General features: G+C 34.3%; 8 protein-coding genes and 1 long non-coding RNA gene across 25 annotated transcripts in view; 3 read left to right on the forward strand and 6 right to left on the reverse strand.

Annotated features, from left to right (window-relative positions):
• Positions 1 to 1,878, forward strand: part of LOC7491070 (uncharacterized) — a 4,202-nt gene extending 2,324 nt beyond the window's left edge. Inside the window, exons 2-3 of the mRNA XM_024591664.2 lie at positions 963 to 1,037; positions 1,497 to 1,878. The gene's annotated coding sequence lies outside the window, so the exon portion shown is untranslated. The remainder of the gene's footprint in view (positions 1 to 962; positions 1,038 to 1,496) is intronic.
• An 11,162-nt stretch (positions 1,879 to 13,040) lies between these two features.
• LOC7459194 (uncharacterized) lies at positions 13,041 to 17,855 on the reverse strand. 6 transcript variants are annotated; one of them, XR_002979206.2, is made up of 8 exons: positions 17,549 to 17,855; positions 16,387 to 16,464; positions 16,185 to 16,260; positions 15,314 to 15,387; positions 15,138 to 15,192; positions 14,923 to 15,038; positions 13,388 to 13,455; positions 13,041 to 13,278 (listed from the first exon to the last, which is right to left on the reverse strand). XR_002979206.2 is itself a non-coding variant. In XM_024590844.2 (7 exons), exons 1-6 carry the CDS (start codon positions 17,576 to 17,578, stop codon positions 13,413 to 13,415), a joined length of 372 nt encoding a protein of 123 aa, XP_024446612.1. In that variant the 5' UTR covers positions 17,579 to 17,855; the 3' UTR covers positions 13,041 to 13,275; positions 13,388 to 13,412. The 6 variants fall into 6 exon arrangements, 2 of the variants coding, with proteins under 2 accessions (XP_024446612.1, XP_024446613.1); XR_008058218.1 differs by having other exon boundaries at positions 15,122 to 15,192; XR_002979208.2 differs by lacking the exon at positions 14,923 to 15,038 and having other exon boundaries at positions 13,041 to 13,275.
• Positions 17,856 to 23,247: 5,392 nt separating this feature from the next.
• On the forward strand, positions 23,248 to 67,821 carry LOC7491072 (8-hydroxygeraniol oxidoreductase). 6 transcript variants are annotated; one of them, XM_002325409.4, is made up of 8 exons: positions 23,257 to 23,451; positions 23,555 to 23,703; positions 23,801 to 23,838; positions 23,953 to 24,355; positions 24,461 to 24,700; positions 24,881 to 25,036; positions 25,218 to 25,310; positions 67,523 to 67,821. In XM_002325409.4, the coding sequence occupies exons 1-8, from the start codon at positions 23,412 to 23,414 to the stop codon at positions 67,538 to 67,540; spliced, it is 1,137 nt and encodes a 378-aa protein (XP_002325445.2). In that variant the 5' UTR covers positions 23,257 to 23,411; the 3' UTR covers positions 67,541 to 67,821. The 6 variants fall into 6 exon arrangements, with proteins under 6 accessions (XP_052305526.1, XP_002325445.2, XP_052305524.1 ...); XM_052449564.1 differs by lacking the exons at positions 23,555 to 23,703; positions 23,801 to 23,838; positions 23,953 to 24,355; ... (1 more) ...; positions 24,881 to 25,036; positions 25,218 to 25,310 and adding exons at positions 65,598 to 65,676; positions 65,734 to 65,915; positions 66,013 to 66,050; ... (1 more) ...; positions 66,675 to 66,914; positions 67,088 to 67,243 and having other exon boundaries at positions 23,262 to 23,372; positions 67,430 to 67,821; XM_052449565.1 differs by lacking the exons at positions 23,555 to 23,703; positions 23,801 to 23,838; positions 23,953 to 24,355; ... (1 more) ...; positions 24,881 to 25,036; positions 25,218 to 25,310 and adding exons at positions 65,598 to 65,676; positions 65,767 to 65,915; positions 66,013 to 66,050; ... (1 more) ...; positions 66,675 to 66,914; positions 67,088 to 67,243 and having other exon boundaries at positions 23,264 to 23,372; positions 67,430 to 67,821.
• Positions 67,822 to 68,593: 772 nt separating this feature from the next.
• On the reverse strand, positions 68,594 to 71,050 carry LOC7459196 (uncharacterized). Its single transcript, XM_024591623.2, has 6 exons — positions 70,956 to 71,050; positions 70,788 to 70,838; positions 70,488 to 70,623; positions 69,962 to 70,055; positions 69,045 to 69,125; positions 68,594 to 68,947 (listed from the first exon to the last, which is right to left on the reverse strand). The coding sequence occupies exons 2-6, from the start codon at positions 70,822 to 70,824 to the stop codon at positions 68,810 to 68,812; spliced, it is 486 nt and encodes a 161-aa protein (XP_024447391.1). The 5' UTR covers positions 70,825 to 70,838; positions 70,956 to 71,050; the 3' UTR covers positions 68,594 to 68,809.
• An 8,004-nt stretch (positions 71,051 to 79,054) lies between these two features.
• LOC7491074 (uncharacterized) lies at positions 79,055 to 90,920 on the reverse strand. 7 transcript variants are annotated; one of them, XM_052449569.1, is made up of 13 exons: positions 90,464 to 90,920; positions 90,199 to 90,236; positions 86,847 to 87,979; positions 86,471 to 86,556; positions 86,261 to 86,355; positions 85,852 to 86,148; positions 84,459 to 84,971; positions 83,684 to 84,324; positions 83,154 to 83,473; positions 82,812 to 83,042; positions 82,612 to 82,733; positions 81,493 to 81,893; positions 79,055 to 80,321 (listed from the first exon to the last, which is right to left on the reverse strand). In XM_052449569.1, exons 1-13 carry the CDS (start codon positions 90,517 to 90,519, stop codon positions 79,416 to 79,418), a joined length of 4,839 nt encoding a protein of 1,612 aa, XP_052305529.1. In that variant the 5' UTR covers positions 90,520 to 90,920; the 3' UTR covers positions 79,055 to 79,415. The 7 variants fall into 7 exon arrangements, with proteins under 7 accessions (XP_052305529.1, XP_024447458.1, XP_024447462.1 ...); XM_024591690.2 differs by having other exon boundaries at positions 83,154 to 84,324; positions 86,847 to 87,968; positions 90,200 to 90,236; positions 90,468 to 90,920; XM_024591694.2 differs by having other exon boundaries at positions 83,154 to 84,324; positions 86,847 to 87,968; positions 90,187 to 90,236; positions 90,468 to 90,920.
• Positions 90,921 to 102,855: 11,935 nt separating this feature from the next.
• Positions 102,856 to 104,271, reverse strand: LOC18108257 (uncharacterized). Its single transcript, XM_052449676.1, has 2 exons — positions 103,629 to 104,271; positions 102,856 to 103,496 (listed from the first exon to the last, which is right to left on the reverse strand). The coding sequence occupies exons 1-2, from the start codon at positions 104,269 to 104,271 to the stop codon at positions 102,856 to 102,858; spliced, it is 1,284 nt and encodes a 427-aa protein (XP_052305636.1).
• Positions 104,272 to 114,207: 9,936 nt separating this feature from the next.
• On the forward strand, positions 114,208 to 117,004 carry LOC7491076 (F-box/kelch-repeat protein At5g60570). The gene is made up of 3 exons (XM_024591557.2): positions 114,208 to 114,751; positions 115,087 to 115,107; positions 115,139 to 117,004. The coding sequence occupies exon 3, from the start codon at positions 115,150 to 115,152 to the stop codon at positions 116,488 to 116,490; it is 1,341 nt and encodes a 446-aa protein (XP_024447325.1). The 5' UTR covers positions 114,208 to 114,751; positions 115,087 to 115,107; positions 115,139 to 115,149; the 3' UTR covers positions 116,491 to 117,004.
• Positions 117,005 to 119,121: 2,117 nt separating this feature from the next.
• Positions 119,122 to 121,780, reverse strand: LOC7459197 (uncharacterized). Its single transcript, XR_002979198.2, has 3 exons — positions 121,560 to 121,780; positions 119,875 to 121,077; positions 119,122 to 119,796 (listed from the first exon to the last, which is right to left on the reverse strand). It is a non-coding gene; the product is annotated as an uncharacterized LOC7459197 (long non-coding RNA).
• A 17,512-nt stretch (positions 121,781 to 139,292) lies between these two features.
• LOC18108259 (growth-regulating factor 4) lies at positions 139,293 to 143,772 on the reverse strand. Its single transcript, XM_024591350.2, has 4 exons — positions 143,270 to 143,772; positions 142,061 to 142,415; positions 139,642 to 140,045; positions 139,293 to 139,555 (listed from the first exon to the last, which is right to left on the reverse strand). Exons 1-4 carry the CDS (start codon positions 143,487 to 143,489, stop codon positions 139,548 to 139,550), a joined length of 987 nt encoding a protein of 328 aa, XP_024447118.1. The 5' UTR covers positions 143,490 to 143,772; the 3' UTR covers positions 139,293 to 139,547.
• Positions 143,773 to 144,179: the final 407 nt, after the last annotated feature.

Here is a 144,179-nt window from a genome sequence, read left to right on the forward strand (position 1 = left end):
TCAGATCTGGTTTCTATTTGTTTAACAAACTTGAAAAAAAAATTAAAAAATTAAAAAGTTATTTTTCAATTCATTTTTCATGACACTGCTTAACATTAGAAAATAATCACTTTTCAGAAATCCACATTCTAGAAGAAAACTACTTTCCGACAAACAAATATGCCTGAGTGTAAACTGAGAGAGAGAGAGAGATGTTGCTGTAGAATTCATTTTTCATGACACTGCTTAACATTAGAAAATATTCACTTTTCAGAAATCCAATAGGCCAGAGAGAGAGAGAGAGAGAGATGTTGCTGTAGATCACTGTTCTTTTGAGAGATTTTGTTGAGGTTGGACGGAAAGAATATTTTGAGAAAAAGAAAATTACTGGGTCATGTTTCTTTATATTAGTTAATGACTTAAAACTTGTAGTCATTGTTAATTTTGGTGCTCTGATTGAACAATCCTGGGATGTTCTGCATAGGCTGTCATGGGAAACAGACTTTGACTTTTTTGATGAAGTAAGATTTTCCAGTAATTGGAACACAATGTGTATACACGCCTTGTTTACTTGCTGGGTAAAAAATGTTGATTTTGATGTATGGTGTTAATGGAATACGTGGTGGAAGTTGCAACTCCTGGATAAGATTAGAATGTTTATATGCTAAAGCAACTACAAGGGAATAGGACTCTTGTGTGGACGTGAAGTGGTACCATGTTTCACTACAATGCACATGAATGCTAGGTTATAATTTTTAATAAAATTGTACTACTGAACATTCTACCATGACAAATTTGATGAGCAAATGCGAGCTATTGATTCTTAAGCTACTGAATATTGTGCCTGAGTTAGTTGCATGGGTTAACACAAATTTCAACGCATATAAAGCACTTAAGCATAAAATACTAAGTGCATATTGGTATCATAATTAGCATCTTGTTATACAGTGTTTTTAAGTTCTTGTAAACTTTGCAATATGCAGATTGACACTCGGCTGCACCCAGGTCCCTCTCAAGTCCAAATCTAAATAGAAGCCCCTCAAGTGGGATCTACAACGGTAGCCACTCTTCTCTATCAAATGACATATCAATGTCAATCAAAATCATGCATTTGAGTAGGTCACACCATTAGAAAAATCTGTATTCCACCTCTTATGGCTGGCTTTTGTTGGGTGGATGCATGGCACAGTATATCTTTACCTTTTCCATTCTAGTAAAATTTTAGTTGGGTTGAACAAATGAGCTTTTACTAAATCCAGATATTACACTTTCAGATGTTGTTGCACTGAGTATCTCACAATTTCATGACAAACTTTACAGCTTGTATCGTTAAATTCAAATAAATGATGCACAAATCTTGATTCTTCACTCCACGATGTCTCAACACCAGAGGCAGAAAGGATTTTCTTGTCGGTCAGATGATCAGAGAGATGTTATCATGACAATTTAGAAACAAAAACAATTGTAGTGCCAGTCTGGCATTATAAATCTAATTTTTTTCCTTCTTTCTTGAATAGTGTGGATCTCTATGGTAGGACTTCGAACTAGCTGGTATAAACAAGTTGCGTGGAAGAGCATTCGATGCCAATCATCAAGAACTGATGCAGAGCACTAGTACTTCTTCTCTGCTGTTCATATAAAAGGAAGTTTAGATAAAGCATTTGAGAGCTCAACAAGAGTAATACTTGTTGCTTCATTGGAATGCTCTATCGACCATACTAGATCGTGGATGATCGAACCTCCTCCACTTTTTTTTTTCTTATAAAATCTCTTCTTCAAGGTGTACATCAGAATTTCTGAAAGCGGATATTACCCTTTTGGATATTATTGAATCACGGCTTTATGACAAGCTTCGTATTTGGTGGATGCGACTGAGAGAATATAGTCAATTTCAACTAACTTGTTGGTAAGTTAAGCATATGTTCATGCTTTGGTTTCGAGAAAGAATTGAGTGATTTTATTTCTCAGATATACTTGCACCAAAATCTTATGGGTTATTGATCCTCAGGTTGGATTGTCGGGAGAACCATTTAGACGTTGTGACTGTTATGTTGAACCAGCCGGTCCTGAGCCTGACAAGTTGTATAGAAGGGCACTAGTTTTGGTGCCGCATTCCTGTTGCGGTTCAGATATCAATTAAAAATTAGATGCGTTGTTTAATAGAATTAATTGATAATCATGCGTTAATAAAAGAGATATGGATATAAAGAACTATGATCTCGTGTTAATTATTTTTTTAATTTAATTATATGTCTATATTTAAAAAAAAATTAAAATTAAATTTCAAAAGAAATAATTTTGCCCTAGTATGTCCAAAGGTGCCTCAGTTATTCTGTTCTTTTTCAAGTCTGTTATTTTTTAAAAAATAATTTTAGACTGATGTTTTTTATTTATGTTAATTTGTCAAACCCTACCCTAAGTAATGAATAATTAGGTTTGATGACTTTGTGTTTTGTAATCAAATTTGTGATTAAAATATATGATGAGAAGATAGATACACGAAGGAAAGCAACTGAAAAGGAATTAAGGAAAAAAAAAAACAAAAAACAAATTATCATGAAGAGCAGTAAAAAGAATATCTTACTAATATTAGAAAAATAAATTATAATTTTATTAAAAACAAAATAAAAATTGAACTATACATTATTAATACCCAAAAATATTTTTAATTAATTTATTTAAACAAATTTCAAGACCTTTGACTTAAGAAAAATATATTTTTAGATGACATTGTTTAACCTTATATATATATTTTTTTTATAAATAGTAAGATCACTTTTTGGATTGATATGGGTAGCAAATCATGACTTGAGTCATAAACATGATTCAGTCTAATAAAGTTTTTAAAATCTATCTCACCTAATTATATAACACATATTTCCAAAATAAAACTAAAAATAAATTATTTTATTTAATTGAAATTCAAATTAAAGAGAAAAATATTTAAAGACTAAGAAAGGCAGACACCCAGGTCTGAGTAGGATAGGCAGGGGTGTTCAAAAAAATCAAACAACCGAGAAAACCAAAGAAAAATTAACCGAGAAAACCGAACCGAGATGAAAAACCGATTAAATCGACTTTCAAAACCATAAAATCTTGCCGGTTCATTTCGGTTTCAGTTTTAAAACTGAAACTAATGAACCGAACCGAACCAACCGAAAAACAAGAGGGCTATAAATACTACAGTTAACCTAACTCTAACAATAACATAACATCTTCATCTCTTCTGCGCAACATCTCCAAAAAACCGTCGCCCTCCACTCTCCATCTCAAAACTCAAAAGCTAAACCATCCACCCACAAATAAGTCCCGAACAAAAACTCACATCTTCATCTCCTTGTCTTTTTTTTTATTTATTTCTGCGCAACATCTCCATCTCTTTTGTGCAAGCCGAACAAAAACCCACATCTCCATCTCCTTGGCTCCTCTCTTTATTTATGTGCAAGCTGTAGGGAAGATCTGGTTTGTCTTCTTGTTAAAGGGGTGGCCTAGTGAAAAGTGTGATTCCAACCAGTGCCCATGGGAGAAGGCTGGCCTCCTCAATCTGGTTTGTCTTTTTCTTTCGTTTTGTAAATTTCTTTACCAACAAATATTCTTATTAATCGGGATGCTAAAACTTTTGGGGCTTTACCATATTTGCAGGATTTGAACAACAAGATTCTAGCTAAACCGAAATATAATTGCATGCAATCATCCTAATAATTCTAAAATAGAGATGACAATTGTGATCGTTTATATAGCAAGCAGATATGAAGAGTTTTCTATTCTTATAGGATAGGATTAGATTTCCTGGTTTTAAGGCAAAAAAACCAAATTTCACCAAACCGAACCGAACTGAATCATGAACTGCCCTAGGGATAAGATGTTTGGCCCATAAATTGAAAAGGCCAAGCCTCCATGCCTGGACGTTTTGTTTTGATTTTTTCTTAACTTAAAAGGCAGATGAAATGATGTCTTTATACAAAAATAATAATCAAACAACACGTTATCATAGAAGAGTTGGTTGGAAAATTAAGTTGGGTTTTTTGGACCTAAAAAACCAACCTCACCTAAAAACATCTAATAATCACTTTCGTAAGCTTAAAAGATCAATCTTTCAACTCGAAAAACCTTTAAATTGGTCCAAATCCACAAAAGTAAGTCGGAAAAAATTTCTTTGTCAACTCCAATCTACTTTTTTCAGGAAGATAAAAGGCAAAAAACACTTTAATGAAACTTCTCTCGTCAAATGGAACATGTTTATACCAAGAACAACTTGTATTGTCTCTGGAACTGGGCAAACCATCAACCTTCTCTCTCTTTGCTATTTTCCAGTGACTTGCTCTTCTCCCCCAAACTCAGGGGTTGAAACGTGAATAAAATAAATTTTTTGATGAAAATGTAAAATCCTCATAAAAGAGGGACCAAACATGAAACAAATTTAGGGACTAAAATTTTATTTTTCATGAGGTGCGCCCTAAATTTAAAAATGCGTGCCTCATGAACAACAAAAGAAAAAAATAGGCTGTATTTTTTCTCTATGATCAAATATGGTCCCCGAAGCTTCAATTGTTTTAATCAATAAAACCAAATTTGATCTTACCAAATCAAAAATAAAATCAAGGAAGTAATATTTTTTGACACATCAAGAATTCTATAGGAAGCTAATTAAAATAGATCATGAATCCTAAAATCCATCTAACACAAGTTGTAAGGATAAAATTGAAAAACTTATTGACAAATAAAAAATGCTAAAAGGAAAAAAAATAATGAAGAGCATTGTTTGAGTCAACAATGCTTTACGAGGAGCTCCATAATTCTTTTCTAGTGCAATTAGTTCTTTTTCTTAATTTTAACTATAGCTATTGATGGATCTCACTAAACAAAAGAGTTTGCAGGACCTTCTTTAATTTTCATGGATGAAAATTATGGTGTATTTGTCATTTTTCTCAAATGTTTTCCTTAGTATAAAGTGAGAGATTGCCTTTAGATTTACCAAAAATTAGTATCATGTTATCTAACCAAATATTCAGATATTCTATCTAAACTTACTTAGTCTTTTTATTATTTGTAACAATTCTTTCCTTGAGTGGTTGACATATCTATTTGAAGTTTTTTGCACTTTAAAATAAATAAAGGAGGTAGAGTCTTTGGAACAACAATTAGTATTCTTATTGCATTGGTTAAAATTTATTTGTTCCTTTTCATTCCTATCACAACGAAATGGACTTTGCCTAGACTAAGAGTGAACAAACTATTAAGTCTTGGATGAGAATTTCTTTTACTTATTTCTCTCACTAATCTATTATTAACAAACCAATTCTTCACACTATAAAGTATAAAATGTCATTTCTTAATATTTCTACAATAACTACCATATAAATTCTTCAGTTATGATTGAAGTGTACTTGCATAGTGTACTTGTATGAATTGAAGAGAAAGATTTAAGTTTCTTTGAAATTCTACTCTAAAAGTATATGAATAAATATAATTCCATCTATTTTGTCTTAAAGTGTTTATTTGGCATTGTAATTAGAATTAACTCATGTAGTGTTTGTTTATATTATATTATATGTTTTGTCCTATAATGTTTGTCTAGGATTGTATTGGAACCTTTTCTTGTAGTGCATGTCTGACAATGTCATCATTTAGAGTCAAGTCAATTTATAAAGTATTTTAGTCAATACAAAAACAAATTAAAAAAGAACATGCCCAACAACTTCTTAAGAATAAAATGAAGCTAGATATTCAAGGGGGAGTTTTATGAAACCAAGACAATTTTTTAATTAACTATTTTTGTTATCTTCATACTCCTTATAAGAAAAGTATTGGTTTATATCACACCAATCATGAGTAGAATCACAAGCTACAAGGAAAATTAGCAAGATATGTTTAAATTTTCAATGTAAAACCCTTTTTCTAGTATTAAGAATTCAAGAAGGTGAAAATTTCTTTGAGAATGCTTTTAGTTTTGTTATAGCATAAATGTGGATATCATTTTATCGCAAAATATTCTTCTTCTTTAAAAGCTAAAATGGTGGAGTTTTGTACTCATCTATATTACCTAGATCCTCCTCTCTTATTATATGTAATTCCATTTAGATTTCTTTTACAAAATAGATTATGTTATATAAGAAAATGTTTTTTTCATTCTAATAAGAGAGCTTTCACTAGTTGGAATTATTTGCTATTTATCTAGATCAACATCATCAATGAAAAAAGTACTTAGAATTTCCATATTAATTGGTGTGCTAGCCAAAGAGGAGATTTCTACTTCACCTTTAGCCTTTGATTAAAAAAAAAATGCTTTTAATTATTATAAATGGAATTTTGATTAGTTCTTCTCATTTATAGCCCTACTAAATGGTAGGTATTACATATTTTCTGAAAATGCTTACTATCTCCTTTTGTTTTTGACATATGATAAGAGAGATGTTCTCACTTGTGAAAATCTTTTATCTAGATTGCTTAACTTTATGAAACAATAAAGCGATTGATTGACAATTTTTATATTAGAAAAAACTAACCTTGTGAATATCTAGAAGTTAATTTCTTAAATATACTTGCATGAAAACCTTATGGAATATCTAAATTAAAGATGTATTAGAGTTGATAAGAAGAGCATTGACATTTAGTTGACAATCCTAAAGAATCACTAAATCTATTTATCATAAAATCTTATTTGTGGAAACTAAGGAATTATATGTGGTTACAACACATATTGTTCCTTGCTAATTGTCATCCCAAAAAAGTCGGTAACATTTGTATCAATGACCATCATCAAATTCCTTCTAGTTGATTGATCATATCAAAATCAACATGTAAAAACTTCAATCACGCCACACAACAACCTTTTTAAACATACTCACACATGAAAATAAAATTTTCATCACGTACTCACATGACAACATCAAGTTTATCCACACAAAAACAAGTAAATGATAATGCAAAAAAAAAAAAAAAACAGATAAGGATTTTATTGTGGTTTGATACTAACCACCTACTTCACTCCCTAAATAGTAAGCTTGGGCTTCTATTTTCACTTACAGTGTATTTCATAGGCCAGTCCACACCTTACAATGAATTCTTTTACAAGTTTAAAATTCAAACCTTTTCAACCGATCCTTTTACAAAGAGCTCAAGATTAAACCCACCCAATCTTTTTCACAAAAAAAGATTGAAACCAACTAATCCTTTTACACAAGGCTCAAGATCAAACCCACTAATCATTTTCATATAAAAAAAATGATTGAAACCAATGGAACCTTTTAGACCAGGCTCAAGGTCAAACCCAAGGTAGTCTTTTTCACAGATATAGATTGAATCCTGTATGAGTTCTCATAAAAGCTCACAACCAAAAACCAAACGGTTATAGTGATATACAATTCAACAATAAGATTTACTAAAAAAGAATGAAAATAATATTCACTCCGAAGAATAAATTATAATAAAAAATCTCAAGTCTTTAGTAGGTATAATCTAACTCTCTTTAGGTGAGGTAAGAGGTGTAATCAATGTGTAAGAGAATAATCATGAATAAGATCAAATGGAAAGAATATAATTATATAAGAATAAAATTTGTATATCAATGATTACAACAACCCTGTAAAAGTTGTAAGAAGAGGTCTATTTATAGGGGGAAAAAAAGCATCTAGTAGTCGTTTAGCATAAGACAAAACATGTCAAAAAATATAAATTTTAGAAGTCTGGTATATGCTTGGTTTTAGCTAGATGATGCAAAAAAAATATCATCCATGAAGTAAGAGTGAGGATATAGAGTGAGATATTTGAAATGTTTGTCTTGTTTTTCCTGGTTGAAAAAAAAGATAAAGTAATTTTAGATTCAAATATTGGTGTAAGGACAAAGAATTATAATTTAGTTTAATGAGGGTGTGACTCTTACACACTTAATAGTAAGAGACCGTGAATAATTTCAGCTCAGTCAAATGATAAGATGGCCAACCATTTAGTTAGGGAAGTCACCTGGTATATTAAAGATTTTAAAGATAAATTTATCTGGTAAGGTTGTCTGGTTTACTAGGTGTCTTTGGAATTTTATATCTTATTTGGTTAAATAGTGTCCTACATACTTTATAGCTTGCAAGGGGCCATAGGAATGTATCTGTATAGCCATTTGGTGTATAAAGGGTCTTAGGCTCTTTAAGTGTAGGCACAAGGTGTTTTAAGGCCAACTTTTTAGGATAGTATTGTAGTTATAGGAAGTTTATTTTACAAGTTAAACTAGTTCTTAAAAAGACTTGAATCATGTTTAATAATAACTAAGACTAAACTTAAAGTATATTATCCCATCAATCAAGTTATGTTTTTAGCACAATTTCAAGACTTGTCGATAATCCTTAAGATATAATGCATATATTGAACCTATATCAACACAACCTTAATGGAATGAGTAATAACCAATTAATGATTTTAATAATCAAAACTAGGAGTAATAAATACTTATGGACCAACATTTTCATATTTTTGATGATGACAAACCATTAATACTTTTGCAATTATTAGCATGCCAACAATATATATATATATATATATATATATATATATATATATATATATATATATATATATATATATGATTGCTCCCCCTATCAAATGTAATAATCTTTTTTTTATCAATTTTACTAGGTGCTCATAGGATGCGAAAAAGATTTCAACAATATAAGCATTTTAAAATCAATAAACACAAGTCCATGGCATGAGAACATAATACATCAAGATGTAGAACCAATAGGCATTACCAAACAATGTCATAAGAACATAAATGAAGCCGAAATATAGAGGCTTATGTTACTATTCAATTAGTTATATGTTGTTAATTGAAATAGCTAACTACCATAGAGATGAAATTCATGCTATAAAAAGAAGTATCCAAATATCTTAATTATTTAAATACCATATGAAAGTAAAGTATCATTAATACATAATCTTTTCTATGAATATTCATACCAAAAATATACCCCAACCTCTTAATCACAAAAAGATCCATATGAATGATCATCTTAGATTTCAGAAAGGCACAAAAAAAATCAAATGTCTAAGATTTTATACCCAAATAGAAATAGTTAAAAAAAATGAATGAAAATGAGATTGATCAATGATGATAATTTGTAAAGGCACATAAAAATGCTTAGACTTCATTCTAAGTTGGTTCCATTAGGACTTCTTCTTCCATTTTTTCAGAAAAAACATAACCATTGTTTAGCTGATAGCCATTTTTATTTGATAGTAAAATGTCGAGAAAATCACGTGTAGCCTTTGAATGAAGGAGAGGTATCACTTGAGCTCAAATATTGATAATAAGTTCTTGTTGCATAGTCATACTTTTGGCTAGTACATCAATCGAAGCAACTAATATGTCATAAGTAGATGTCTTATTTGATTTCTTATAAATAAACTTTTCTTATCTAATATCATACCTATCAAGCCCTTAGAGAAATATGTCCTATCAATTTGCTAATTTCTATCATTTAAAGATATTATGTGATAAATAGTCTCAATCCTTTAATGCTGAATATTTAAGTAAAAATAGACACATACATAAATGAAAACTTGAATAGATTTGAAAACATTAGCCATAGTTATTAGGATCAATCCTGGCTAGTGAGTCTTATTCCTTATCTTAAGATAAGCTATCATTCATATAGTAGACTAACTAATATGACTTTTCTATAAACCACAAACTGAATGACTCTAACAACCATTTTATACAAAAAATGGTTTGAAGTAATCAAATGAGATGAATACCTAGTCATAACATTAAATGTTTTGGTATTATGATTAAAAAAATGACATATTATATGTCAAAAGATAATTCTAGAAAGATATCAATATGACTTTTCTCAATAAACACATCATAACTATTTATAGAGCTAAAAAATATCATATATGAACTTGCATAAGATGGTAATAAGATGTTTATTAATCATATTTGTGACATGATAAATTTGGCAACAAGTTATCTTCCTTTAAAGTAAGATTGGCATAAGATTCTCTCACTATATCTAGATAGATGTCTGTTTGAATCTTAGCAAAGTGTGCCCAGCTAGAATTCACAAAGATTTTTAAAACATCTGAAAAGTCCATTAACTCATGGAAGACCACTCATTGACTTTTAAGCATTGGTCTTTTTTAGATGCTAATATTGTACTTCTCATAAGCTACATCTAACCCAAAGAAGTCATGCCTAAAAAAAAGACTTGAAAACATTACCATGATAGTGAAGGAAGTGTTGTTGTCTTAGCTAACCATGAGCATTATTTGGGAGTTCAAAGTTATTCCTTCATGCTTTTAGTTTTTTTATACTTGGAGGCTGAAAATTTTAGCTTCCTTTTAGCTTTAAACTTCAGTCTTAGAGGCATGGTTAAGCAACACAAGTTTAGGAACCTTTAAAGTTTTAGTGAGAATGAAAAGTGAGAGTAAGAAAACAGGTGCTGGAAAGAGTGAGTAGTTTAACTAAGTAAGAAGGATTAATTTTAATAAAATTTTGGCTGAAAATATGTGGAGAAAATGAGGTAGATAGAAAGATAAATGACGAAATACTATTTATATCTAAGTAGAGGGAGAGTGCAACATATTTTACAGCTTGAAATATACCGCAAAACAGGTACAATACAATCGGTCAAAATAACATCAATGACAGTCCAAGATGTCCAATTTCTCATCTTGATGTTTTGTTTATCAAAAGAGTTTTCTGGTATACATAACCTCTATTTTTTAACTAAAATTTACCTTTATAATTTCCTTCATGTTTATTTATTTGGTATACCTAATGTCTACAATTTAATTCTTTAAATGCAAATACTTTTCAAAGCCAAATTATGAAAACTTCAAACATACTGAATACATTCTTGTGCTCTTGCCTTTTCTCATTATGATCAAATTATATAAGATATGATGCATGTTATTCATAAATTACAATAATAACCATACTAAGAATATGGAAAAAAAATATATTAAATGACTACCAAATGAAAAAGAAAAATTAACCAAATAACATTTAAAAATAAGGTTGAGTTCAATGAGGGTTACCAATTGCTAATTCAAGTCGCAATAAGCAAAATTGATCTTCATTAAAGGGTTTGTTGAAGATATCCTCCACTTTATTGTCCATGATCTCAAACAATTGAAATATCACCTTTATGCATATGATCATTAATAATGTGATGCTAATTTCTATATGCTTGGTCCTAGAGAGTTGGATGGAGCTTTTGGCCAGGTTTATGACACTAGTATTATCATAATATATTGAAATATGATACAACTAGAGGTCAAAGTCTTTCAATGTTTGTTTTATCCATAAGACCTAGGCATAATATGATCCTGAAACAATATATTCAGCTTTTATAGTGGAAATGGCAATCACAATATGTTTATTACTAGCCTATGATACTAATGCATTTCCTAGAAATTAGCATGTGCTCTTTTAATTGACAATGCAACAAAGTTATAATTTGAATAACTTATAACATTCATACTTTTTATTTGAGGGTACCAGAGACCTAATTCAAAAGTATTTTTAAGATACTTGAAAATTCTTTTAACGACATTAAGGTATCTCTTTAAGATAACTTAAAATCTAATACATAAACATACACTAAATATGATATCAAAATGACTAGTAGTTAAATATAATAAGCATATGATCATACCTAAATATCATTTAACATCCACATATTATTTTCATCCTCATTGATCTTGGTGGTGGTGCTCATTAGTGTTAGACTTGTTCAAAGTGATTCCAATTCAAAAAAATTTAGAAGTTCCTTGATGTACTTGGATTGGTTGATAAAAATTCTATCTTCACTTGGTTTAATGTTGAATAATAAAATTTGAAAAAAATAAATAAATTAAAGAAACCTAAAAAATATTCAAGTCAATTTGTCAAGTTTACAATCAAAGTCATACACGAGGATAACTCTATATAATAAAAATAAAAATAAATTATAAAACTCAATCCAAAATAAATATAATGTTAAATGATAAAATTAAAAAAAAAAACTGAAATTTAAAAAAAATCACATAAGATAAAATATTAATCACGATATCAAAAAAGTATTATAGAAAAGTATAATTATTACGATAATAAAAGATGGGATAATAATTATGATGATTGACAAATCGTTTAAGGATAAACAACCAATAGGAGTGAAGGAATCTGATTTTCCTCCCTATTTGTATACGAGGTTGCAACATGGATCGTCCCTTGCTGATTGTCGGACTAAGCACAAACAGCCTATCACAGTGAAGGAATCTGACTTGGAATATTAAGAAATCCTCATCTATATATCTTGGTACTTTTTCTCCTTTTATTTTATCGAAGTTCTTCAGAATTCACGTGAAGGGATCTTGAATAGAAAGTAGAAACAATCTGGGATCCATTTTTACATTTTAAAAATATTTTTAAAAAAAATTAAATTTTTTTTACTTCAAATTAATATTTTTATAGTGTTTTTAAATCATTTTAATGTGTTAATATGAAAACTAATTTTTAAAAAATAAAAAAAAATTATTTTAATATATTTTCAAGGAAAAAATATTTTGAAAAACAACCGCTCCTACTATCTAATTTCATCCTCCATGCTTTGATTGTTTTTTAGCTTCTTAAATTTCAGCAGAACAATGCAAACCTGGAACGTTCATCATTGTTTAAAGATTTGCGGGCATGGATTTGCTAATTTCTTCTGCTTATCTGCAGCACAGAAATGTAATGAATATGTATTACTTTCACTTATAAACTTGAAAATATCATTATTTGTATTTGTTATTATAAAAAATATACGTTATTAGCCTTCTTTTTCCTAAACAAGTTGGACCATTTGTGTAATGTATGATTATTAATGTAGAATGCTTTCTAAAAATATTTTTAGGTTTTTTTTAACATGGCAAACAGTACTACTGCTACATTTTATCTTTCTTCTTTTTCCTCGTCCTAAGATTTCCGTAACTTCAGACAACTTGTTCAGACAGAAGCGTAACCCTGCACGACAGTTGTTTATGCTAGGAATTCATGATATCCAACTTGAAACTAAATTTTGGTCTGTCCATGATGGTGAAAAGAAAGAAGAACAAAAAAGAGTAGTGACTTTGTGCTCATTTGAAAACAAAATCAATAGGCTAATGACATACTTGGTTGTGCATGAAATGTATGATAAAGATAAACAAGATACAAGAATGCTGGCAATAATTTGGATTCAAGTTTTCATCCTCGATGTAACATGGCAAGTAGCTCCTCCACCTTCATTTATGGCGAAGCTGTTCCCATGTTGTTTTCACACAATGGTATCCATGTTTTCATCCCTGCTTCAAATCAATAAAGCAACTTCAGTGGACAAAATTAATTCAAGGTTCATGTAAACTAAAATATTCACCATGGATGAAATCAAGCAGATCATGATAAAGGGCGACTTACAAAGGTTAAATACTGGATTTGCTCCTTATTTCTCTGCAAACTCTTTGATTTCAGTCAGTTGCTGGGTCCTGAACCATAACAGAGTTTGTAACTAATAATGGAAGCTATACAATGAAAGTTATTCAAAATTTTAGATTAACCACAATATGGCCACAGTTGCAAAGGTTGCTTTGTTGAACATAATACTTTAGATGGCAAATAGCTCACTGATGCAGTTTCAGTAGATTGGTTCAAACATTGACAGGGGAAACTGCTAACAAATGAACATGGGGTTTTAACTCGGATGAGAATTCCATCAGGGATTAAGTCCAGGAGTTTATCATGTAAAGTTTCAAGAGAAAGTTCATGGTTCATACCTCTACAAGACACTTTAAACTTATGATCCAGATTCGAATGCCTATATCTCCTAAGTTCAAAAGTGCTTGCCTAGTATCAAGGCTTCTAGCATGGTACAATCACCAACAACGACCGTACTATAGCATAAAAACCTAACAAGGATGGAACTGAACGATCATGCAGAAGATTTTCACTTACTCATACACAGATCAAAATTTGATTGAGCTTCTAAACTTCAAAAGAAGCAGTAGTTACAAAACAAGTTTACGAGCCATTAAAATATATATATATATATATATATATATATATATATATATATATATCTTTTGCATCTGCTCTTCGGTTTTCAAAAGCCATGCATTAATGAAAACTAAGAAAGATGAAAAGGAGGTTTGCTAAAACTTGAATTTGTAACTTAAACACTGAACTTTGGACCATCATAAGTTTTTATTCTGCTGGATTTGTACATCTTCCTGCCAAGTCCTCCTTAGTCTTAGAATTTTATACCAACTTTGTTTATGAATAGATTAACCACATTAAGAGGTATTTGTACAACCCAATGACAAGCAAAAGTTATATTGAAGAAATCCACACTGAAACCAGTACTGTTGATAAAAAAAAAAACTCATATCCTTATTTCCACCATAAACCCTTACACTTCCCTCGATATTGTTCTCAACCACCAACCTCTTCAAATTGCAACAAATACTTGAGGTTTTGAAACAACTTTAGTTGTGATAAGTTGCATATAAACTTGTGTTTCCCACCCCTTCTATTTCTGATCCCAACATCAAGAAAACAAATCATTCTAACTAGCCTGACCTATTCCATCAAGCTAATATGTACTAACCCATTGGAGACTTTAATTAGCAGGACACAAAGGATGTCATATAAGTGCCCACTGACCACTGAAAAAGAAACTTTGGGTGGCGACTTTGCATAAGTCAACTCTGTCCAACTTGATTGAAAATCTAGGTAGTTCCCTGGTTAAGAAATTCAGACAATTAGGACATGGGCTTCCCACTCCAATTAAAAAAGTTGATTCGGTGGAGATCCTGGATTTTATTCTGAAATCGAGGTCCAGATAAGAAGATACCAGCAATTTTTATCCTGTATTTGTTTTCGCCTTCATCACTATACTATAACTAGATTACTCTAACTTTCATTTCTGCCACAGTATTTCTGAAAGAAAATATTACCTATAAGATCATTCATACATCCCCGCAATTTCAATTCCAGTAAATTCACCATAAACCATATAGGCATCCTTCTAATTACAGTTCCATATGACAGGAGAACTCCATTGACATCCCATCTAACATAAAGCCAAGACAAGTTCATTGAACATGAAGCACTCTTCCAAGGAAATTTCATTAGAGAAAGACATTAAGTGATTACCATATTGATGTATTACCAATACCAAGACCATTGCACGTAAGTATCATTCCTTTAAATCTGGTCAGATATTCCTGCATTGCAATTACAGAGTTTCCATATGAGCATCAATATATTATACCCAAATAGACCTTTGACATCGGCCAAGACAAGTGTAATCCTGCCATCTAGAATTAACAATATCAAAATTCTTACCCGCAAAGTATACTTATCAATCTCATATATTCCAGTTAAGTCATAATCGAAGCGTTTATCTGGATCCCTCAATACTGCAGAAGAAAATATGAGTAAGAAAAGATACGAGCAGAAGTCATCAAATTGAAGACTTACCATTCTGTAGTACCTCTAGACATTGCTATTGTATCATCTATTGTCACAGCAGTTACCTTTAAGACGTCAACATATGCATAAATTTGTTTAAGCCAAAAGGGATATGTGGATTGGAAATAAGATAGCTATTACTTTCTGCAAAGTTCTCTTTATGTTACAGGAAATGTGCTCTACCTATATATAAATAAGGAGATCCCAAATTTAAAATATGTATATTTGTGCGCGCGCGCGCTCGCACACATCTTTCTCCCAAAAACTGGATAACCTTATACATAGATATATATGTCTCGTAAATGTTGTTTGTTATGTGTGCACGTGTGAAAATCTCTCTCTAGCGGTGCATGTGCGTGCACATCTCAACTGACAAGGGCAGGAAATATAGTACATCTATCACTATAAAATGTCTTCTTTCTTTTGTTTTCTTTTTTTAAGCAGCACTCACATTTTCAATTATCCAACACATATTTCAAAGACCTTGAATAGTGAAGTTAAATGATAGCAGCTACATTTTATATGTAAATTAATAATACTTGCCTTGATTCATCTAAAAAGTTTGCTTGCATCCTCATATGCATTTTGCAAGAAACTTTTAATAAAAGAACGCAATAATTTCTAAAAACTATAAATAATGTAATTGACCAGAATGATAAGCAAGATTTCCCTGATTTTTTCCCTGGAAACAATACACAGTGTTAAGAATTAAGGGCTTGGTCTTATGTGCATACATGAGAATTACCATTGTAAGCTTCGTTAATCTCTTGAAATTTGGTAGTAACTGCATTATCCCCCTTGTGCTTATCAGGATGCCACTTCTACAACCAAACAAAAATATCAAGAAATTTTCTTAGTCAATGCCAAAGTTATTAAAGAAAACGATTATTCAATCAAGAATTAAAAAGCTCACTTAAGAAGCTGCTCAGAACAGATGCACCACTAACCAATGCAAGCCTTCGGTAATTTAGTCTTATCTTCTCATCTGTTGCATCATAATCAACCTCCAAAATTTTGTAGTAATCCTACAAAGAGTAAGGGTTTATCATAAGACGATGTAGACAAAAGTGTGACCTAAAATATCCACAATGAGAAAGTACGTCAATTTATCACACAACAAGAAAGTATTGTGAATAACAGGATAGAGGCATGGCACCTGAAGTCATCGTTAAATGGTCCCTGAGACCACATAAATAGGAATAAACAACAGATAAACAGGGTTATGATTTGCAACTATTCTCTAATTCCGCTACTTAACAAACAAACAAGAGGATAACACAACTTATGGGGAAAAATGATGTCCTTAACCAGAAAAGATTCAAGCATTTTTCTTCGGTGTTTTATCATTATCTTTGGTTCCATAATCTGCTTCTGCTTCAGCACAATACTCTTTATCCTATAGTATTTTACTTGTCATATGACCATGTCACTCATAGAAACCACCTTCTTATTAATGGAAAATTCAATATTAACAGTTGACAGTTATACGCAACAAAACAGAGGAGCATTTAAGATTGCAGGATGCCAAATATGCAGCAGCAAACTGTACGAAGTTGTAAGGGACAAGCTCTCATGGTATGGCATATCTGTTATAGAAGCAAGCGTAACTTTATTATCGACAAGAGATTAAATTTACACAACTACGAATCAGACCAATCAGCTAGCCTGAAAGTTGAATAAAAATCCTGAATCCTTGCTTTTGTATAATATCTAAGTAATCAAACAAAGCTTCTTAAAGCTTACCCATTGACCATTACACATTGGAAAACAAATTTCAAGTAGCTGTACTACAAAATCATGAATGAAGGAAAACTTTAACAGTAAAATAACTTTCATTGTGGTGTAAACAAGAGCAACCAGATTCACATGTACATCAAAGAATATTAAGAAATCCGTTCAACCAGTTATTATACTTGAGTAGACAAACTATTCTCTAGGATGCCATGCCATGAATTATAGACAATCCTTTCCATTTATTATGTTTTCCCAACTATTTCTCATAATTAAGGAAAAGAAAAACGGAAATCAATGCCTTCAAAGAAACTAAGTTGGGGGGGAAAACCATGAAAATGAAACCCCAAGAGGTATAAAGGATAAACAACTGTGCACCTTTTGAGTGGTGTTTTCATTGCCTTCCATATGCTATGGTGATGGTTCTGTTGTGGAGAGGATTTTGCGCATACTTCATCTCATAAAACATAAAAAAAAAAAAAACGGAGGATGTTGATGGGATCTTCTCAAAAACAATGAAATTCAGTCTGGTTAGATATTTGAAGAGTTATAAAAGAAAAAAGAAAGAGGGTGTTGTGTGGTGGATTTATTTTGGATTCCTACCAGACGGATAATATATGGAATGGAAGGAGAGGTTCTTTGATTGCCACAACGCTGCTCTTTGGATTTGTGTCTCCACTTTTTTCTTGGTATATATATATATCTCTATTTTTCCGATGCACGCGACAAACATTGTTGTATTATTTTTATGTGATAAATATTTAAAAAACAATAGCATCTTCAATAAATATTTTAAAAAATAATTGTTACTATAAACACAGGCACGAAATGATTTTCAATTAGTTTAAATTACAGTAAAGTTAACGGAATTTATTAAAACTAGAGGTGAGTAAAAAAACTGAAAAATTAATTAAATTAAAAAAATCAGAAAAAAATAACTGAAAAAATCAAATCGTAAAAAAAATTGATTAAAATTTTTAAAAAACCAACAGTTTCGGTTTCGGTTTTATAAGTTTGAAACTGAAAAAACCAAATCAAATCGAACCTGAACCGAAAAAAACAGAGCCAAACCGAAAATACCGAGCCAAACCGGAAAAACCGAGCCAAACCAGAAAAAAACCGAGCCAAAACCTGTTTGAACCGGTTTTTGTCCTAAAAAACCGAACCGAACCGAAACCGGTTGGTTTGATTCGGTTTCGGTTTTTTTTAAATAATTTCGGTTTAGTTACTTTTTTTATATATAAAAACCGAACCGAACCGAAAATGATCACCTCTAATTAGAACCAGAACAAGCCAAATTCTAAATCCAAATCATAAACACAAAATCCATTACACCCTTCAACGATCAAATCACAAAATGTTATAGGGAAAATGCAGAATTACAAAAGACTTAGGCCCCGTTTGTTTGCAGGAAAGTGAATTCCTTTGGGAAAGTGAATTCCGGGGAAAGTGAATTCCTGAAAAGTGAATTCCGGGAAAGTATTTTTCAATGTTTGGTAGTGTTATGGAAAATAAACTGGAAAACATTTTCCAGTGTTTGGTTATGTTATGGAAAATGAACTGGAAAATAATTTAATAATGAATTAATTTTTTTTTCAAGTTTATCTAATATATATAAAATATTTAATCACTTACAATAAAAAAAAAATGAAATCTAAAAAGTATAATGATGATTTTTTTTTATTATATCCTATATTCATACATAAGCTTATGAAATATTTCTACAAAAAGCCTATTAATATATTTTTTTTAATTATAAAAGCTTAAAATAAGTTTTTTTTTCATATGAAGAAAGCCAAATTAGTTTTCTACAAAAAATTATGCTGAAAGAAGCGGACAATAATTCTCTATTTTTCCTGTTATATTCATTCCTCATTTCCCCTGTTATAACCGGTTTGTATAATTTCCCAATTGGACTGTTCCATTCCCCTCCCATTCCCCGTGTTATTCATTACACATTTTCCCTTCAACAATTCACTGTTCCCATTCCCCTCCCAATCCCCTCCCCTCTCGGTCCCAGTTCCCCCAATTCCCCTGCTCCCATCCCCCCCCAACAATTTCACTGTTCTCATTCCCCTCCCAATGGAAGGCAACCATTTTCTTCTTCCCCACAGCAGTGGGCAGAGACCCACGGTCTCCTGTCTCTCTTCCTTCCCCTGGAAGACAAGCCACCACCTTCCCCCACTTTTGGCCTTGGGGACCAAAACCAGAGAAACCCCTGGCTGAAGGGGGTCCTGATTTTCAGTTTCTTCTCCCTTCAGCCGGGCAAGTCTTCCTCTCCCTCATTCAAAAAGCCAACACTCCCCCCACCGTCTCTACTCACTCTTTGGCCAAAACACAGAAGGAATCCAAACAGCTCCCCCCACAAGGACTTCCCCTCTGCCTCTCTCCCTCTCGGCTGCTCCTTTTTCTCCAGCCAGAACCGCCGCTGGAACCTTTCCCCCCTCTGGCCTGATTTTTGTTTCTTCTTCCTCCCCCCGGATGTATTGATTTCCAGCCCCATCTCCGGCCACTACACTTCTCTTCCATGTTAACAGAAATCGCCCCCCTCCCCCTCTCTCTGTCACAGTTATCTCTCCCACCCTCCCCCCACCGTTTTGCCTCTCTCTGTCACAGCAATATCATCAACGACAACACTTTTGAGCTCAAAAAATCTGAGCCTGAAGCTCCATCTAAATCATTCCCCTTTATCTCGCTTGCCCTCTTCCCTTTTCCGCTCAAAATCAAACACCACTTCCCTTCTCTCCTACCACGTAACAACAGCACTCACAACTAGAAATCCCAAATCCACACTCCAATAATGGCTTCTTTCATGCCCGAGCAAGCCAGAGCCCCTCCCGCTCTTCCCTTACCCGTTCCTCCTGTCACCAAGGCACGATTTTTTGATTCATTTTTTGATTTTCATACTCCTGTAATTGATTTTTTTTTCTTTTCTTTTTTTGCTTGCTGTGTGATCTAATGCGATGTGCAGTTTAAGATTGGGCTGTGTCAGTTATCGGTGACGGCTGATAAAGAGAGGAATATTGCAGAAAGCAGAAAATGAACGGAAGGAAAGTGTTTTCCTTTCTTTAACAAAAGAAAAACACTTTCCTTTCGTAAAGTTACTTTTTTTAATTTGACTGGAATTCAGTTTTCTTTGACCATTTTCTTATATTGCTGCCAAACATGGGAAAAGCAGGAAAGTGAATTCCAGGAATTCACTTTCCTGCAATCAAACACGGCCTTAAATGATATCGGTGGAATTTAGATCTGTAATTCTTTTCTTTTGTGTTGTGTATTTTTTTATTTATTGCTTCAAATGGTTTCATAGAATATCGGGATTGTACGTGTTTTGATTGGTTGCTTTTAGGGCTGGATTAATTGAGGTGTTTGTAATGTTTGATAAAATGCCTGAAAGAGAAGTCGTAAATTTGTAACATTTCACTTATATTGGTATTTTATATATTAAATTAATTATAATAGTATTTTTATAATATTTTTTTTTAAAAAAGAATGTGTTGATTGGATTCTCATGTGTCTAAATCAACATGTAAAGTGTTATTAATTATATATATAAATAATAGAATGTAAATTATAATTTGGCAAAATGTTACCAGTGTAATTTTTCCAATTAAATAATATATTGTTATTTAATAATTCCTAGATTATTAAGTAAATTAAAATTGAAATCCAAGATATCACAACAAGATGTCCCATTATATCGTATTTCTTGCAAAGATGGATCACAAAATCAAGTTTGGAACTCCTTTTAATATGTCAAAAGAACTCAAGGGATCCCAAACTCAGTTTTATTCATTTAAGCCTAATTTAATTAATTTGACGTTAATAAATCACCCAGATTTTCATAAAAAAGTATTAAATAATCATCCTTAAAATAACAATGCATCATAAAAAATATGTGTGGATGTCAAATTAAGAAAAAATAAAAGAATAAGAAGAAGAAGAAGATTTATTTACCTCAATTATTAGACTATGGACATATAAAGGGGCCGAATCATAATAAAAATTGAAGATGCTTTAGCTAGGCGCGTGTGGCGCATGAAACAGAGTGGTTGGTATAGTTATTAAATTTAACTTGAAGGTTAATCTGGTCACTGGATCTCAAGTTACACAGATTAGCCTGAATCAACCCGAATTAATCTGAAATTTTTTAAAAAAAATATTTAAAATTTTAATATTTCATATGAAAAAATTAAGAAACAATCCATCTTAATATAAGTTATACATGTTGTAAATAATGAAATTTCAAAAATTATTTCAAAATTTTTTTTATCCCACGTTAAAAAATATAATTTGATCTAATATACTAATATTTTAATTTTTATATTGTATAATTAAAATTTCTTCGTCTATTAATATATCAATAGCATTATAGTTATTCTAAATAATTTTATTTTAATGATTTATATCGAGATATGAAAATGTTATGACCTTATAGATATTAGTTTATGGGTGTAAACACAGCATAGTTGCTATGTTTTAATTATATTATGTGCTTATATATATATATATATATATATATATATATATATATATATATATACACTCTAAAATGCATGGAAAGTACTTAACTTTTGGTTTTTATTTTTGCTGTTTTTTCAATTTTTTTTTGTTTTTCCCCATTTTTTTGGGTTTTACATGTGTTTTTTCCCCCCAAGATTGTCTTCTTCTTCGTAAGATATATGTCTCATTTATTGTTGAACGGTGGAGATTCCTTTAAAGTGATCGAAGGGTTGAAAAGCATTTGATTAATTTTATTTAATTAGAAGGGCATTTCATTATAAACAAAAGAATTTACCTTATCTAAAATGTCTCATCACTTACTTTATTCGGGTTATCTTTGGCTTGAAATGTCATTACATATTATTTTTTAATTGAGGTTTATCGTGCTTTTCGCTTAGGATAAAAAAATAATCTAAGTGTATATTTGATAGTGTGGTGTTTATTTTTTAAAAATATTATATTTGGCTTGGAATGTTATTACATATTGGTTTTTTTTTAAATGAATCAATTGAGGTTGTTTTTATACCATGCTTTTCACTTAATATAAAAAATAATCTAAGCACATGTTTGGTAGTGTGGTGGTTAATTTTCAAAAATATTATATTTGCTTGAAATGTTATATATATATATATTTTAAAAAAAATGACTCAATTGAGATTGTTTTTATACCATGCTTTAGGTATGAAAAATAATCTAAGTGCATGTTTGGTAGTATAGTGCTTACTTTTCAAAAATACATTTTTTAATTTTTAATATTAACATGTTAAAATTTTTAAAAAATATATAAAAAATATCAATTTAATATTTTTCCAAACAAAAAATAATTTATGTTTGATATTGCGATACTTGTTTTTCAAAAATAAAATTCAATTTAAAATACATCAAAATATTTTTTTATTTTTAATATAGGAAATTAAAATCTTTTAAAAACACTTAAAAATAAATAAAAAAATAATTTAAAAAACCAATTCTAACACAAAAATAAGACATTAAACTTGAACGTGACAAAACTTGGACATCAACAAGTGACGTGGTGGGCAGAGCAATGATCTATAACATAATACTATATTAATTCCGACAGCAGAAGCAAGAACTAATTAACTTCACAAGTATCGTGTATGATATTTGTACCATACTAATATGTACACGTCAGTAGGTGGTAGTGGGTGCTCGGTCACCAATAATTTTTAATTATCGTGTAAAATTAAATCCAACCAAACCAAACCAAATCTATTAAAAAATTAAAAAAATCCTATAAAATAATATAAAATCAAAATAAACAAAATATAATGACCCATACTTGTTATTCTTTATGACAAAGTATCCTAAACCAGAAACACTATCTTTTTATTATATATATAAAAAATATTGATAATTATTTGGTGAGGTATCGTTTTCAAGTCTCGTTAATTTAGACCCCACACACGTCTTTTATCCATTTTAGTATTTCTGGACGAGCTCTTATTTTTAGACAGGGTGACGCCACGCATTCCCATTATTCTATTAATCATTATTGCTGTTGAATCAATCAATACACAAATCAGAGGAGGGAGGAGTCCGAATCCTAAATTGAGGTTAGGTGAGGTTTGTCCCATTCTACCCTTCTCTCTCTCTACATTAGATTTGTTAGTTGCATGCACAGCATAAGTATAAGCATTCCTCAGCAATCCATGTTCTAAAATCAAAACTCCTACTTTAGGTTTGTTAGCTGCCTGCACTGCATAAGCGTTCCTCGGCAATGTCAAAGAGCCGCAGCTCACAGATTATAACATGTAAAGGTATGCTGATGAATGAGTTTGATTCATGTGTGCTCGCGTAGCCACAGAAAGATAATTCCTTTGCTTTCAGTCATTAACTTGATATCTGGGTTTCGTCTGTCAGCGGCAGTAATATGGGGAAGTGGGGAGCCATTGAAGGTTGAAGAGATACAAATAGAACCGCCAAAATCGACTGAAGTTCGAGTGAGGATGCTATATGCAAGCGTGTGTCACACTGATATCTTACTTGCCAAACGCAAAGGAGATCCCGTTGTAATACAATTTACTTCATTTTCATGATCATCCTTGCATAATTATTATTAATGTCTTTCCAGCTTACTTTGTTTCACCATTTTATCTCCTTTTCCAGCCACCTTTTCCTCGAGTCCTGGGCCACGAAGGCGTTGGGTAAGCCCTCTTCTTACTACATATATCAAAACTAGTACCCAAAAGCTGGGGTGGCTAGCTTTTGATGAATAAAGAGCTGATCTTACAATAACTTGAATTGTACTCCCATCGTAGAACGGTGGAGAGCTTTGGGGATGAAGTCAATGGTCTTGAAGAAGGAGATTATGTGATACCAACAATGTTAGCAGAGTGTGAAGCCTGCGAGAATTGTACATCAGCGAACACCAATTTATGCCTGACATACCCTTTAAGCCGTAGTGGTCTAATGTTAGATGGCACTTCAAGAATGTCCATCAAAGGGCAGAAGTTGTATCACATGTTTACTTGCTCCACTTGGTCCGAATACATGGTTATTGATTCCAATTATGTAAACAAGATCGATCCAAGCATACCTCTGCCTCATGCCAGTGTTTTATCATGTGGATTTTCAACTGGATTTGGAGCAGCTTGGAAGGAAGCTCAGGTTAAAATGGGATCAACTGTGGCTGTTTTAGGCCTTGGTGCTGTTGGACTCGGGGTTTGTTTTGTTCTTTTCCTTTCCTTTCCTTGAGAAAAAAAGAAGAGGGTGTAGAATATTTTGCTGATGCCCTTATTTGTCTCTCAAAAATCTCTGTAAATGCAGGTCACAGAAGGAGCTCGAATGCTAGGGGCAGCTAAGATAATCGGCGTTGATAAGAATAGCATGAAAAAAGACAAGGGGCTAGCTTTTGGAATGACCGATTTCATTAACCCTGATGAGTGTTCGGATAAATCTATTTCGCAAATGATAAAAGACCTGACTGGTGGAATGGGAGTGGATTATTGCTTTGAGTGCGTTGGTGCCGAGTCCTTGATTAATCAAGCCATCCAAGCCACAAAAGAGGTATATATATATATATATGCATGCCCATAATGCCTCTCCTCTTCTAACCCTTCTAACCCGTGCTCTGTTTTGTTCTGCTATAAGAAAGCAATAAAATCGGCAATTCATATTCTAACTCGATTTGTGATGTTCGGAAAACCACCATTCAATAAGAGTTTCTCCCTTGATGCTGGTTGTTAGGGAAAAGGAAAAGCAATTGTTATAGGCGGAGGAATCAACAGCGTAAAGATCGATTATGCTCCTCTTTTGAGTGGAAGAACCCTAAAGGGGTCCGTTTTTGGAGGGCTCAAAGTAAAATCTGACCTTCCCATCCTCATGGAGAAATGCAAAAATAAGGTATGTCCTTATCAAATTAGCATGTGGAATGAATGTATTAATTGAAGAAAATGAACGGTGCCCCCTTTTTTTTAGAAAATAAAATAAAATCATTTACCTTACTTGACAATAGCATAGCATTGGAATGAGGAAATCCATAAATTAAGAGAAACTGATGGCGGGTCTGCTTAATTTCTGACAGGAATTCGATCTTGATGAACTCTTGACTCATGAAGTTACATTACAAGATATCGAGAAAGCATTTGAGCTGTTAAAGCAACCAGATTGCGTGAAGGTGCTCATCAAGATTTGATTGATTAAGCTGCTAACAAAGCCTGGCCGTGTTCATGTCTGAGTAAAAAAAAAAAAAAAACCCTCATAAAACAGCATCTGAAATAAAGTTGCTTCCTGTATTATTGCCTTGTTGAAGTTGATGAAAAAGTAATTTTGATTTGGCAGGTGCTCTAAAAGTGAAAGTATATATTTCTTGCCAGTTTTCCTATTCTGAAACTTTACTACTTATTTTTTCCAAATACCCCTCAAGCGTCAGCAGCTACGCAGAAATAATATACAAAAATGTCTTACGTTGTTTCTTCTTGTTAGTTTATTCTTTATCTTCTGTTTTTTCTCTCTTAAAAACTAATTTAAAAAATATTAAAAACAAAAAACGGCAAGGATACCAAACACTTGCCTTTTAGATTACTGGGATAGGAGGAATTCTATCAACAGTGTCTGGGCAGTTGAGAGATAATTGTTAGTATCAATTTATTTTGTTCTGTCTTTATTATATAAAACTTATATATATACATGTGCAATAAATACTTTTTAAGGATGAAACCTAAGAATAGAAATATATCAAAATATTTCCTAAACTTATTCCTGATTTCTAGTTTTCTTAATTTGTAATATTTTCTAAACCAAGAATTAATCTTTGTCAACACTCCCCCTCAAATTGGTGCAAAGATATCTCGTATGCCTAACTTGTTGAGAGAGCAATGAAACACTTTACTTGATACTGCTTTAGTAAGTATATCTGTTAAGTGATCCTCAAATTTGATAAAAGAAAAAATCACAGTCTTTGAGGATTATTGGCTATGACAATTGCAGCTTTGTTGTCACAGTACATCTTGATCTCAGTCTCAATAAGATATCCTAACTCTTTAAGTAGCCCCTTTATCCATAGTATTTCACATAATCATTTGGTCATCCCTCTGAATTCGGCTTCAGCACTGGATAGACCAACAACATTTTGCTTCTTACTTTTCCATGTCACCAAGTTTCCTCCAACAAAGGTAAAGTATCCTAAAGTAGACTTTCTGTCAGTCAGATTTCCTGCCCAATCTAATCAGTATAACCAATGATGTTAAGGTGATCATTCTTCGATAAAAGAATTCCTCTTCCCGGAGAGGATTTTAAGTATCTAAGTACTCATAATGTTGCCTCCATATGTACTTCACTTGGGTTGTGCATGAATTGGCTGACTAGATTGATTGCATATGCGATATCAGGACGTGTATGTGAAAGGTAGATGACTCTTCCCACCAATTTCTGATATCATTCTCTATTTATGGGAACCTGATCTGAATATTTTGCTAAACAATGATTTTGTATGATTGGTGTATCTACAGGTTTGCAATCTAACATTCCTGTCTCGGCTAATAGGTCCAACACATACTTTTTTTGTGAGAGGAATATACCCAGTCTTAATCTGTATACTTCGATGCCTAAAAAATACTTCAACCCACCAAGATCCTTCATTTCAAATTCACTTGCTAGATACCTTTGTAATTCCGAAATTCCTTCTTCTTCATTTCCTGTAAATATCATATCATCAACATAAATAATCAAGGCTACTGTTTCCCCCCCATTTCTTTTCAGAAATAATGTATGGTCCGAGTTGCTTTGGCTAAATCCATGCTTTCACATTGCTAGACTAAATCTTCCAAACCATGCTCTAGGAGATTGTTTGAGTCCATAAAGTGATTTTGTAAGCCTACACACCACATTTTATTTTATTTTTCCAATAAAACCAGGAGGAACATCCATATACACTTCCTCCTCTAGATCTCCATGAAGAAATGCATTCTTTACATCAAATTGATGTAAAGGCCAGTCTAGGTTTGTTGCAAGTGATAGGAGTATCCGAATTGTGTTCAGTTTGGCTACTGGTGAGAACGTTTCCTGATAGTCTATGCCATATATCTGTGTCTATTCTTTAGCTACAAGTCTTGCTTTGTATCTTTCTACTGTCCCATCTACTTTATATTTCATAGTAAACACCCATTTGCATCCAACTATTTTCTTTCCACCTGGCAATGTAGTTAGTTCCCAAGTATTATTATTCTAGAGAGCTTTCATTTCATTATTGACAGCTATCTTTTAGTGTTCATCTAGCATAGGTTCTTCAATGTTTCTTGGGACCTGTTCTGAAGATACTTTTCCCATGAAGACCTTTACTGCATCTGACATGTTATGGGCTGAGATAAAATTTGCAATGGAGTATTTGGACTTTCTTCCTTTTGTTTCAGGTGAGTATCGGTTTGGCTTACTCCCCGATTATGCCTGTAAGGTAAACTGTATGTCATAGAATCAGGTAATGTAGGAGAGTTAGGAGATCTTACCTCAGTTGTAGTGTCGAGATTGTCCTCATAATTCTGATTTTGGTCGTGTTGTATATTGGAGAGGGGGTTATTCGATATGGCTTAAGTATGTAAGTCGGCGTGGTTAATCTGCTCAGAAATTTCCGGTTCTATTTGAGTATGGTCAGGATGAATCCAATCTCATATCTGTTATTCATGTCTATTCTCCCCCTGAAGAACAGACATGGATGGTTCATTGAAGAAATATTCGGTCTCAAGAAAGGTTACATTTATAGTAACATAGAGTTTTCGTGTGAGCGGATCATAACACCAGTATCCTTTCGTATGAGAACCATAGCCAAGAAAGACACAAATAACAATATATGGATCCAACTTGGATCGTTGGTGCTTTGGAACATGTACAAATACAACACAACCAAATATCTTTGGAGGTATAAGGAGTGTTGAAGATAGTTTAACATATCGTTCCAAAGTCTGTAGTTGTGTGTAAAAATTAAGTACTCGGGATGACATGTGGTTGAGAAGATAAATAGATGTACCCACGACATCAGGCCAGTATTGTTAGGGCATATGGGCAGCTCTTATAATTGTCCGTATTGTCTCTAGTATGTGTCTATTTTTCTGTTCTGCAATTCCATTCTGCTGAGGAGTATGTGGATAAGTAGTCTCGTGTATGATGCCCTTGCTATCACAAAATTGTCTAAACTCTTGGCTAATATATTCGCCTCCATTATCATATTGAAGAGTTTTAATGCACATAGAGAACTGAGTTTGTATAAGGGTGACAAATTTCTAAAAAACTGGTAGGACATCTTTCTTATGTTTCAACATATAAACCCAATAGATCCTTGTACAGTCATCAATAAAGGTGACAAACCATCTAAAGCCAGCAGTAGTCATAACAGGTGCAAGGCCCCATAAGTCAGAGTGAATAATCTCAAATGGTGCATTACATTTATTATAACTGATGGGATTATTTGTTCGATGACTTTTACTTAGGATACAATCCTTGTATTTGAAACTAGAGAGCAATACATTTTCAAATATAGTAGGGAATAAATGTTGTAGATAGCTGAATAATGGGTGTCCTAACTGGTAATGCCATAACCAAATGTCTTGTCCTTGCCGCTGTGATGATTGAGCGGAATGAACTTTTCTAAGGTCCAAATCATCCACATAATATAAACCTCTCCTCTTAGTACCACGACCAAAAATCTTCTTCGTGAGAACATCCTGAAACAAATAATATAAGGAGTACATCAGTACACAACAATTTAAATCTTCTGTTACTTGCCCTACTGATAGTAATTTAGTAGAGAGTGAAGGATAAAAAAGAGTATTAGGGAGAGTGAATGCTGTTGGTAATTCCACTATTCATCCCCCTGTTACTAGATATATATTCTCATAACCTATTTTTGGGTTACTCCCATATTTATTTCCTTTTCTTCAAAAAAAAAAAAACACAAAACAATGTCATTTTGAATGGCACTATTCTCCTTCTTCCCCTGCACACGCAAAAGTAGGGGAAGGAGAAGTTTTGCTCCCTTGTATTTTTCCCTCTTTCTTTCTTTCTCCCCACTTGCCTAAGCTCTGACCCATGGCCTACCACCAGACAAAACAACAGAGCGAACAAGCCCTCCGGGCGGCCCCGAGGCGGCTGCTTAGTGGCCGCCCGACCACCCTACCCCTGTGCCATGACTGGATAGGGGTAATAGGCCTCTCTCCCTATTTTTTCCCTATAAATATTGACATGAGAGATGAGCCAAAGAAAGGGGGTGAATATAGAGAGAAAGAAGATAGGGAAGATCAAAAAATAGAGACGAGAAAAGAGAGAAAACATAGCAGAAAAGAAAAGAATCGCCACCGCCTGCCTTCCACATTACCGCCACGAGAAACGCCTTAAGCCACTGTCAATAACAGCTCCACCACCAACAGAAACGAGAGAGGAGAAAGAAAACAGAACAAAAAAGAACACGAAGAAGAAGAAGAAGAAGAACCACCTTATTTGGAAGAAGAAACACCAGTAATGCTGCCATAACGCCACTGCAGAGAAGGGAGAACATTGTTAACAGAGCAGAAGCAAAGACAAGAAAAATAGAAAAAAATAAAGGAAGAAGAAACAGAGAAAGAACACCCATTACACCGCAGCAGCCGCCACCGTTCCTCGCCGCGAACCACCGTTGTTCCACCTCTCTACCGCCACCAACAACACCGTCGGGAGGAGTCACCCGGTTTGTTTTCCCCCGCCCTTCTCTTCTTCATTCTTCTTCTTCTTCTTTTTCTGCTCCCCGTCTCTACTATTCTGCAAATGAACAGTGGAGAGCTGCTCCACTATTCCCAAGTCCGACCCAGCCCAAAATGACTAGGCCAGGTCCACCCCACTCCAAAAAAAATTCAAAAAAAATATATTTTAAAAAATTTGTGATTTTATCGCGTATTTTTCTACTGAATTTTGCTTAATATTTGCTTGTATTTTTATACCATAAAGATACAAATTCAGTATTAAAATACCTGGTTTTCGTCAAAACATTGAAAAAAAATGTTTTTGTTTTCATGCACAGGGCTAAGTCTCTCAAAGATAAAAAAATAAAATCATATTGTATTTTCATACAAGAAAGAAAACTTCAAAAAATATGTTTTAGCATGCATTTTGACTTTAATAACTAGTTTATTAAAGTCATGAGAATTAGGCCGCCATTTCATAAATTTCACAAAAATTATTTTGTTTTCTTTTAATATCTGAGATTATGAACTTACATGTAAGTCGTACTTCTAATATTAAAATTAGTTTCTTTGGTTGCATAGAACAATTAGGTTTTACTTGATGAGATAAGAATCTCTTTCTCGAGGAGAACTTTTCTTAAATTATAGACAGACCAACAACTAGAAAACACAACAAGACCGTAACATATATCAGACAATAAAACAATGCAGCTTACCTTAGGTAGGGCGTATTTGGGATGCTAATACCTTCTCTTTATGCAACCAGTCTCCGTACCCGATCTCTAAGACTAGTTAGGGTTCCTAGTGATTAAAATACTAGGTGGCGACTCCCATTCTATTTTCCACTGATAAAAGACAAGAATTCCTTGTCTCTCAATATTTGCCAGATAGATACAATACTACCTGAGAGTGGACGAAGGACGTGACGCCGCACATGTGCAACAGAATGGCGACTCCACTAGGGACCCTGTGGACTAAGCTTTGTTTTTGTTTGATTATTGTGTTTTATTGTTTGGTTTGTGTGTTATTGTTAATATGCATTTCCTCATTTTCTCATGCATTGTATAAAATTGTTCCATGCATCATTCACATTTGAGGGGAATTTATACTGAAAAACTTTAGGTTAAGTGGGGGACTAGCGACTTACCTTACGACTTTTAGTTAAGGTTTAAGTTTGTGTAAACCTCAACTCTTCGTTGAGTGCTTAGACTGGTAATGATTTGTGCACATGTCATCTCATTACCTACTGAGCCCCCATATTGCCTTCACGAGGGTGACCACTGAGACAACAAGAGACCCTTTTAAGACCATGTAGAAAGCCACCCGTCATGTAATGGCCCAGAACCTATCCTCAGAGTATAAACTCCCTAATGTGAATGTACATACATTTGCATCCATACACATCCATCCTTACACACATGCATCAAGTTGAAAAAGAGGTCCTAAAAGAGTCTACAGCACCTGAATCTGAATGAGAAACATGGAAGATGAAGAGTATGCTCACCATGAAGCCCATTTTATAGAAGAGTTGGAGTCTCTAAAGACAGACGTGGCTCGCCTCACTAGCTTACTCGAGCAAACACGTTGAAATGCCTCTGGCGAAGCTTTTGTAGGGAGGCTGATCGAAAAAGAATTTTTACCAGAGTTAGAGAATGGAGCCTGTTCCTGTTATGTCCAAAAATAATTGCCTCTGTTTGATCATGCCCGTAGAATAATTTTGATTTTGTCGTGTTTCAATCTATTTTAGTCTTGTCGGCAACTTGGCTTATAATACCACAAGACTTCCTTTGTCAAATGAGCTTTTCTTATTACTAAGATCATGTGTTTTCCTGTGTTTATAACATGCCTTCATTTTTGTTTTTGTTTCATGCAAATAACACATTGAGCATAACCTTTACTCATGAAACCATTATGCCAATAATCATTGGTGTGTTTCCCTTTTCTTTCAAAATTATGCATGATCTCACATGTTCACAAATATTTTTTAGGAATTCAAAGTTTTTGGTACGAGACAAAAATCATATTGGTGTTTATCCAAACAAACAAATTCTGAAAATTCAAGTGATCTCATAGAAAGGTACCAAAAAGCTTGAAGAAAAAAAAACCCAAACACCATGAGATGACTCCAAAGCTGAGTTTCATTTGAATGAATAATAAGAAATCATTTTGCATATTCACATGAAAGCAAGGCTTACCGATCCTAAATGCATGCGTTTGAAATGAAGAAAGGTCATCTTTGATAATCCTTTTACGAGGCTAAAACAGACCTTTTGCAATCCCCATTTTGAGCCTAATGTTTTTTTTTTAAGATAAATAACCATGGCTAGGATTACACCCCACACTGGGGGGGTAAGTGCGAGAGATATACAAAAATCCTCAAAAGTGCCCCAAACAACACTAAGGGGCATGAAAGAAGTTTCTCAGATGATCAAAGGTACCCAAACAAAGCTAGGGGTCATGAAGAAAATCCAAAGGATTTGAGCTTTCCACAAAAATAACCAACATGATGATGCTCAACTAAGTGAAGAAAAGAAAAAAAACAACAAAGAGAAAAAGCCCAAGTTTGACACTAGAGGGCACGATAGATTATTTTAAAAATAGAATTCAAAAGATAAAAGGTCAAGAAATACGCACTGGTGATCTTGAGTCTTGAAATCCCATAAACACCTTTTGAGCCTACAAGTATCTTCTTTCTTTATAACCAATAGCCAAAATCTACATTACGTGCCTAATCAAGCCCTTTCTGATCAAAGGCAAGCAATATGGATCTGTAGGAAATGCTTTCTCATACGTACCAAATCATTATTCATGCAAATAAAATGAATGCTTTGAAGACTAGTTCTTTGAAACCCTCAGATTAAATTTTAAACCATTTTGACCAACCAAACATCACTTCACATTTTCACCAAAAGCAAAACAAAATTTTTCATCACTTCTGAAAACCTATCTATAGGAATAGCTTGAATTTTTTTTTCAGAACGAGTTTGCTTTAAACCAATGTCAAAATAATTTATGTGTTTAGAATAGCTTTGAAATTCCAAAATTTCTGTATGAAAACAACTTCTTGTCAAACCTTCCTTCACATAGCCTCACCCAAAAAAAAAAAAAAACTCTAATTGAACACTTAAGGGCATAATCAGGTAGGGGGTAATCCAAAAACATATGGTAGGGCTGACTCCATGATTCTTTTTCTAAGAAAATGAAATGTAGGGCAGAGCTGGCAACCCATTGAGATAAAGGTTGGAGGACAAAGAAGTAGGATCATATTAAACCCTTCTTGGAGGTCAAAATCACAAGATGGGACTCAAGTAAGCAAGAACGACAAGGCCATCGAAGTTTGCTACCAAGACTCAAACTTTTGAGAAACATAAGACTCCATGAAGAAAAGGGAACCTATATTTCTCAAGTAAGTATACATGCATATTAATCATAATGCATTTCCTTCAACATTGACATATCGGTGTTTCACCATCAACTTTTGGGTAGTGCGTTTTTTAACCCTATCTCCTTTCAAGTGCACCTTTGAGCCCTCACTTCCTTTTAAGTGGGTGTTTCACCATCAAATTTTGGGTAGTGCATTTTTTAACCCTACCTCCTTTCAAGTGCACCTTTGAGCCCTCACTTCCTTTTAAGTGCGCTTTCAAGCCTCACCTCCTTTCGAGTGTGCCTTTAAGCCTCATCTCTTGGGTAGCGTATTTTTTAAACCTTACCACTTTTCAAGTGCACCTTTGAGCCCTCACTTCCTTTTAAGTGCACCTTTGAGCCCTCACCTCTTTTCAAATGCGCATTCAAAACCCTCGTATCCCTTTGAGCCCTTATCTTTCAAGTAGTGCATTTTCTAACCCTAACTCATTTTGAGTGCGCCTTTAAGCCCTCATCTCCCTTCGAGCCTTATCATGTCATCAAGACATCACATTTTTTTCAGTTGAAAAGGTCACTCATTACAATAAGACCATCATTTTCCTGGATTGGTCACCCATTACAATGAGATCATTCTTCCACCTGGGTAGGTCACCCATTACAATGAGACCACTCTTCATCATTTTTCCTGGGTAGGTCACCCATTACAATAAGACCATTCTTCATGTTTTTTTACTTGGGTAGGTCACCTATTATAATGAGACCATTCTTCCACCTAAGTAGGTCATCCATTACAATGAGACCCCTCTTCCCTTTTTTCCATCTAGGTAGGCCACCCATTACAATGAGGCTATTCTTCCACCTAGGTAGGTCACCCATTATAATGAGACCACTCTTCACCATTTTTTCTGGATAGGTCACCCATTACAATGAGACCACTCTTCACCATTTTTTCTGGATAGGTCACCCATTACAATGAGACCACTCTTCCTTTTTTTTCCATATGGGTAGGGCACTCATTACAATGAGACCATTCTCCATGTTTTTTTTATTTGGGTAGGTCACCCATTACAATGAGACCATTCTTCCACTTGATTACAATGAGACCAATTCTCCATGTTTTTTTACCTGGGTAGGTCACCCATTACAATGAGACCATTCTTCCACCTGGGTAGGTCACCCATTACAATGAGACCACTCTTCCCCCTTTTCCATCTGGGTAGGTCACCCATTACAATAAGACCATTCTCCATGTTTTTTTTTATCTGGGTAGGTCACCCTTTACAATGAGACCATTCTTCCACCTAGGTAGGTCACCCATTACAATGAGACCACTCTTCACCATTTTTTCTGGGTAGGTCACCCATTACAATGACACCAATTCTCCATGTGTTTTTACCTGGGTAGGTCACCCATTACAATGAGATCATTCTTCCACCCGTGTAGGTCACCCATTATAATGAGATCACTTTTTTTTTTCCATCTAGGTAGGTCACCCATTACAATGAGACCATTCTCCATGTTTTTTTTACATGGATAGGTCACCCATTACAATAAGATCACTCTTCTCTTTTTTCTACTTGGGTAGATCATCCATTACAATGAGACCACATATATTTTCTTTGGTTCTGGTTAAAGAAGGTCACTAGATAGGATCTTAGGTTAACCCAACCACACATATAATTTAGCTTTGGTTAAAGGAGATCGCCATATGGGATTTCAGGTTGACCGAGCTATACCCAGACTAATTTTATGACAGACTTTGGTTTTGGTTAAAGGAGGTCGTCAGATGGGATCCTAAGTTAACCCAACTGTACACAGATTTTAGCTTTAGTTAAAGGGAATTGCTAGATGGGATTTTAGGTTGACTAAGCTACACACATATTTTGGTTCTAGTTAAAGGAGATCGCAGATGGGATCTCAGCTTAACCCAATCACACATAAAATTCAGATTTGGTTAAAGGAAGTCGTTAGATGGGAATTCAGGTCGACCAAACTACACATAGACGGATTATGGTTTTGGTTAAAGGGAATCGCCAGATGAGATTTTAGGTTAACCCAACCGAAGACAGAATTTAGAGGATGGCCAGATCGGGATATCAGAATAACCAAGTTGTACATGGTTTTGGTCATTGGTTTCTGATTGAAGGGAATTGCTATAAATACAGAGTTTCAGATCACCAAGAAAATCAGTGTCAAAAGTTCAGTTTTGTTTATCTTCACAAAACTTACCACGCAAAGTTTTTACTCCATAAGCATTATAAAGAGGGGGCAACTATCATAACCTATTTTTAGGTTACTCCCACATTTATTTCCTTCTCTTAAAAAAATATGCAAAACAGTGCCGTTTTAAATGGCATTGTTCTCCTTCTTCCCCTGCACATGCAAAGACAGGGGAAGGAGAAGTTTTGCTCCCCTGTATTTTTTCCTGCTTTCTTTCTTTCTCCCCACTTGTCTAAGCTTTGACCTATAGCTTACCACTAGATGAAAAAACAGAGGGGACAAGCCCCTGAGGAGGCTGCCCGACCACCCTACCCCTGTGCCATGACTGGATAGGGGTAGTAAACCTCTCTTCCTATTTTTTCCCTATAAATACCGACAGGAGAGAGGAGCCAAAGGAGGGGGGCGGATATAGAGAGAAAGAAGAGAGGGAAGATTGAAAAACAGAGATGATTTGTTTTGAGATATAGAGACGAGAAAAAAGAGAAAACAGAGTAGAAGAGAGAATAACCGCAACCGCCTGCCTTCCTCATCGCCGCCATGAGAAACGCCTTGAGCCATTATCGACAGCAGCTCCACCACCAGCATAAATGAGAGAAGAGAAAGAAAACAGAACAAAAAAAAAAAACACACAGAAGAAGAAGAAGAAGAACCTTCGACTGGCGCTGCAGCTCCCTATTGCACATCCATCTTGTTTGGAAGAAGAAACACCAGCAACGCTACCACAAAGCAACTGCAGAGAAGGGAGAACATTGTTAACAGAGCAGAAGCAAAACAAGAAAAATAGAAAAAACTAAGGAAGAAGAAACAGAGGAAGAACGCCCATTACACTGCAACAGCTGCCACCGTTCCTTTCTGCGAACCACTGTTGTTCCTCCTCTCCTCTACCACCAGCAGCACCGCCAGGAGGTGTCGCCCAGTCTATTTTCCCCTGCCCCTCTCTTCTCTCTTCTTCTTCTTCTTTTGCTCCCCATCTCCACTGTTCTGCAAGTGAACAGTGGAGAGCTGCTCCACTGCTCCCTGGATCAGACAAGTCCGGCCCAGCCCAAAATGACTGGGCCGGGTCCGGCTCAGTCAAAAAAAAATTCAAAACAAATATATTTTCAAAAATTTGTGATTTTATCGCGTATTTTTCTACTGAATTTTGCTTAATATTTGCTTGTATTTTTATACCGTAAAGATACAAATCCAGTATTAAAATTCCTGATTTTCCTCAAAATATTAAAAAAAAATTGTTTTTGTTTTCATGCATACAGCCACGTCTTTCAAAGATAAAAAAAAAATCATATTGTATTTTCATACAAGAAAGAAAACTTCAAAAAATATATTTTAGCATGCATTTTGGCTTTAATAACCAGTTTATTAAAGTCATAAGAATTAGGCCAACATTTCAAAAGTTCCAAAAAAATTATGTTTTCTTTTAGTAACTAGGATTATGAACTTATATGTAAGATGTACTTCTAATATTAAAATTAGTTTCTTTGGTTGACATAGAACGGTTAGGTTTTACCTGATGAGATAAGAATCTCCTTATCGAGGAGAACTTTTCTTAAACCGTAGACAGACCAACAACTAGAAAGCACAATGAGATCGTAGCATATATCAGACAATAAAACAATGCAGCTTATCTTAGGTAGGGCGTGTTTCGGGTGTTAATACCTTCCATTTACGCAACCAGTCTCCGTACCCCATCTTTGAGACCAGTTAGGGTTCTTAGTGATCAAAATACTATGTGGCGACTCCCATTTCATTTTTCCACTGATAAAAGACAAGAATTCCTTGTCTCCCCATATTTGCCAGATAGATACAATATTACCTGAGAGTGGACGATCGCCGCGATGTCGCACACGTGCAACATATATCACCGTTAGCATTTGATATAACCTTCCGTCGAGGAACTGACTTTGTTTTAAAGTCATTATGATCATAGATCATGTGATCTGTCGCCCCTGAGTCAATAATCCAATTGTTTATATGTTCACTATTGGATACTAAGTTTGTGGAACCAATAATACCTGGGTCTTAAGTTGAAGACCGAGGTTGACTGTCGAGTGGCACAAGTGTATTTGGTTCTGTATGAGTAATAAATGTTGTGTGGCCATTACGTTCATCTTTTTTCCCTTCAGTTCATACCACCACTTTGGATACCCGTGTAGCTGAAAACACGTGTCTTTAGTGTGTTTATTTCCGTCATAATGAGTGCATCCGCCCTCCTGGGCTTTCGGTTTAGAAAAAAAATTATCTGCTGGAATTCAGCCCATGTGGTCCAGGCTTGGGCTAAAGGGTCTGTTTATTGGAAAATAATGGGCTAAAAAATGGTTGGATGAATTGCCACCAGGTCCTGCCTGTCTGTTCGGGCTTATGAGACCTTTATCATTCTGTTATCCTAGGTTTACCATGTCCTCCCTTCTCATCTCACCCTAGTTTCTATCTCTGCCTCTTGTTAGTAAACCGAAACTATTTCCCCCTTCCTTCTCCATTGTTGCTACCCAATTTTTGACCCAACGTTTTGATAAATATTTGAAAAAAAAATATAGAAAAAGCAACAAAAACCTTAAAAAATACATTCTTGATATATTTGCATCGTTTTTAGCATTTTCATGTCGTCTCAAAAGAATTTAAATTTCAAAGGTCTTTTAAACATGTTATTGATTTTCCTCGTTTGAATTGACATTGATATGATCTGTTTTCAAAATAAATTCAAAATACAAAAAACAAAAAAAGAAAAGTTGAAGGACCGGTTTGGAAACCTAGCAACGTTTTATCTATAAATACAGTGGAAAATGTTGAAACAAGGGAGGAGAAAATTTTTTTGGGGCCATTGGCGGAGAAAATTTGAAAGGGGGAGAAAAATTTAAGGGTTAGAAAAAAGAGAAACCCTAAAAACCCAATCTTTTCTTCATCAGTGGTAGAGAGAGAGCCGCCACCCCACTCTCTTTGGATTTTTGGCTCCCACTCCCAGAACCAGGGCCTCTCACTCTCTTCCCCATCGCCTCTCTCACTCCACCCTCACTCTCCCTCACGAGATCTCCCCTCTCTCAGCCCCCCAGTCCTCTCATTTCCCCCCACAGACTGACCTCCATTGTTTCCCCATTTCCTTTTGCCTTCAGCCAGCATGGCTTCCCTTTTTCAGCCTCTGTGCACATCGGCCTCCATAAAGACCTGACAGACTCGAGAACCCCTTCCCTCCTGAACCAACTGGCCAGCTCGCCAAGACCGAGTCAGACCCTACAGCAGCATCCCAAACATAATGGCGCCCACAGATCCAGATCTGTCCACTTGCTTCCTCCAGCTCCTCCCCGTAGACGTCGTCCCCTTCCTCATCAATCGGCTCTCCTTCTCTGGTTCAGCCTCATGTAGAAGATTTGGATTGAAACCCAACCACTAGATCTGCCACCGGTAGAAGAAAAACAAACAGAGAAGGGAGAAGGCAGAGAAACTAGACACATCTAAAAAAGATTTAAAAAAACATGTTGTTTGTGTGTTTTTCTCTTGTTACAGGTGACAATGATCTTCACCGCTGGCACGGAAGGGCAGAGGGGGGAAACTATTCCAAACCCCCTGTTTGCTTGGACTTTCTTGCGGCGGCGCGTGAACTACGCGCCTCCACTTTTCCTGCAGATCCCTGAAGGCTTTCCGACAGTTCCTGGATTTTTGGGGTTTATTTTGTAATTTTTGAATTGTATTTGATTTATTTTGAATTTTTTTATTTTTGTAATATGTAGTTGTGGGTGTGTGTGAGTAAAAATAGTGAAAAGTGGTGTGTGTGGGTGTTTGTATCTTTTTTATATGTGTTTTTTTTTCATGATAAAACCAAAAGGACAAAAAAAAACTAAAAAGACAAGAAGAATTTAATGTTTTGATTCGCTCATGGTTAAGGATTATAAGCTTATATGTAAGGCGTATTCTTGATATCCAATGAAAAGACAAAACCTTTAAAACTTCTATAATATATCAAAATCACGAAGTAGCTTACCTCAGGTAGGGTGCGCTAAGGGTGTTAATACATTTCCTAGTCACAACCAGTCCTTTACCCGTAAATCTCTGACAAAAACCAGTATATCTGGGTTTCCTAGTAACCTTCAATCAAATACTAGGTGGCGACTCTCAAATCAATCAAACAAACAACGAAAATCATCATCGACGTTGTGCTGGGCACGTGCAACATCCATCATCACGATTCATATAGTGTTCTCTATTCTTACTTGAGCTAAGGCTTGCTTGATTGATGGCAGAGGGATCTGTTGAAGAATGTCTCGGTGAGTCTGATCAAATTGATCATCCAAACCATCCAAAAAGATATAAATTCGATCTTCTTGAATTAATTTGTTGTATTTCTAAATGTCCTCATTGCATGTCATGGAATTTAGGCGTATGTAGTCAATCTCTCGCTAGAGAGATTGTAAGCCAGTATAGTAGTCCTCTAGACAACCCCTCCCTTGTGTGGTTCGACTGACTTTTCTTGTTAGGTCATATACCTGGACATTATCTCCTCCATCGAAGTAGGTTGTGGCAATGGCGTCCCAAACACCTTTAGCTGTAGGGAACTTGATAAAATTCCCAATTAAATCTGGGGTTAGGGAATTGATAACCCAACCTTTAACAATTGCATTTTCTGCTCTCCATTTACTGTATGTTGGGTCGGTAAGTATTGGTTGTCTGATTTTGTCGGTGATTAATCCAAGTTTGTCTCTGCTAGAGATGAACATCTCCATGATCTGTGACCATAGTTCATAATTCTTGCCATTAAGTTTGATTCCAGGGACGACAATTGGTAGGTCTGGGTTTTGGGTAAAGTTGGTTTGAGTGTCGATTCTGGAATTTGTGGTTGTAATCTGAGCATGGTTTGGTGGGTTCGATTCTGCCATTGTTTTAAGTTGTCTGTGATTTGAAAAAGGTTTAGATTCAGATCGTCTGCTCTGATATTATGTCAACAGTGTCTGGGTAGTTCAGAGATAATTGTTTGTATCAATTCATTGTGTTTTTTCTTTATTGCATAAAATTGTATATATACATGTACAATAAATCCTTTTTAAGGATGGAAACCTAAGAATAGAAATATATCAAAATCTTTCCTAAACTTGTTCTTGATTTCTAGTTTCCCTGATTTGTAATATTTCCTAAACCAAGAATTAATCCTTGTCAACAACATTCAATCCGTCAATGACCTAGAAAGTTATATTGAAGACCATTGCTCTGCCCAACACGTCACTTGTTGATGTCCAAGTTTTGTTACGTAGAACTTTAATGTCTTCGCGTTTTTTTTTATTATTAACATAGATGTTTGGGTCAACTTATGTATACCTTAATTAATTTTATATGCCTTACAATTAATAATCATATAAACACTCAATAACCCTAAAATAACTCAAATTCATGATTATTAGATAGCAAACCAAAAGTAAGATATGCTCTTATTTTTACAGAGGGTGACACCACCCACGCACATCACTCTTTTATCCTTTCTCGTCAATCTATTAATTATTATAGCTATTGAAAAACCAATCAATCAATACACGATAATGTAAATTTTATGGTTAATCCACATAAATTATTTCCATGTCAATGTATTTAAATTTTAATCAATAACATTTTATCATTTGTTAAAAAAAATAATTATAAAATTTGAATTATAATTTCTTGACATATGTTATCATAAATTATTTTTATTTAAACTAATTGAAGGCCCGTATCATAATTTTCAATTTTCAATTTAAAATATATTAATATATTTTTTTAAATTATTTTTTTTATTTTTAACATTCAAAATCTTCTAAAAACATTAAAAAAAATATAAGTTTAACATGTTTTCAAACAAAAAATAATTTGTTTGTTTAGTATTGTTGTGCTTGCTTTGCAAAAATATTTTTTCAATTTAAAATACATCAATATATTTTTAAAAATTATTTTTTTTATTTTTAACATTCAAAATCTTCTAAAAACATTGAAAAAATATAAGTTTAATATTTTTTTCAAACAAAAAATAATTTGTGTTTAGTATTGTTGTGCTTGCTTTTCAAAAAATATTTTTTCAATTTAAAATACATCAAAATATTTTTTAAAATTTTAAAATTAATACTTTAAAATCTTCTAAAAAAATTTTAAAAATATTAATTTAATATTTTTTAAAATAAAAAATAATTATAAAAACAAATTCAAACACGAAAATAAACACTCGCTAGGAAACAACTGTTTTATGTGCAAGATTATTGCGTTCTTTTATTAATAAAAGATCGCAATAATTTCTAAAAACTATAAATAATGTAATTAACCAGAATGATAAGCAAGATTTCCCCGATTTTTGTCCTGGAAACAATACACAGTGTTAAGAATTAAGAGCTTGGTCTTATGTGCATACATGAGAATTACCATTGTAAGCTTCGTTGATCTCTTGAAATTTAGTAGTAACTGCAATATCCCCCTTGTGCTTATCAGGATGCCACTTCTACAATCAAACTAAAATATCAATAAATTAGCATCGTTTTGACCCAATGTTTTGATAAATATTTGAAAAAAACAAAAACAAAACAGAAAAAAACAATGAAAACCCAAAAGAATGCATTCTTGATATATTTGCATCGTTTTCAGCACTTTCTCAAAAGAATTTAAATTTCAAAGATCTTTTAAACGTGTTTGATTTTAACGCGTCACTTTCAAAGTTATTGATTTTCCTCGTTTGAATCAAAGTTGATATTATCTGTTTTCAAAATAAATCCAAAATACCAAAAACAAAAAAAAAAGTTGAATGACCAGTTTGGAAACCTAGCAACATTTTGTCTATAAATACAGTGGAAAATATTGAAACAAGTGAGGAGAAAATTTTTGGGGGGCTATTGGCGGAGAAAATTTGAAGGGGGAGAAAAAGTTGAGGGTTAGAAAAAAAGGAAACCCTAAAAACCCAATATTTTCTTCATCACTGGGAGAGAGAGAGCAGCCACCCCCCTCCCTTTGGATTCTTGGTTCCCACTCTCAGAACCAAGGCCCCTCACTCTCTTCCCTATCGCCTATCTCGCTCAACCCTCACTTTCCCTCATGAGATCTCCCATCTCTCAGCCCCCTAGCCCTCTTCTTCTCCCCTCATAGACTAACCTCCATTGTTTCCCTATTTCCTTTCACCCTCAGCCAGCAAAGCTTCCCTTCTTCAGTCTCTGTGCACACCGGCCTCCATAAAGACCCAACAGACCCGGCAACCCCTTCCCTCCTGAACCAACTGGCCAGCTCCCAAGACCGAGTCAGACCCTCCAGCAGCATCCCAAACACAATGGCACCCACAGATCCAGATCTGTCCACTTGCTTCCTCCAGCTCCTCCCTGCAGACGTCGTCCCCTTCCTCATCAATCAGCTATCCTTCTCCAGTTCAGCCTCATATAGAAGATTTGGACTGAGACCCAACCACTAGATCTGCCATTGGTAGAAGAAAAACAAACAGAGAAGGGAGAAGGCAGAGAAACTGGACAGATCTAAAAAAGATTAAGAATAGGTTATTTGTGCATTTTTCTCGTGTTGCAGGTGATAGTGATCTTCTCTGCCGGCAGGGAAGGAAAGAGGGGGGGAATTGTTCCATACCCCTATTTGCTTGGACTTTCTTGCAGCGACGCTTGAGTTCACGCGCTGCCAGTTGCGGCCGCGCGTGGAAAAGATGCGCAACCACTTTTCCTGCAGATCCTAAAAGGCTTTCCAATAATTCCTGGATTTTTGGGGTTTATTTTGTAATTTTTGAATTGTATTTGATTTATTTTGAATTTTTGTTATTTTTGTAATACGTAGTTGTAGGTTGTGCAAGTAAAAATAGTGAAAAGTGGTGTGTGGGTGTTTGTATCTTTTTATGTGTTTTTTTTAATGATAAAACCAAAAGGACAAAAAAAATTAAAAAGACAAGAAGAATTTAATGTTTTGATTCACTCACGGTTAAGGATTACGAGTTTATATGTAAGATGTATTCCTGATATCCGATGTAAAGACAAAACCTTTAAAACTTCTATAATATATCAAAACCATGAAGCAACTTACCTCAAGTAGGGTGCGCTAGGGGTGTTAATACCTTTCCTAGTCACAACCAGTCCCTTACCCGTGAATCTCTAACAAAGACCAGTACATATGGGTTTCCATGTAACCTTCAATCAAATACTAGGTGACGACTCCCAAATCAATCAAACAAACAATGAAAATCACCATCGACATCGTGCAGGGCATGTGCGATAGAATGACGACTCCTCTAGGAAAGGTATTGTTTTCAACAATACTGGATTAAGCTTTATGTTTTTGATGTGTTTAAGTTTTTTGTGTTTTGTATTATTTTATTCTTGTTTTATTCATGCATTATATAGAGTTTCTTCATGCATCAAATGTTTTAATTTTTGAAAGCACACATAAGCTTCAGGTTAGGTGGGAGACTAGCAGCTTACTTTACGACTTCTAGTCAAGGTTTAAGTTTGTGTAAACCCCAACTCTTTGCTGAATGCTTAGACTAGTAAGGATTGGTACACGTGCCATTTCATTGCCTATTAAGCCCCTATATTGCCTTCAAGAGGATGATCACTGGGATAGTGAGAGACCTTGTTGATAGAGACCAAGTAGTAAACCTACCCTCTGTCTCACGTAAAAAAAATAGAACCTACCTTTAGGATATATGCTCTATACACATTGTTTTGCATCTGAGCAAGTCCTTCTTGAAGCATCTTGAATTCAGGACTTACGGATAACATAATGGCCATCACTCAGGAAATTTCCATTGTAGAGTTTGAGCAAGAATAAAAATTCATGTTTTATCATACAAGAGTTACGACCATATGATACCCCTTGAAGGACGAGTTCATCATATAGAAAACATGTTCATGCATGCTCTAAGGTTGAAACATAGGCTCCTCCATTTAAGGTCTATTGCACTGGACTGTGAAAGAAGATGAATAATGAAGAAAGGGATCAAAGAGAAGCTCATTGTCAGAAGGAAGTTGAAGGCAACAAAGGTGAAGTAGCTAAACTTATGAATCGACTTGAACAAGTGTTGAGCTTCAAAGATGGAAAGGGAACGTCTGCACGGCCTCTTGTTGGAAACACTATCAGTTCAACATCCCACAAGAAAAAATTAGCTCTTCTCCTCATCACTTCACCATCAGCGACCACAACACTAAAGCTGCATCGTATCTCCTTCATTTCAGTCGTGAATAGCAGCAACAACGCCTTTAGTCATCAACGAAAGACAATCTCTTTTCTTGTTTAGTCACACTGTTAGTTGTTTAGAGCCTCCACATCTTCTTCCAGTAGCATCCAATAGTTGTCAGCGTTACACGCCGTGAGCCTGGACCTTGTTTCCAACCCCCACCATGAGCTTTGTTCCAATTTAGCAGTATAAGATATTGATCTGAAAAACATGAGCAGACATCGAAATTTAACGTAACAGAACTCTCTTTATAGAAATCTGTTTGTGGCTTTGCAAATGGGGAATCCAAGAGGGGATGTAGTAGTTTTAGATCATCTATAATTTTCTCCCACTAGTGTCAGCATTAAAACACATAAATAGGGAGAAGAGACAGACTTGGGCTGAAAAACAAGAAGAATACTGAAAACTTCAATAGAGAAAAACTCCCTCTACAGGTGTCTGTTTGCTATAACGTTAGTGAGGAATCAAAAAGGAAGACAAGAGTTTCAGATTCATCAGGTTCTCCTTTAGTAGAGACAGCACATGATTTCACACGTCGGCAGTGGCAGTGCTGCATGTTTCCTAGCGCTGCCAAGATTACCTGTTGTTGGAAGGTTTCCAACAATCCTCAAACAACAACAACATTGAAAGATTGACATGATGTTATGAAGATTGTCAAATGAATGGAACAAGCAATGAAGAAGGTAAAGATTATAGGTTCTACCATGGATTCTAGAACAATAATGAGAGATGAATCAGAGGATGGCACTCAAGGTGAGAAACCTTAGTTATGTGGTTCAATCAGGTCTCGTTATAACATCAACCGCTCAAGTGTCTTTGTTAAGATTGACATCTCTTTGCCACTCGAGTTAGTCGACCAGAATCTGTTAGATTCTAGGCTTGTTGCCCCAACTCCGAAAAATCTCATGCAACCACCGTTCCTTAGGTGGTATATTCCAGACAAAAGATGTGAATATCATGGTGGGGGTTTGTGGCCATTTCAGTTGAACAATTGCAAGAATTTCAAGAATCGAGTCTAGAGGATGGTGAGCATGAGGCAAGTTAAGTTTGTGAAAGATGATGTCATCGGCCATATTGTCACCACAACATCCTCAGAATGACAAGTGATCGAAAATGCTTGGCAAAACACAAATATCGCCAGAAAAGCTGATCCAAGAAGGGTGTTAAACTGTCGATCATTTTGTTATGGATTTGTGACATTCTGCATTTTGTTTTAAGATCACATCTCATCCTTTAACGAAACATGTCTTTTTTTTCTCTTTGTTGTTTTGAAATAACGAGATGTTTCTTTCAAAGTTTATTTTGGCAAAATATTTTGATCGAACTCCAACACGTAAGATAAAGGCTAATCAATTCTGAATATTTAAAGTGTTTTGATTGCAAAAATAACTCGATGCTTGTTGAAATGGCATGAGGTGAGCAAACAATTTTGAACTCACACATGAAATTGAACCACACACCATGTTGCTAAGTTTTAGCAGTATGCATAATGACATGTAGTGGATTCGGTAGCTATGGACTCGTGAATTATTAACTTTTGCAAGTATCAATCATTACACTAGATGAGGTCAAAATTTACCGGTTCTAACCGACCTTACTTGAAATGAGAAAAGGCCATCATTGTTATCCCTTCACTTTCTAAAGATTATATCCCTTGTAGTCCCATTTTGAGCCTGATAGAATATTCTTTTCAAAAGAAACCCTGACCAGGATCACACCCCACACTTGGGCAAATAAGAGACTTTTGTTAGAAAAGATGAAGACAATGATAGAATCAATGGTAAAATGAATGTTAAGAATGAAAGTCCAACAATTGAGAGAGGGTTAAAAGAAAGAAACCATAGACTGAGGGCATGTAAGAAAACTTTAAGGAAGGCTATGAAAGCAAAAAAAAAAAAGTGAAAATTGCCTACACTTAAAGGCAAATCAAGGATAAAGGAAGAAGAATGCCTATCAAGTCTAGAAAGAGCAAAAGAATTTTTAATCAAGGAAAGACAAAGCGAACGCTAAAAGTCAATACCAGAAAAACAATATTGGGTTGCAAACATTGTCTTTTGATATCTATGACAAAGTCTCTAATGTCTTTAAATGATTTAGATTGGTTATTCATCAAGGAAGAAGTTAGATCTGCATTATAACCTATGTTAAGAGAATTCTAATTTTTTAGATTAACAAGGTTATATGTCACTTTCTCTACAAAGACAATAAGAGAAAGAGAATTGATGAATGGTTGATGTTGATCCTAGGTCTTTGAAACCCTTAAACACCTTTTGAGCCTGTGAAATTCTTTTCTTTCATAGCCATGAACCACAGCTACATTACGTGCTTTTAAAAGCTCTTTTTGATCAAGTAATCAATCTGAATTGATAAATGACGCTTTCAAAACTTGAAGATTTTTTCCATAAGAGTCATAACTTCATGAATTAAGTTATTGGTTATTATGCATGTTGATAAAATACGTGCTCAAAAGAAAACAATCTTTCTTGATAAAGCCTTAAGTTTTAACTTGAGCATTTTAAAATTCACAGAAGGTCACCTCATCACATGCCATCAAATGAAATACCCAAGATTAGAAATTAAAATTGACACAAGGAACTATAGACAAAGCAATTTTAATCTTACAATGAGTCAATCAAAGGACTACATGTATTGAATGGCGTGTGTTGGGTATTTAACCAAACAAGCTTGATTTTAAAAAAATACATCTCTGATTTCATTTCAACAATTAGACTTGAATAGACATGAACTTTGAAATATGAGATTTGATTCCAAAATAAGAAAGATTGTCAAAGAAGAAGAACATCAATTGAATTTGCAAAATCCTTGACAGAAATGACATCAACACTTCTCGACACTTCTTGAAAAGTTGAGTAGCTGGGGGCAATACTATGGCCCTTAAAAAGAAAAACAAATAATATTCAGATCAGCCAGGGGCAAAGATGATCAAATGATGAATTAGTGAACTGAGGACAATATGATTTAAAGAAAGATAATCAGTGAACGAGCACACTCAGATCAATTAAAGGAAATGATGTTCAAGAACAGTTTATAATCCAGTAAACCTTGGCAGCAATTGAGAGTCAAGATGTACCTGAAGGACATCTTTATATCGTCGTCTTGGGTTTACCTTCTAAAACATGGCCATGACTCCTGAAAGATGTTATCACATGGTTGCTTTTGAATGAATGTTGGAAGGATGCATACCACCAAGACTAACTATGGGACCATCTATTTTAAAACCCAAAGGCACACTTCCCCGCATAAATATGGGTGCTAAATTAAACATCATTGATCATTCCAATGCATTTCTCACTACCAGAAATTCGCTAAATACCAACGGATTTACGACGGAATATTTCTGTCGGTATTTTGAGGTCAAATTACCGACGAAAAATTTCTGTCTGTAATTCAGTCTATAATTACGGACGGAAAAGTTTCCGAATTTAAAAAAAAGGCGGGTCGCTGATGTGGAGGTTTTGGCGGGTTATTTTTTTCCGACGGAATCACCGACAGATTCAAAACGACAGCCCGTACAGTGCCCGTACAGTGATGTGACCGGTTCGCTGTTTAAATTGCCGACGGACTCACCGAGGGATTTGAAATGGCAGATCCGTACGGTGACGTGTCTATGTTTCCGTCAGAATCACCGACGTAATAACCGACGGAGTTTCCGTCAGTGAAACCGTCGGAAAAAGTTAATATATGACAGCTCTGCCGACCCTCTCCTCCCCTATTTCTCCTTCTTCTTCCTCATCCCAACTCTCCCCATCTGCAAACAACCAGCCCCCCCTCCCCCCCAAAAAACAATCTTCCTCATATCAGCACAACAAGTTATATTTCTTGAAGTTTTGTGGTCACAGCATCCGTGTTCTGATTTACCGACGGATTTTATCAATTTTTGTAAGTAATTCTATCTTTTTAAATTTTAACATTTAATTAAATGTCAATTTTATTGTTTTTTTAGTATATGTATTTTGTTAGTAGATGTACATGTTTTATTGTTATTTCTCAAACAAACTTGTAGTATATGAATGTATAATTTTGTACCTGTTATGGTTTGTTTTAGATTTTGTAAGATTGTATTTGTTTGTAAATTGTTATTTATTTATGGAATTACCGAATTACATGTGCTATTTTGAAATAATTAATAGCTTGCTTAATGGGCTCGTTTAAAGTTTTATCAATGGTACTATTGCGGAGTGGTAATTTCTGTAAATTTATATATTTTAATTCGTATGGACGTTGATAAATGATAATGAATATTTAATATTTATGAGAAGTTGTGATTGGTTTGTTGGATAATCTCGAGGTAAAGTAATATTTTTGCAAGTTTATTTACCTAACTTAGTTAATTAATACATGATGTCATCATAATTTTATAGAGGTTTGATATAAGTCATGGATGATCGTTCATGGATGTATCGAGATTCACCCCAAGGATTGCGGAGGATGGATTATTGTAATGGGGTTCAGGGTTTTATTAATTTCGCAACATCTATTCCCAGAAATTTTACTGGAGGCGGTATTAGGTGTCCATGCAGGAAGTGTGAAAATAAAAAGTATCTGCATCCAGATGTTGTAATGATGCATCTTCTACACAAAAGGTTTATGGAGAATTACCAGTGTTGGTATGCACATGGAGAAGTATTTGTTAGCGAGAGTGAGAGGAGAATGGAAGAAACGGTGGTTGGGTCTACTTCTAGTGCTAGCAACGTGCATGAAATGGCAAATGACAACACTAATCCTTACAGAAATATGGTTATGGATGCAATGAGAATGAATCAAGGTAATGGCAGTCAATGTCCAATCGTAGAAGAAGAACCTAATGTAGATGCAGCTAGGTTTTTTGATTTGTTGAAAGATTCTGACGAACCATTATAGGATGGCTGCACGAACCACAGTAAATTATCGGCCGTAGCACAGGTGTTCACCATCAAGTCAGATCACGGGTTGAGTGAGGCCGGGTATGACAAGATTATTGAATGGGCAAGAAGCATTTTACCTGAAAGGAACAGGCTGAAAGAGAACTTCTATGCTGCGAAGTCCATGATGAAACCCCTCGGTTCAGGATACCAAAAAATTGACATGTGTCCTAACTTCTGCATGTTATACTACCTTGAAAATGCTGAGATGACCGAGTGCATGACATGCGGGCATTCCCGTTACAAACCTAGAACTGGCAGGGGAAAGACTCTAGTGGCATATAAAAAACTTAGATACTTCCCGATCACACCTAGACTGCAGAGGTTATTCATGTCACCAAGGACTGCTGAGCACATGACATGGCACCAAGCACACCATGCGGTTGATGGAGTGATGGTTCATCCTTCTGACGGCGAAGCGTGGAAACGCTTTAACAGTGCTCATCCTCACTTTTCAGCTGAATCAAGGAATGTGCGTCTTGGGTTGTGTACAGACGGATTCAACCCATTTGGGTCATTTGCTGCTCCTTATTCTTGTTGGCCGGTCATACTCACAGTTTATAACTTGCCACCGGGAATGTGTATGAGGCCGGAGTTCATGTTTTTATCTACTGTCATACCCGGTCCAAGAAGCCCGGGGCGGAATATAGATGTTTGTCTTTGACCGTTGATTGATGAGTTGGCGCAGTTGTGGTCCTCCGGAGCTCTGACTTATGATATATCGAGGAAACAAAATTTCCTTATGAGGGCGGCATTGATGTGGACTATCAATGATTTTCCAGCTTATGGAATGCTTTCTGGTTGGAGCACGCATAGGAAACTCGCATGTCCATACTGCATGGAAAACAACAAGGCATTCACGCTAGCAAATGGAGGTAAAGCTTCTTTTTTTTACTGTCACCGTCGCTTCTTGCCACTTCATCACAGGTACAGAAAGAACAGAAAAGATTTCTTTGTTGGCAGAGTTGAAAAAGATGTTGCATCCCCGCGTCTTTCTGGTGAAGAATTGCATGATGTTGTCTCAGAGTACGGTGACATTGTGTTTGGCCTTCAATCAGGTAAGCAAAAGTTTCCTGGTTTTGGTTTGACCCATAATTGGGTAAAGCGAAGTATCTTTTTTGAGCTTCCTTATTGGAAGACCAATCTGCTCTGCCATAACCTTGACGTCATGCACATCGAAAAGAACATGTTTGAGAATATTTTCAACACCGTCATGGATGTGAAGGGGAAGACAAAGGACAACATCAAGGCTAGATTGGATATAGCTTTATATTGTAACCGTAAAGATATGGAGTTGGTTTATGATGAGTCACGGGTCGCAAAACCAAGAGCAAGCTTCGTGTTAGAGAAAAACACATAACTGCTAGTCTACAAATGGCTTAAGAGTCTGCGTTTTCCGGATGGACATGCATCGAACATATCAAGGCTGGTTAATATAGAGGACTGCAGATTGTATGGAATGAAGAGTCATGACTGCCACGTGTTTATGCAAACACTCATCCCATTAGCTTTTCGTGATTTGTTGCCAAAGGGAATATGGGATGCACTCACGGAGATCAATCATTTCTTCAGAGATATATGCTCCAGCAAGTTGAATGTTGATCACATTGAGAGGCTTCAAACGAATATCGTCGAGACACTATGCAAACTTGAGATGATATTCCCTCCATCATTTTTTGACTCAATGGAGCATCTCCCTATACATCTATCGTTCGAGGCAAAAGCTAGAGGACCGGTCCAATATAGATGGATGTGCCCATTCGAACGGTTAGATATTACAGTTGCAATGTAATTCATATATAAAAGTATTTTATATGTTTTTCTTAATTGAAAATACTTGATTAATATTTCAATGCAGGTACTTGTTTAATCTCAAGAAAAAGGTTAAGAACAAGGCGCATGTTGAGGCTTCGATATGTGAGGCCTATATTGTTGAGGAGATCTCAACATTTATCTCGTACTATTTCGAACCTCATCTGAGAACGAGAATCAATCGCGTTTCACGGCATGATGATGGCGGTGAAGTGCCTTCCAGTGGGAACTTGTCAATATTCTCCAATACTGGACGACCCACACCTAAAAATGTCGTAAGAGGAAGATATTTTTTGGAAATAGAGTTCAAACAAGCACACAACTATGTTCTATTTAACTGTGATGAGCTGAGACCTTTTATTCAGTAAGTTTATACTAATTAAACTTTGTTAGTAATATACTGTTAATTATATATTGTAATATCATACACTCATTATCACTTGCAGGCAACATCGTCAATATTTGCTCTCCAATAACTCACAGCTGACCGAATCCCAGATCTTTCAATTACAAGATGAGCAGTTTGCCACGTGGTTCAGAACACATGTAAGCACTATCACAAACTCATTCTAACTTGTAAAATTACTGTACGTATGCATGTCATTACGAGATTCTCGTTCATTTACTGTTTATTCATGTACATTACATACAAGGTTTATCAAATGGGAAGGAGTGCACCTAAGTCATTGTCTTCACTAAGCCTGGGGCCTGAAAGAAAATGTAAGTGCTACAACGGGTATTTTGTTAATGGATATGTTTTCCATACTGAAGAATACGGGCAAGGAAGAAAGACATACAACAGCGGTGTTTGTATTAAGGGATCCACTAGTAGTGAGTTAGAAGTTGACTACTATGGTAGATTAGAAGAGGTCGTCGAACTGCTATATCATAACGAGCAGAATATAGTGTTTTTATTCAAATGCTATTGGTATAACACGACTGACAGAGAAATCAGAGTTGATCCGCACTATGGTCTGGTCGAAATCAACTCAAAAGCTAGACTCCGCAACATAAACGATGTCTTTGTTTTCGCAAAGCAATGTCAACAAGTTTATTACACATACACCCCTTCATTTAGAAAGGATCGATCAAGAGTGGATTGGTTGTCCGTTTTAAAAACGAAACCCCGGGGTCGTGTCGAGGTTGTTCAGGATGAGAACGAAGACACAAATGTGCGAGATGAAGTCTTTCAAGTTAGTGAGGTGGTTGAACCATATCGAGTTGCTCCTTCGATTGAATTGGAAGAAAATTCAAATTTTCGTGTTTTCGATGATAGTCTTGTTGATGTTGACGCAGAGGAGTTAAATTTTGTTTTGAGCTCTAGCGGACAACCAAATATCGATGAAGAAGATGATATTCATATTGAAGATTGCGATGAAGGTGATGACAATTCAATTGATGACGAAGAAGAAGAAAATTCTGACTAACTACCAAAATGAAGCCCTATGTAAAACCCTTTTTTTCATGTAATTTAGATTATGAATGATATATATATTTTGAAACACAAAATATTTATTACTTGAAATAATTAGTTGAAATGCCACAATTATGAGATAATTACTTGAAATAATTATTGATCATGGATGATATATTTTGTGACATGAAATAATTACTTGAAATGCCACCACATCACCGATGGCCACACCGACGGACAAAGTCCGTCGGCATTTCACAGAGAGTTAGAAAATAATTATTTGAAATGCCACCCGATCACCGACGGCCTTAAGTCCGTTGGCATTTCACAGAGAGTTCGAAAATAATTACTTGAAATGCCACCCTATCACCGACGGCCACACCGACGAATTTAAATCCGTCGGTAAATTGTCGGCGGGTCAATTTTACCGACAAAATTACCGACGGACCGCGCGAATTTCAAAGGGTTGTGCATTAAATGCGCCTTTGACCGCGTCATCTTGCCGACGGAATTACCGACGGACCACGAAAAATATGGAGGGTCATTAAAAATTTTGGTGCGAAATTCAAAATTTACCGATGGATTTTTAACACATCACCGACAGAATAAATTAAAATAATAATTAATTTTATATCCATCGGTGAATCCGTCGGTAAAACTGCCATATAAGTTCAAGTGACCGCCCGTTCAGTTTATTTTTTCTTCTCCTTCGTTTCTCACCTTAAGAATTTGATTTTTTTCCTCTCCATTCTTCAAAGCTTTCACCTCCAATCTCTAGCAAGTTTTCTTCATCATCTTCATCAGTTTAAAAGGTTAGTGTTTCCTCTATTTCATTTTACTTTAATAGTTTTTTTTTGCTATTTTTTTGGTTATTTTTTTTTGTTTTGGTGTATTTTTTGTAATGTAGATAAAGTCTATAGTTTTTTTTTTTGAATTTATTGAATATTTTTTATTGTTGTATTGGCATAATTATTATTAGTTAATTTGTTGAATATTTATTGTTAATGTTGAATTTACCATAGCTTTAGTAATTGAATATGTTGGAATAATTATTAATTTTACTTTATTATTGTATGATTTGTGTTTAATTTTTTCCATTTATTTTGATTGTTATTCTAGAGTTTTTTTTTTAATTTATTGTTTTGTTGTATTGGCATAATTATTGAATAATTACTTGAATTGTAATTGTTAATGTTGAATTTACCGTAAAATTAGTAATTGAATATGTTGGAATAATTATTAGTTTTACTCTATTATTGCATGCTTTGTGTTTAATTTTTTCCATTTATTTTGATTGTTATTCTAGAGTTTTTTTTTATTTATTGTTTTGTTGTATTGGCATAATTATTGAATAATTACTTGAATTGTAATTCTTAATGTTGAATTTACCTTAGGATTAGTAATTGAATATGTTGGAATAATTAGTATAGATTGGGTAAATTGGTTGTGGCTATTGTTAATATGTGCAGGTTTGTGGATTTGGGTAGTATCCGGTATAGGGGAGGTGCTGTCGAATTTTTTTTTACATTTGAATTTAATTATATAATTATTTGTATCAAATTGTGTAGATGCGTAGAACGAAAACCAGAGTTGGTCGCTCAGGTGCGGTCGCAGCTAGTTCGTCTAGCAGCGAGGATGATATTTCCTTAGGTGCCTCTCAAGAAGAGGCACCTACACCACCTGCGCCGTCAACCGATGCTGCCTCTTCCAGCGGTACTTCACAGCGCAGAGGCGGCGTGCCTTCGCAGCGGAATCAATTTACCAGCAAGTACGAGGCACAGTGGAAGGACGACCTTTCAATGTAAGTTTGTTAAGGTTTAAGTTTTTTTAAAAAAAATTACAACATAATTTATGAAGTAATCACTATTGAATTTATTTCATTTATTTTCAGGTTCACAAACATTGAAGCGGCCCGAGTAATATCATCGGCGTTTAAATCGTCGATGGAGATTCCATTGTTTCAATGGAGTCAGATATCCAAGCATCCTGAATGGATGTCTCAAATCAATGCATGGTTTAACAGGTTTGAGGTTGGTATTAATTTATAATTTTCAGCTTATTAATATAATTGTAAATAAATTATTATTTTTATTTAAACTTGTTTATTTATACACAGCACAAATTCTGCTGGGACATTGAGCATAACACTGTTGTGAGGAGGGTGTGGGAAAATCACGCGGCAACTAGGTAAGATCGAAAACAATACAGGATTTTTTTTAGACAAAAATTTATGTTTCGAAATGTAATTTTTGGTTGCGTGAAGTAAGTTGCGTGATTTTTGGTATGAAGCACAGAAAAAGGCAAAAAAAACCGGGAGGGATAGGGGTTTCCAAGGCTAGAACGATGTTGCGGTTTGGAGGGATTTCAAACCGATATACATCCCGGAAGATATATGGCCGCACTATCTTGAGCAAGTGACGTCTGAGCGGTTCACACGACGCTCACAGTCCGGTGCTGGCAACCAGAATCGGCCAATTCATGGCGGGGTGACAACGCACACTGGCGGCTCGTTCCGTTTGCTGCACATACATAACGGATGGTAAGATTAATTTAAATGAAATATATCGTTAAATTCAGTTGTTGTTAATATATCTTTTTTCATTATAGGCTGCGTCTCTTGGACGTGAGCCGAGCCCGATGGAGCTGTTTGTGGAGACGCACTTGCGGAGTCAAGACCACCAGAAGGGGGCGCAACAGCTCGTTGATAACCGTGCTCAGCATTTCGTGGTATGTTTGTTCAACCATTTTATTTTGTAAGTTATTATGTAAGTTATTATGTTTATTGTATTGAATATGATGATTACTTTTATTTTTATTTTCAAAAGACCTATAATAATCAGTTGAGGGAGAGATACGGGGACGATACTTTGACCCATCTGGAATTCGATCCGAATTTGTGGATGGAGGTTGGCTCGTCAGGTGGACCCGATAAAAATCGGGTTTACGGGCTCTCCAACACTACGGCCGACAACTTGTGGTCGACCCGTAGTGTTTCAACCGTTGGGAGCTCCCAATCAATATTGAGCTCCCAATCTAAGGAGTTCGTGGCTTTGCAGCAACTCACCGAGAAATACGATAACCTAAAAGCGGAGTACGCACAACTCAAAGCGTCTCATGCACAACAAAGAGCAGAACAAATAGCAGAGTCTGAACAACTCAAAGCGTCTCAAGCACAACAAAAAGCGGAGTATGAAGCGGCTCATGAACAACAAAAAGCGGCTTATGAACAGCTTCACGAAATGATTATGAAATTGTCAAATAGCGGAACATGTGCGCCTAATCTTTTTTGGCCGTATAACCACCAGCCTCCGCCAGGATCTCCTCCTCCTCCTCCTCCAGCTCCATCATCTTTATATTAATTTGTAATCAACATTATTTACCTTTAAAACTTCATTTAATATTTTTCTTGAAACATATTCAGTTTGTAATGAATATTATTTAACTTTGTTTTTTTATATGTTTAATATAAATTTTATTTGCATAATTGGTTTGTATTACAATTAATTTATATAGTTTTATATTATATATCCTAAATAATTTTTTAAAAACAAATTAAGAAAAAAACTATTACCAAGGATTTTACCGACGGATGAATTCGGTCAGTATTTTAAACACTCACCGATAGACTTACCGACGGAATTAATCCGTCGGCATTTAACAGTAGCTTCCACAATTACCGATGAATTTACAGACGGACATATTCTGTCGGTATTTCATACACTCACCGACAGATTTACCGATGGTTATTTTCCGTCGGTCAATCACAATATACCGACGGACTAAAAATCCGTCGGTATATTTCAAGTGGGAATCTTTTTTTTTTGGCGCGCAAATTCCGTCTGTAAAACCATCGGCAAATGGTTTTTTTGTTTTTCCGACCGATATAGCGACGGAATGGGGAATCACCGACGAAGGGAAAGCTGACGGACGTAATCCGTCGGTGATGACGTCGGTAAAAAAATCACCGACGAACTTCTAATCACACACCGACGGAATTTTTCCATCGGTAAAACTGTGAAATCTTGTAGTGTCTTTTCACGATCTGATCAAACGGGCTGAGAAGAACTCATTGAGAAAAATATTGAACATACAACAAGAGGCTTTTACTACAAGCTATAAGATGCGTGTCTGGACAACTGGATAGTTTCCATAAAGGTTGATAATAGTATATACTTGAAGGGTTTGTTCCAACTAGAAGCAAGTTTGTGATTGATTGGCAATCTAGGAGAAGGTCAAAACTATAAAACCTCTTAATGGGTATTGGCATGATACACACAACTAATCAAAGAACAAGTCTTCATAGAATCCAGGAGATGAACAATTTGTTATGCTCCTTTATGATGAATCAAGCAACACCACACTTGGGGGTATTGTCAAGCTTGATGAACAACGAAAGTAGTAATCGTCGTAGATAGCCTAGGATGGGCACTGCACTTACAGATGAATGAGAGGCTAACACGCAAATGAGCCGGCAAATCAAAAAGACAAAGAAGGCTTTGGAATGTAAACAAAGGCACCCTATGACGATGGAGCATTGAAGAGGAGGGACCTATATTTCAAATCAGGTAAGGATGCATGCATGTCATCTAACCTCAAAGCATTGCACATATATTTTTGATTTGTTATAGGAAAATCCTCAATGAAGTCCAGCAAGATTATGGACAGAAAGAATCATTGAGTTGATAATAACAAAGAATCATGGCTTTGACCCTAGAATGGGAAGAACATGAGATGAACTCTACCATTAGAAAAATCTCAAAGAAATGAGAAGATCAACACTGTCATCAAGAAGAGTCTTCAGGTCAACGCTGCAATCAGGAAACACCAAGTTTTCCAGCCCTATCAAGTCATCCTGTCAAGACTTCTTTAGCCAAGTCTTTTCGCCAAGTAATCTTCCACCTGGGTAGGTCACTCATAACAATGAGACCATTTTTCACTTTGGTAGTTCACCCATTACAATGAGACCATCTTTGCATTTTCCATGTGGGTAAGTCACCCATTACAATGAAACTGCTTTTTATCTTCCATCTGGGTAGGTCACCCATTACTATGAGACCATCTTTGCATTTTCCATATAGGTAGGTTATTCATTACAATGAGACCACTTTTTATTTTCCATCTGGATAGGTCACCCATTACAATGAAACCGCTTTTAATATTTCCATCTAGGTAGGTCTCCCATTACAATGAGACCGTTTCCACCCGTGTAGGTCACCCATTATAACGAGACTATTTTTGGAAAATCTTTGCATTTTTTCACCTGGGTAGGTCACCCATTACAATGAGATCATCTTCCATTTGAGTAGGTCACCCATTACAATGAGATTGTTTTTCACATCATTTTCCACTTAGGTAGGTCACCAATTACAATGAGACCACACACACATTTTTGTATTGGTTCTGGTTAAAAGAGATTGCTAGATGGGATCTCAAGTTAACCCAACCATACACAGAGTTTAGCCTTGGTTAAAGGAAATCGCAAAATGGGATTTCAGGTTGACTAAGCTACACACAGATTGTGGTTCTGGTTAAAGAAGATCGCTAGATGGGATCTCAGGTTAGCCCAACCACATAAAATTTGGTTTTGGTTAAAGGTGATAGTCAGATGGGATCTCAGTTTAGCCTAACCACACACAGACTTTGGTTCTGGTTAAAGAAGATCGCTAGATGGGATATCAGGTTAACCCACTAAACATAGAATTTAGCTTTGGTTAAAGGGAATCGCCAGATGGGATTTCAAGTTGACCGAGTTACACACCGATTCTTGGTTCTGGTTAAATGAGATCGCCAACTGGGATCTCAGGTTAACCCAACCACACATATAATTTAGAAGGGAATCGTCAAATGAGATTTTAGGTTGACCAAGTTACATACAAAGATTTTAGTTCTGGTTAAAGGAGATCGCCAGATGAGATCTCAGGTTAACCCAATCGAAAGGGCAGGTTACCCGTAAAAATAGACCAGTGTGAGTATTTATGGGCAGGTTGCCCGTGAAAATAGACCAAGGTAAGTGTGTGTGGGCTGGTCGCCCTTGAAAATAGACCAAAGTGAGTATGTGTGGATAAGTCGCTCTTGAAAATAGACTAATATGAGTGTGCAGACAGGTTGCCCGTGAAAATAGACCAATTTTCTTCAAAATGGACAGGTCACCCAAGATAATGAGACCATTTTCTTTTAAAAAGCAAAGTCCTTGGATGAGTGGATCACTCAGCAAGTCAGGAAGAGTTTTTATTTTCTTTACAAGCTTATTATGCAAAATCTTGAGTAGGTATTGCTTCGTAAGCATTGTAAAGAGGGAGCATCTGTTGCTGCCCAATTTTTTACCCAATGTTTTGATAATATTTGAAATAAACAAAAAAATAGAAACAACAATGAAAACCCAAAAAAATGCATTCTTGATATATTTGCATCATTTTCAGCATTTTCAACATTGTCTAAAAAAAATTTAAATTTCAAAGGTCTTTTAAATGCGTTCAATTTTAACACGTCATTTTCAAAGTTATTGATTTTTCTCGTTTGAATCGACGTTGATATTATTTATTTTCAAAATACATTCAAAATACAAAAAAAAAAAGTTGAGGGACCGGTTTGGAAACCTAGCAACATTTTATCTATAAATACAGTGAAAAATGTTGAAACGAGGGAGGAGAAAAATTTTTGGGGGCCATTGGCGGAGAAAATTTGAAGGGGGGAGAAACATTTAAGGGTTAGAAAAAAAAAACCCTAAAAACCCAATCTTTTCTTCATCACTGGCAGAGAGAGAGCCGCCACCCCCTTCCCTATGGATTCTTGGCTCCCACTCTCAAAACTAGGGCCCTTAACTCTCTTCCCCATGGCCTCTCTCGCTCCACCCTCACTCTCCCTCACAAGATCTCCCATCTCTCAGCCCCCAGCCCTCTCATCCCCCCCCCTTACGGACTAACCTTCATTGTTTCCCCATTTCCTTTCGCCCTCAGCCAGCAAGGCTTCCCTTCTTCAGCCTCTATGCACACCGACCTCCATAAAGACCCGACAGACCTGGCAACCCCTTCCCTCCTGAACCAACCGTCCAGCTCGCCAAGACCGAGTTAGACCCTCCAACAGCATCCCAAACATAACGGAGCCCACAAATCCAGATCTGTCCACTTTCTTCCTCCAACTCCTCCCCGCAGACGGCGTCCCCTTCCTCATCAATCGGCTCTCCTTCTCCGGTTCAGCCTCATGTAGAAGATTTAGGCTGAGACCTAACCGCCAGATCTGTCATCGGCAGAAGAAAAACAAACACAAAAGGGAGAAGGTAGAGAAACTAGACATAACTAAAAAAGATTAAAAAAACAGGTTGTTTGTACATTTTTCTCTTGTTGTAGGTAACGGTGATCTTCACAGCCGACAGGGAAGGAAAGAGGGGGGAAACTGTTCTAGACCCCCTGTTTGCTTGGATTTTCTTGCGGCGGCCACACGTGGAGAAGACGTGCCGCCACTTTTCTTGTAGATCCCAGAAGGCTTTCCGACAGTTCCTGGATTTTTGGGGTTTATTTTGTAATTTTTGAATTGTATTTGATTTATTTTGAATTTTTTATTTTTGTAATATGTAGTTGTGGGTGTGTACGAGTAAAAATAGTGAAAAGTGGTGTGTGGGTGTTTGTATCTTTTTTTATGTGTTTTTTTTATAAAACCAAAACGACAAAAAAAAAAACTAAAAAGACAAGAAGAATTTAATGTTTTGATTCGCTCATGGTTAAGGATTACAAGCTTATATGTAAGACATATTTCTGATATCCGATGAAAAGACAAAACCTTTAAAACTTCTATAATATATCAAAACCACGAAGCAACTTACCTCAGTTAGGGTGTGCTAGGGGTGCTAATACCTTTTCTAGTCACAACCAGTTCCTTACCCGTGAATCTCTGATAATGACCAGTACATCCGGGTTTCCTAGTAATCTTTAATCAAATACTAGGTGGTAACTCCCAAATCAATCAAACAAGCAACAAAAATCATCATCGACGCCGCACGAGGCATGTGCGACATCCATCATCACAATTCGTCTAGTGTTCTCTCTTCTTACTTGAGCGAAGGCTGCTCGATCGATGGTAGAGGGATCTGTTGAAGAATATCTCGGCAGGTCTGATCAAATTGATCATCCAAACCATCCAAGAAGGTTTAAATTCGATATTCTTGAATTAATTTGTTGTATTTCTGTATGTCCTCATCGCATGTCATGAGATTTAGACGTCTGTAGTGAATCTCTGCCATAGAGATTGTAAGCCAGTGTAGTAGTCTTCTAAAGAACCCCTCCCTTGTGTGGTTCGACTGACTTTTCGTTTTAGGTCTTATACCTGGACATTTTCTCCTCCATTGAAGTATGTTGTGGCAATGGCATCCCAAACACCTTTAGTTGTAGGAAACCTGATAAAATTTCAAATTAAATCTGGGGTTAGGGAATTGATAACCCAACCTTTAACAATTGCATTTTCTGCTCTCCATTTACTGTATGTTGGGTCGGTAAGTATTGGCTGTCTGATTTCGTCGGTGATTAATCCAAGTTTGTCTCTACCAGAGATAAACATCTCCATGATTTGTGACCATAGTTCATAATTCTAGCCATTAAGTTTGATTCCAGGAACGACAATTGGTAGGTCAGGGTTTTGGGTAAAGTTGGTTTGAGTGTCGATTCTGGAATTTGTGGTTGTAATCTGAGCATGGTTTGATGGGTTTGGTTCTACCAATGTTTTAGGTTGTCTGTGATTTGAAAAAGGTTTAGATTCGGATCGTCTGCTCTGATACCATGTCAATAGTGTCTGAGTAGTTCAGAGATAATTGTTTGTATCAATTCATTATGCTCTTTCTTTATTACATAAAACTTGTATATTTACATGTACAGCCCTGATTTCTAGTTTTCTTGCTTTGTAATATTTCCTAAACCAAGAATTAATCCTTGTCAACAACATTCAATCCGTCAATCACCTCGAAAGTTATATTGAAGACCATTGCTCTACACAACACGTCACTCGTTGATGTCCAAGTTTTGTTACTTACAACTTTAATGTCTCCACTTTTTTTTATTATTATTATTAACATACATGTTTGGTTAGCTTCTGTGTATGATAAGGGAATTTTTAGCATGTATATTTTCCACTATTCATGCTTGATTTTAAAATATTTTGGATGTGATGCACAAGTTAATTAGAATTTTGGATCCCTTTTTGAACTATTGACCTCGTGGGAAATTAATGTGTTTTCAGATACTAGATTACTGAGTAAGCAAATCCGGCAATAAAACCAAACATTGATTGATTTTGGGCTGCAAAGGAAGCTATACAACTCAGTTGCAGGCGTTCTTCACCATTTTCAAATATTTGAGATGAAGGTCTATAAAACATATGAAGGGTATAGAACTCAGTTTTGTTGTTTTGAAGCCCAAAAACCGAGTCGAAAAGCAGGGATTGAATCAGACCCAAACTCCCTGCACTCCAAATGCTATCTCGGGTTATGGCCCGTATCTCAAGTCTTAGAGGTCCAAAAATTACAAGATCGGTGTCGTTAGAAAAAAGATTCAATTTTCTATAATTTCTCCATAAATAGAGATCTTTGAATTCACACGTTTCCTGCCTCAAATCTTGCCCGCGATACCCTATAGGAAAGGATTACAAAACAAAGAAGGAAATTTTCTTCTTTCCATCTGGGGGTAAAAAGGCTAGAATATAAAAGAGAAAAAGAATGGTTCAGCGGGGCACACAGAGAAACATAGAGAAGCCACATAATACACAAAAAAAAAGAGAGGAGGCGGCACAAAAAGAGAGACAAAGTGGAGACAAAAACAAAGACAAACAGGGGGATGAAAATCAGAGAAGTTTGGCGGACACCTATCTATTATACTGCCATTCTCTACTTTTGAGTGATGGTCATTGTATCAAGTTTGTTTATCTATAATTTAACTATGGAGTAGACTTTTATTTTGGGATTTTTTATGTAACCTTACTATGAATATGTGAACAATTTCTTTGATTGAATTATTACATTAGTTGTTGAGTATTTCATTCTATGTTTAATGCTTGTGTATGTTTGGCCAACATCTGCATGATTTGGAATTCAATTTGAGACTGAGAAGTGATAATTATTTTAGCCATTATTTGAAATGCCTTAAGAAATCTATAGAATAGAGGTATCCTAGGAACTTTTGTAATCGTTAAAGGTTTTACGGTACTTAATAAATTTTGAAAAGTTCAGAAATTCCGTAGAGTATATGAAGTTTGTTTGTCGAAATAATTCATTGATACTCGAGAGAGGTTAGTGTTTAAATTAGAAAAAATATGATTATCAACGCTAGGAGTAATTAATTCAATTGAGAAAGTTCACATAGGAATAGTTACGGTAAGTCATAAATCCTAGAACCAATAGAATTGAATTCAATAATATTTAATCAGCTAGTTGTTTGTTTTTAATTATTAATTTATGTTTTCAAAACTATCTCATTCGATTCCTCAAATAGATCATAATTTAAAAGACTTTGGTAATTAGTAGTAATTTTTACAAATTCTCGTGGGACGATATTCTACTCATCACTTTATTACTTGTTACGATTCGTGCACTTGCGAAATTAACCAACAATGTACGTTGACTAATTTTATATGCCTTGAAATTAATAACTATATAAACCCTCAATAACCCTATAATAACTCAAATTTATAATTATTAGATAGCAAACCAAAAGTAAGATCCGCTCTTATTTTTACTGAGGATGACACCACTAACACCCATCACTTTTTTATCCTTTCTCGTTAATCTATTAATTATTATTGCTATTGAAAAACCAATCAATCAACGACAATGTAAATTATATGGTTAATCCATATAAATTGTTTTTGTGTCAATGTATTTAAATTTTAATCAATAAGTATAAAATTTGAATTATAATTTCTTGACATATGTTATCATAAATTATTTTTATTTAAACTAATTGAAGGCTCCTATAATAAGTTTGAATTTAAAATACATTAATATATTTTTTTTAAATTATTTTTTATTTTTAACATTCAAAATCTTCTAAAAACATTGAAAGAAAATATAAGTTTAATAGTTTTTCAAACAAAACATAATTTATATGTTTAGTATTGTTGTGCTTGTTTTTCAAAAATATTTTTTGTATTTAATTTTTTTTTATTTTTAATATTACCATGTCAAAAGTTTCTAAAAATATTTTAAAAATATCAATTTAATGTTTTTTCAAACAAAAAATAATTTGTATTTGGTATTGTGGTGCTTGTTTTTTTTCAATTTAAAATACATCAAAATATTTTTTAAAATTTTTATTTTAATATTAGAACATTAAAATCTTTTAAAAACACTTAAAAATAAATAAAAAAATAATTTAAAAAACCAATTCAAACACAAAAATAAGACATTAAACTTGAACGTGACAAAACTTGGACATCAACAAGTGACGTGGTGGGCAGAGCAATGATCTATAACATAATACTATATTAATTCCGACAGCAGAAGCAAGAACTAATTAACTTCACAAGTATCGTGTATGATATTTGTACCATACTAATATGTACACGTCAGTAGGTGGGTGATCGGTGACCATTAATTTTCTATATATAAAGATATGCTCTATGATCTCGTCCATCTGTTTATTAATATTGATGGGGACCACAGGGCATGCTCTATTATTGAGCAACTTGGTCTTGGGTCAATCATGAGGTGATAAATTGTAAATAAAAGCGCAATTCAAATGTTTTCATACGTAGCATCACTGTTTTGAACGAATCCCTTTAATTTCCTGATTAATTTATTATACTATTTTGGTGCATGAAACATGAGGTTTGTAATTAGAGGCGAGAAAAAAATAAAAAAACTAATTAAATCAAGAAAATTAAAAAGAAATTGAGAAAACTAAACTATAAAAAAAATCGATTGAACCGATTAAAATATTTAGAAAAATATTTGTTTCGGTTTCATAAAGCTGAAACTGAAAAACCAAACCAAACCAAAAAAATAAAAAACCAAACCGAAAAAACCCGAACCAAACTGAAACCAAGCCCATTAAAAAATCCAAAAAATCCCCCAAAAAAATAATATAGTTTTTTATTTTTAATATAAAATAACTGAATTAAAACCGAATCATACCAAAATTAAATTAAACCAGACCAAATAAGATCAACACCAATAAATTAATTTTTAGTTTTTAATATAAAATAATTCAACAAAACCGATAGAGTTGTTATTCTTTATGACAAAGTATCATAAACAAGAAAGACAACCTTTTTCTTATATAGGTATGGTTTTCAAGTCTCGTTAATTTAGACCCCACACGTCTTTTATCATAAACTAATTGAAAGCTCATATTAGAAGTTTTAATTTAAAATAAATTAAAATATTTTTTAATTATTTTTTATTTTTAATATTAACATGTCAATATCTTCAAAAAAAATATTAAAAAAAATATTAATTTAATATTATTTTTCAAACAAAAAATAATTTATGTGTTTGGTATTGTGATGCGCTTTTAAAAAATATTTTTTAATTTAAAATATAGTAAAATATTTTTATTTTTTTTTAATATTAGAAAATCAAAATCTTCTAGAAACAATTAAAAAAAATCAATTTAATATTTTTTTAAATAAAAAATAATTTAAAAAAAAACAATTCAAACACAGAAATAAACACTAGTTGTAAAACAACTGCCGTAACATTGCATAAGGTACAGATAGAGGAGGGAGGAGTCCAAATCCTAAATTAAGGTCAGGTGAGGTCTGAACTAGGTCCGGAGGAGTTGTCCCATTCTACCCTTTTCTCTCTCTACATTAGATTTGTTGGTTGCCTGCACAGCATAAGCAAAAGCATTCCTCAGCAATCCATATTCTAAAATCAAAACTCCTACTTTAGATTTGTTAGCTGCCTGCACTGCAGAAGCATTCCTCGGCAATGTCAAAGAGCCGCAGCTCACAGATTATAACATGTAAAGGTATGCTGATGAATGAGTTTGCTTCATGTGTGTTGCGCATAATTCCTTTGCTTTCAGTCGTTAACTTGCCATCTGGGCTTCTTCTGACAGCGGCAGTAATATGGGGAAGTGGGGAGCCATTGAAGGTTGAAGAGATACAAATAGAACCACCAAAATCAACTGAAGTTCGAGTGAGGATGCTATATGCAAGCGTGTGTCACACTGATGTCTTACGTGCCAGACGCAAAGGAGATCCTGTTGTAATACAATTTACTTGATTTTCATGATCATCCTTGCATAATTATTATTAATGTCTTTCCAGCATACTTTGTTTCACCATTTTATCTCCTTTTCCAGCCACTTTTTCCTCGAGTCCTGGGCCACGAAGGCGTTGGGTAAGCCCTCTTCTTACTACATATATCAAGACTAGTACTCAAAGGCTGGGGTAGCTAGCTTTTGATGAATAAAGAGCTGATATCTTACAGTAACTTGAATTGTACTGCCATTGAAGAATGGTGGAGAGCTTCGGGGATGAAGTCAATGGTCTTGAAGAAGGAGATTATGTGATACCAACAATGATAGCAGAGTGTGAAGCCTGCGAGAATTGTACATCAGCGAACACTAATTTATGCCTGACATACCCTTTAAGCCGTAGTGGTCTAATGTTAGATGGCACTTCAAGAATGTCCATCAACGGGCAGAAGTTGTATCACATGTTTACCTGCTCCACTTGGTCCGAATACATGGTTATTGATTCCAATTATGTAAACAAGATCGATCCAAGCATACCTCTGCCTCATGCCAGTGTTTTATCATGTGGATTTTCTACTGGATTTGGAGCAGCTTGGAAGGAAGCTCAGGTTAAAATGGGATCAACTGTGGCTGTTTTAGGCCTTGGTGCTGTTGGACTCGGGGTTTGTTTTGTTCTTTTCCTTTCCTTTCCTTGAGAAAAAAAGAAGAGGGTGTAGAACATTTTGCTGATGCCCTTATTTGTCTCTCAAAAATCTCTGTAAATGCAGGTCACAGAAGGAGCTCGAATGCTAGGGGCAGCTAAGATAATCGGCGTTGATAAGAATAGCATGAAAAAAGACAAGGGGCTAGCTTTTGGAATGACCGATTTCATTAACCCTGATGAGTGTTCGGATAAATCTATTTCGCAAATGATAAAAGACCTGACTGGTGGAATGGGAGTGGATTATTGCTTTGAGTGCGTTGGTGCCGAGTCCTTGATTAATCAAGCCATCCAAGCCACAAAAGAGGTATATATATATATATATATGCATGCCTATAATCCCTCTCCTCTTCTAACCCATGCTCTGTTTTGTTCTGCTACAAGAAAGCAATAAAATCAGCTAATCATATTCTAACTCAATTTGTGATGTTCGGAAAACCACCATTCAATAAGAGTTTCTCCCTTGATGCTGGTTCTTAGGGAAAAGGAAAAACAATTGTTATAGGCGGAGGAATCAGCAGCGTAAAGATCGATTACCTTCCTCTGTTGAGTGGAAGAACCCTAAAGGGGTCCCTTTTTGGAGGGCTCAAAGTAAAATCTGACCTTCCCATCCTCTTTCAGAAATGCAAAAATAAGGTATGTCCTTGTCAAATTAGCATGTGGAATGAATGTATTAATTGAAGAAAATGAACGGTGCCGCCCCCTATTTGTTTTAGAAAAATAAAATAAAATCATTTACCTTACTTGACAATAGCATACCATTGGAATGAGGAATCCATAAATTAAGAGAAACTGATGGCGGGTCTGCATAATTTCTGACAGGAATTCGATCTTGATGAACTCTTGACTCATGAAGTTACATTACAAGATATCGAGAAAGCATTTGAGCTGTTAAATCAACCAGATTGTGTGAAGGTGCTCATCAAGATTTGATTGATTAAGCTGCTAATAAAGCCTCCTGGCCATGTTTGTGTCCAAGTAAAAAAAAAAGCTCATAAAACAGCATCTGAAATAAAGTTGCCAGGACTAGAAAACATGCTTCCTGTATTATTTATTGCCTTGTGGGGGCTCACGAAGTCTAGCAAGATGTAAGCCCGAGTACTGAATATCGATGGATCTAATGGTTTCAAGCTTTGCTACTTCTCAAGAACAATTCGAGTATAATTTGTTGAAGTTGATGAAAAAGTAATTTTGATTTGGCAGGTGCTCTAAAAGTGAAAGTATATATTTCTTACCAGTTTTCCTATTCTGAAACTTTGCTACTTATTTTTCCCAAATACCCTCAAGCATCAGCAGCTACACAGAAATAATATACAAAAATATCTTATGTTGTTCCTTCTTGTTAGTTTATTCTTTATCTTCTGTTTTTTTTTCTCTTAAAAACTAATTTCAAAAATTTTAAAAACAAAAAACGGCAACAGTACCAAACACTTGCCTTTTAGATTACTAGGATAGGAGGAATCCGGCATACAACCAAATTATGCATAAACCCCGCTCAGTGGTCCTATCTCTTAAAGCCCCAACCATATGGTAAAATCTTCACAATCAATGGTGTGTACATGTAATGTGAAGTTGAGCAGTCAATTATCACATACACCTCATAACCAATACATTTACGCAAGAACTTCAGAATACTAAAGCCGAGATTTGAAGATTGTCAAGGAAACAGACTGACTGGAAGTTCAGAACTGTTTTATATCATCCTACCAGCATCCTTTTGTAGCAGTTCATACATAAACATTTTGTTAAGACTTAAAACCAGGGCTCAACAGGGACACCAAGAATTTGGGCACCAATTGAATAAACAAGACGAAACTAGAAAGAAAAAATCAGCATGGTGCTATCACAGATATGAAAATGATTCCTGAGGATCAATTCAAAGATCCGTGATGCAGTCACAGCTCAATAAAAGAGGTCATCTGGTCTCGTAAACAAGACTTTTGGACTCGTTCTAGCATTGATCAGAAGAGAATGGACAGAAAAAAATGTCTAAAGCAGCTGTAGAATGCTGTTTATATGGCTTTCAAACATAATCCCTAAACTTTTAGACCAATAAAACAGCTAACTACATCGTTCATATTCTCATTTAAACATCACAAAAAGCAACCTTTAATCAACAGTAATGGCAAAAACACATGGTTCATGCTGATCTTCAAACATTACATGGTCTCAGAAATTATTATGAACAAACAGAAACGAATCTCACATTGTAGCTTCCATCTCAGGATCAGCTTCAAGAGGCACAGGAGGAGAATTATTGCCACCTCTCAGACGAGAAGATACTTTGTCAATAGCAGAATTCAGTTGGCTGATTTTTGCATTCAAGGTCTTCCTGGTCTTCTGCTTTTTCCAGAAAAAGGAAGGATGTCCGATGTTAAATTTCTTTCATAGCTATCCAACAAGCAGAAAAGATGCATGATGAATAAAATGTAATTACCTCTAAACCTTCATCATAGTATATTGGCCGCTTGGCCTTCCGAAATCCATATTCATCTTCATTTAGCAGGGATCTTCTTATCTGAACAATACAAGGAAACAAACATGAAACCAGCTCGTACTAGAAACACCCTTTACTTCAAAAGAGTAATAAACCATAAGAATTTCTCAAACAAGAGTAACAAAGAACATCTCCGTTTTGGTTCCATCCAACAACAATATATTTGATAAAGCATATATGAACAATTTTTCTTCTTGCACAGAACTTCAGTAATAATGAGTCATCGTGGCGAGACATGCAGCACCTGGAAATAAAAGAAAAATCACAGCAATATATACAGACAGCTACAAGTAATGAAATAAGGTAACACTAGTGATACTCTAATAGTTTATTTAATGACGAACTGAAATTATGTTCTGCCATGATCATTAGATTAGTTAACAGGAAGGTAAGGGGAGAGCCCGTGTCAGACTATGGAGAATAGGAGCAATAAAAGGCTAGCAAACAGCAGAGCAAAGAAAATATCAAGATAAAGCATATTGAATATATGCCATGCAAAGTATGAGATGCTATTTAATTTTATTAGTAGTCAGTAGGCTATGGATACATTGTTATCAAGAAGTAAAATGAAAAAAAAAAAAGACAGGCAATCATACAGATTCTACTGTTAGATCTGCATAACAAGCAAACGCCTGTTGAGAAGCATGAAGATTGAACATTCAACTACTTTCATTTAGACATCCAGAGCTATACTAGACCCGATGCAACATGTACCTCAGTACCTACCAATTGGTGTGCAAAGGTTGCGCAACTTGAGACATGCAGGATGATTTATTTCAATGAACAGCCAACATTTTAGGTCCCTTATACGAAGCATTTAAGTACTTTGTAGCTTAAAAGGCAAGAAATCTAATCACCTGAGGAGCAAAAATATATGCTACAGTTCCAAATACAGCACCTCCTAAAAGAAAACCAGCAACAAAATCACCGCCGCCACCGCTGCTACCATCACTGCATATAACAGAGAGAAACAAAAGAAGATGATGATGAGTTACAGCAAAAGAGTACAGGGCTACTTTAAACAACAGCTGCCTAAGGGAGAAACGAAACAACATCATAAATGATTAATAGACAAAACCAGGGGCTCGGCTCAGATAAGAAAAATGAGATGGATGCAAATGGGGTTCAATTCTTCCAAGTTAGAATGGATATCAGAGATCTGATCTAATTGAGTCAACAACCCTCTAATATTAACAACTTCGTAAGCAAAAATTTCACCCTCAAAATGTAGGCAAACACATTTAACTCCCAGTTGGAAATGAGCATATTCGTGCATTTCTTGGCATGAAATAGGGATACCAACATGATGACTATTTTTCAAAAGGCTTATCAGTTTGTGATATCAAATAATATGGATGTGGGAATCAAGAACAACAAGCATACTTGTATTGGGCACGAACTGCCAACTTGGGGCTGGTTCCCACTGGGTTTGATTTCCTTCCAACTGCCAGTCCTGGAGATTTGGCAAGTGAAATGGATTTTGTCGACCAAAGGGGACGTGCCTTAAGTTGAGATCCACCTACATGCACCCAAAATTAAACAAACTCTCAGGATTCTCTACTCGCACTTCAGTTGTGATGATCAAAAAGATTTAATAATAGTACTCCATGGAAGATTATATGTTAAAGAAAAAAAAAACCTTTACGAGCTAAAAGGAAGAGAAGGAAGAAGTTATATTTATACCTGATGAGATTGAAACAGGAGCAAGAGAAGTAGCCATGGAGATCTAATAGTCTAGAGAGAAAAAGAAATGAAAAATAGTTTTTAGAAGATAGAGAGTGTGATTTAATTTAATGCAACGCGCTACTATTTAAGCCCAAAATGAAGAAGAAGAAGAAGAAGAATGCTCACCGCTGCTTCTCAATTCTCTCTGCTAGATTTAGCTCTTCCGTTTCCAAGCACCGCGTTAATTTCCAATTATATCCTTGTAATTACACCGTATCATAAGCCTTTTTTTTCATTAAATGGAGAACTTGTGAATATAACGATCAATTATCATATTGATTGAATATATATTCTACTAATAATAAAGGAGTGTTTTGGAAAAATAGTGCAAACCATGTTTTTAAAAATTTTAAAAATTATTTTAAAAAAATAATAAAAAAATTATATTTTCTGATCGTTTTAATGTGCTAATATCAAAAATAATTTTTAAAAAATAAAAAAACTTCATTTAATGCATTTCTAAGCGAAAAACACTTTGAACCGCCACCACTACTATAATCTCAAATAGATCCTAAATCTGTAACAGCTCTTGGTTTTATTGTTAATCTCCTCACAAGTCAAGGTGGGTTTGCACAATAATTTGGTTTTTCTCTTCTTTCAATTTTTTTACCATTTAATTTTTTTTATCATGTCCTTTGATATTGTATTTTATTGAAAATTAAATTTTATAATTTATTTTAATTTAACTTCTACAGAATTAGTGTGGTCTAAAAAAAATATCACGTTTCTAGATTGGTGCTCAATTTTATTAACAAAAAATTAACTTGATTGTTTGAAAGAGATTGAGAGTTATGAAACCAAAACTAAAAAGGAAGAAAAATGGTAGCTTTTTTTCTTTTTTAAATGTGTCAATGGTTTTTAGCCTTAAGATTTGTCTAAAAATTCTTTTGATGCTTTTAGCTCAATAATTATATGTTTTAATCCAAAACTTCATTTTATTTACATTTCATTCCCTGAGTTCAAGATAAAAATTAAAGCGGTCAAAAAATCAATACAGAAAAGAGAAATAAGTTAGTTGGTTGGATTCTATTGATTAAAATAACATTGGGTGTCAAAGTATTTTTTTTAACAATAAGAGAGCAATTTGGGTGTTCCAAGGCATCTATGTTGAAGAAAAAAAGTTGATCGAGGTTAGGGGATTTTTTCTTTTTTGAGTTGATTTTATGTTTTTTTTATTGATTTGGGTTTTGTTTTTTGAGAATCGATTTTTTATATTATAAGGGTGTTATTTTTAGGTGTTTTAAAAAATTGAGTTTTTGGATAAATAAAAATTACCACGCGTGATTTTCAAGTAACCTCTGTGATAGTCAAAAATTGGGTAGGCATATTATGTGCCATCAATTTTTATTTAAAAATAAAAACAAATTAATAAAGATCTAGCGAGTGAGTTTGATCTTCCAAAGCTCCACACATGGCTTTTTTTTTTATTAGGTCAGATCTAGGCATCTAGTCCCTTTTTAACTTTTGTTTTCCTTCTTCTTCTTTTTCCCATTGATTTGAACTTAAATTAATTAAGATAGATTAGTTAAATATACTTGTGACATGCAGACATGTATTTAATTTTAATGAAACTAATTAAAAATATTTTGTGTTATTTTTTTTATAAAATATCGTTTAATTTTTACTTGGTTTTATATAAGATTATAATATTTTTCTAATACTAACATATGTTCTTTGGTACAATTCAACATGATAATTTTTTTTCTTTAATTTTATTCAATCACTTATGTGTGATTGTTTATGTTTATTATTTTTTAATTACATAAATAATTGGCTCTAAAAAATAAAGTTAATAAACCCAATTAAATTCATGATCGAATATATTAATATATATTTATCTTTCAACTTTTTGATTTAATCTTTAGTTAGCGTTAATATTTTTTTTTGTATTATTGGCACATATAATTCTCATTTTATTTAAGTAAATATATACATTATCTTTTTTATTCACAATTAATTTTAATGTCAATTAATTGATCCACAGTAAAGCTTTTAATTTATTTTTTCATATTTAAAAGCTTTTAATGAAACACGAGTCAACTAATTAGTAAAGTCTAAATTTACGAGCACCTTAATCTTATAATTTTTTCTTTTATTATTTTCACATGGAAATTCAAACTAGTAATCAAAAACAAGATTTAAAGCTATTTAATATTTTATATAAAAAATTAAAAGAAATGAAAAAAAAAGAAGTCTTTTTACTCTATTTAAACCTCTTCATTTCATTTAGGCATTTTCTTCACCGATACCATGGAGATTCTTTTATTTTACAGGTTTAGAGTGTATTTATTATTGTTTTTAAAAAGTATTTTTGAAATTTTTTTATTTTAATTTAATTTTTCGTATAATTTTAGATCGTTTTGATATGCTGATGTAATAAATAAATTTTAAAAAATAAAAAATATATATTATTTTAATATAACTCTAAATAAAATAATATTTTAAAGAGCAAACAATCTCCATGGCTACTTTAAAGTTTAAACGTAAAATTTATTTATTTATTATTTTTTTAAGAGTGAGGGGCAGTATGGTAAAGTGAAGATGATGAAGTCCCCATGCCATCCATGTAAAGACAGTTTTGCAGTTGAGCCCAAAGCACGTACTGCTTTGGGTTCTCCGCCTTCAGATTTTTATTTTTATTTTTATTTGTCTTTTGTTTTTTCGTTGCCTATTGGAAAATCCAATCCTGTTAATCTCTGACACTATACATACGTATCCTCGAAATAAATTCTATTAATATCGATACAAAAATTGTAAGTTGATTTTGATAGCTCTTTTATCTACAAATAATTAAGTTGATTTTGTTCCTGTATCTCTAATTATGTCAATTTTAATTCATATATATATATATATATATATATATATATATATATATATATAACATTTCTCCAATATATATTATTTATGTTATATGGTGTGTGCATGATTTATTTTGACATCAAAATACCTCTTAGTTTTGAATAGAGTAAGCAACTGATCACATGTCATTATTTGTTTTTCAAATGTTATAAAAAAATAAAAAACCTCATTTTTAGTGATTTTACCACAAAATACTTAGATATTTATTATTCTCATTTTAATAATTACGTATCTAATGCATGTAACTTAAAAATATTTTTTCCTACAAACATATTTCCAATTGATTTTTTTTATTATTCTAAATATATTTCATATTAATAAAACAATATCAATGATTATTACATGGATTTTTTAAAATAAGGCTTGTTTTTTAAATCATATGAGTCTTCAGTTTTTATTTTTAGATTAACATGGGTGTTCAGACTAACTTGTGCGCACCTCAACTAATAAGAATCAATGATTATTACATGGATTTCCTAAAATAAGAATCATACGCATGGTTTTCAGACTCGGCCCGGTGGCTGGCCTGGTAATAATCATGGTTTTCATACGCATGATTATTACATGGATTTCCTAAAATAAGAGTTTCGGGTTTTGACTCGGTCATCGGTTCACTCGGGTCAATTCTTTTTTTTAAATCAAAACAACGTTGTTTTAGTAAAAAAAAAAAAAGACACAAAAATCAACGAGTTACAACCGGGTTTTTGATCGGATCTTATTGGATTATACCGAATTTTTTTATTATTATTTTTTTTCAACTCAATCTAACTCCAGTTTCAAGTCAATCGGGCTGGATTTCAAAACTAACAATGTTACGAGTCTTTTGCTACTTTTATATATTAATGGTGCAAGGGCCGCACAAAGAGGCTCCATTGATGGAAGAACCATCCAATAAATGTCATTCAGTCCCTTCCAAACAATAAGATACATGTGTTGTTTTTTTTTATTTGTATATTACATCTCGATGCGTTGATGTGGTCTCACAAGCAAGAGAAATTAATGGATTTTTTAATTAAAATACTTGAGTGAAAACTTGTTGCAATATAATTGTTTCATTGTTTTTATTTATGCAATAAAAGATCAATGCTATGAGTTTTAAATTAAGTTTTATATTGCATGTTTTTTCAAAGTATAAATAGAAAGAAAAACACGGAAAGGTATCAAAGATTAGTTCAATTTTTATTATAAAGTCCCTTAAGATATTGAAAATTTTATGATAGTACATGAATTGAATTATATTTTTATTTGCATCCTTACAATCTATTAGTATTGATATCTGAGAAATATATATATATATAAACAAATAAAAAAAATTACGAGCAAAGAGAAAATAAAAAATCAAGCGAGTTAAGTGTAAAAACTTAAAGAGAAAAAAGGAAAATAGAAGATTAAAATATAATTGATAAAAAATATATATGGGATTTTCATCAAATCTTAGATATGACAACTTAAATTTGAAAATTTTTGATTCCTGGAACATCTTGGTGACTTATCTTGATTCTGGGATTATTTTGATGTATTATGTTGGGTTATTTCTGAAAATTATAACGGGTAGTTTTTGTATCAATACTTTCTTTCTTGTTAGTTTAAGCTAAAGTCAAAAGGAAAATATATGGTGTCTTTGCTTAATTTGGGTTATTTGAGTGTTATTTCATTAGTTTTCTTATTCTCTTTTTTTTTTTCGTGTCTTCATATCGTTAATATTTCACACAAATTTATTTTGCTATTCGTGATTTCGTATTTATAGTTTCATATTGATAGTTTTTGGCTTTTTATTACTTCTTGAGTCTATATATTATTTTGGATTATACTACCAAGTGGTTAATTTTTCTACTTTTTTGTGAATTAGTTCCTTAAAGAACTATTTTTTTTAGATTGAGTAGTAAAAGACGAAAGGTGAGCTTGTTATAGTGAAAAGTCAAGAATTTAAATGAAAAACAAAATGAGTGACATGTATTAAGTGTAAACACGTGAGGAAGTATATGGAAATATATTTTTCTTGCTATTGACATGTTTTTTTAAGATCTTAATGATGTCAATCAAAAGTGGATCATCACCACTAAATGATAGGAATAATCTAGAATGGGGTTATTTGGCTATTCAACAATAATTGGAGATGATGAACACGAGAGATTTGGAGAGGTTATGAATGACATGAGTGGATTGAAAATTAAATTAGCTAGCCTTTGAGATGAACTATTTTGTAGAGCTCCCGAGAGCAAAAGATTTGTAAGACGAGTTATTTCACCTTCAAATGAGTTTATAGCAGAAAAAAGAATAAAAATAGGAATTTGATGGTTTTGATCATGAACATGGTACTACGTTTCATCAGCATAAGACTCACAGACATACAGGGGTTTGGCCATATGAGAGCAAAACAAACAATATTCCATGGAGATGACTCAAGTTTCATAACTAGTAGTACCAGGCTGAGTAGACTAGAGTGTTTTGGTAAGTTAACACAATTAAAAAAGATATTTTGTAAAGTAACAGTTAGAAAAATATTGAGAGATCTAATACAGTTGAGAGTGTTATAGATGGTATCTGTGACTCTCCTCTAACAAACTCATCTTGAGGCAATCTATTTTGCCATAACTCTCTACTCAAGAAAATAGCAATTCACACAATTCAAATAACCAGTTTTCCAGTATCAAAATACAATTCACATAAGTAGCACATAACATATTCAGTCGTAAATAACAAATTTAAATAGACGATTAACACAATACAATATTTTATTAAAAATTAAATTAACTATACATCTATTCATAAATTCTCATAACATATAATAACATGTAACTATATCTAATAATCTCCTCAGCTCGTAGAAGGACCTAGAGTACTCGTTGACGAGCCTGGAGCATTACACCAACTCGTCCAACTCGAGGACGTGTTTGTAATATCCATGTAAGTGTGAGAAGGACCAATATCATCCCAGCTCATGGATGAACCTAGGTCACTCGTGGACGAGCTTGGGATGCTCGTGGACGGACCAACATCCTCAACACTCTCACAGTAAGCAATCTCATCTTTCGCTAGTGTTGTTTCAAGACGCTTAACCTCCCCAACCTCTTGAAGTCCATCACGATATAAATTGAGCGAAGTGTTGACCACAATATGTCCAATCTCATTGACACCTTCACGAATAGTTGTTGTTGCTTTCTAAGCTTCCTATACCAAGTAATTAATCTATATACATACATTAAAAACCAATTACTAGTCATCATCCATAATAAAATTAATCTGGTATTTAATAATTGTAAAAAAATATTGTATACCAATCGAATCTGTTTTAGATATTGGGGGGCATAATGCATCGGATTGCATAGACGTCTCGGAAAACATGACCAAATTAGTGTAATGAAACACCTTGTAATAGACATATACCATGTCATGTAAGTATCTATATCAATCGTCAGATGTCACTCCTTGAAAACACAATCTCTCCTAGCATCCTAGAGATCAAGGTAAGATACATGAATTACCAACCAATTCCCCTTGCGCTTACCCTGGCGATTAATATTGTGTAGCTTGTCTCCAATATCAATATAATTTGGTCGCTTACCCTTGCGATTAATATTGTCTAGCTTGTCTCCAATATCAATATAATTTGGTATATCAATATAATTCCTCGTCTAGGTCTCCTATTCAAGTAGAGATCCAACATATTAATCTCATTAATCCTCGCAAACCCAAACATTGAATTCACACTCCCATCACTACATATTGGTACACCAACGTAACGAGTTTGACTAACCCCGGTTTACAACATTCTCTAAGTAATTTCAACTTCTGTTTCAAACATATTCCATCCAAGTAGATTATATAACATTCTCGATAATTTGTTAAGGAACATGTATTATGTAGTAGTTAGGAATTCATGACTTCCTCTATTATAAGTGATATCATTGTCAGTATTGATAATGATACAACCATGAAAGTATAATATTCCTAAATTATCAGATATTTTGTCAAACAATACAACAAAACATAAATTAATCGGCGAACACCTACATTAATCAAATTCTGCTACCATAACAAATTATCAATCATATTCAAGTATTTAATAGCTAGTATTATCATTTTACATGTAATTCAGTATAATTCATAATTTAATATAAATCAACATTAACTCTCCCATTACGTAACTTTTTTAATTCACAATCAACAATAACAAAAAAACATTGATTATCTAACAAAATAACCTAACTATCAACTAAAAATATATCTAATTAACATAATTCATAATTTAACCTAAATCAACACTAATATTTCAAACACATAATTTTGTTAATTCACAAATAACGACAACCTAAAATAATTGATTATTTAACAAAACAACATGATTAAATATAATTAACAACTTAAATTACATCCAATTAACCTAACTCCTAATTTAAAACCCTAACATTTATTAAAATCAAATTAATAGTAATTAAACATATATTACGTGGCTATTTTAGTCCGAAAAGTGAGGACCCGCCATTGGTAAAGAGAGAAAGAGTGAGGTTGCCACAGGTATACCGAGAAAGAGAAAAAGAGATGGGTGATGTAGAGAGAGGTGAGTGTTTTAGTGCTACTGAGAGAGTTTTTTTTATGGTGGGGAGGGAGAAATACAGGTAGTGGTGAGAGGAGATGAGTAGTGGCTGTGAGACATGAAAGAGAGGGGGAGAAAAGGAGGAAGAATCAGGTCTTACAATTCAAATGATGTCATTTGCGACTTGTTAAAGTGTACTAATTTTCCAATTATTTTTTCAATTGTATTATTTTATTATTTTTTTACTATGCCAAAAAAATATAAAAACTCGAGTGAACTTCTTAGAGTCAATTTAGATACAAGCATCCACTGATCCTCGCATAAGATTGCGATGGACAACCTTTTCCTGTTGAGCTTACAGGGTCCGCACATGAAAGTCGACGGCGGCACTTCACTTCACCCAGTTGCATATGACTCAGAACGCAGCTTATTACTGTACCATTGCACCATGCGCGTACGCTGGCCAAGCACATATGAACAACACGAACGGATTTATATCATTACAGGAGTTTGATTCCAAAGGATCCACCACATCACTGATGTACCAAAACGTTGGGGAATTCCCAGAGGCATTTTACTAGCCCAGCAATTACAAGACGCATTCTTTGAAATATGCCTGCATTACTCTACTCGAAAACACCTGCCTCGACAGCTTATAGTCGTCTCATACAAGGAATAACAGGGGAGGATCTGTCACGAGCATCATCTGTTACTACCATTTTCCTGTCAACAAACAATTCGAAATGACAACTGCACCAATACCAAGAAGCAAAATCAGAAAACAAGAGGGGGGGGGAAAAGAGCGAGGTGGACGAAGAAGATCACGATGTTGCAAATATCTAATGGCATTTTAAAACTGTGCCGGCTTAAAATCTCTTTATATACAAACAGCCGTGACGGTGGCACTCATAAACAAAGAGCTCAGAAAAGTTAAAAGGGGAAAAATTATTAGTAAATCCTGTGTGGGTTTATGAACAGATGGAAATTGATTCTCCTATGAAGCCCATGGAAGACCATCATTATGTATGAGGCACATATACCACGTCCATGTGGGGCACAATGTGTACACAGTGAGAGTCACCATAGCACTATTTATCTGGAAGGCCCCTAAAGAGGAGCAGTGAAGTATTCACATGACACCTTTCAGGCACAAGTTGCTCAGTTTTTGAAACAGGTTTTACAGTTTGTTCCTAGTCTGGGAATGGGAATGAGAGGGAGAGGGAAAGGGAAGCAGAGACACCATCTTCTTCTTCCTTGTTCATTACCTTGTCTGGAGGCTTGTTCTGGATATGATTTTTTTCAGCCATTCCAAAGAAAGGCAGGATTCGCTTGTTTGGGGATTTCGTCTCAGCTCCTAAGGCAAGCTCAAGATTTGGAATCCCATCACGAACTCGATCCTCATCATTTGATGAGTTCCAGGGCATGAAGATAGCAGGCAACCGACTATCCTTGACATGATGTGAATCCACGGGAAAGAAGTACCTTTCACTAGTTCCCAGGCCCTCCAAGATTACCTTTTCAGCAGATGCTTTGTCATAGCTCCTCTCCTCCACGGAGGAGCTGGAACCCAAATCACATGTCTGTGAAGTAAAACTACCGCTCAAAGAATTTTCCTCTCTTGAACCACTACCCCCATATAGCCCACTAAAACCCGTCTTCAGCTTCTTACTGATGCTCTCTCCATCCACCAACGTATTATTATTATCTGCCTTGTTCCACGGAGCCTTTTGAGTCATGCTACTCGAAATCAGAGGTGCAGTATCTGACAAATACAAAAATGGTCGTTTCCTTGGACCTTTCCCTGAGAAAGTCTCCACATCTATATTCACGTTATCTTCATTCAAGTCCCTTTCAACTATAATATTATCTTTGTCACTGAATGTTCTATCAACTATTTTATCCTCACCAAAAATCCTCCTGCAGCCTGAATTTTGACTACCAACACCAAAAATCTTGAAGGGCATATCTTCTCCAAGACATGAAGCACCTTCATGAATTTGTATCTCCTTCACATCAGAGACAGAATTAGTCCGAGTTACCTCAGTACAGGGTTTCGGGTCCACATCCAGACTGCACCTAGGAGGACCAACTTCTTCCTGTAAAAAGAAGGGTCAGTGTTCATTCAATTGTAAAGGAAAGCGAAAAAGAAGTTTGAAACAAGCTTCACCGAAACCCACATATATGAGCAGCACTCAGGAAAACTCACCGAAACCCATACATATAAGCAGCACCCAGGAAAAGAGAAAGAACAAGAACAAAAAATAAAAGTAAATATTTAGGAACATATTTCCAGAGACTTAGTTTGATTTCATTTTTAGAAAACAATTTGTCGACTTTTAAATCCAGCATACATCTTTATGCCAAAATCATTCCTATACAGAAAATTGAGAGAACGTGTTCACTAACTCAGTAAATAGTTTTTGAAAATAGAAACATCAGCCTTGCTTGGATTGTCTTCAAAACAAAGAACGACAGTTTGAATATCAGAACTAAACAACTTTTAAAGTGGAGAATTTGGATAACAACTTTTAGGAATGTAAAATTCAATACAAACACAGACTGAAGACAATGTTGAGATTTCAACGAAGTATTGTGGGGAGAGCAAATAGCATGTTAATCTTGTATGAGAGGTTGTGGGAAGCTGTCTTTAGGAGCACAAAATATCCTGGTCCTTGGGCAATATAACCACATTAAATAACAAAATCATTCATATGCATACCGTCAAGAAAATACAGGTGCAATTATTCAAATTACAATGAAGAAAATATGTCATTCAAAAATCTAATGCTAATATATACAGGAAAAGGAATAGTTTAGGAATAGAAAGAAAAAAAAATCTAAAGCCAAATGCTTTATAGAATTACAATGAATCACAAATGTCGAAACCACATTCAAGCAAGTCATCTGTGCCACCTTTCTGAAGTAGCATGTGTACTAAATGGTCTGACTGGATTGTGGAGATAAAAGAAAACCAGAATGTTGCTGCCAATTAAATTTTTGAATATATGGCAAAACAACAAAGCATGACAAACTTGAGAAATTTACAAGATTACTAAATTGCTGATCAGTGATGGCTAGTGTCACATTAAATAGAAGAAAATCCAAAACTAATCTGTTTATGTGTTGCATCATATGTTTATTGTAGGCATGATAGTGCACCAGACACCGTAGCCATTCCACAAAGACTCCAACATAGATAAAGCCATGGTGTAATATCAACCAAATCAAGTGTTTTGTCATTTGTCATGTGTGAGGAAAAAAAATTACCAGGGAAGGACTGCTGCATCTAGCTTCTGGGCACCATGGGGTACTGCTTCCTCGAATCTTTGTCAACGATCTGGAGTCAACTTTACCATCTTGCTTCTCTAGGTTGGTTTGTGAATTAAATACTTTGTCATCAGAGTTCCCATTTAAGGAAACACTTGGTTTCTCAGGAGCATTTGCTGCAAGATGCACATCAGAAGAACATGGACTGTCACATGCAGATGTATTTTTAACTATACATTCAGGCACACAGAGATTCTCAGATGAAGTCATGACTGCAGCGGGAATGTCTTTGTCCCTGGGCACCCCATTCAAACTGGGCATAACTAACTTCTTGAATGAATCTGAACAATCAGATCTCCTTCCCCTGAACACTCCCCACAAGAAATATAACATGTTCCAGCCTGCAAATAATAATCACAAACTATATTATTTTAATTCCATGACTTTTGAGCATACATGCAAGCTCCTCACAAATTCCTACCAGAAAAGCAGCTAAAGGCTAGCCAGCTGACTTATGCATTATTAGTTAGCATGATAGTGCTTTCAAATTCACTAGGCTATCCCATTTGTTTCTCTTCTTAAAAGGAGAATAATACCTATAACTGACATTTTAAAAGAACTGTCATGCTTCACAAATGACCAGCTAGCAGCAACCTAGTGTATTTTAACTGCTAGCTGATCATTTCTTATGTGCATACAGTTCTTTCATTTTTGCCCATATAACTGTTGGTGCATACATAAAACTGTTGTTTACCTATCTTTACCTCAGATGACAAGTCTTAGACTTCATAAAACTTAAAACAATCAGAACTTTTATGCATCTTCCAACAGGTAATGAGGTGCTATCTTTCTAGAAAACCAAGTAAACAATAACATAAGCAAGTCCCAAAAAATTTATACAATAACATTTACTTAGTCCAGAATAAGTGTCAAATAGGAGTCTGCAACCAATGAAAATCACAGGAAGGTTGGGATAGGGTGCTCCATCAACATCCATGGGGCAATATTTGATGGTATAGGTCTTACAAACATCTCATGGTTTAAAACACAAATGCTATGAGGAAATGATTATGGTGCCATGGAATCAGTGTTTATAAAATGATTTTCAAATAATCTTACGCTGTGAGTTCTCTGGAAGCTGTGTGGATGGGAATATGAAGAATTCAACACCTTCAAATGATCCTTTGAGGGCCAAATCCTTTTTAATCATGTTGTCTAACAATCTCTTGTAGTTCTCATAACTGTATCATGAGCAGTACAAAAAACAATTAGATGAATAGATGAAGTAAAAAACACTCAATCTGAAAAGGCATATTCACCTTTCAAAATTCTTTGCAAAGAAGTAAAGAGCAATATTTTCCTCTTTGGCACCAGTGACAAGGAATTGTCTCGGCCATGTGCTAATGCGAGGTACTTCATCCAACTTAATTTTCTGGGGGAATTTGCTAACCACATCAAGGACTTTAGGAGATGCACAAGTAGATAGATGTGCTTGAATTCCATCATATAAGTCAACAACCTTTTCAGCTCTATGCACTTCAAACACCCCCCTGTATTTACATAACAGAAGCTTACCTACATTGCATTTTTTAAGACATGCAGGAAGGAATGTGGAGGAAAAGGCAATGTCAATGCACACACTTTAAGAAAGACAAACTTACTGCCAGATATATTCATGCTCTGGGATAGCTGACATCTTTGTAAGGACAGACTTCTCTGCTGAAGCATGAACAGACTTTCCCAAATAAGGGGCAATGGAATCTGACCCCACCTTGAAAGGACAAACAGCTTCATTGGAGTGCTCATTAAGCTGCTTCACATTATAAATATTTTTTGATTTGCAGAACTCAGAGGAAGAAGCATGAACAAGCTTTCCCAAGTAAGGGGCAGTAGAATCTGACTCCATCTTTGTAAGGACAGACTTTTCTGCTGAAGCATGAACAGGCTTTCCCAAATAAGGGGTGATAGAATCTGACCCCACCTTGAAAGGACAAACAGCATCATTGGAGTGCTCATTCAGCTGCTTCACATTAGTAATATTTGTTGATTTGCAGAACTCAGAGGAAGAAGCATGAACAGGCTTTCCCAAGTAAGGGGAAGTGGAGTCTGACCCCATCTTTGTAAGGACAGACTTTTCTGCTGAATCATGAACAGGCTTTCCCAAATAAGGGGCAATAGAATCTGACCCCACCTTGAAAGGACATACAGCATCATTGGAGTGCTCATTAAGCTGCTTCACATTATTAATAATTGTCGATTTGCAAAACTCAGAGGAAGAAGCACCGATATTTGCTTGCCCTTCATCTGTTCCTTCACTCAACTTATTTAAAACTGAGAGCTGATCTTGAGAAGCCATCTCGCCACTTTCATCCACATTTGATGAGGACAACCCATCAGATTGATCAATTTCTTTCTTCTTTCTGTATATTCCAGGCTTCTTAAGCATAGCAGCAGCCTCAATTGCAGCTTTCAATTTTCTACCTTTGCTCATCTCCTCTCTAGGAATTCTAGAAGCAGATACATCAGTACCAGAAGCCAAAGGACTAACAACAGTGCAATTTTCTGTAGCATGACAAATTTCCTTGCACTTTTGACAAGGGACATTTTTCAACCCAGTGATACCAGTAGGTCTCAAGCGACTGAGAGAATTTTCCCTAGCCTTTTCACCTTGATTTGATGATTCCCGTGATCGAGGTAGGCCATCTTGCAAATTTTCAGTAGCATTACTGGCAGCATTCCAAGAACTGGATGAGGGTTCATCCTTGGGGCTAATTTGGTTCAATTTTTGTTCCGCAGAATTACTGCTTATTCCATTTTTAGACGAGGCTTGAACTGAATTGGCAAAAATAAAATAGCATCTTAGTTTATCTTACCAAAAAATAAAAAATAAATTAAGTGCATCACAAAATACAATCAGGCAAAACTGACGACATTATATTTTGTCAAGTCTATCAATCATGAAATACCTGAAGTAACTGAAGTATCTGCACCTTTACAACCTACATTGCTAGTTGATCTTGATAGGGTACCCAATTTTCCATTAGATTGTGCGGACTTCAACTCTCTGTTGTTGCCTGTGGATGATGCTATGACACTTTCACCACGAGGAGTGAACCCTTGATCGACCTTAGGTGTTGAAACAACAGCACTACTTGTCATTGAACTACCTGGAGGGCGACCCAATCTCAACATTTTTTTTCTATCAACAGCATCCCAGTCTTTCACTTGTTTCAATCCTCTTGAATCTTGAATGTGAGAGAATTTGGATGAAAGCATTTTAACTTTCAACTCATTAGTGCTGGATCGGCCTGAGCTCGCAGATTTAAATGACATACTTTTCCTCATCATTCTAGCAGCCCCCTCCTTCATATCAAGAGAACTCTCTCTCGCGCCCTTATGCTTTTGAGGAACTTCATCGACAAGTTTCACTTTCATTTTGGAATTTAAGGTGTTGAACGACTTGGACTTCAATAAGGCCCCTGTAGAAAAAAGAAATTGACTTGATGCTTGACATTATAAAACCAAGTTTCTAAGAAATGTTAGAAAGAGCAAAGCTATAGAGTCTGTTCAACTGTCCATATCAATTTTAGGTTAATCTCATTTGAAAACATATTTGGAGGAAACACTTAAGGGGCTAACATTTGAATTAACCCCCATAATGGGGGGTCATAGGTTAACCTAGTGGGGGGAGAGTCTCACCCAATTTGCCACTTACACTTGCACATCATTATTAGGCCACGCCAACAGACATTATTTACAAATAATTTTTAAAATGTTTAATTTAAAATTTATTAGGTCCCACCATTGTACATATTTTTACACCTATCAAACATCATTGACACTTGACCCTTCAACAACTTTTTTACACCATTAATACTTCACCACTTAACACTTGACCTCCAAATTTTTACCCCGAAACAAAAACAACCTTGTATTACGCAGGGTGCGAACATATTAGTTTTTTTTTACACCACTTAATGAATTCTTTATGTATTTAGTTATTATCAGACCAAACATCACATCCTAATTCTCCATCCCTATTTATTACGTGGCAACCACTTTTTGATAGGCATTCCAATTATGTAAACATTTTTGTTCATCAACAACGCAAACAAAAATCTGAATTGAAGATATTGATTATTTAACCTATTGCTGTCCAATGGATCTGAAATTGAAACATAGATCCACATAAATGGGATCCTAAATCTAATGTTGTTTTAATGAAACATAAATTGTGGACTGCATTGAAAGTTGTGAAGTGGTGCAAAACCAAATTGCCAAACATTCAAAACCTCTATACAAAGTACAACGTGAATATGAACAGCAAGGAATATGAGCCAACAAGGTTCTGATTCTTACCCTTGGGAGTTTGAACATGTGGACCATTCACAGAAGGGCGCGCAATTTCCGGAATATCAATATTGGAGCGATTGCCAAAAGATGTTTGATGAGCTATCTTTACTTTTCCCTTATCTAAGCTCTTGAATGAAGTATCCCGAGACACTGCAGCTATTCTGCTAGGACTGCATGACTTGGGTGATGCCAAACTTGATTCAGTTGCCTGCCTTTTGGGTGCTGAAGCCAGCTCCATATGTTCTGCATGTCTCTTGCCAGAGCTCTGAGTACTTGCTACGTTCATCCTTTTTTCCTCAGCATCTGAACATTCAAATTAATTTTGAAAGGATACTAGTATGAAAATGCTTGTGTCCAGGAAGTGGGTTTTTATCACCAAAATAAATGACAATTTGGACTGCTACTTCAGCTTTACCTTGCTTTTGATTTTCAGCTTCCTCAGCCAACTTGCATTCTTCACACAACCAGTCACCTTCAGGAAGTTTCTGAAGCATCTCTCGCATACAATAGCTGATTAGTAGCAATAGCCATGTTAAAATGTGATGTAACAATTGATAGGATAAAAACAAAAATAACCATTTTGGGTTGCCAGCTGAATATATAGACAAAAGTTGTATATTCTTACATGTGTTCTGCACCATCTGCGCACCTACTACATATGGCAAGAAAATCCTCCCGACCTGCATCCCCGCAAATATCACACACTTTTACCTGTTTCATGGAAGCAAATAGTTCAGAAGAGGACAGAGGAGAAACTGCAAGGGCAGAAATTAAGGAGCATACCACAGAGAATAGAAAAAACAGAAAGAAGGCAACACACACATATATGAGATCCAGAGACATACACTGGATGGGAGAAAATACTTTCAGACCACCAGAATGCAAGATGAGTAAATTGAAAAGAGAATGCAAAAACAAGTTCTGTAAACATTCATCAAGCACTCATTAAGCAGATGCATGTACAATCCTTCTTCCTAAACAAGTATATAAAAATTACTCACATCATGTTCCAGAATTTCAGACTCGTCACTCTCATCCCCAGATGCAGATTGCAACATAGGCTCCTGCATATCTGCTAACTCATCTGACTCATTCAACTTCTCTTTTCGTTCAACTTGGTCAGAACATTTAAAACCCTCATCTGCTTGGTCCCCACTATCTTCGTCTGCCTCTAATTCTAATTTTGAATTGATTTTACATGAAACCTTGGAACTATCTGCATTGAGGGTACTTTTACCATTTGCATTGTTATCAGCAATGTTGTGTGCAGCCAAGTTGCCAACACAATCAATATTAGCTGATGCTTCTTTTGACAATGACAGATTGACTTGTTCTGTTGGACATTCAAACCGTTTTCCATGGTCATGTAAAGCTGGATCTTCATCTAAATGTTTACCATTTGAATTAGAGGAAAGGCACTTAGTCTGTACCTTTGGTGAGCTACTGCAAGCATCAACATCATTTGAAGGAGTCTCAAATGAACCTGATTTATGAGAAAATGGTGCCTTTCCAGATCCTTCCACTTCTAAAGCTGAACTGGGCAAACAATTTTTCATGTCTAAATTCTTGTTATAATAACTAACCACTTTGCTTGCATCATTAGCTCTACTAACACATGACATGTTATCATCATGGCCCTCTTCAGATTTAGAATCCACATTGTTCTTTGAGAAAGTTTTCTGATCTGGAAAACTCTCTGCTTTTGGAGAAAACTGATCCTCTGCAACAGCTCTACCAGAGGACATCTTCGGACGCATCTGAGACTCAGCTGACGCATCAGCATCAGATGACTTTCTGTTTACTTTACTTTCTGCATTTTCAGACAGAGAATCATGACTTGAACTGACACTGAGCAGGTTGCTTGCTTCACTGGTGGTATGCTGTAAGCTGTCACGTGCTCTACTTTTAAACGAGACTAAACCATCACCATCATTATTAGAATACTGACTTGATGCAGTTACACGACAGGTTTCATCAGAAAACTCATCACCCTTTGATCCCATACAGGCTAGCTTAAGATGCATACAAGATGAACAGGGAGCAGAGCACACATTACAGGTCCCAGACTCAGTGCTGGTACGAACTTTCCGTCTCATGGAAGGTTTGCCTAATCCTTTTTCAACCTGTGATGATTCCAAGTAAAAATAAAGCAGAATATGAGTAATCAGATAAGAAAAACAAAGCAAGGGTGGGGATTCACACCTTTTTAATGAAGAAACCAAAAAAGGGCACTTTAACTATCCCTCAAATAGTAAATTTCCATGCGCATACATTTAAAAACAAAACCAGACTATATAAGGTTTGCATTTAAGCTAATAAGCACTTTTTCTGTGGTTTTCTTATCATATGTAAGGGCGGGAACTAATTTACTTGCATGCTGCCTGTGGCTGATCGTGCTGTAATAATCATCTTTATCAGCAATCAAGCTTTACTGATACAACAAAAGCAACTGAATTGTGACAGTGCTGCTTAAAGCATGGAATTATTTATATTTGTTGAGTGGTAAGCCATTGTGCTATTAGGATGCTTCCTTCCATAATGAAACACTTCTTCATAAGACAACAACTCATCCAATATGCATTTCAAAAATCCTTTTGTTAACAGATGGTCTTATTGCTTTATCCTCCCCAGGAAACATTTTGAACACCTATCTTCCATGAGAAACAAAAGAACAATAGTTTTTCCACACATTCATGTTTCCTCAAAAATCATATACATCCAATCCCTGTTTTGTATTAAGACAACAGAAGACAAAAGAATGGCAAGCAAAAAGGTAATGGTGGGAAGCTTCAACCAGTCCAAGAGTGACTATTTCTTCAACTGGAATGCTCACTGTCTCCTTAATCAAACTACAAGACTTCTCCCATTGGCCCCTAAGAGAGTTCAAGATTATGCACTTCAAGCATATTGGAAACATTTATTCAAAAAGACAAAAAGAAGGTAGAATTCAATTATCTGAGTTTAAAATAGCCAAGGAGCATCAACTATCACTGTGTCTTTAGGTTGAAACCAAGGGAGAACTATACAACATCACAAGTTTTCTCTGTTGAAAACCAACTTGTACCTAATTAAAACTAAGACAGTATTCCTATGACAGAGAATATTCCATGACAGCTTCATTTTTTACACCCTCGTGAAGGTAACAATGATAAGCAAGTTCCTATCATATGCCGACTGCTCTTCTACAATGCCCAAAGAAGGGAGTAACACAGAAAACAAAATGTATGCCTTGATTATCAAAAGTGCAACCAATTCTGAGAGTACCTTCAATCATTTAACAATGATAAGCAAGCTCCTATCAAATGCCGACTGCTCTTTTACAATGCTCAAGGAAGGGAGCAACACACAGAAAACAAAATGTATGCCTTGATTATCAAAAGTGCAACCCATTCTGAGAGTACCTTCAATCTTTTCTAGGATTTATTCCCTTTACACACAATATAGGTTAGCTCTAGTAGTGAGAGGTTTTGCAACTACCACCTTTATATCTATAGAAATAATAAGATGGAACTGGAAAATACAATGTTGTACTTGCTTGATCACCAGAAATAGACAAAAGACATTGTGCTTGATAAGATCATTCCTTTTAGAAACCCGCTTCCTATCAAGGATAAGCTTACCAACAAGACGTATTGATGTGACAGGAAAAAAAAAGAATAAAAAAATAGATCAAGCAACCCATAACTCCTAACCTAAGAAGGTTGTAAAAGGAATCAACAAGAAAATAAATTGTTATGTAGACAATAGCAAAGAAAGAACAAAATTGAAAAATGTAAAACTTTCACTGTAAAGTAAATGCAACCCAAGCAATATTACTACAGGTGTTCTCTCCTTAGCCCCAAGACGTCTCCAAAAGCTTAGTTTAGCAACGGTGCTCATCATTTGAACAAGTTCATTGGTGAGTATATGAGAGACAGCAATATATGGAATCTTGTAGGACTTCAGAATAATGGTTGAATTCAAAGTTGATTCAGAATACAGCATTTGATAGATTAACCATGTTCCATCAATGGTAATGAGAGTCCACATTCAAGATAATAAAAAGAAATAAAATAAAAACAAAAACACCATGGCTCAAGGAAATATATAAATAACACTTATAGCTAGATTATTATCCAAACACTCCGTTAGAATAACTTCAATGAAAGAAAAGAATCAATGCGTCTTAAATTCTACCGATCCAGATGAGATACCAAATTGCGGAATTCAATTTCATCTATTTATGCTATACATATACATATTTTCATTCATTGGAAGGTGCTCCCAATTAAAGTAAACTCTACGGGGAAAAGGAGTGAAGAAAAGAGCAAACAAGATAAAGAAAAACAGAGCGTAAATTACCCTTTCTCCTCACCATGCACTTCTTCTGAGTTTCGTCTAATGGCCCTTGCCTACGAAAAAGCACCATCGAAACCACAATCGAATCAGCAAAAACCAAGACTTTCCAAACATACGCCAAAAACACAAAGTAAATATAAAAACAATCAATCAATAGAGCAAAAGAAAAAAAACTAATCCACTGAGTAACCCCAAACAATCCAAAATCAATAAGAAACAATCGATTAAACAAAAATTAATAGAGAAAAAGAAAAGAAGCCCTAAAATTAAAATAACATACATGCCTTTGGTTCCCCAATTATGTCCGTCGCATTTTATAGCTCCTGAACGTTGCATCCTCTTCGCTTGGCTGTCATCCCCTTCTTCACTAACACAATCCACCACAATCGAACACCATCAATCCCTAATTTTTCCCTCCAAATTTCACAATAATTCTCACCTATTATTATTATTATTATTATTTCTCTCTTCTGACTTTATTTTTAATATTAAACACACAGAACATAACTACGACAATCAGATTATATATATCTAATCATACAAGAGGATCTAATTAATACACACGAATATCTGCTATTTATTTATTTACTTATTATTATTTTAATTTATTAAAACCCCTCTCTCTCTCTCTCTCTCTCTGATCTGGAAAGAAAATATTGAAATGGTCGGTTTAAATAAATACTAATTAAATCCATAATCAACTTCCTCTCTCTCTCTAAACTCTTGATTGCTTCTCTCCTCTCTCTACGTGTCTGTGTTCTATTGATCTTTTTCTTACACACACAAGGACTGAAGTTATCTTTCTTCCTCTCTCTAGATTTTCTCTCTGTTATTTTTTCCCTTTTTCTCTCTCCGCATTTTCCCCGGAAACAAGTTTTGACTTTTACATTCTTAATATTATTATAATGCAGTCCTTCATATTTATAAATCTATAATTTAACTACTTAATCTTTGGTGGTCATTCTCATATTATATCATATGTTAGTTTTTTCTTAATCTTAAATCTATCATTTAATTATGTGAATACATGTTTCATCAAAGAAACTGATGAACTAAATCATAGCTTTTAAAATATAATAAACCAAGTTATAATTGCGTTAAACTAGCGACTAAAAAATAATTTACTCATAATTTCTTCTTTTTTTTTGTAATCTTGCTTCTTCTTCTTTTTCTTTTAGACGATAGGTTATGTGCTCCATTTAGATTTTAACGGATTTTTATTTTGTTTTTATTCCTTTATGCATTTCATATCTATCCCTATGACACCATGTTTTTAGGATATAAAATTAGAACTCTTCAAAATTAAAGAAAAATAATTGAAAATCGTAGTCACCACCTAACAAAAAAGAACATTAGGGATCCTAATACAAACCACTAGTCTCAGAGATTTCGGTTAAAGATTAGTTATATCTAAGAAAAGATTGACGTTTCTATTATTGCACCTTTTAAATAAGGAAAGATTACATTTATTCTGTATTTTTCTCTTAAATTTATCATTTTAATCGCCATTAGATTTTTTTAATTTATTTACAAATCATTCACGATGTTTTTATTTTACATCGATCCCTAAAAATAAAAGACTTACCAAACTTATTTATAAAAATCCAAATCCAATTAAAACTTTTTGGTTTAGCAAAAATTTGAAGAAACATTTATTGATTTACTTGAAATCATTTTTTAAAAAAAGAATTATAAGGCATACATAAGTCCCTAAATTAGGACACTCGTGGGATAAATTAAAATTTTAAATTTGATGATAATATGATAAAATTCATTGTCTTGTTAAAATTATTTTAAAATAAGTTAAAGACAATGTTAGTTTCTAAATTTAAAAGACTCATAATTTGACCACACATGAGAAAATTCAAAATTGATCCCTTTAAAAGAAGACTCGTTTAATTGACCATTTTTAAAATGAGAGTTAGAGCCATGTGTTGGTAAATGTATTGAACGAGTCCTCCGACTTTTGCCTCATAATGTAAATGTATTGTCAAGTGTTCCATAGAGTCCAAGAAGGATGGAGGAAAAATCCTTTTAGTTTTGCAAATAATTTCAATGATATTCATCTGCAGCAACTCCATGTGTTGGACATTTAAACTTGTAGCATTAATGTCCCAAAAACAATATTGACAATTCAGTTAATGACTCTCACAATGGCTTAAGCAAGTAAGGTTGAAAAGCAATTGGAAGAAGTCTTTGCATAAAAACATGACAATCATGACTTTTCATACCTAAAACCTTACATTATGCCTTTTTTTTACACACCGTGAGATGTTTGAAGCATAACCATCAGAAAAAGATAGTTCTTTCATCCATGACAACACTTCTTGTTGTTGTTTCTTGGAGAGATAATAAGTGTCTTTGGGTTTGTAAACCCGACCACTTGCATCATGTTCCAAATGTAAGTTTGGTTTTTTCAATACAACTAAATATCCAACCTAACCTTTAAATTGCCCTTGCTTCTATCAGGATAATCCATTACTGTATAAAAAATATTGTTAAAGAAATTTTTTTCAATGTGCATGACATCAAGATTATGACGAATCAAATTTGTATGCCAATATAGAAGCTCCTAGAAAATGCTTTTCTTCACCCAATTGTGTTTAACACCAAAGCCTGGAATTTTGTCATTATAAGAAGAACTTCTAATATGTCCCTTCGTAAAATTGGACACTTCAAATAACATTTCTGAACCAGATCAACGAGGTAAAGGAGGGAGCCATTTTGTTACTCCTTTCAAAAACTTATATGATTGATATCTATATGGATGATCCATAGGTAGGAATCGTTGATGACAATATAAAAAGATTGTTTTTCCCCCATACTTTAATCTAAAGGCTTTGTTATACTTTATACAATAAAGACAAGACAACTTGCAATGAGTACTCCAACCTGATAATATACTATAAGCTGGAAAATCACTAATGATCCACATCAAAGCTGCCCTTAATTGAAAATTTTCCTTCCTATATATATCATAGGCATTAACACCATCAAGCCATAACTTTTTCAACTCATCAATTAACGGTCGTAGGAAAACATCAACTCCGAATTCTTCGGCCCAAGAATAATCATTGACATAAACATGAATGGTCAGATCATACACTTCCAATGATGCAAATTATAAACAGTCACAATTACTAGTCAACAAGAGTAGACATTTGAAGACATGTCAAATGGACTAAAACCATCAGTGCATAATCCTAACTAAATATTTCGTGGATCGGATACAAAGTCTTGATGGTCTTAATTAAACTTCTTTCATGCCTCCCCGTTAGATGGATGAACCGTAACTCCATCATCTAACTTATAAAAATGATGTCATGTCATATCTTTGGCATGATGTAGAGATATGAATAGCCTCTGAAGTCTTGGTGTCAAGGGAAAGTAGCAGAGTTGTTTCTCTAACTTATTAGAACCTTTACTAGTGGGATTTCTAATTTTGTATCGTAAACTTCCACAAAAGTCACAAATTTTTTTCATTGCATCTACCTCATAGTACAACATACAATAATTAGGACACACATCATATTTATCATAACTAAGTCCAAGTGGCTGCATAAATTTCTTGGCATCATAGAAATTTGAAATCAAATTTTCATTATCAAGCATGCAACTTTTTGTAAATTCAGTAAATTTGTTGAAAGCAGTCTGAGTCAAATTGAGAGTTGACTTCATATTAAGCATTTATATATAAGCAGATAATTTAGATTGCCTGGTACACCCATCCCATAAAGACTCCTCTACAGCTTTAAGTAATTTATAAAATTTATCTACCTTTGGATTCAGAAGTTCCTCTGCTACCATAGGACTAGAAACCATATCATTAGAGTATGCATCACCAACCCCCATTACGTGAAGAACCATATTCCTATATGAATTTTCTTCAAAAACATCATTCATAACATGACTACACCCAATTGATGAATGTCCAATAATTATTGGTTCTGAAACATAAGGCTCTCCATATACAGTTTAATTTTCATAATCAGGTAAAAATCATCTTAAAAACATGTGCTTATAAACATCTTCTTCTATTAAAAACTTTTGATTTTTGCACCTAACACAATGACATCTAATTTTACCTCCAGATACATTTTCATCAATTGAAAATGAAAAATTGATAAATCTTCGTACACCCGCAATAAATTCTGGATAAATATGACCATCCCTACGACGACGATACATCCATGATTGATCTTCCATATTAATCTAATTAACATAATTAAAGCAAAAAAAAATTAGAATATTATTTAATATATTTCTTAATCTATATTTAAAACTTTATATAATAAATTATCAAAATAACTTCATTAATAACTAGCTCATAAGTTATAAAAGGGAAAGATATGAAAACTTGCAATAAAAGAAAAGAGAACAACATTGGAATACTGCAAGAAGTTGAAGTGTAATTAAGTAGTTGGAATTGTGTGAAAAGGGGAAAGATAATATGTTGTTTTAATTGTCCTATGGATTAATAAAATTATGTAGGCAGAATAGCTAGCTAATTAGGATACACCAAGCAATTGCTCTGTTTATTATTTCCCACCATCATTTTTTTTCTTCAGCTTTAGTGATCTAGACTCTTTTATTGAAAAAAATATAATCGTTTGCGTTATCAGTAATATTGTAGAAATGAAGTTTTCATGCAAACATATGCCACAATTATTTTTTTTAACCAACTATTAAATATTTATTTGATTAATAATTTATTACTTAAGATCATCACATTAAACAAAGAAATACTCATAAACTAAAATAAGATTATGCATACTAATCTATGGTCGCTGAACTACACAACATAAATATTACAACTTCTCTTTCAAATAAGTGTAATATATAAAAAAAAAACACTTTGGAGATGAATTACACCATTATTAGCAAACAGAGACCAAGATTTAATGACCATGCAATTTTTCTATAAACCAAGTTATCTTCCAAAATTAATAAAAAGTTTTAAGCTACATTGACAAACCTGGAGGACCTAATATGCACAACAAAAAAACTTGGCAACTCCAAATGCAAATAAGTAATGTGATGTGATGATGGGTTCAACAATCTGAAATTAGAAAAAAAAAATGAGCAAGAATAATAGTGTTAAGAAATTAAAAAAAGTAAATTAGCCTATAATGAGCAAGAATAGCATTGCAAGAGACTCATAAGTTGAATTTCCCAAGTTAAAGTTCCTCATTTAACTTGGGAATTAATTATTTTGATGCCACATGGATTGAATTGATGAAACACTAACATGAATGCAGTAAAAAATTTTCTACAGTTCACATTTCTCGTATTTTTTTTGTTAAATTTCTGTTCACAGTAAAACAACAGTACTAATATGTGTTTTACTCTAAACATTCATTCACCCCCCAAAAAGAAATCACCTTTTCCCAGCTTGGTGATGCGAGGTGTATGTATAGCTAAGAAAAATAAGACATTGCTTATCATGGATGCTTAGAATTCAAAGGGCTATAATCATGAAGTGGGGCTAAAGAGATGGACAGATGTTAGGACATTCCAGCAAACTGGAGCCTTAAGAGATAGGGCTAATTCTATGAGAAATGCCAAGACATGAAGATGACCTTCCGATGCCTTTTTCTCAAGTACGTGTATGCTAATAAGACAGGCTACTGGTTAATCCATGGATGAATGGGTGAAAATGACAATCACAAGGTTTTCTGTTAAAAAAGGGAGCAAAAATAGTCGTCAAGGAGACAAAAGGTTTGACTTTATTTATCTGTAAAGTGGACAATCAAGAGTGCAAATTTTCTGGTCAAAACAGGATGAGAAAGGTAAAAAATTGATGATGAACAATTTCACTCTCTCTGTTCTACTCTGTTTAACACTACTAAACAAGAACATTTTCACCGGAGAGAGGTTGATGCTGAAGAAGATGAGTGAAAATGATGTGGTATGCAAAAAATTGTTAACCAACCAAACACCTTTCACAGCACGCGAGTAAAATCTAAGATCTAACTTTTATTTATGAGCCTGTCACACATTATCCATATTTCTCCTCTGAAAAACCACACACATACACCCAGCAAAACATAAAAATCCAAAACCTCAGAAAAAGCTTCATACCAAACCAAGCAACAATGGAATCATCATAGAACCATGAAGATAAAGAACATTACATTAGGAATTAGAAACATTAGCATGTGATGAAAACCATATTTAACAAATAATTTGCAATAGATCTACTAAATTATTCTATAAAATTAGTTAATAAAACAATATATGTTCTCTCTAAATTACAAACACAATCTCTCAAATATGAGTTTCTGATTATACGTACTATCTTAATTTGTCGCACCATATTTGTTCATTGCACGATGGAATCCTTGGAAGCGCAGATTCACTGAAGAAGAAGTTAAGAAAGTGACAGATGATGTTTTTAAAAAATGACACCTTGGGAGTATATATTCAAGGAGAAGAATTTACAAAAGTGACAAAGATGAGGTTTCTTGAGAAGGAATAGAAAGGGACATATAGGTTAGGGTTCTTTCGGAGAATGAAAGGAATTTATCTCTTGAGATTGGTATTTGCTTGTGTGAGATTTTTTTTTTTGCAAGGTATACATGGACCATATAATTATTAACACATCATTATTGTTTATTGTTTTTTGTATAAAAGTTAAAATGTAATCTTTTTTTTTTAGCAACGAACTTTTCCATTGTAAATTTTGTGCAACCATATTAGCAATGGAAAATCCATTGCTGATTCTTAATATATTAATTTATTTTTTAGTATCTGATTTTGCATTGCTAAATCCGTTGCTAATATTAAAAAATTAATATTTATGTAATTTGTTACTAATCTGTTGCTAAAGTTCCATCTGAATTATTCTGTTGCTAACATCCGATGCTAATGACCTTTTTTTTTTAGTAGTTATTGATCGAAACAAATCAATTTGTGTTGGAAATCTATAGTGTTTGAATTTTAAGCTAAATTTCTAGGATTGAGTTTGTTATTGTAACTGGAAAATTTGGAATTAATTGCTAGGATTTGGGGTTTAATTGTTTGATTCATTTGGGCTTAATATGGTTTATTTGGACTAAATTGAATTAATCAGGTAAAATTGTGAATTAATTGGACTAAAAAGAAAATGGGATTGAAATGAAGTTTAGATAACTATTCGGGCCCCGTTTGTTTACTGGCAAGTAGTTTCCTTTTGAAAAGTGGTTTTTTTGGAAAGTGGATTCTTGAAAATGGAATTATTTTTCGATGTTTGATAGTGTCATGGAAAATAAATTGGAAAACACTTTTCAATGTTTGGTTATGTCATGGAAAATGACCTGAAAAATAACTTATTAATGTTTTTTTTTCAAGTTTATTAAAATAATGAGGAACAAATCTTACAAATTAAAAAGTTGAATGAAAATGAAATTGAAATTGAAAAAAATAATCTAATTTTATAAATTATCTCAAATAAAATAAATAAAATCAAAATAATGGTGATCAAATCTAATAGATAAAAAAAATTGAAAGATGATGAAATAAAAATAATTATTATTATAATTTCATAAATTATTTCAAATAAAATAAGTAACAATCAAAAGAATAAGGACCAAATTTGATAAATAAAACAATTCAATTAAAAAAATGATAAGAGAAAAGCAAATAACAATCATAAAAATGATGACCAAAATTAATATAAAAATCAAATTAAATAAAATTCTAAGGGATAAAATTTTAAAAAATAATTAAAACAAAATATATAGCAATCAAAAGCTTTAGAACTAAATTTGATATAATCAACAAATAATATGATATTCCTAATTTTTTTATAACCTCTGGGAAGTGTTCTCCGCCCAAAATAAAAGGAAAACACTTTCTTGGAAACCAAGCCAAATTTTTCTTTAACTGAAAAGTGTTTTCCATTAATCAGTTTTTCTAATGGCAAACAAACACAAGAAAATTTAGAAAGTGGTTTCCAGAAAACTACTTTTCGTGAAACAAATAGGGCCTCAATTGGTCATTATAACATTTCTGCCTTTTTGCTTTCTCTCTTGTCGTATGAGTGTAATTAAATAAAATAAAAGTTACAAAAAATAATGACATTGATTAGATTTATTGAAAAGAATTAAAAAAATAAAGAATAAGGAAGAAGATATATATTTAGAATAAAATTTAAAAGAGAAGTTTATATATATTTTTGTATATTTTTCTTAATATTTTGAAACAAACACAAGAAAAATTGATTTCAAGCAAATCAGGTCAAGTGATAATTTAGTAGACTTATTTACAAAGTCTTTATCAGCCTCAACTTTCAAGAAACTTGTCCATAATATTGGAACACGTCATCTTAAAAATTTATTATAAGACATGTACTTTTGAGGTGAAGTCAATATAAATTGTACTTTTTTTTCTTTGCTTAGGTTTTTTCCCATTAAAGTTTCCTTTGCAAGGTTTTACCGAGACAATTTGACATTTTTATAAATTCCAAAGCATTCAAATATGAACCTTGAAGTATCTATATAAATCTTTTATTGAATTGAATCTTGAAGTATCTATATAAAACCTTCTATTAAATTCTAAAGTATTCATAATGACACAAGATTGTTATACTTTTTTTTTCTTCGCTGAGGTTTTTTTTTTCCATTAGGTTTTTCTTTGCAAAGTTTTAATAAGACACCGTTTTAGTACATGGTCATTAAAGGAGAAATGTTATAAAATCTATAATTATATATATTGAATGCTATTTAGAATCTCTTAGACTTCATAACTCTTGAATTTAATCTATTGGTTTTCCATGATCCTTGGTTTCTAGTGTCCTTTAATGTTTTTATTTTCTTCTCCTATAAATAGATTACTTGTCTTACATTCTAAATATTAAGAAAAATATTATAAGAACTTCTCCTCTTATCGATAAAAGAAACTCGGGTTATAAAAGTTTAAAATAATTATGTCATTCAAATTAAACTACAATGACTTTATTTTTACATATTTAATTTTATTTTATTACAAGTGTTGTATCTCAATAGACGTCGCTATAATGACCTAATATATATAAAAAAAACTGGAGTCGTCACCTAGCAATTAGAGAAACTAGGGATTCTAAAGGCATGCACTGATTTTAAAAATTCAGGTCAGGGGTTAATTATAATTAAAGGAAGAACAATGTCACTCTTAAAACATTCTTTCTTAGAAAAAATTACCTTTAATATGTGTTTTTCTTAAAATTATCTTTTTTAATTGTCATTAATTATTTTAAATATTCTTTTTTATTATTCTTTTTTTTTTAATTATCTTGTGAAGCAAAAAACAAGTTGACGTCGGTCCCCAAATAGAAGATCTGTTGATTTGATCATTTTAAAAAAACTAGAATTGATTTTTTAACAGAGATTTTGTTTTTATGCCAGTCTCGAGCCCTGTGGTTGCTCATATGATGGCCACTGAAGGCTTATATGATCGTTAACTTCAGAGCCCGTGAGATTAGTCGAGGTACACGCAAGCTGACCTGGACACCCACATTAAACTGAAAAAAAAAAAAAGTTGTAACAACAAGAAAACTATTACACCATCAAAGTACTATATCAAGCATTGATAATCATAATGGGAGGTGGTATCCAGCTTGTTTTGCCGTTGTGACAAGCGTGTGACGTCTTTCACATGGCCATCCCACAAAAAATAACGTCAACACCTTCCCAGCGACTCTAACACTACTAAAAGTCTAAAATTCTTTTTTTTTTTCTAATTAAATTATATCTGAATAATTAACTTATATATTTGTATGTAAAAAAAATTTTACAAGGATTTAAGACAATATTTGTACTTAGCAGATTCAATATATCATGCATTGTCGAAGACGACAAGCAACAATGCTTGTGGTTGGAGATGTATTAATGAGATGCTTCCTTAGCTGTTGTATTATGCCAGACTCCATGCTCGAAGAACCTCATCAAACTCGACAGTTACAGGTGCACCGCCCTCCACCGCTAGGCAAAGAAGAGACCGTGACCTTGTTATAACTCACATCTTCGACGATATAGAGAGTTCGCCGTCATTGCTTGATAATGAAAACCCTCCACCGTACAATTTTGACGTCCACATTGATCGTGCCAGTCTTAATATGGCAAGAGAATGAAAAAAAAAAAAAATCAATATTCGCATAGAAAGCTGACTCACTAACCCTTAATGCGACACCCAAAAACAAAACTAATTAAGATTTATAATTCTTGGGCTGATTTTAAGTCATGAGAAAAATTCAAATCCATGAAAGCAAGAATTACGAAAATACACACCATATTAATATTTACAATGAGATCGGTTGCCCTTAGTGTGACATCCAGAGAAACCCAAGTGGGATTTAATTTTTGGGTGTTTTGTAGTCTATTTTTTTTGCTGGAATTTCAAGCGGGAGAGCTGATTTACGTGGTTGTTAGTAGGGAAGGGCTGCGATGTGATGGATGGTGATGATCGATGGATATGTTCGGGCTGTGGGCTGGAGCTCGACTGGACAGTGATTTAGGGGACATCTGGTCCGATGGAAAGGGAAGTGAGGGGCTGTTGTGAACTGGGTTTTTAGGTGGTAAGGTGGCGATGTGGAGGAAGATTCATGAATGATGATCTCTTGGTATTTGACTAGATTTAATTAATGGCGTAGACTGGTGGTCCATCGAGGTTGTGAGGTTGATTGGTGTGGGCTTGCCGGTCAGGTCTTCTAGGAAAAAGATAGTGGGTCTTTCAGGGAATTTGGTGGTGAGACTGCAGGTCGGCTTTAAGCGATGGAGAAGACGGTAATGGGACACTGGCCTCTTGTTCGGGTTGGCTCGGGTGGGGAAGGATGAATGGGCGGTTGTTTTTGGGTTTTTTTTTTTTTTATGTATAAAATAATACTGGAAAGATTTTTATATGAAGATTTATAATTTAAAAGTTTTATGGTAAGAGATTATTTTATTTTATTTTGAAGGAGCTCTCTTTCTATAATTTTTAATTTTGCTTGAATATTTCTTTTTTTTTTCTCATCAATGTAATATTCCTTTATATTATTTAATTCCTCATTATTTTGGTCCCTCTTTTCTCTAATCTTTTTGTTTTTATTCTTTTTTTTTTATGTTAGAAATAGGGTAAAAAAATGGGATATGACAAAGGTTTGGACCCCTAAATGCCTCCATCACTACTCTAGGGCATAATTAATCATTAACTAAATGATATTAAAGTGAGAACAAACATGTATTTGCACTATCTCATGAAAAATAATTCATATTATCACTTTATATTTTCTATTATCAATCAAACTTTTGATTATAATTGTTGGATTTAGTTTGTGGATTTTATGTATTTTCTTATTCTTCAAGCCTGCCTTTTCAATCTCTTAGTTCATGTGAGAATCTAGCATATTTTAAATTTAGGGGAATTTCTTTAAAGAGTTTGGTGGATGGAATGCATCTCCAATTTCTTAATATTCTAAATTTTACCATATAGTTAAGCCATGAACATGACAACTTTATACAAATATCTATCATTATTCATAACTGGATAACTATGTTTGTTGATTAATTTTATTTATTATTTTATGGTATTTTAAAAGTTCAGAATTCATTTTAATTATTGTAAAATACATCTAATACACAATAAATTTTGCCATTCTATATTGTTCATTTCCTCTACTTTCATTTGAGGATGAAATTGATTAAACAATAACATCTTTTTTATTTTCAAATTTGGTCCATGAACTTTGCTTTCTCTCAATTTCATTCTTTTTTGCAACAGTAATATCAGAACTATCGTTAGATAATTAGGATAGTTGATTGCATGTTTTAATTGTTATTGATGTTAATTTTGAATTTATTTTAGATGTAAAAATTATTTTCTCAATTTTTTTCTCTCTCATGATTTTTCAAAAAAAAAAAAAACTTTGGCTACTATCTAGGCCAGATGTGACTGAATTATTTGAATCCGGTTGGAATCTAGTATTTTGGCTAGAATCTTGTTAAAAAATAAAAACAATGTTTTCCATGGTTACCATGTGTGATGCTGCAAGCAACGCTAAGTGTAAGAGGCAACAACTTATGGATGCTGCCTCTCAGGGGTGGAGCTAGGATTATTTGTTAGGGGTGGCAAAAAATAATATAATAAGATATAATATTTGTTTTAATTTATTGTACATGAGTTGTAAAAAAAAACCTGCATGATTTAGTTTTATTCAAATAACTTATTATAAACATATAATGACCTTTGTATAAGGTAAAAAGGTTTGGAGCAATACCAAATTAAGTCAAAGCAATGAAGTTAATTTCATCTTCATGATGTATCCATCACTTTAATGATGTTGGTCTTTATACCTATAAAATATAAACATACAAAGTATATAAGAAATATTAGCTAAAGCGAAACATTATTTATATTTGATAAACTTTGAAATAAAGTAAAAAATAATAAAGAATGATTCTTATATTTTTATTTTAATTGTGCTCGTCGTTCTTTCATAGAATAGAAATCATCTATTATCATATCAATTGTGAATCTTTCAACAATTTCTTTTTCTATGTAGACAATCAAATAATTTACAAGAAAATCATCCTCCATCCGATTACGAAGTCTTGTTTTAACAATCTTCATCGCTGAGAAAGCTCGTTCAGTAGTTGTTGTCGAAACAAGAAGAGTCAAAATAAGCTGAATCAACCTGTCAACTAGTGGATAAATTGTTGATTTTTCTGTTTCAACCAATCATTGACATAAATCAGCAATCGATGACATGCTCTTTAACTTTGGATGATTGGGTACATCAAGCTCATAATGCTGCAACTGAAGTCTCAAATGAATTTTTTCTTGGTCAGAAAAATCTTGAGGATAGAACTTGTCAACAAGTAAGCATATATCTTCAACATTGAATAGTTTATAGCTATTTCTAGGATCTAAAGCTGTGCTCAACTTAAGAAGCTCGATCGCCTGCTCATTGAATCTATTATTTAGCTCTTGCAATTGTTGATCAATGATAGCTGTAAATATATCAACTCGGTAGTGATGTTCAATTGTTACTGATTTTTCTTTACGGCGAGATCTTCTCACACTAGAAAAACAAGCATTCATATCAGGAACTTCAATGTCTTGATGCTTATAAAATGATGTCACTTCTTCTAAAAGAGTTTTCCAACCATCATCTCTTAACTTCTGAATTAAAGTCTTTGTGGTAGTCACCAAATGCATAGCATTTAAAATGTCTTGAGATTTTTGTTGCAGGGCTAGGCAAAGCATATCAGTAATTCCCACAACATCCTTCATTATATGTAAGATGAATGCAAAATCAAATGACATTAGCAACTTAAATGAAAAAGTCGCATCACCACGTTGAGAATAAGTAGATCCATCTAAAGCAATGTTTTCAAGAACCAAGCAAGTTGCCCCATACATTTTTATCAAACTGCAAATTGATTTGAAGTGCGAACTCCATCTGCTATCTCCAGGTCGTTGCAAACCACCTACTTGATTAACTTCTTTACCCGTTTCAATCTCACCAATATCAACTAAATGTTCAATTGTAGCTGCTTGGAAAGCCCGTAATTCATCATTACGCTTACAAGAAGCACTAACAATGTTAATAATAAAAATCAAATTCTGAAAGAAAGTGTGAACATCAGATATTTCTCTAGCAATAAGAGCCAATTGTAATTGATGAGCTAAGCAATGTACATAATATGCATAAGGGCAATCATTAGTGAATAAAGTTTGCAAACCATTCCACTCTCCACGCATATTACTGGCACTATCATACCCTTGACCCCTAATATTTTGAACATCAAGATTGTGATGAGATAAAACAAAGGAAATCTCTTCTTTAAGAGTTGCAGCAGTTGTATCTTTGACATGAACTATATCCAAAAATCGTTCTCGTATAAATCCACTTCTATCAACAAACCTAATAACAAGGGCCATTTGCTCTCTTCTAGATTCATCTCGAGCTTCATCAACAATTAAACAAAATCTTGCATCACCAATCTCATGACGAATTGAAGACTGAACATTTCTAGCAAAGATATGCAAAATTTCTTTTTGAATTTGATATGAGGTGTATTTAGCATTTTGTGGAGCATTACCCAAAACAAGAGCACCTACTTGTTCATTGTATGATGCTAAAAGTTCCATCATTTCAAGAAAATTACCTCGGTTTTTTTATTCTGGACGTTCATCATGCCCTCTAAAAGCACATGCTTGAAATGTGAGCCAACGAACAATATCTATTGAAGCTTTAATACGCAATCGATTATTCTGAATTTCTTGAGTAGTTTGCCTCTTAATTACCTTCTCAATATGACATGACTGGTTTTTCAAATTTTCCAAGCACCTGGTAGCAAATCTATGAGCTGAATTTGGACATTTTCTCATATGAGTTAAAAAAGCACACCGTTCCCCATCATTAACTTTCTTCCGACAATTAAATCCTTTAACAGTAAATGTGTCTGATCTTGGCTTCCCAGATGGTTTACTTGGAAATAAATAGCAAGGGAAACAAAATGCAATATTTTTCTCTGAATATTCAAGCCACGAATAACTTTGAACCAATGAGACTGAAATCGACGAGGATGTTTTTTACCAGTCAGCAGATATTCAGACATCAAAGGTTGTTATGGCCTCAAATTAATGTATGCCCTTCGAATTTTATTTTGTTGATTAACCGGGTATTCCCAAATTTGAGGATGATTGCTTGGATCTCTAATTAAATGAGCAATGTCGATTCTAGTAAGCGGCTGCTCACTAATCAGTGCAGGTTCTTTATAAACTGAAGCACATTGAGGCTGCTTAACCATAACTTCAACATTACTTGGAGTTGGTTCACTAGGCTGTGAGGTATCAATATATATTTTTTTTTTCAAAAAAAAGAATCAATTCTTCTTATTTTGCTCATGATTCAACCTAAAATCAAAATATATATCGTGAGAAAAAATTGATAATTTTGGTGGCTCTGCTAAAAACAAAACATAAAAAAAAAATCCATGCATAATCAAAACAAACCAATAAAATATATCTAATTAATTAGAAAAAAATCACTATAACAAGAATTCAAAAAACAATTGTTAGAACTAGCAAATTTGAAAAAAATAAGCAAAAATTATAAAATTATAAAAAAATCTCATCAAAGTCTTAATAAACATCTCAAAAAAATAATAATTAAATTTGAGTTATTGATATCCAATTACGTTTTGTTTACGGGAAGATAAATTAAACAACTCTTCTTCAATCTTTCCGCACAAAAATTATGTTTGTGATCTGCATCTTTATTCCTGTTTTTGTGCGTTGCAACTTACAAGTATTTATATTAGGGTTGTACTTTATAGCCTATAGGGAGAGAAAAGACAAAGAAAGACATTGATCACTTTATATTTTTCTTTCTTTCCACGTAGGCACTTTGTAGCCTATTACTTGTAATTCTTTGGAAAAGCCGGATTCTCTCTGTCTTTGATTTTTCATTCCTTACTCCACGTAGGCATTTTTTTTTTATCACTTTGTAGCCTATTACAGTACCTTACATTTAATTACAAAAAAAAAGTCTTGCAGGGGTCCGGGCCCCTGCTTGCCCCCCTTCACTCCGCCCCTGCTGCCTCTAGTGCCTCCCCAATAGCGCCAGGTGTTGCTGGCGTCACTGGGATTCCAGCGTGAGGTAGAAGCTTTGCGCTGAAGGCTACACAGCGCGAGGGGTTGTCCCTCGCGCTACTGGCTAGCAGTGGGCACTCGTGAAATAGAAGAATGATGGGTGATTTGTAATTCTGCCCCTCGTGCATTTTTTTAGGTATAATTACTATTATACCCCAGCCATTTATATTTTATTACAAAAGGGTTTTTGGGTATAATTTATGTATCCCCTGCCTTTTATTCCTTATAATATTTTGGCTTTTAGGATAGAGTTATAATTATGCCCCCTTATATAAAATATTGATTTTGTTTTTAAAAATTAAAACACAAATTAAATTAATTATGGAATTAATTTTCCTAATAGGATTAATATTAAATTAAAATGTTTAATTCACAATTTTTGTGTTTTGTAATATCCTAATTGTATTAGGATTTAATTAAAATGTTTAATTAAATCATGTTTAGAAAAATAATTTTTCTAAAATAAAGAGAGTTTTTTTAAGCCATCAAATTTTATTTAGTTGCTCATAAAATAGTTTAGAATGTTAATAAGAATGTTAATATGATTTATTTTCTTATTAAATTTTGAATTTTTTTTCAAAAAAATTCTATATTAAATAAAATTATTATATTTGAGAAATTTAAAAATTGGATTTGTATTTAATATTTCTAAGTGTTAGAAATATTATTTTAAATTGCATATAAAGCCAATACTTATAATTAAAGCATGCAATAATTTTATTATGCATATTAAAATGTTTTATGCAAGATGGGTGATTATGTACATTAAAGACCAATATGGTTGTGCCATTAAATTTTACTTAATTGCTCATAAAATAGTTTAGAATGTTAATAATAATTTTAATATGATTGATTTTCTTATTAAATTTTGAAAATTGTTTTTTCAAATAAATTCTATATTAAATAAAATTTATTATATTTAGAAAATTTCAAAATTGGATTTTAATTTTATATTTCTAAGTGTTAGAAATATTATTTTAAATTGTATATAAAGCCAATAATTATAATTAAAGCATGCAATAATTTTATTATGCATATTAAAATGTTTTATGCATGATGGATGTTTATATACATTAAAGACCAATGTGATTGTACTCTTTTTTTTTAGTTTAACGTAGGTGTCCGGGCCAGCTTGCACGCACCTCGACTAATCCCACGGGCCCTGAAGTTAACGACCATGTAAGCCTCCAGTGGCGATCATATGAGCAACCACAGGGCTCGAACCTGAGACCACAGAGGGAGCAAACCTCTTGGTCCCAAGCTCTTACCACTGGGTTACCACCTAGATGGTTGTGATTTTACTTTTATTTGATGGTTGAATGGTTGTAATTTTTGTTAAATAGGACTGTATGTCCTGCTTTATCTCTATTTTTTTTCTTCTGGATTGTAATTCTTTTCTCATCTAATTTCCCTCGAATGTAACTCTAGGTTTCTTAATTAATTATGTAAATGTTATGTAATTTAAAATATAGAAATTTAGATAGAAAATTATTATGTAATCCAAGAAAAATAAATAAATGGCGATGAAGGCTACAATAAAGGTGCTTGCAATGGACTTATGAAGACTTGCTATAGCTACCTAGGATTTGACCATCTAATTCCCTTCAATGACTCTAGAGAATTAGGTTAGTATGCCCATAATCATCCAATTAGAATGACATGCTAAGGTGTATGTTCATATAAAAATGGTTATATATGAAATGTATATCTTTGATGTCATGTTATGTATGAGACCTAATTAATTGATAATAAATCCCTTATTAATATATTAAGGACTAGTTGAGAACATGGATATTTTCCTTCCAATTTTATATACATAAAACCAGAGTTTTATTCATGGTTAACTTGTTGAGTCATTTAAGGTTACCGTTAATCAAATATGTTTAATGCTATAAAATTGGGTTTTACTTAACCAACCTATATGATTTGGATGAGTCACTCATGATCATATGAGGTTAGAGGCATGGGTTAGGCAAAACACATTAGATATGTTTAGATAAAGAGTTGTCATCTAACTGATTTAGAAGTCACATAGAGATGTGATTGATAAAATATGCTATCTATCTAATTTAATTTATTTTGATTTGTTGAGTCACTTAAGGTTAGATAAATTAAATGGGATCATAGCCCACTAGGAAAATCTAAGCAAGATTTATTGAATTAACAGGGAGGGATATTAATTTGCAAGAAAATAATGGGAAACCAAATTAGAATTAAAGACCTTATCTAAAATTAGAATTTAAATATGTATGCATGAAACTAATACTCTCTATATTTATATAAATAGGTTGGTAGATCAAAATGAGTAGTAACATATTCATACAAAACATACTTGATACTAACAAATTGATTGAACCAAATTTCTCAGATTGACACCAAAATGTGAGAATTGTTATTAAATAAGTAAAAAGGTTGTATGTTCTAGAAAATCCAATTCTGAATGCCCCTGCTGAGGATGCTGAAGAAGAAGTTATGAATGAATACTAGTGTTATGTTGATATCGATGAACAAATTGTATGTGTGATGTTAGCTAGTATACCATCTGAACTTCAAAGACAACATGAGAATATGGATGCCCATATTATAATTATGCATCTCAAAGAATTGTTTGATGAGGCCAGTAGGACTGAGAGGTATGGGACCTCTAAGGAATTTTTCCACTGTAAGATGACATAAGGTTCTTCAGTGAACACCCATGTTTTGAAAATGATTGGCTATTTTGAGAAATTGGGTCAATTGAGTTTTGTTATGGACCATGAGTTAAGTGTCGACTTGGATTTGCATTCATTACCCTAAAGCTTTTTGCAATTCATTATGAACTATCACATGAACAAGTTAGTTAGTACATTGCTAGAATTGCTTAATATGTTTAAGACTACTGAAGGGGCCCTTAAGAAGGAAAAAAGCCTAGTTCTTCTAGTTCAATATTTTAGAACGTCTAAGATGGATAAGAAGAATAAGGGTATTATCTTTAAAGCAAACAAACATACTGGAAGCATCAAGAAAGACAAGAGCACTTGTCATCATTGTGGCAAGGAAGGACATTGGAGGAGGGATTGCAAGGAATACCTTGCAATCATGAAGACATATAAGCTTAATAAAGCATATACTTCATGTATGTTTATAATTGAAAACTATCTCACTACTTTGCATTGTAGTTCTTAGGTATTGGATATTGAATATGGTTTTTACATTTGCAATTGCATGCAGGAACTAAAGAAAAATAGAAGATTAGTTGAAGGCAAAGTGAATTTACGACTTAGTAATGAAGTAAGAGTTGTTGCATTAGCTGTCAAAACTAGTTATGCATTAGCTGTAGAAACTAGTTATTTTGGTTTGCCTAATGGGCTGATACTAGAACTTTATAATTGTTATTTTGTTCCAGTATTTTAAAACATCGTTTCCATTTTATTATTGAGGACAAATGTTGTTTTTTTATAATAATGAAGTTTTTATGGATCCGGTAATTATACGAATGGTTTGTATGTACCTGAGTTTAAAATGTCCAAGTTCAATATAAATTGCAATAAAATTCAAATACATATTGGAATAAGTATTAAGAAATTTCGATTGGATTGAAGTGGTTAATATTTGACCAATGATTTCAAGGATTATCTAAAAGAGAATCAGATTCTTTACACCTCTTAGAACACTACATCCATATGAAATATATTCTCAATGCTAAAACATTGGGTGTTTAGCCTGAACCTTAAGAAACACAAAATCTCTATAAATTTGGTAAGACATGTCATACATAAATGAGATAAGAACCTCTTATTGAAGTTGTGAATGACATGTTGCTCATAACTGATGAGCCTACTAATTACTTAGAAGTAATATATGATATTTATTCCGAGAAATGACTTGAAGTTATAAACTTCATGTACTAACCAAGTTTGGAACTTGATTGATCTACCTAAAGGGATAAAACCCAATGGATATAAATGGCTCTTAAAAAGAAAGACTAACATGAAAAGTAATGTACAAATGTACAATGCAAGCTTTAAGGAGCGAGAATATCAGATTTTAATGATATAATCAATAGATTTGATTTCATAAAAATATGGATAAACTTTGTGTTCACAAAGGTTAGTGGGAGTGGTGTCGTTTTTCTAATACTATACGTAGATGACATATTATTTTTAAGAAATGATATATCTTTACTTTAATCAGTAAAGTTTTAGCTATCCAATATTTTCTCATAAAGAAATTGGAAGAAAAAACCTATATATTGGATATAAAGATCTATAGAGATGGATCTAAAACGTTGCTTAGATTGTCTCACTCCATACATATAGACTAGATGCTAAAATAGCTTAGCATGTAAGAATCTAAGATTAGATTCTTATCTATTTTGCATGAAACACGTCCCTTCAAAGGCATGTGTTCTAGGACACAGATTGATAGAGATATGATGGCAATTGTATCATATACTTAGTTATAGGATCCATCAATGAAGAAGATAATTTCGAAGTTCAAAATTATTTGAATTAAGATTTTCTCAATGAAATGTTAGAAAAATGGTGAATACCAATCAATATTTGTTTTACTCTAAATGGTAGTGCTCTGAATTGAAAGAGTTCCAAACAAGAGAGTACAACTGATTCTACAACTAAATATGACTATATCTCTATGTTTGAGGAAACAAAGAGGTTGTTTCGATCAAAAAATTTATCAATGAAATAGGTTGGTTCTTAGAATTGTTGATCTAATTGCCTTGTATTGTGATAATAATGGAGTCATTTCATAAGTAAAGGAATCAATGTCTTATCAATGATCCAAATAAGTACTTAAAAAATTCCATTTGATTTGATAAATCAATAAAATAAAAAATGTAAAGATAGAGTGAGTACTCACCAGAGAAAATCTAAAAAATCCTTTTACTAAGTCACTATCCATACAGAAGCATTAATGCTACATGAAGCAATATGATATTAGATACATAAGTGATTGGTCTTAGTGCAAGTGAGAGATTGTTAGTTTAATATGCCTTATAACCAATCAATTGGTTACACATGATATTATTATATTCATGTAAATACATATTTATTATTAATAAATGCTTAATTTATCTTTAATATTCATATAGTTTTAGATTAATGAATCTAATATTTGATTTATGAATCTAGAGTAAAAATAAAGTCCATGAGATAAAAATACTTTGCAAAGAAAATTATAAAGTTTTTATAATTATAGGATTCATATTGCATCAAAGCATTTTTTTCTAAAATGTTCCTAATCGATGCTCTCTTAAATATTGGATATTTATTAGAGTTGTAAAGACTGATACATATTATGTTTTTTTCCATATAAAAGAAAGCAGTTGTTCTCATAAACTGATGTATAAGGGATACCTAAAACTAATATGTAGGTGCTTGTCATAAGACATGTACACTGAATTGATCCACATGAGAATTTCATATGGAGAAATCACTTATGTCTATAAAAAGGCTCACGTGATGATTGTATAAGTGATCCTTAAACTTGAGATCACTAAATTATCTTATATAAAGAATGTTATGCTTTGATCATGTTACGTGTTATCTTATTCGAGACAACGAAGGGGCAGACATTAGGTATAACATGAATTATAAGTGATCAAGAGAGGATTCATCACCCCAGGTGAATTAGAAAAAATGTTTCATTTGTTCTCAAATAGTATTGACTGAGAAATCCTTAGCCAAGATGAAATAAGATTTGAAAAGAGTTTCAAATCTAATTCAAACGATCAATGATTATTATGTAGAGAACAAACATGATTTAACATGGCAGACATACTCCATGCTTTAATGTTAATTTAGAACATTATTTATGAAAATATATTAATTATACTGAAAAACTGGTTACTGAAAGGTTAAGTCAAACTATTAATGACTTTTTTAATATTTAGGGAATCATGACACGTTACTAAACAATGCACTTGATCTTCAAATATAAATTAATCAATTGTTGAATTGATAATAAATTAAATTGTTTAATTTTATTTAATTATAATTATAATTTATATTTGGGCCAATATATTAGGAACCTAATGAGTCACACACATTAAGAACCATTAGTCAGAAATAAAACTGTAATAATTTAATTAAGTATGACTTGATTAAAATATATTTTAGAAATTAAAGACTCAAATATAATTAATACATGAATTATATTTCTAAACCTAGAAAAATTAAGTAAGGACTTGATTAAGTTAATTTCTAAAATTGTCCTGAATTAATATATTGTATTATTCAATGGACAAATTGATATTTTGTCAATTTATAGGGTTTTTCAGATTTTTCTATAAATAGTAAGTCATGCCTTTTATTTTTGATGTAGTTATCTGTTAAACAGAAAAACTACGTAAATCACAGAATAAAGAGCTAGCACTTTAGGATAGCAATCTCTCTCTTTTAAATAGAGATTTCACACTAATAGTTCGTGTGGATTATCGTTGGAAGCCGGACAATTGGATAACTTGTGGTTTGCGATAACACAATCTTTAAAGAATTATTTAAAGCCAAACAAAAGATTATATCTTTAAATAATAAATCTCTAAATAATTTTAGATATGTCTAATAAGATAAGATGATAGAGATTTCCAAGTAATTTTATTTTATTATTTCTACTGCGTATATGATATTCAACAAACCCAACATTTTCTTGCAGTATAGATGGTGGAACTGGAAGCTCTTACCAAGGCAAAAACATGGTCACAAACAGGACACAATCTAAGAATTAAACTCAAATTTTGATATAACTAGATGGCTAACAAGAATGAGAATTTAAGAGCTAGATACACTCAAACACGTTTATATAATTAAATCAACACTGATGACATACAATGTTTCTGCTTCCTCGCTCCTGTGCTACACTTGCTAGAACAAACATGGATACAGACCACCATGTTTCTTCAAAATTGTCCGACTGTTGTGTCAGATTTGCCTACGATATCGAGAAGAAAACAAGAATGTTTACAAGGAATTTCGTGATTCCTGTTCTAGGCCTGGAGAAAAGTAAGGCTTAATTCATCAGCCTTTGAAAAAAGCACACTCTTTACAAGCCCTTTCCCAGCTTCACCTACAGCTAGCCTTTAAGACATCAACGGGGTCTTCTTCCTCACCTCCTTCCTCTCGATCCTGTTTCTGGGAGAAGTAAGCAAAGGGATCAGGTGAATGTATTTGATAAGATTTCTATGCTTCTCCAGAACAGATTATATCATCAGAGGATATTTTGAATTATGACATTCCATTCTAACTCTGAACAAGATCTCTCCCATGTTAGTCCAATGAAATAGTACGATTTTATCAGATCAAGTCCCAATTTTTCCAGTCAAATTAGATTCTATTGATACTTCAACAGCAACCCGCATTGGATTTCAAACAATCCTTAACAAACAAAACGGATAAAATTAAACACCATGTAATAATATTGTAATCTTCCGTATTGACAAAATCTTGCATATTGCAGTTGAAAATGCAGGAGTACGAATCTGTTTTGGGACTGACGTATATGAGAGGAAGGAGGCTGGCTGCGCCATGCGAGAGGGAGGGAGGGCGGCTGTTGGTTGTGCCGTGCGAGAGAAAGGGAAGATTGCACCGCGCGCGAGAGAGGGACGAGGGTGCCTGGTTTTGTGGGGGGGAGAGGGAGGAGGGTGGCTATCTCATTATTGGATGAAAAAGAGAGGGAAAAAACCTCTTTTTTTTTTTCTTTTTTTTTTTTAATGTTGCTTATTGGAATTTTTAATAACATTGTATATTAATAAATAAAACCTTGTTCTAAGGTTTAAACACCTTAGATTTTTTTCATAACTTGAAAATCATTGGATTTAGAATGTAAATAAAATGAAAAAAAAAGAATTGAAATTATGAACTTAATAAAAGAAAAGGAGAAACAATTGTATGAAAGACAAACCACAAGTTATTAATGTGATAATATTTGAAATTCAATCCTCTAATCTGAAAAATAAGGAAAATTTATGTTTTCTTTGATATGATTTTTATAAATTGATTGAAATTATAAAAACTTAAAATATAACTAAAAAAAGATAAATATATTTAAATAGAAACAATTTTAACTCAAATGTAAAACTACTCATAATTAATGATAAATGCAATTTTAGTAATAGAAAAAGAAGAAGGAATAATGTATTACGACCTGTTTGTATTTGCATTTCAAAATCGTTTTTGAAAGAATTTAAATTTTTTTTATTTTTTTCTTTGTTTCATATTAATATTTTTTTGTTGTTTTTGAATTATTTTAATGCACTGATATAAAAAATAATTTTAAAAAAATAAATAAAATATTATTTTAATATATTTTTAAATAAAAAATATTTTAAAAAACACTCATACTCCTATTAAATATATTATTTATAGAAAGAAAGGGCAGATGAGAAGGAGCACGTGCACATCACTACGACGAAGGAAGCAAAAGAAGAGGGCAGATGAGAAGAAGCACTCTCCCTCGACGCATGCTTCCTTCCTTGCTTGCTTCCTTGCCTCTTCGGTCAAAGATGAAAAGAGAGAGAGAAAGAGAGAAAGAAACTGAGGAGAGCAAGTTACAAAGGCAGTGAAACATGAAAAACAAAACGTTAAAAATTAAAACAAAAAACCAACAACGCAACAACAACCTTGGCTTTGCTTTGCTTTTTATTATTTTTATTAATGAAAAACTAATTAATTAATAACATCAATGGATGGATCGATTCCACCATTAGAATTCCTCAAGCCTCTCCCTCTCCCTCTCTAGAGAGAGAAACATTAAAGAACAATACTAATCTTTTTCATGTTTTACCATCATAAACAAAAACCAAAACCAAAACCATGGATGAATAGAAGATAGAGAAAGATATAGCTGCTTTACTTTAAAGAGGAAAAAGAAAATCTGAAGATTTGAGCTTTTCAGAGAGAAAGAAACTACTGCTTCTTTAAACTGATCTGATCGGCTCCAGTTTTATCTCTGCGTGAGAGAGAGAATTCAGCCATTCAAGGTGAGACCCACAAGCAAAGAGACTTCCTTTTTTTTCTTTGTTGAAATGAAATTTATGCTGGTTTGATTTGATGGTGAATTTATATTTTGGTTAAGGATTGATGCCTTTGACTTCATTGCATGATTGGATCTGTATCCTTTCTGGGTTCTTCTTGTCCTTGCATCTCGATTTATCGCATGTTAGATTTGATGTTTCTTTTTGTCTATGTCCAATCTGTTGCCACATGAAGTTGGTGTTATTACTTAGTTGCAATTTATGTTAATTAATTAACAACTTGTTTTGACAGTTTATTGTTTTTTTTCTTTTTTATCTGCTTTAATTGATTGGTGTTGCAGAAGGAAAACCAACCCAGTTCTCTCTCTCTCTCTTTTTTCAAAAAGAAAAAAAGAAAAAGAAGAATGGTTTTTAGAGATGTTATCAAGGAACCAAAGGTGAAGGTGGAAAGGGCAGATTGTGATTCATCTGTTATGGTTGGTTTGCAAAATTGCGTTATTTTGCAGCCTCTCGTGAACGTAGAGCAAGACTTGGGACTTTTCCAGAAGAATTTGCATTTACTGGCTTATTTTCTCTCAGAGAGAAATAATAACCATTCGGAAAATGTTGGTGTTGGTTTGTTGGAAAGAGAGAGTTTGAATTCTGATTATGAACCTATGGATACGGGAGAGAATCGTGATGGGCAAGCTTCCGAAGACAGTCTCTTGCCTGGTCTTTATGATGACGCTGCAATAGATATTTTGGCATGGAGTTGCAGATCGGATTACCCCAATTTTGCTTGTCTGAATAAGAAATTCAAAGCACTGATTGAAAGTGGGTGTTTATATAAAGTGAGGCGGCATCTTGGTGTTACTGAACACTGGATTTATTTAGCTTGTATTTTGATGCCTTGGGAAGCTTTTGATCCTGCAAGGCAGAGATGGATGCGATTACCCAGGATGCCTTGCGACGAATGCTTCACTTATGCCGATAAGGAGTCTCTTGCAGTAGGAACTCAGCTACTTGTTTTTGGGCGTGAGTTGTTAGGATTTGCTGTTTGGATGTATAGCTTGCTTACCCATGACTGGTCCAGATGCCCTCCAATGAACTTACCCCGTTGTTTGTTTGGTTCAAGCAGCCTCGGGGAAATTGCTATTGTTGCTGGAGGAAGCGACAAGAACGGATGTATTATGAGATCTGCTGAGCTTTATAACTCTGAACTGGGTACCTGGGTAACTTTGCCAGATATGAACTTGCCCAGGAAACTGTGTTCTGGCTTTTTTATGGATGGGAAGTTCTATGTCATCGGGGGCATGTCAAGCCAAACTGATTGTTTAAGTTGTGGTGAAGAGTATAACATTGAGACAAGGACATGGAGGAGGATAGAGAACATGTACCCTCTTCCCAGTGCAGGTCATCCTGCCATGCGTTCTCCTCCACTGGTCGCTGTTGTAAATAATCAACTTTATTCCGCTGATCAAGCAACCAATGAGGTAAAGAGCTACAACAAAACTAATAATTCGTGGAGTGTTGTGAAGAGGTTGCCAGTTAGGGCTGACTCTTCTAATGGCTGGGGATTAGCATTTAAAGCATGCGGTACCAGCTTATTGGTGATTGGAGGGCATAGAGGTCCTCAAGGTGAAGTTATTGTGCTACATACTTGGGATCCTCAGGACAGAAGCACAGACAGACCAGAATGGAATGTTCTTGCTGTCAAGGAGCGAGCCGGTGCCTTTGTGGCAAACTGTGCCGTAATGGGATGTTAATGCTCTGCTTCATTCCTATCCTTGGTGCAAAACCTTTGACTTACGGACAAAACCAAATGTTAAATTGATTGGGAAGGTGACACTTGTTTTGTCATTATCATTTTTATCGCGAAGTTTATGATGTTAACCTGTATTTTATTTCTATCTTGATGCATATTGATTTCATGGAACATAAAAGATGGTCGTTATCCTGTTGTGATTCCATTAAAGCAGGACCTTGAGAGGAAGAATTTGAAGGCAGTCCTATGCTTCAGAATTTTTTTATTTGAAGTGGCTGCTCTCAAGACTAAAACCTGGACACGTGATACCATGTGATTGTAAGCCCATAATTATGTATTTGTAACATTCCTGTATTTGAGTTGTTAAAGGTATTCAGATGATCATAACTGACCACACATTGACATTGAAAGTCATATGATATGGTCTAGATCTCATTATGCTCATTTCTGTGGATATTTTTTTGATGTGCTCTGAATTTTGTTAATTCTCACAGTTGATTCTCTTGGTTTTCGTATTTTTCCTTATTCATTTATAATGTAGCAGTAATCCTTATGGTTGTTTCATGCTTTGCATTTGTGGCCATGCTCTTCCGCTGCCCTACACTAAATTTCAGGTTTTGAAGCTCATGCCGTTCCAGCCTCCCTCCGGGGAGAAATTACTTGAAACTTAAGATCTGGGAAAACCTCATTAGGATCTGAACACCCTCTTTCTTGCCTGGTAGAGGTTTAAGGCTTGTTTTATTACAAATCTAGATGATTGGCTTTGGACATGATGCTTCCTGTCTGGTCTCTAAGTAAAGCAGAGTGTAGCTTAAACCTCACTATCTGGTTCCTTGGTTATTTGCTTAGAGATTAGAAAGACACAACGGGTGAGGCTTCTTGATTTTGACTCACAAATGTTCCATGGGAGCATGGACATGGCTTAACTGCTTTGACAAATATGCACAAATTACAGTATGATTCTTTCCATTTTAGATGGGAATCGGTTTATTTTTACAGGAGGAAGGGATGCAGGTCTGCTAACCTTGAAGTTCTGGTGCTCTTCATAATTTTTTAATGCATTTATGCACTATCTAATCTTGAGGCTTGTTTCTTTTGCGACTCTTCCCTCACCAGAGCAAGGTCCTTTCAGTAGGACAGTGATATCTTAGAGGTTCAACGATCCATAAAATGTTTGCCTGAAACTGTTTGAGGAAAGTCAAAGTTCAAATATGTCCTGCATTACATGTTTTTAGGGTTGAGGAAGGTCCCCCCTCCCTCTCAGAAGATAATGATTGGGGTGGTGGTGGGTGGCTGTCTCTGCGTAGAACTCCACTGCCAAATCTGATCTGATGACAGTGGTGGGTGGCTGTCTCTGCGTAAAACTCCACTGCCAAATCTGATCTGATGACACCACCACCCTTTAGATCCTCATTTGCTTTACGTACCAGCCTTTTTCAAAGGAGGTATCAGATGCCGTGACAGAGTCCCTCATTTATTTTGGTTTTAGCTACTTCTGTCAATTCAGTTTTAGCTGGCTGGCCTAAGTTGTTAAGTGGCAAGAAACTGAGTGCGGTGGAATGCTCTTCGCCAACGGTCCTTTGTTAGAGCCGTGAGAATGTTGGAATTGTGATATCTATTACATTTTAAAATATTTTTTTTATTTAAAAATTTATTAAATTAAAAAAAAATCATTTTTAATATTAATGTATTAAAACAATTTAAAAATATTTTAAAAAATTAATATTAAACAAAAATAAATTTAAAATAACACGATGCCCAAACACAGTCTTAAGTTGAATGCCATAATTGAATATATTTTTTTTATTAAAATTTGATTTTTTTTAAAGTAATTTTTTTAATATTTTAGATTGTTTTTAATATGCTCATATTAAAAAAAAATTAAAAATAAAAAAAATATTATTTTAATATATTTTTAAATAAAACTGCAAACTCAATGACTCAAAGATCGGCAGGGACCTATTGTTCAGCCACAAGTTTTTTTTTTTAAAAAAAGTTAGTCATTTTCATTAATCAGACCTTACATAAGCACCATCCTTCACAAAGTTGACTTGCATTACACTTGTATTTTTCCAAAACCCTCTACAGTGGTACAGAGCTGCTGGTGTTGACCTTGTAAGAAAATCTGTGTCTCGAATGTCTTCCAATCTTTTTAACCTGCAACAAGCTGTAAACCGTCACTCTCCTAGTCTTCTTGGAGGAGGAAAACGACATAAATGTCTTTAACGAGGCAAGATGCAGTGAACATAGGAAAGATGGTCAAGCATTTCAAAAGATCTACATACTAAAGCAATCTGAGCATCTCTCCAAAAGGCATCAATGGAATGCAATTTGACCACACAGCCTGAACATTTCGCAATCACCCCGGAAATAATTGTTAAGAAAAGAAAAGGGAAAATTGCATCAACTAATTACGATTAGAAGAGGAAACCAAATTTGGTGAATAATAGAGATACCACTCCATTGGTGATCGTCGCCTTTCTTTTAATGCATTCATACGCACCTTTTCTATGTCAAATTCTTTTTTTAGTTTAGCGTGGGTGTCCGGGCCAACTTGCGCACACCTCAACTAATCCCACGGGCCCTGAAGATTAACGACCATGTAAGCCTCTACTGGCCATCATATTCAAATTCTAATTACACAAGTTGTGGTGCATTGCTAATGCAGAATCCAAGAGACATCCTTGGCTTTTATGCCCTTTAGCAATAAAGCATCAAGGTGGAATCTGCCAGAGTAACCCGCTACCCGTATAATATCTAGCAGCCGATGTCATCTTGACATACCAAACTGCCATATTACAGAACCCAAAGTTTACTGTAGAATCCTGCATGCCAGTCACTACTGCATCAATTTACTATGACTCATCTCTAGGTGTCATTGAAGATCGAACAGTAGAAACTTTTAGAACCACTTCATGCGAACTGCTGAGGTCTACACGTCAAGATATCATCCCACTATGGACCTTTGTTTCTGACACTGTAATGGCCTTTCTGTCGGAAACAGATATCCTCCAAAAATAATCAAAGCACGGTTTTGCCTCGTCTTGCATTTTGGGGCTGTAGGTCCAACACATCGAGATTCTAAAACTATTACTAATCTCTCTTGGTTAGCATGGTGGGAACGAAACCAAGAAAATGGTCGGAGGGTGATTTAAAATCAGGTAGATAACTGATCTAACCTTTGACATAGTGAATAACCGATGGTATGGCTAAATATCCCATTTATGGATGATAAAATCACCAACACAGTAAAATATTCACATAGCAATGGGCATCTGAATTCAGTTTGACTTGTTTCACCATTATCCTATCCAAATCCATTCACTAATTCAAGCACTACTCACATTATCAGAAAATTGAAACAAATTTCAAAAACAGAGCTCACCTCTGTTCCTCAAGTTTGTTTTAGCTTAGGTCATTTTTGTAATCCTCAGGAATACATGAGATACTGAAAGCTAGTGTGCTCATGATAAAGCTGGAGCGAATCCTAGGCAGTTAGCAGTCAGACAACACTCTCTTCCTTTAAACATGAGATGACAGAAAACAATAGATTTGTCCCATGCATTTTGGCATTTTTCAAACTCTTCTCATTGCAAGTCTACTACATAAATCCAATGGCACCAAGCATATGTTATGCATAAATGATCATGACACTACTTGAAGTCCGTAGCTTCATAAATGTCTTGACTGTCAAATTTGTAGTTTCTTAAAAACTGTCATCCAACAATAAACAGTAGGGTTTTAATCAGCTTGATGAGATGAATAACGCAGGATAAAAGAAATGATTGAATTAGCACATACTTACACAAAGTATACATCAATCGATTGGGTGTTTATAAGACTGGCAAGACTTATAATGTGCAGAAAGCAAAAGCAGTGAAAGGAAAGCACTTGCTACAAAGATTGCATCAAAACACCGGTGATAGAAGTCAAACTGAATTTCTCCACCTAGACTTCTGTTATGATTATCCTGCCAAGGGATAACAGTTCAAAAAAATCAAAAATACGATTGAAAGCAGCCCAGTTAAGCAAAGAATAAATAACAAGTAGCCACAAATTAATCTGCATTCTTGTAATCTTTTAGCTTTGCATTTATTAAGAAAGAAGATTGGTTTGGTAAATTTTCAGAAACTAAGAGGATTCGATCATCCAATTCCAAACAAAGTCAAAGATTGTGTGGTTACATGCAGAGCATAACAATTCATAGTACGAAATTTGTGGTAAACTGAAAACAAACAAATCTACATACACATCGATATTGTGCAAGTTAATTAACCAGAGAACAATACTTACTTATATTTTCAAGAGAATGAACAAAAGATCTACACATCTATTAAGAATTTGCTGTCTGAAATACTGGAAAAACTTGCCTAACAGGGTCAGGAATCATCACCTTGCAAAAACAATTGACATTCTAGTCTGGTAACACCATTTTTGTACTTATGTCTGACAATAAATAATCCAGTATTGAGTGCATGTGGTCTTATTTCAGTAACAGTTTTTGTTTTCCCTCTTTCTTCTAAAAATGAAATGCTCAACATGAGGACTTCCCAGAAGCTTCGGAAACAGATGTTATCCCCTAGTTGAACTGAGCCATTAAAAATACATGGGGATTTCAAGATAGCATATTTTAGCAATGCAAGACAATTTCAGCAACAACATTTAAGACATATTTGGGATAAACTAAGGACATTTCAGTATTCAGGAAATTGGGTTATCAAATTGATTTGAAAAGATGCTCAACAGTTTCCTTCACAAATACACAGAAGAGGAAAAAATGCTGAAGACAAGCATGCTGTTAAACAACAGATCATGCACTGCAAATATTCTTCTTCCAACTGCGGGGAAATTGCGACGCGATGCAACTGCAATTTCTACAACTTTCTTTTCATTCTGACAATAGGGATTCAAACAATTTCTGGTTCTACAGAAAGGTGTCCACTTGAAAGCTAAAAATTAATAGCATGTTCAAAGCAATTGTAGAAACATGGATAGAAAATACAAATAGATTGTTGACAAAAATTCATGAGCAGAATCAGTAATTTGACCTTGCATCAAAAACTTCCATACCTGTACTCAGTTGCTAAGCGTTTTCTTATCAGTAGTATAGAAGAGACAAAGTACATTCCCATAATTTCAGACAGGAAAAGTACAGTATTGCTTGAAGATCCACTCCCAACTCTGGAATCCGCAAAGAAGCACTGCATATTGCCAAACACTATACGTTGTTAAGGTAAGCTTCTTACTTCTCACTTGCAATCTATAAAACCATCAGCTTCAAAAGATTTTTACTATAAACTTAGAACAACCCCAGGCATCCATCTGTAGCAGTCATGTCAAAAGACTGCTACTTTAGGCTAGTGAGGACAACCAGTCTAGTTGCTAGTCATTATATATGTTAGAGGATAATATAAATTATATCTTGGGACCTCATCTAAAAACTTAAGTTTTTAGGTTGAATTGGTTCTTTGACATGGTATCAGAGTCTTGATGACCAAGCGGTTACAAGTTCGAATCTCACCATTTCTATTTATTTGATAAAAATCAAGCATAAGGTAATGTGGATCTGTGCAAGTTTCAAGCCCAAAGAGCTTTCACTTAAGGGGGTATGTTAGAGAATAATATAAATCATATATTGGGACCTTACCTAATAACTTAAGCTATTAGGTTGAGATGGTTCTTTGACAATATAATCAACTCTCATAGAGTTTGGAAAGCATTTTGTCATATGAATCCAGCACTCAGCTGGACTAATTAAAGCCATTCATAGATAAGCATGTTTAGCATTGTGACAGTAGTTGCTTTTCAAAGTGTTTTTTCGCTCGGAAATGCATTAAATAATATTTTTTTTATTTTTTTTAAAATCAACATATCAAAATGATTCAAAAACATAAAAAAAAATTATAATAATTTTAAGCAAAAAACAAAATTCAAATTTTTGGCAAACAACATTCTGGTCGCAATGCCAAATACCCCTCTAAGTAATCCAACATGACTCAAATTTGTCCCTCTTTCAGAGATTTCTTGCTGTCCAATGCTTGTTTACTTATCAAATAATAAAAGAAGAAAAAGAAAAAACAAAATACAGGTGCGCCTTGTAAATTTATCTCTTCAAAGAGTCCATGTCCTATTAAAATTAAGTCATGACTAGCAAATAAGAAAAGAAGAATCTCCAATACACAAATTACAAAAAGGAAATTGAAAGTAAAAGATCCTTCAAAAGATTTGTAATAAATCATCGAACTGATATAACAAACAAGATTCCAATGAATAACAGGGAAATGTACTGCACACCATAAATATATATGTAAGACAGCAGCTTCAGCCATGCAATACTTCATACAATTCTTTTGACACAAATATGTATCAGAAGACACTATAAAGACATGCATGCAAAAAATACAATTCTTGTAAATAGAGTATGAAAATCAGAGTAATTTTACACATGCAAGTAATCACATAAATAACTTTAGTTGAGGGTCAAGCAGCATTCACGTCACATGAATATGGCTTTTTCTAAAATAATCTAAAGCATCCACTGCGAGCAAACCGTTTATATGTGGAAGGCACCAATAATCTTTGAGTCTTGTGAGGAGGTATACTGGGAAAACAATCAAACCAATTCTCGTCATTTTAAAACCAAGCAATTTACTTTAAATTACTGTCTTGTATTGCCACACTTTGTCAACAACCTGTAAGTTCACCTTATCATTCTCGCTTCAGTTAATTCCAATAGAAAAACATGTTTTTAAGTGCCTAACACCCTACCATAAAACTGACCTTTTTGGCAAAGCATCACGGCCACAACAGACCCAACTGTTGATAGATCAACTTTGTGGTTCTGTCTAGTTAGAATTTGACTTAACTAACTATATTTATTGAGTTGACGCAGTTGTGGTCCTCTGGAGCTTTGACTTATGACATCTCGAGGAAACAAAATTTTGTTATGAGAGCGGCTTTGATGTGGACTATCAATGATTTCCCAGCTTATGGAATGGTTTCTGGTTGGAGCACGCATGGAAAGCTAGCATGTCCATACTGTATGGAGAACAACAAGGCATTCACGCTAACAAACGGGGGTAAAGCTTCTTTTTTTGACTGTCATCGTCGTTTCTTGCCACATAACCACAGGTACAGAAATAACAAAAAGGATTTCTTTGTTGGCAGAGTTGAAAATGATGTTGCACCCCCGCGTCTTTCCGGTGAAGAATTGTTTGCTGTTGTGTCAGAGTACGGTGAAATGGTGTTTGGTCTCCAATCAGGTAAGCAGAAGTTTCCTGGTTTTAGTTTGACCCATAATTGGGTGAAGCGAAGTATATTTTGGGAGCTTCCTTATTGGAAGACCAATCTTCTCCGCCATAACCTTGACGTCATGCACATTGAAAAGAACGTGTTTGAGAACATTTTCAACACCGTCATGGATGTGAAGGGGAAGACAAAGGACAACATCAAGGCTAGATTGGATGTAGCGTTGTTCTGTAACCATAAAAATATGGAGTTGGTTTGTGATGGGTCACGGGTCGCAAAACCAAGAGCAAGCTTCGTGCTAGAGAAAAACGCACAACTACTAGTCTACAAATGGCTTAAGAGTCTGCGTTTTCCCGATGGACATGCCTCGAACATAACAAGGCTGGTTAATACGGAGGAATGCAGATTATATGGAATGAAGAGTCATGATTGCCATGTGTTTATGCAAACACTCATCCCATTAGCTTTTCGTGATTTGTTGCCAAAGGGGATATGAGATGCACTAACGGAGATTAGTCATTTCTTCAGAGACATATGCTCCAGCAAGTTGAATGTTGATCACATTGAAAGGCTTGAAAAGAATATCGTCGAGACAATATGCAAACTTGAGATGATATTCCCTCCATCATTTTTTGACTCAATGGAGCATCTACCCGTACATTTACCGTTTGAGATAAAAGTTAGAGGACCGGTCCAGTACAGATGGATGTATCCATTCGAGAGGTTAGATATTACAGTTGCTATGACATTTATAATTAAATGTTTTTATTTTTATTTTAATGTTTTTAATTGATAATTTTATATATATATATATATATATATATATATATATATATATATATATGCAGGTACTTGTTCAATCTTAAAAAAAAGGTTAAGAACAAGGCGCATGTTGAGGTGTCAATATGTGAGGCGTATATTGTTGAGGAGATCTCAACATTTATGTCATACTATTTTGAACCTCATTTGAGAACGAGGATAAACCGTGTTCCACGGCATGATGATGGTGGTGAAGTGCATTCAAGTGGGAACTTGTCAATATTCTCCAATCCTGGACGACCCACACCTAAAAATACCGTGAGGGGAAGATATTTGTCTGAAATAGAGTTCAGACAAGCACACAATTATGTCTTATTTAACTGTGATGAGCTGAGACCTTTTATTAAGTAAGTAGATGTTCGACTTAAACTTTGTCAAGAGTGTACTATTTATGTTTTGTGATACCATACACTCATATAATTTGGAACAACCTTGCAGGCAACATCGACGATACTTACTGTCCAATAACTCACAGCTGACCGAATCCCAGATCTTTCAATTACAAGATGAACAATTTGCCACATGGTTTAGAACACATGTAAGTCCTATCACAAACTCATTATCTCTTGCAATGTAATTAATTGTAGTCAATGTTGCATAATATCTGTTTATTGATTATTGTTGTATTTAATTTACAAGCTAGGTTTATCAAATGGGAGGTAGTGCTGCTATTTCACTGTCTTTACTATGTCTGGGCCCTGAAAGAAAAGTCAAGTGCTATAATGGATATTTTGTCAATGGATATGTCTTTCATACTGAAGAATACGGGCATGGAAGAAAGACATACAACAGCGGTGTTTGTATTAAGGGATCGACTTCTAGTGAGTTTGAAGTTGACTACTACGGTAGATTGGAAGAGGTCATCGAACTGCAATATCATAGCGAGCAAAATAGAGTGTTTTTATTCAAATGCTATTGGTATGACACAACTGACAGAGGAATCAGAGTAGATCCTCACTATGGTCTCGTTGAAATCAACTCAAAAGCTAGACACCGCAACGTAAACGACGTCTTTGTTTTCGCAAAGCAATGCCAACAAGTTTATTACACATACACCCCTTCCTTTAGAAAGTACTGATCAAGAGTTGATTGGTTATCCGTTTTAAAAACAAAACCCAAGGGTCGTGTCGAGGTTGTTCAGGATGAGAACGAAGACACAAGTGTGATAGATGAAGTCTTTCAAGCTAGTGAGTTGGTTGAACCATACCGAGTTGCTCCGTCGATTGACTTAGAAGAAAATTCGAATTTTCGTGTTTTCAACGATAGTCTTGTTGATGTTGACGCAGAGGAGTTGAATGTTGTTCTGAGCTCTACTAGTGGAAAAAAGAATGTTGTTGAAGAAGATGATAAGGAAATTGAAGAGTGCGATGAAGCTGATGATAACAATTCAATAGAGGACGAAGATGAAAATTCCGACTAACTAAACATGTTATAAAGCCTTATTTTTATATGTAATAATTTGAAACATGAAATATTTATTCTTCTTTAAGGGTCAGCCTTTGTTATTGTGTTGTGTGTTTTGTAAAGTTGCAATTCAAGATTTTTTCACAGGGTTACATACAAAAAACATGAAAAATTTACCATTTCACCGACAGATATACTGACGGCCTATAACCCGTCGGTATTTCACAGAGAGTTGCAAAATATTTACAGGATTTTGCCACATTCACCGACGGCTTTTTCGACGTCAAATACCGACGGAATCACCGACGGATTGTCGCACGCATGTCTGACACGTGTCCGTCTGCGCGAATACCGACGGTATTGCCGACGTATAGTACCGACGGCATTACCGACGGATAACGCATGTCTGACACGTGTCCGTCTGCACCGTTACCGACGACATTTCCGACGTAAAATACCGACGGATCACGCATGTCTGACACGTGTCCGTCTGCACCAGTACCGACGGCCTTTTCCGACGGATCGAAAAGTTTGGCGGGATTTTCGAACTTTTTTGGTGCGCATTTCAATTAATTTTCGACGGAATTACCGACGGAATTTAATTCCACCGACAGCAATTAATTTCTGTCGGAATTTCCGTCGGAAATATTGCTTTATATACCACCCATCCCCCACTTTGTTCATTTTCTCCTCTTCTCCCTTTCTCTTCTCCTCTTCTCCTCTTCTCCCTTTCTCTTCTCCCTTTCTCTTCTTCTCTCGTTTATATTTAGCTTTTAGAAGGATTTTATTGTTTTGGTGGTAGTTTTAAAAGGTATGTATTTTTTTTTCTTTATCTTTGTATTTTTATTTTATTTTAATTATGATTATTTTTTTTGGTGTTCTTTGTTTTGTGTATTGTTTGTAGATAAAATCTTAAATTCAACACATTATTAAGGTAAACATTTTTTATTCCCAAATTTATTTTGAATTGATATAATGTTTTTTAGTTTTGTGTATTGTTTGTTTTGTGTTTATGTTGTGTGTTGTGTAGTGTTTTTTATTTTTTTTATTTTTTTTATTAATTTTAGTTTTTTAGTTGTGATATTATTGTTTGTATTGCTATAATTGTTATTGTTGAATTTTATGTTAAAAATGTTAATTTATATATATAATTGTTATTGTTGATTTATTTTAAAAATGTTAATTTATATATATAGAATTGCATTTAATTAGTTTATCTTAATTTAGGATATTATTTTTTGTATTGCTATAATTGTTATTGTTGAATTTATGTTAAAATTGTTAATTTATATATATAATTGTTATTGTTGATTTATTTTAAAAATGTTAATTTATATATATAGAATTGCATTTAATTAGTTTATCTTAATTTAGGATATTATTTTTTGTATTGCTATAATTGTTATTGTTGAATTTATGTTAAAAATGTAATATTAATCCGTAAATTTGAATGTATGACTTCAATCTAATGTTTGTAACTCTAAGTACCAATTTAACAATGAATGTTCATAGTTGTAATTCTATATGATGTTATTGAATAAAATGTTGTGTTGATGATGATGAGTTGGGTTGAGATCCAGGATGATTGGATCGGGATGTGAAATAAAATTGGAAGTGTAATATGATTTTGTCGACAACTTGGGACCCCCCAGTACAGGGGAGACTCTGTCGAATTTTTTTTTAAATAATCGAAGTTAATTATGTAATTATTCGTATATATTTGTGTAGATGCGTAGAATGAAATCTACAGCACGTCGTCAGAAGACGGTTGCAGCTAGTTCTTCTAGCAGCGAGGAGGACGTATCCTTAGGTGCTGATCACGACGAGGAATCTACGCCAACTTGTGATGCTGCCTCTTCTAGCGTGGTTTCACAGCGCAAAAGCGGTTTGCCTTCACAGCGGGGTCAATTCACCCGCAAGTACCAGGCACAATGGAAGGATGAGCTCTCAATGTAAGTTTGTTTAGGTTTTAGTTTTTTTTTTATATACTTATAACATAATTTATGAACAACTAATTAATATTACTACTTTTATTTAATTTTAGGTTCACAAACATTGAGGCTGCAAGGACTATAACATTGGCGTTTAAATCGTCGATGGAGATTCCATTGTTTCAATGGAGCCAGGTTTCCAAACATCCTGAGTGGAAACCTAATATCGATGCATGGTTTAAGCGATTTCAGGTCGGTGTTAATTTTTAATTTCCAGCTTATTTGTAATAAATGATTTTTATAATTTTATATCTTGTACTATTTTTATTTTATATGAATTATTTATATACACAGAACAAATTTGAGTGGGATAGGGCGGACAACAATGTTGTGAGGAGGGTATGGGAGAATCACGCGGCAACTAGGTAACATCGAAAATAATATTTATTTTTGTTTTATAATTTTATGTTTTAAATTCTAATTTGTTACTATGGAAGTAGGTTGCGTGATTTTTGGTATGACACAAAAAAAAAATCAAAAAGACATGTGAGGGATAACGGTCTTGAAGGATGGAATGAGGTGGCAGTTTGGCAGGAATTCAAACCGCCATTCATCTCGGGGGAAATATGGACGACATATATTGAGCACGTGACCTCAGAGCGGTTCTCACGGCGCTCACAGTCCGGCGCCGACAACCGGAACCGGCAAATTCATGGTTCGGTGACCACGCACACTGGTGGATCTGTCCCATTCAGCGCACATGCAAAGCGGATGGTAAGATTAATTTTAATGAAATATATCGTTAATTAATTTGTCGTTCCTTATAATATATTTAACTTTCAACCTATTTTTTCCTTACAGGTTGCGTCTCTTGGACGTGAACCGAGTCCAATGGAGCTGTTTCTAGAGACGCATGTGCGGAGTCAAGACCGCCAAAAGGGGGTGCAGCAGTTCGTGGACAACCGTGCTCAGCACTTCGTGGTATGTTCGTTCATTCATTTTATTTTGTAAGTTATTATTTTCTTGAATTGCATCTTGAATTGCATTTGATGATTTTTTTACCGATGGAATTTTCAGGAGACCTATAATAGCCGGTTGAGGGAGAGATATGGGGACAATCCGTCGACCCATCCAGATTTCGATCCAGATTTGTGGATGGAGGCGGGATCGTCTGGTGGACCCGATAAAAACAGGGTCTACGGGCTCTCCAACACTACGGCTGACAACTTGCGTTCGACTCGTAGTGTCTCAACTGTTCGAAGCTCTCCATCAGTATCGAACACCCAGTCTGAGGAGTTCATTGCGTTGAAACAACAATATCAACAACTCTCGACGAATTATGATGAGCTCCGTCAAATAGTCATGGAGATGAGATCAAAGATGGGTGACGATACTTGTGCAGCTTCTTTTTGGCCGTATGGTCTCGGGAACAACCAACCTCCTCCTCCTCCTCCAGCTCCGCCGCTATTCTAGTTTAATTTTGTTTTTTAAACACATTAAATTTGTAATGAATATTATTTAACATTACTTTTACATTTTTAATGTTTAATGCATTTTTATTTGTTTATTAAGGTTTTTTACAATTAATAAATTATTTTTTATATATATTTTAAATACCTACCGACGGATATATCCGTCGGTATTTAACAGAGAGTTGCCGAAAAATTACCATCCTTGCCATCATTACCGATGGCATCGCCGACGGATATTATCCGTCGGCGATTACATACCGACGGCATTATCGATGGATAATATCCGTCGGTATTACACAGAGAGTTGGAACAAAATTACCATCCATGCCATCATTACCGACAGATAATTTCCGTCGGTATTACACAGAGAGTTGGAACAAAATTACCATCCATGCCATAATTACCGACGACATTTCCGTCGGTAATGCCGTCGGTAATTACCCTTGAAATTTCAGACGGATTTATTCCGTCGGTAATGTTCCCGCGGGAAACTTTTTTTTTGGCGCGCGCGTATCCGTCTGTAAGACCGTCGGTGTGTCCGTCGGTGGGTGTTTTTTTTATTTGCGACAGACTTCGCGATGGAAAAGGGATTTACCGATGACTGTTATACCGACAGACGTGTTCCGTCGGTATTGTTTTCACCGACGGATTTCATTGTTGTCACCGACGGAATGAGTCCGTCGGTAAAACTGGATAATGCTGTAGTGAATATTGGAACTAAACAATCTGCAGAAGAACCGGGAAATGGAGCTGACTTGGCCAATAATTTTGCATGACTGGTGTTGTAGTTTTTAACATCCCCTCTGAACACCAGCGCCTTTTCTGTTAACCATTCCAAGCTGCTGACAAAAGCTTTCAAATTTATTGCCACTCAAGCTTTTTGTAAACAAATCTGCAACTTGATCTTTTGTGTTAACATGTTTCAAGTCAATTTCTTCTTGCAGAACCTTCTCTCTAATAAAATGATAATGCACTTCTATGTGCTTAGTTCTTGCGTGAAAAACTGGATTTTCAGCCAAACATATTGCTGATTGATTATCACAATACAATGTAACTGCTACCTTTATTGGCTGACATAGATCCTTCAATAATCGTATGAGCCAAGTACTCTCTTGTGCTGCCATTGCTGAAGCTCGGTATTCTGCTTCAGTTGTTGATAAAGACACAGTTGGTTGTCTTTTGCTGCACCAAGAGATTGCTCCCCATCCAAGCATAAAGACATACCCGGTAGTTGAGCGTCGAGTATCATGATCACCTGCATAGTCAGCATCACAAAAACCAACTAGGTTGCATTCTCCATCTTTCTTATACAAAATGCCATAATCGAGTGTGCCCTTCACATATCGTAAAATTCACCGAACTGCTTCTAAATGAAGTTTCTTTGGATTTTGCATGTATCGACTCATCACACCTACTGCATGAGAAATATCTGGTCTACTTAAAGTTAAGTAAATCAAACTGCCTACCAATTGTCGATACATTGTTGCATCTTCTAAATCCTTCCCTTCGAGAGCACAAACTTTTGCATTTGCTTCCATTGGTGTCGAGATTAGTTTGCAATTAACCATTCCAAACTTCTTCAATAAGTCGCTGGAATATCTTTTCTGATGAAGAACCAGCCCTTCATGAGTATAATCAATCTCTAGACCAAGAAAATGCTTGAGTTGCCCGAGCTCTTTCATTTGAAAGCGAACTGACAAATTTTGCTTTATCAGGAGAATTTCTTCTTCATAATCTCCTGTTATGATTAAGTCATCAACATATACTAGCATAATAGCTAGCTTTGTATTAACTGATTTGACAAACACACTACAATCTGCAGATGTCATTGAATAGCCACTATAAGTTAGAAATTTAGCAATTTTACCATACCAGGCTCTTGGTGCTTGTTTTAATCCATAGAGCGCCTTTCGTAACTTACAGACATATTCAGGATGATCTTGACTTTGAAATCCCATCGGTTGGCTCATGTAAATTTCTCGATCCAACTCTCCATGTAAGAACGCATTCTTCACATCCATTTGCCACAGATTCCAACCTTTATTAGCTGCAAGTGCAAGTAAGACTCTGACAGTTGTAATTTTTGCAACTGGACTAAACGTTTCATCATAATCTAGTCCATACTGTTGAGAGAAACCCCGAGCTACCAGAAGTGCTTTGTATCTTTCAATTAATCCATCTGTGCGACGTTTTAGTTTGTAAACCCATTTGCAAGAAATAGGCTTCACATCTCTTGGTTTCGGTACAAGCTCCCAAGTCTGGTTTCGTTCTAAGGCAGCAAATTCATCTTCCATGGCTTTATTCCATTCCAAACTGAGCTGTGCTTCTTCAAATGTCTCCGGCTCTGTTGCGTCTTCTTCTTCTGTTATAGCAGCATTGGCATATTTAGGATTTGGCCTTTTAATTCTTGTTGATCGACTTGGTTCAACTGTTCTGCTAGGCTCTCCTTCTCCTTCTTCACTTGGTTGTTCATACACACCTGTTCGCCATGGACGTTGTGCTGTGTCATCATCTGAAACTTCTCCTGCTCCTAAATCCAGTTGAAGCTGGGCAGACTGCAAAGAATCTGAATCTGGTAACGTCTCCTTTTCTGAGGACCACTATGAGGATGCTTCATCAAACACCACATTACGTGATGTGTAGCACTTCCCAGTTAAAGGATCACAACATTTCCACTCTTTTCTTTGACTGTCATAGCCCACAAAAATACATCTCACAACTTTCTTGTCAATCTTGTTACGTAAATGATCAGGAATAAACACATAGCATACACATCCAAAAACACGAAAATAACTTACTGCAGGTTTCATGTTCCATATTTTTTCAAAGGGTGAAAGGAAACATAACCGTTGCTGAGGAAGCCTGTTGATCACATAAGCAGCTGTTTTCATTGTTTCTGCCCAAAAACGTCCAGGAACATTCTTTGCATGGAGCATACTGCGGCAGAGTTCTGTGAGGTGTCTGTTTTTTCTTTCCGCGACGCCATTCTGTTGTGGAGTGTTGGCACATGTGAATTGATGATGTATTCGATGTTCTAGTAGATAATTAGAGAATTCATTGGATGTGTACTCTCCTCCATTGTCTGTGCGTAAAGAACAAATTTTTTCACCAATCTCTGCTTCTGCTGCACTCTTGAACTCTTGGAATTTTGAGAAGGTTTCAGATTTCTCTTTCTGAAAATAAACCCACACATACCATGAAAAATCATCAATAAAAGTCACCATGTATCGCATTCCACTGATAGAAGCTTGCTTCACAGGTCCAAAAACATCGGAATGGACTAATTTTAGTGGTTTCTTGGCTTTAAACTTGGACTCTGCATACGGCAACTGATGAGCTTTCCCATACTGACATCCTGCACACACTGTGTCTGTTCTTACTTCAAGTTGAGGAAGTCCCTTCAACATCGACTTCTTCATCATTACAGCTAGCTTAGAATAGCTAACATGACTCAAACGTAGATGCCATAAGTCTGATGTCTCGTTCTTTCTGGTCTTATCTATGTATGCAGTTTCTGCAGACATTACATAGACTGACTCTAATCTCTGCCCCTTCATCAATGGTTCTTCTGCAATCTCAAGACTGTGATAGACTCTCACATCTTGTGGACCAAACAAAACAAAATGCCTTGAAGATGTTAATTGTGATACAGAAAGAAGGTTTTTCTTCATACCGGGAACATGGTAGACTTTTTGAAGTGATACGTCATTATCACTGTAATGGTTAGAGACCATTGTATTACCAACATGAGCTATTGGTAATTTTGAGTTGTTGGATGTTACTACTACATGATTTCCCTTGTATTCTGTCAAGTTTTGTAGCTTCTCTTTATCTCCAGTCATATGATTGGAGCAACCGGAATCAACTATCCAATCTTTCTCATAGTTGATTTGATCAGACAGTGTTGCTATAAGGGCTGGCTCATCATACTCAATTTGATCAGACAGTATTGTTGTAAGGGCTCGCTCATCTTCTTCTTCTTCTGTAACAAATAATGCCTCAGCATCTCATTCGTCTTCAATTTTGGAAGTAACAGCATTACTCTCTATGAACTTTGCCTGCAACGTACAAAATTTTGCCATATGACCCTTCTTTCCGCAATTGTAACATTTTCCTTCAAATTTCTTATTGTTACTCTGATTTTTCCAGCCTCCCATTGCACGACTACTTCCTGCACCTTGATGATTCTTCATCTTGTCATTATGCCTTCTAAATCAACCATTTCCATGTTGTTTGAAGTTCCCACTGCCTTTGTGGACGTAGAGTGCTTCCTCTTCACTCCTTAGTGAGGCTCCTCCCATTTGTTTAGCTAAAGCTTCTTGACCAGCAAGCAAATTTTCAAACTCAACAAGTGATGGTTGATTTTGCCATCCCTGTACTATAGTAATGAAACCTCTGTATTCAGATCTCAAACCATGGATAACAATTCTTTTCATCCTGGTTTCCTGAATGGGAGCTTGTGGATCCAACTCAGAAATTTCACGGCATAAGGACTTCACTTTGTGAAAGTACTGAGCAACTGTCATGTTGCGTTGAGTTATTGATTATAACTCACTTTCAAGTAATTGGAGTCTTGTATCATTCTTCTTAGAGAATAGCTTGGCAAATGTATCCCAAGCTTCTTTGGGAGTTTTGACATCCCTTATATGCTCCAACATATCATCGTCAATTGTTGTCTTCAAAGCGAACAGTGCTTTGCCCACTTTTATCTTCCACTTCCTCAACGTACCATTTGTATCTTCTGCTTCTGGTTGTACAGTTTCACTTCCGTTGACAACCTCCCACAAATCTTGACCTTGCATGTAGGACATCATACATGTAGACCAAGTGTTGTAGTTAGTATGGTTGAGTTTTTTAATTCCGCCAATAACTTGCAGATCACCCATTTTACAAACAGAAGAAAGAAAAGACACAATAATACAATGCCCACGATTGTGAGGCTCTGATACCAAACTGTTGAATAAAATGAGAGAAGTTGGAAAAACAGAGAACAAGATGATATTTATTTTGCAGAGCTAAGTTGCCTTATATAGGCAAGTTAGTTACATAAAACTAGGAGCTAACGGTTACATTCATTATTTTAGCCATGAAATCCTAAACAAACTTCTAAGAATAGTAAAGCAATATTGGAACTAAACAATCTGCAGAAGAACCGGGAAATGGAGCTGACTTGGCCAATAATTTTGCATGACTGGTGTTGTAGTTTTTAACAACCCAATCAGCTATGCTGAAGAATAAATTCACCATGAAAGAAAAGACTTAAAGGTTGTTTTTTCATGCTTTTAAAAAGACAAAAGGAAAACTAGGCACCATCAATTTTAGAGAGGAAGATTTCGGGAGAGAGAATAACAATCTTCCATAAACCTCTTGGTGAAACCGTCATGGTTTTGGTAACTTCATGTTTTGGTTTGCTTATAAAAAGCAAGTGCTCTTAAGAATAAAAGGAGCAAATCCATTTTATAGAGAAAAATAAAGTGGAGAAACACAAAATAAAATTACATTAAAAAATAAAGAAAATTATTAAGGTTTGAGAGCAAAAATAAAACAACATTGTGTGTAATGTTGGGAAGAGAAAAAAAAAAGAGGGGGGGCATTCAAGCTAAAGATTAGAATCTGAAAATGAGGAGATAAGAGGCAATAAGCTTTAACAAAGGAATCAACAATGAAGAAAACAACATTGAGTTTAAAAGTTATATATCCACCTTTGATAAGGGGGTATAGCTTAATGAGCACACCCTCATCCTTTTAATTCTTTTCAGGTTCTTGTTTGAATGTTTATTGTGTATATATATTATGATTAGTTATAGTTTAATGGACAATATTTATGTTTAAATGTATCTAATCATGTTTTGAACTAATATGCGTGTTTTGGAATAATATGTTCAAGATGGTATTAAATGCATGGTTTGATGATTTGAGATTATTAATGTAATAATGATAGCATGTTTAATTATTAGTTTTGATACTTTGAAGTCTTGATTGATTATTTGGATTTGTTTTGATTTAAATAATGGATGTTTAATTTGCTAAGACTATAATCTTAATTTGTTCTTTGACATGATATTAGGTTTATTCAAACTTTTATACATGTTAAAGATGATGAAAAATAAATGTTAAAACTTATTTAATATTGTTAAAGGATCTTAGAATGTATTTCTGATTTTTTATTGATAAAATGGATGAATTTGTGGTTCTTTTACCTATTTTCTTTTAGTTTGAATGTTTTAGTAGGTTAGCATAAGCATGTTCGAAGTAAGTTTGATAGCATAAGCTTTTGTGGTTTTAGTCAGTTTATAGGTTTAAGCCCTTTCTGAGTTGTTTTTGGGTTTCTATAGAATTTTTAGGTTTTTTCCCTTTGAATGTTCTTGAGCTTTTTCTGATTTCTCATAGTTTGATTTTATAAAAGCCTTAAGTTGTATGTTATTGTTCTCTGTCTTTTTTTTATCCATTAATTACTTATTTTGGACCAATCAATCCTTGAAAGTTTGAATGTCAAGGTTTATGTTCTTAGTTGTTGGGTTTGATTACAGGCCATTCTTGATTTGTTTTTCTTATCTAATGCATCATTATGCTGTAATATTCCATTCTCCATGTTTTTGTGTGTTTTATTTGACAAAACTTGGTTGAAATTTACAATTTGATTTCTAAGTTCTTCACTTATTCTTTGTAGTCTTGGCGAGATTCAAATGAAAATTTCTTTTGATCTTTATATATGTGTGTGCGCGCGCACATAGTTATAAAATCTGGCCCGGTATTTGACCCGATAAAATGATCGGGTCATGGGTTTAGTGGGTCAACCCGGGTCAAGAACCAAGAAACACATTAATATAGTTGTTTTTACATAAAATAACACATTAACATATATGCTAGCATAATTAACAAGAAAATATCACATTAACATATATACTAACATAATTAATTAGCATCAATAGATTAAAATGTACATTTATCTTCAAATAAACAAACATTTAACATAATTTAAAAATATTAAAGATAAGAATAATAAAATAACCAATTACTCTAAAAATAAATAATTTAACATAATAAATATCATGTTACAACATCCTAACTCAAAATCCATAAAACCGAATAAAACCTTGGTGATGGGTTTACCGTGAATAATTGTACTTATCACAATAATACATCAACCAACACCCATTTCTTAATGCTTTTTTTATTTGAAAATAATATACATCTTCGTATGGGTTGTTAGATGAATAATATTTTTGAAAAGAGAAGGCAGTTCCAAGCACAAAGTGACCTTCCACATTTTCTCCATTTACCTGCATCAAATCTCCCATTCACAGAACAAAAAACAGAGAGTTCTCTCTCATTTATTTCACTATTGTCTTCACACAAGAAGAGGACAATCAATTCGTCTAGCCTTCTCATTTTCGGTCAAACAATAAATGCCCATTCCTCCTCATCCCATACCTATGGTTTCTCTCCATCTCAGTTCCACCATCAACACCACTCGCACAAGGCCATCTTTTACACCAACACCTATCATCAACAACCCCCGTCCATCGATATTCCCAGCAGCACTGTTTCATCTCCTCATCAACAATAGTCGTTGATTACTCCTCCACCGACAACCCTCAAGCTTAGCAAAGAAAGAAATTAGGGCAGAAACTTTAACTTTCCTTTTGCTGCTACTGTTAGTAAAGTTAATATATATATATATATGTCGGGTCTCACCCAAGTTTGCCCGGGTCGACCGGGTCATGGGTCGACCGGGTTTTTGCATTGTCTGGTCTTTTGCCTAACCCAGACCGGTCCAGCTACCGGGTCGACCGGGTCTCAAGTCGACCCGCCGGGCCTGTCCAGGTTTAATAACTGTGTGTATGTGTGATGTTTTTGGGCCTTTTGGGCTTAGAATGGAAAGTCCAACCCACATGACTGGGCTAAGTCCATCAGTGTTAAGGCATATTTGTTTGGTCAAAAATTTTCAAAATAAAAATGTTTTTTTTATTCTTAAAGTGTGTTTGTCAAATATGATTTTAAGAAAATTTTTAAGTCTAAGATTTTTAACTAAGGGCGTGTTTGACAAACACATTCTAGTGATTTTCCAGCAGTGTTTCTTTTTTTTTTAGTGTTTGTCAAACATAATTTTTTTTTAATTAATAAAATTTTATGCCTTTAAAAGATCTATTTGCAATAAAGTTTTTATGGTTCTCATATTTTGCTCTTTATTATTTAATATTTAAAATTGTGATCTACATTTGAGGCGTTTTCCAATATCAAATAAACCGGTTTCTTTCCACAAAAAACCATAATAAGTTTCTTTTTAAAAAAATACATTTAAACATTTTAATTTCATTTGACCAAGTCCCTCAAATAAAAATCATATTTGCATAAAACAAATAAAAAATACATGGAAAGATTTAGCATTTTTTTAAAATATCAAAATTCAAGAAAAATGGTTTTTATATATCTTTGCATATATTTTTGAATTTAATAACAAGTTTATTAAATCCATGAGAACTTAACCTACATTTCAAAAAAATAAAAAAAAATTAACTTGTTTATTTTAATATCAATTAGTATGAACTTATACGTAAGAAGTATTCTTGAATATTAAAAGAAACACAAAAAATTATGTTTGGGCTTTAGAATGGCTAGGCGCGATCTATAAAGGCATGATTCACTCTACTAGAATAGAGTGATGGACATACTTTGACTAATAGACAGACCAATGATTATAAAAACATAATAATATCTTAGTAATCAAACAAATAAATAATGCAACTTACCTTAGATAAAGTGTACTAAAGATAATATTATCCTTCCTATACATATCTAGTCCTCTTTTCTAAACTCTAAAGACCAGTTAGGGTTTCTAGTAATCAAAATACTAAGTAATGACTTCAAACCTTTTTTAACTGATAAAAGACAAGGATTCTTTATTTTTTTCACCCACGTCCGAGAGGACAATCATTACGACACCGCACACGTGCAATAAAGATGATGGTTGGATCTTGTATTAGAGAATAAAGATAGCCCTCTCTCGTTATATTATATTACTAGCTATTTAACATGCCCTCCATCACGGATCATAAAAGTGTTTTCTAAAAAACAAATAAACAAGTATGTAGGTTGTTTTGATGTGTTTTTTTACATAAAAAAATTTAAAGTATAAATTAAAAAATTTAAAGTCACTACATATAAAGCACTATAAATGAAAAAATCATGAAACTCAATTCCCATCAAATCAAATACCAAATGATAAAATCAGGAAAAAAAATTAATTATACAAAAGAATCTAAAATAAAAAATTATAATTATAAGAATGGGAGTGAAAAATAAAATAAAAATAAATTAGAAGGCAACAAAAAATGTTCAATTTGAGGGTTAAATCGAAAAGAAAAATAACTTTAACAAAAAAAAAAGATTAAAAGAATGAGGGTCAAATCAGAAAAAATAGAACAACATATTCTTTGAATGAATAATGAAATTGAAAATCAATAAAACTTTAACAAAAAAATCTAAGAAAAAAATTAGAAATAAAAAAAATAAGGACAAAAAATGAAAAATATAATCTATGACAAATTATAATTGAAAGACTAAATTGAAAACAAACAAAACTTTTATAAAAAGAATTAAAACAAAAATCAAAAATCAAAAAAATAAGGATTAAAATTGAAAAACCAAAAAACAAAGAGGACAACCGCGCGCTTTTTCAGGTTGGAGAGATAAAAAAAGGAAAAAAAAAACGACCATCAACGACAAGCCGCTTGTCATCCGCCATCACGCATCACACCAAGAGAAAGAGGACACGGTGGCGCTTCTAAATATGACAAAAAGGCAAATTCGACCACCAAGTGGTGTCTCACGCACCGCACAAATAGGATGGATGTCACCCACTCGCTGATATATAATGAGGATGCATCAATAATTTTTTTTAATAAAAAATTAATTATCCGACAAAAAAAACACAAAAATCTGGAAATTACAAAACAAAATGTGTGAAAGAACAAAAAAACCTGATCGTTCAAGTTATCTTTGAATTCACGAGTCTAGTTTTTGTTCTGGTTTTTTTTTTTTTTTAATTTCAACTAGATCATACTAAAATAACTCTATTACATTTGATTTGAAACCGGGGATTAGGAGTTTTCAAGTTAACACACCAATCTTTGGTTGAGGATCACCTTTGATCGTGCTTTGTAAATTCTCATTCTGTCCTCTCAGTTTTCTGCAGCAAAATATCCAAGTCTGGAGTCACATAAAGATGGACATCACATAGAAACATCCATGATTATCTTAAAAGAAAAAACCCACCTTGTGGAGAACGAGAACTTGTGGAGAAGCCAGATGAGGCAATTGGAATGGACATCGACAGCTTCGTTGTAGAGAATGAGGTGGAGTTGGATCTATTATCTTTGAGGCCAGACCAAATGTCCTGGTCCTCAGGCCACTCGTCAAAGAAGGGTCGAAGAGACTGCCCTTCGTGTTTCACGGGTTCTCCGGTGGTGAAATCACTACTGAAAAATGAATGCTGGGGATAATCATTCTTCAACGTCGAGTCGTCAGTCGATTTCTCTGTGGGGAATGATGAGCCTCTGGATAGCATCAAAGACCAGGCATTGTCTAGCTGTGAGTCCTTCTGGAGACCCCTTTTGCATCCTGAAGGTTCAGACAAGAAGCTATGCTCGCCACCCTCAGTCTTCAGTCCTTGAAGATACCTATTTTGGCATAATATTAGAACCTTGATAGAAATCTTCTTTCAATATAACCTAGAAAACAATTTCCTCACAAGAACTAAATCACGAGGAGAGTCAGCAATGCTGGCAGATGGGGTGTCAATCATTTATGGAACCTTGAAAATATTGGTCTAGCGAAAACACATGCGACATCTCATAAAAAAATCCTATTCTTTTGTGTTCGGATAATATTAGATTTCCAATTGTGGTCCTGTTTCTCCATATACCTTAATGAACATGATTTACCTATGTCAGGAATCAGCTTCCAAGAGAGTTAATGAATCTACGAACAAAAAGAAAATGGTTTGTGCCATTCAATAATTGTTCCATGGACACAATAGAATAGAAGCTCATTCCATTTGAAGGGGGAGAAAAAAGTATCAGCATCAACAAAGTTAAAGAACAAACCATGATATGGTCCAGAAAGGGATACAGATTAGAAGGATAACAGCAGGAAGTAGAAACTAAGCGAATCTTGGGATCAAAGTAGGAATAGCAGCGTGGTAACTGGTAAGAGTTCATGACACTATAATGCCAGGCATGCTCATAGTTTATTTTATTTATTTTTAATTTAAAATGAAAAGTCTTTCGGAACAAGAAGAAAATAAGAGTAACAGGGAGCAAAAAGAGACAACACCTAGACATGGTACTAGCTTGTCACAAGGAGGGCAACATGTCGTTGGCGGATAGTAAAGAGAGTACATGCACAGGTGTCTTTAAGAATACATGTCCAGGATAAAACTGTAAGGATGTCACCCCACTTTTTATCAGAGGAGATCCCAGGCAGCAGCTAACCATTTTAACATAAATTTCTGCAGAACCCCAAAAGACACCCTCCTATCTTTTACCCTTTCAACGGAAACTCAATGAGATACCAAAAGTTTGCATGCTCAAGACAATTTAGGGGCGTTAGGGTAGCGTTTGTTTTTCATAGTATTTTTTGCTCGGAAATACATCAAAATAATATTTTAAAAAAAACAATTATTTTTAACATCAGTACATTAAAACGATTCAAAAATATAAAAAAAATAATTTTAAACAAAAAAAAAATATCAAATTTCTGAAAAACAAAATTTCAACCGAATTTCCGAACACATACTGGAGTGCTTGTCAGAATTCCCCCATAAACTTAATAGAAGAAAGCAGGCCCAAAGCAAAGAGCAGATTTTGACAGCTATTCTCACAGACACCAGGGCCCAGAAGTCTGCGAGTGGCTAAAATGAAAAGTTTGTGCTGCAAATACACTACCTAGATCACAGGTCTTCCATACATTTTATCAATGGGCCCCTAATTTCACACGGAAACTTGTCTGAACACAAAAAAGGAGCATGAAGCATCTAATAAGAAATCCGCACTTATTGCATACACACACATGAATTGTACTGCAAGCTTTAATCACCAAGCAGAAAGACATGAACATTTCAAAATTAAAAATAAAATAAAAACCCATAAATAAAGCCTGAGCCGTGTAACTATCTTCAGAACCACCAAAATTTGGGTAGAACCAGACAACTCTTTCTCCTCTGAGAATCTCAAGCAATCCCTGGCCATAAAAAAGCTGTAAACTTTTTGTCTCTCTATAATCTTTTCAACCAGAGAGTGAATTAAATTTACAGCCAATTAATTACTGAAGACAATTTCTAATGGCTGTCAGAGTTGTTGGATTAGTTTTCATGGACATAGAACCAAATCAAAGAAGGAGGAAGCCGGACAAACAAAAATAAATGCCATTCTGTACTTCTTCTCCATCCTATTAGACAACAGAGCTCAACTGAAACACGAAAGGTTTTCTCGACATCTCCACTACTCGCATCACCACAGTCCACGAGTAGGGAAAAAGGAATGAAATGTGCTAGGCATAATTACCAAAATCTATACAGTGAAGAACGTATCTGGATTAAATTCTTTTCCCTTTTTTAAATACCATATAACTTGGAATAAGCTTAGCAACTCACTTGGAATAAGCACACAACCAGTAAATAAAAAGTCGATGATACCTGCAATCTTTAGTTGGGATTCCACGGGGAATGCAGTTCATATGATAATGGGATTGGTTAGGTCCAGAACCAGTGCCCTGGGGATTACCATATGTGCGCAGTGGAAGGTTCTGGAAGCTCCCTGTTCCACTGCTGCTTCCTGTTACAGTCAGTGATGTCACAGTGGACGATGACTGTGTCATGGTTTGTGATTCCACAGCCTTTCTTGAACGGTTGCGGCCACGGTGCATGTGGCGCTCACAGTACTTGGAGCCCGGGTATGCATCTTTGGAGCACCTCCACTTCTTGCCGTCGGTCCTCCTGCATTGACCTGGCTCCGGATCCACCTTCTTCCCATAGAAAGTGCAATAGCCCACTGCAAAATCATGCTGAAATTGTTATCACAAACAATTTCATACCAACAACAAGACAAGCAAGAGATACACACTATGCCACAATTCATATAATATACACAGCATTGAGAACATGATAATTCATTATATTAAGAACCGTACAGCCTTTACAATCAGCAGTGTCAGACTTTGTTATAAAATAAGTGATATGGCATCTCTTAATCACCATATCACATGACTAAAGAAGTATGAAAGAGAGAATCAAATCCTTGGAGAAAGCAACGGTCATGGCAAGAAAAGGTTGCATCAATACAACACACAAAACCAATTAGATGATTGACATTACAATTTTATCTCTTCAAGAAATTCTGAAGAAGTGGAAAAATGCCAAATCTTTTGCCCTTGAAAGCTGATATATTGACCAAATAATTAGTAGCCCACAAACCTCGACTGTGATCAAAATGAAAAAAAAAAAAAGGATGTTCCAACAGATTTAAAATCAATTAAAAAGAATAGCCAGCCTTTGAAATCCAAGTCTACCAGATATATATCAACATAGCACTTAGTAATAATAATAACAATGAAGGGAAATACTTCTCCATGATAATCAAGAAAACAACATAACATGTGTAAGCTTGACATTACTTATCCATAACAAGAAAACGTAAACAATTGAAAGCAAAGTTTCAGTGTTTAAACAAGAAGAAGAAGCAGAAGGACAAGGGAAAACAAGGGAAAGGGCGCTCTATACTCGACACGATCCCCTAATCAAATCGAGAAGAAACCCAATGAAGACTCTAAATCAGTAGACAAGAAATGGAAGCTACAGTATATACATAAATGTATATGTGTGAAGGAATATATAGAGCTGGCTTACTGGCGGGATGGTGGAAGAATCTATGAGAAATGGACTCAAAACTCCTCTGAATAGGGAGCACAAGATCAGGAGGAACAGGCAGACCTGCCACCATGTACTTATAGATCAAAGCTTGATGTTCCAGTTCTTGCCATTGCGATACTGTAAATGGCGACCTCATGGTCATCACTCCTGTCCCCATCCCCCCAGATGTCACCCCTGCTGCACCACCACTATTCATATCCACCACCACCACTACCGCTACTAGTATTGGCTACTGATAATACCACTACTGCTGTACTAACTAGTGATCACAATATTAGCAGAAACTAAAAACAAAATGGGGCGCTGAGTGACAGGGATGAGGAGAAACACGGGACACAGATCAAGCCGTGTCTGAACATATATATATATATATATATATATAACAATGAGTGCCCGTGTATATGTGCGCGCGCGCGCGTCACAGTCTCAGTGAATGTGGGGTGGTTGTTGTGTAGAGGAGGGGATCCTGAAGGCCAAGTATGGCAATAATAGTAGTAGGAGTAACTAATGTTGCTCCATATTCAATCAAGGCTGCCTCTGACTCAGTTGTTGGAGCCATGAGGCTACTGTAAGTGATTCTTGTAGTAATTCTCTCTTATGCGAAGGTGATTTCCACGTAGGCAGTGGGACCCAACTGTATATTTCTCTTCTTTTTGGAGAAGTGATGTCTACTGCTTCTCTTTCCCTTGCCAGAACGTAGGTTTGATGGCATGGCATGGCTTTTGGACCCACAATAAGATCTAGTGGTTGGCAAGGCCTCAATTACTTTTTCTTTTATTTTTTTTAATTATTATTTCATGCATATCCGAAATGGAGATAGATAAAAACCTTGTAAAAAATATTTTTATATATTTAGCCAAATTTGGCGGAATGATAAAAACCTTGA

Source organism: Populus trichocarpa, chromosome 19 (genome assembly GCF_000002775.5).
Source record: "Populus trichocarpa isolate Nisqually-1 chromosome 19, P.trichocarpa_v4.1, whole genome shotgun sequence".
In the NCBI taxonomy this organism is placed as follows: Eukaryota; Viridiplantae; Streptophyta; class Magnoliopsida; order Malpighiales; family Salicaceae; genus Populus; species Populus trichocarpa.

Bases quoted from the DNA above. Each gene is read 5' to 3' on its own strand.
- LOC7459194 (XM_024590844.2), bottom strand. From the start codon at position 17,578: ATGGAAGGCAATGAAAACACCACTCAAAAG. The intron at 15,388-16,184 runs GTAATTCTCATG...TTTCTTCTGCAG, and splicing joins GATTAACGAAGCTTACAATG to TATTGAGGGATCCAGATAAA. The intron at 15,193-15,313 runs GTAAGAATTTTG...ATTGCAATGCAG, and splicing joins TTGATAAGTATACTTTGCGG to GAATATCTGACCAGATTTAA.
- LOC7491072 (XM_052449564.1), top strand. From the start codon at position 65,637: ATGTCAAAGAGCCGCAGCTCACAGATTATAACATGTAAAG. The intron at 66,570-66,674 runs GTTTGTTTTGTT...CTGTAAATGCAG, and splicing joins TTGGTGCTGTTGGACTCGGG to GTCACAGAAGGAGCTCGAAT. The intron at 66,915-67,087 runs GTATATATATAT...GCTGGTTCTTAG, and splicing joins CCATCCAAGCCACAAAAGAG to GGAAAAGGAAAAACAATTGT.
- LOC7459196 (XM_024591623.2), bottom strand. From the start codon at position 70,824: ATGGCTACTTCTCTTGCTCCTGTTTCAATCTCATCAG. The intron at 69,126-69,961 runs GTGATTAGATTT...TGTATTGTTCAG, and splicing joins CATATATTTTTGCTCCTCAG to ATAAGAAGATCCCTGCTAAA. The intron at 68,948-69,044 runs GTAATTACATTT...TGGAAAAAGCAG, and splicing joins ACTATGATGAAGGTTTAGAG to AAGACCAGGAAGACCTTGAA.
- LOC7491074 (XM_052449567.1), bottom strand. From the start codon at position 90,519: ATGCAACGTTCAGGAGCTATAAAATGCGACGGACATAATTGGGGAACC. The intron at 83,043-83,153 runs GTAAGTTTGTCT...ATGTAAATACAG, and splicing joins GAGCATGAATATATCTGGCA to GGGGGTGTTTGAAGTGCATA. The intron at 82,734-82,811 runs GTGAATATGCCT...CTCATGATACAG, and splicing joins TTTGCAAAGAATTTTGAAAG to TTATGAGAACTACAAGAGAT.
- LOC18108257 (XM_052449676.1), bottom strand. From the start codon at position 104,271: ATGGAACTTTTAGCATCATACAATGAACAAGTAGGTGCTCTTGTTTTG. The intron at 103,497-103,628 runs GTAAAGAAGTTA...ACATTGCTTTAG, and splicing joins TATTGGTGAGATTGAAACGG to ATGGATCTACTTATTCTCAA.
- LOC7491076 (XM_024591557.2), top strand. From the start codon at position 115,150: ATGGTTTTTAGAGATGTTATCAAGGAACCAAAGGTGAAGGTGGAAAGG.
- LOC18108259 (XM_024591350.2), bottom strand. From the start codon at position 143,489: ATGAATAGTGGTGGTGCAGCAGGGGTGACATCTGGGGGGATGGGGACA. The intron at 142,416-143,269 runs GTAAGCCAGCTC...ATGATTTTGCAG, and splicing joins ATTCTTCCACCATCCCGCCA to TGGGCTATTGCACTTTCTAT. The intron at 140,046-142,060 runs GTATCATCGACT...ATGCCAAAATAG, and splicing joins ATCCCAACTAAAGATTGCAG to GTATCTTCAAGGACTGAAGA.